The sequence below is a fragment of the Chanos chanos genome, chromosome 10 (assembly GCF_902362185.1).
Source record: "Chanos chanos chromosome 10, fChaCha1.1, whole genome shotgun sequence".
Lineage (NCBI taxonomy): Eukaryota > Metazoa > Chordata > Actinopteri > Gonorynchiformes > Chanidae > Chanos > Chanos chanos.
Window position 1 is genome coordinate 39,537,291 of NC_044504.1, and position 137,606 is coordinate 39,674,896.

Here is a 137,606-nt window from a genome sequence, read left to right on the forward strand (position 1 = left end):
AACAGTTCTCTTCATAAAGCATCCAACAGAAAGACAGACAGGTACTCGATGCAGTCTGTTACTCTACACACAAAAAGGCTACTGTTAATGGCCAGTCAATATTGGGCCTTCAGACACTGACTTCACCTCTAATTATTCAATAACTTATTATACTGGATGTTTAGATTCTAAAATAATACTGAAAAGCATATGAAAGTGTACAAATTGTATAAGAATTTTCAGTGAGATGAACACAAACCTAACTGGCCTGTGCGCAGCTCTCTGTGCTGTAAAATGCGCTAATCTTCAGTTGTGTTGTTCTTGGGCAGAAGACAACCACAGACAACCACTGAGCACTGTGCCATATCTGCGCTTCCCTGTCATTTTTTGGCAGTTTGATGAGAGCATTTGGTGAAGGCAATTGGGGGGGGTGGGGGGGGGTGGGGCGGTATTAGATAGATGCTTTCTGTGTAATGAGAGTACTGGCCTAATAACATTAGCTTGAATCACAGATGCAAAGTCCTGTCTATAAAGCTTAAAGCAAAAGGAGCCTGGTTTCATACTAATCAGACACACTCAGAAAAGATGCCCTGGCCTTAAACTTAACACTGCTACATCTGACACAAAACGTTTTACTTTCTCTCTTTACAAGTCAAAGAACCATTTCATTTCATTTTCAGTCATATTGTCAGCAGGACATTTTCACAGCGGCCACGAAAGACAAATAAACAGAGCTTTTTCATTCAATAATTTTAATATTTTATTTAGCGTAGAAAAAAAACCCCACCACACTTTAAAGTTCCCCTTTCCATTGTGTGCCCAGAAACCTATTTTTGTCTCATGTTAATATATATTTATTTATAAGTAAAAAAAAAAAAAAAAAGTAAATGATAAATTCTTAAGATTTAAAAACAAAAGGAATGAAATCAGTGCGAACTGAAACTGAACAGACCTTCCCCAGAGCATTAAAAAAGTCATATGTTTATCAGTTTTGAGGAGAGATGCAGATGGTTCTTTTTGAGTATCATTTACTTGGACATTTGCTAACTGTCCACAAGACTGGCAGATGCCCTACTTTAGGTGGTCACAACAGTCGACCGGAGTCCATTACCAGCACATCTGTTACACACGACTTTTGGCAAGACTGACTTTTTCTTTTTTTTTCCCCCCCTACTGGTCTGTTACATTCCCATCCATATTTCAGATCACCAGAACATAATCTGCATATCTAATAAGATTATCTATATTACACTAATTGAGACATGGAATTAAAAATACACTTTCCATATTTAATGCACGTGTAGGCTATATACCGTTAATAAGCGCGACGTCTGTTAATATTGTCTGTGAAACATCAGTGCACATATAGACTACCAGATATTTTAAGGGGTAACACAACGTTGTCATTAATTTGGGTATAGCCCATATATTTTTGGACTATGACATAAGAGATTACATTAAAGTGTGGCTCTCGTGTTTGTGTGGGAGGGTTCCTGTGAGAGAGAGAGAGAGAGAGAGAGATCCCATGTTGTCATAACCATGATGAGGACGGCCTATTACTAAATTAGAGATTAGTGAGGATGTTACAAATTTGAACCGAATAAACACGTGCTCTGTCCTTAATCCTAACGATACAATTTGGGCATCACTCAAAGACTTCACATCCTTACAAATGGATGACTGTGCAAATTACGACGTTTCGAATGCTGAGTGCTTTTCCTAACACTCAATTTATTTTTCTCGGAGAAACACTAGGCCATCGATTGATTGTTAGATGTAGTTTAGTCTGCCCATCACTTTCCAGAGAAAACAGACGCCTCACTGATACGAAGGGAAAAAACAGGCAGTAGCTAATTGTCATGGAAACAGAGAAAACACTGCGCGGCTCACCTGTAGGCGTCTCGGGTTGGATAGGAGTCCATGTTACCCTCGTAGCTGTCAGAACAACGTCGTGGCTTCTTTTTCCGATTTGAAAAATTCCTCTAACTATCGGTTCGTCTGTGTCTTTCAAACTGCAAGTTTCCATCAACCTCTCCTCTGTGTTAGTTAGAGGCTCGTCAGCACATAGCTGGGGCGCTGATATAGAGCGTTTATCTTCTGGACGTGCTTTCCTCTTTCTCTTTTTTATTTTGACACGGTCTCCCGTTCTCAAAGGAGACACCGGTTGCATCTCTTGCAACTCTTCCTGGCTCTCTGACCAAGCTCTGAGAGCATTAATCGATTTTCTTGGAGATTCAAACATAACTTTTATGTTTATATATATATAAAAAGAAATCCTTTCCGCGTATCGCCTTGGTGTATTAAGGACGAGGTGAGCGCGTTCCCGCTTGATAGGATTTCGAATGTCCTGAGAAACTTCCTTGTCGCCATGCTCTGTGCCCTTCAACTGCGCGCGCCCGTCAAGCTTTCTTTGCACCGGGCACGTGCTTTTCTTTCAATGGGATTTGCCGTTGTTATTTAGTTTGTGTCTATGTTTTTAAAAAAGGGCCAAAATGTTTTTAATGTAATGAATGGATACAATTTCACATGTAATTTTGACATCCCAAGTTACTAACTGCAAAAAGTAGTCAGAAAAGTAGACATCCGAGAAATAAGACATGTGATTAGGCCTGTATGACCTATATGGAAGACTGAATCCCATTTTACTGTGATCGTCGAGCCTTTCTAGCCCTGTGTTTCTGCTTGGTTGTTATGTTGCTTTTCAATGAAGTAAACCGTAGCACACTGAAAGGATTTTGTGCATGGACAGGTGTGCACATGATAGTACCTTGGACAGTTCCTAAATGCTGACTGAGCACACCCCTACACATTGTTAAATCGCACGCATACAAACAAAATTTTATAATCTTGTTTCAGTATTCACAGAAAGGAGTCACGTATCCACGTTACACTTAATGTTCATCTCCCGTAGGTAGATCATTGTCTATGTTAAATCGTAAGACTCTAAAACAGATTACGTACCTACACTAAAACACGTCACTATAAGAATAAATAGTAGACCATGAACACAGAAAAGTTTTCAAAATTAAACGAATCGTCCACCTTTTTCCAGACAAAATTTTCAAGTAAATTTTAGGTAATACATAAATAAATAAATAAACAACTTCAAGTTTGCCAGTTCGTCGTGCTCGCACAATGACAGTAAAGTTCTTGAATCGTAGATTTGGAACCACGTAAATTTTCAATTCTATGGATATTGGACTTAAACAGAGTGTTCGTGCCGTTTTCTGAAAACAAGTCCCTCTGACAAAAGGATATTGTGTTACGCCTCAGTGATTCTGTGATTATTTTACAAACAGCTCTGTGATGAAGGTGCCGTTATTTTTGGGGTTGCCGCAAAAGCCGAAGAACGTCACTCAATTCAATGTGGCGATGATATTCCCGTACAAAGGTATTAAATTAATATAATTGGGTCGTTGAGAGGGTTTTGGTTGCATGAGTGACAATGGCTGTTGTGTTGGGTTGCCTAATGACAAAATCTGCCGAGACAAACCTGCACAATAAGTTACATGCCTAACACTGACGCCAGCTCTGTGGTTTCTCCCTAATGATAGAAGTATTGGGTTATGCAGTGAGTGTTCATGCATAAAAATGATAATTTTCATAAATTAAAACCTCCCCTGCAGAAGTAACATCTGTGCCTCTCTCAGTTTGCATAAAACATGGTGGCATGAGAATGCCCATTGACTAACTGGAGCTATCCGTGGTGTGGCGCGCAACCATTCTTTGTGTCCTTGAGCCATTTATAAGGAAGCCGTCCTCTGTTACCCACTCGTGTTGGCCAATCAGTGGAACTGGATATGATATTTGTTTGCCATGATACGGCTGAATTATTTCAAATAAAAAACTTAAATAAAGGAGATTTCGCAAAAACAAAACAAAACAACAAAAAACCCCAAAACACTACATGGTTCCTTTCCTCATTTTTGCGAAACAAAAGAATGGAGTTAGAAATCAAAAACGCCAATAATCTTGGGTTGTGGCCTAAGTGGTAGATTTTCAACTAAGATAATATGATATTTATCATCGCCACAAGGCTCGTGAGCACTGAAAAAATACCTCTCCAGGTAACAGATTTCCATCCACTGGGCTCGGACACTGTTGTCGTAATCGGTGTAGGGCGCGATATCAGAGGACGCATGAGCTCGTCTTTAGGACATATCAAGCATATGTAAGAAACAGGTCTTCCCGCAGACCTCAAGGACGCGCGACCTCGAGCCGTCAGTCGGACGATTTAACACACTCAAACTTTGCACTAGTATGATGCCTTCCTTCCATTAGATTCGGTTTATAACATAATCACATCTATATATTTTGTTATGTTTAATCAGTTATATTATTATAGCCATATATTTCGTAATCAGTTTGATTTTTAAAATTTTACAATTTATTTGTTTGTTTGTTTAAGTATCTGTACAGTGTTTGACATAGTTGAATTTATTTGAAGTAAAGTTAATGAAGCCAAATGGTGGACCGACCTGTCGATCTGACCCTCAACAATTTGTGGCATGCAGTCTTCATAAAGGTTACGCATTCCTCTGGAGGATACGGTTTAATCACGATGATATCTAATGTAATGTATGCATAATTTTGATGTTTTAGAGATACACAGACTAATGCAATATCCCAACTCATACTTTTTATTCTACAAATGATATTGTGTACCCCATGAGAGATTAACATAAATACAATACTATTAGTGGAACGAGAATCACATGGGAGGATAATTGAAACCAAACTGTAAAAGTATGATTCGACATGAATAATTCAGTGTCATTCAGTCCTCAGCACGTTGTAGCAATACATCACTTTTTACGAACAGCACAAATTCAAATTGATAACACGCGTAAAACTTGGACTGCAGTCGCGCATGCAAAACATCTCTAATGCGCAATGGTGAGAGAAAAGATACGAATGGAAAATGTAATATGTCACACGGACCAGCTAGCAAATGGATTGTTACAATTGGATAATTTTTAGCGTTGTTGTTTATTTTCATTTAAAAACATCAGGCCCCTTGTTCGGCGTTTAATACAGGGTACAATTTTCAAGTGATAGTCAAGACTTATATACACAACGAGGATATTTTAACATCAAATCCGTTAGTTTCGCAGTACTCGAAACCCATTGTTCTGATGATTTATCATTAGTGATTGTTAAGAAAATCGTGATTTCAGGGGGAGACAAAGGACCGGAATTGTGCAACTTTGCATGATTTTAGACTAAATAATTGCTAAGGCAACGTAACAGATTCTTTAAGCACTTGCCTGCTGTTTTATACCATTTAATTATTACTGGGATGAGTACTGTTTTGTGTAAACAAATGATAAACCAGTTTATAAACCTGTAACATGGGGTTACATGGAATAATGCAGGAGCTCGACTTTATAAAAATTAACAATTCTATACAAAATCACAATAAAATAATTCAGTATGGGATAGATAAGTAGTAAAATGTAACTTGAAAAATATAGCAATCTCTATTTTCTTATAATTGGCCCAGTATTCGATTAAAAATTGCATAGTTTCCAAATTATTGCTTGTGATTTTGTTACATGGATAATCAACACATTCTGAATAAGGTCACACATTTCTCCACATGTGACCACAATGCAGAAGCGCTATAGAATACAATACATAAGGTGAACGAGAATATGTTCTCTCGTTTCTCCTAAAGGCAGAAACAACAATAAATACATACATGGGATTAGCATATGACGTTGTTGCTCTTTTGCATCAGCGATAACGGAATACCATGACGCTTCTGAATAAAAAAAAGAAAGGTTTTAAGCAACGTTCATTAGATTTATGAATCATGAAATATAGCATTTAGTTGGGCATTCATGACTCTCTCGTGATGAGAATGACCATCGTACGACATAATGTTTTCCATCGGTATATCACAACGTTGTGTGGAGCTCGCATACAGTGAGGCATGTGTCTGCGGTCCGGCCAGCCCCGCAGCCTGATAGTGCATGGTAAAGGCGTAGTTCTTTTCGAACTCCGAAGAAGGCTCGTGTTTGAAGGAAAAGTTCCCGTTGACACTCAGAGGTGGGCTAAGGGGTCCGTCAAATGAGGGACTTGTGCAGTCAGTAAGCGCTGTTTCGAAAAAGGGCTCGAGCGCGCTTCCGTACGCGTGTGGCTTGACATGAAAGATGTGGGAACTGTCCATTGTACCGTACGGAGGACTGGGAAGACCAGGCGTTTGGTATGAATAGGGATGCGCGGAAAAGGAAGCACTTGCAGTTTGCATATGAGGTGGTATCTCCTGACTTTGCTCTGGAAGAAAAGTTCTGGGATTAAGTTGGAGACATCCTGCGACCAAATTGGTGGTAGGCTGTGACAGACCCTTGCACAGGGCCTGTACAAATGACATCAAATCCGGACTTTTGCCAGACCTCAGAATCTCGGAAAGGGCCCAAATGTAATTTTTCGCCAGACGAAGAGTCTCGATCTTGGAGAGCTTCTGGGTTTTGGAGTAGCATGGCACAACTTTACGCAGGCTCTCCAGCGCATCGTTTAGGCCGTGCATACGGTTCCTTTCTCGTGCGTTTGCTTTCATACGCCTCAATTTAAACCTCTGCAGCCGCGCTTTAGTCATTTTCTTCTTCTTGGGTCCACGTCTTTTCGGCTTGGTGTCATCGCCATCCTCTTCTTCCTCTTCTTCCTCTTCCTCCTCATCATCTTCCAGTCTGTTAAGTGCATCTTCATCATCTTCGATGTCCTTGTGCATCGTTTCGTGTGCCCCGTTTTTCTTTTCCGTGTCGTGCTCGTCCTGAGAGCTGTGACACTCGTCCGTCCAGTTTGTGTTGTTCTGGGACTCGAGCATCATACTCTCCTCCGTGTAAGACTTGGTCATGATCAAACTCTGAAGGAGGAAAATTGGAAAGAATTGAGTGAAACAGTAAAGTCACGGCAGTTGCCCTTTCAGAAGCCAGAGGGATGCTATCATTACATCCGGTTTAACTGGTGAGGCAGAACATAGCATAGTCTTCAGTGCTCCTACTACCAAAGAGTAACCCAGTCAAAACCTGTTCCATCTTATAGACGAAATATCTGCTGACTGTCTGTAACGCTGTTATGTAACACAACCGGAGTATGGTATAAGAGGATAGAAGTCTTAATAACCCGTATTAAACCCTGGAAAATCAGAACGGAAATTCGAACTAATAAGGCAGGCACTTACAGTTCAGTATATATAAGGACTGAAACACTGAATAGATGATAAATTGTAAAACCACTCAGCTGTCTAAGATATGTTTTTACAGCTTTCATGATTCAAATATATATTCACATAATAATAACAAAAATTGGAGCTTGAAGAACAGTTTGTAAAAATTCATAAAATTCAGAGTATAGTTCTATATCTCTTGCATCTGATCAAATTCCCCTGAGCTGTAATAAGCAGAGAGAAAAGGAACAAAGTCCCACTTCACACTTCGCATACCTGTCCATCACACCGAGTGAATGATTTTAAGTATAAAGCTCTACCTTTACCAGGTGTTCATGTTTGTGTAAGTGCATAGTTAGAACAGAATAAATACCTGTATTTTGAAGAGTGACTTATGATAGTTTCATGCCCTTCGTGGTGTGTGAAGTCCTGAGAATTGTAATGTGGGAGTGTCGGCGGATGCTGCGGTTATATAGCGGTGCTGCGGATGCTGAGAGATGATCATGTATGTCTAAGGTTGCTTCTAATACCCTTACACCGATAACTGGCAGAAGGCCACGCCCATTTCTTCGGCACGCGCCATATGGCCAACTACGTCAGGAAAACGGCCTCAAGCGTCACGTGACATCTTCCATTTGTATTCGCCAGAGCTCCGTATTCCATCCCTTTGTGGCCAAAAGAAAGTGGCCATCTGTCGCCAGTTAGAGACTCCGTGGACCTGTTTGTACCCGCAGGATGAATTAACCCTTTCAAGCATAGGACATATTCAATCACGGCCATCTCTCACGCCTCATCCCTTTGCACACGTGTTTCCTTGCATTTATGAAGACAGTTCTTTATGATTAATCATAAATTAGCTCTCACAAGCGATATAATTTTTTCTTTTCAAATATCAGAACATGACTTGCGCTGTGAACTCGAATTAAAAATGTACCGGTACATTGCTTGAATAAAGACAAGAACAACAACCACAATCTAACAATAACAAAGCGACAACAACAACAACAATAACAGCAACAGCTAATTTTCCCCCTTATGACATGTTCGGTAACAATAACACTCAGGTGGAAGCTAAACAAATCTGTTAACAGCACAAAAATAATATTGATACAAATAATAGTAACATTAAAATATTATTGTAAAAAAAAGTAGTAAAATAGAAATGCTCACCTGAGGGTACAAATGGGAACACGCATTTAATGAAGGCATTATTTTAAGCACCGTGGGATGTTTTTTGGATAAAAAATCTGTACTGTTTTGAACTCTGATATAAGCGCAGGTTAAGCATTGGATTTAGCGGGTTTATGAGAACTCGAGTCCTGTGGCGTCTTATCTTTTAGCTGCGCGTGATATTGATTGTAAATAGTAATTTTGGTGTCTGGCCCTGGACCCCAGTAATGAGCCCCTTCTTTTCAAACTGCTGGTCGGCACGCGAGTTGCACGCGCACTAACAAAAGCCTGTTTCACGGCTCACTAACCTTATCCAACGTCCAAAATCTGCTGTTTTCTATTCAATTTCATATAATCCCTCCAAAAACTCGACATGATGACCGTTAGACAGCCAGTGGAGGAGGTATGGGAAATGTCAGACAAAGGTAATGAATCCGAACGAACTGTCCTCATGAATATCTTTTCGAAGAAGGAAGCAAATTGCTCAAAGTTGTTTATATCCTTAGTGAAATTACAACATGCATATGGTTTTTTAAATAATTGCAGTTTATGAATGAAACATCTGCTGCCCGTGTAAGGTGCCAGGAAGCGTGATTACCCTCGGTCGAAAAAAACTGATAAGTTACAAAATAAACGAATCTAATTATGCGTCGGACGATTAAGTCGATAGAACAATATCTAATATACTGATAACTACCACCTTTATTAATACTTGGCTTTAATAGCTATAGTCTTATTATTATAATCTTACAATATTAGAGCTGGGTAGATGAAAGTTTTCTGAAATGTTCAATTTAGTTTATGGAAAATTATTTAGGCTAGGTACCTTCATTATATGGACAGGCTACACTGAGCCTCACTGTAGTATTATGAAAAGGTCTGGTCACGCGTGAGACATATTACACACAGTGTTTGCTTACTTCTGATTCATTTATCTCTGACCTTCGTTAATGGTCCAACGCAAAACCACTAGGAGCTGCGTGATAGGTGATAACCAGGTAACCGTTAAGTGAGCCCACACAAACTCGTAGACTCGGAGTGCTGCAGGAGAACAGCTAATCTTTCTCATAAATCGACAAGATGTTATGTCCAAAAGTCAGCTTGCCCAGCAAAGTTATCACTCTGTTTGTTTTTCTCCATCCTTCCGTTGCCATGAAGGCCGTATGGCTATTGTAAATTCAGTAGCCTACCACTAACAGAAACTCGAAACAATTAGGCTACATTTTGGTTCGAGAATTATTCGCATTATTCTCGCTTTGTTGCGTGGTATATCCATTACTTTATGTGCCTAAAATACAAAAGAAAATGAAATGTGTTTGAGAAAGTTGCACAAAATCATAACAACGCTTATCGCGCAGGTCACTGTATTCTCAGGTATAATTGTGGAGGACACTCACAGCACACAGAATTTATCGCAGGAATGGGCCATTTCAAACATGAACTCATCTCGATGCGATTTAAATATTGATGATCTGACCTTTATTTCTTCCTGCCTAATCAAAAGGCCTTCTCCCCGAACAGGAATTTTGTAACGTTACTCAAACCAGTGCCTCTTCGCTTCAATGGACTCCACAATTAAACGAATGCAGCATCCTCTCACTGCACTAATTACTTATGCAAAAATGCAGATTTGTATTAATTAGTTAGTCCGCCGATTAGTTCTTAGGTATTTTGCCGTAATAAATCACGCTGGCAGAGCAGTGCAGACGTTCCTTTTTGGCTCATGAGCCAGCTGCGGTTGAGGGCACAATGCGGCTCCCACGTTAAAGGGAACCCTTAGTAAAAGCACCGCAGGTAAGCCCACCTGCTGCATAAGTCACTCTGCATGACCCCGCCTGGTAGCAGATGCTGACATTACGCACATTTACTCAATAAACTCTTACCTCCATTATAGACTACTCAGATTAACCTCCTCTTTACTGCAATATAAAACCAAAGAAACGGCAAACTATATGTTCTTAATTCTATTATTTTTCTATGGATAATAATAATCATAATAATAATAATAATAATAATAATAATAATAATAATAATAATAACTATAGTAACAACAACAATAATAATTATTATTATTATAGTAACAACAACAACAACAACAACAATAATAATTATTATTATAGTAACAACAACAACAACAACAATAATAATAATAATAATAAAAATAATAATATGTACAGTTCTAGCGCTTACAACATCCTAGTAGCCTCTCCGCTGCTTGTTCCTGTTTTGAACGTGAACATTCTGTAAGATAAACAAGAAGCCACATTACAGGAGAGCATGAAAATAAATCTATTACGAAACTTTGTTTTTATCTCATGTCTGACAGGTGTCATTCTTCAGGCCACAATCTTGTGTTAACGTTGTAATTTGAACACGTTGTTGTGGTAACTCCACTTGCTTTTAAATACACATATTTTTCGGCAGTTGAGATGCATTTGTGACAGGTGTATACATCCGAATTTCCTTATCATTTGAATAACTAAATCTACCTCTACTTGTCGCCGAAGACAGCAGAATAAATGGACCTGTGCTGGGAGTTTAAGAGAGTGTTTTACACACTGATCTATTTCAGTGAGCACTGCCTCAGCGCCTTCTCCTCGTTTTGATGCAGGCTCCACCTTGTGGTTAACTTTGTTGGTGTCCAAAACTGTCAGAGATAACTTTGCATTAAAATACATGATACAACTTCATTAACATTTCACTTCGCCTTTATTAATGTCAGCTTTTCCTGCAGTGCATATATCACTTTCCTACTTTCACGAGGAATATAATCCTTATGTCATAGGTTGTGAAAGTTCATTAAGTTAATTAAACGATTTTTGAACGTTTGTCATCTTGTTTAAAATGGGGGACAAGTCCGGGATAACCTATATACGTGGTACTTGAACCTCACACGAACATATCTTTGTCCATTGGTGCTGTTTTTATCATCAAAATGAGGGAAATTATAACAGTGATTAGAGCTTAACCATGTAGGCTATAGCATTATCTTGGAGTATGTTTTTATTGTTAATCCATTATCCCGAGAGTACTATGTAAACTGTTACATGCATTTTATGACAACACTGTACTGTAATTAACCCAGTGGTTGATTTTTTTAATTAATTAATTTTCCATTTGTAAATGCGATGTCTTTGTCGTAGGAGAAAACGCGTTTTCCAACTGTTTTTACATGAGATTCTACGTGCAACATACAGATTAAAGTGTACTTTTAGCAGGGATTAAAATAAGAATTTACATTCTGAAAGCAAATGAAGCAAAACATGTGACAATTCAAGGATTGCAATTCAACACCACACTTATGAATTACATGGTATTAACATGCTCTGAAACTTTTACATTTGTTTAACAAAATCTACATTGTTTTTAATTAACTTTGCACAGTCATCTGACTCTCGTGGACACACGTTTCAGCTTTTGACGCCACAGAAATGGCTCAAATAATTAAACATGTTCTGCATGACCCGAAGTCTGCGAACGGAGCGAGCAACTCGCGATAAATATCCATACTATGGTGCCAGCTTGTGGTGAATGTAAATAACTACATCTAAAATTGACCTCGCCAGGGAAAGGGAATTCTGAGAAATACCTGTCACCTGACGCTGGTTGGCGTCATTAAAGGTTAGACACGTGTAAAGGTTAGTCACATGTCTCATCAGTAGATTCACATCGAGGTCAATCAAGTTGTCTTCCAATATAAGACTATGTCAATCCAAGTCCATAAAGCTATGTGAAGGCTGGTTAATCTCCAGCTGTACCCTGCTGCAGATATATGAATTTATGGACAGCACTACACGGTTAGTGATAACAACCTACTTCCGCATAAAACTTGATTCAAAGCGTATTGTTTACCCAAACAGTACCCATTGTTTACAGGCTATCATGTCATCGTCATTGAACATTGAACCTTCGGCCCCATTAAAATGCTAACATGTTACTATTGGACTAATTAACAATATAATCAATTCTATCTATCTATCTATCTATCTATCTATTTATGGAATATTCTTCTTCTTCTTCTTCTTCTTCTTCTTCTCAGAATTATTTTTACTGGATATGGAACTGACCAAGATAACAAAAAAGATTGGATAATGTTCCTATTCCCAATAGAAAAAAAGTCTCAAAATAACAGAACGTCCACAACAGTCTAAACTGTCTTCAGGAATAATGCAAAGAATCTCTACGAATGACGTTAATCTCAAACAAACTATTAGCCTTCCAGATGAGTTTTGCACTTAGTCTGTTTCTCCAGTAGGTTTCAGTCCAGGAACGCGTTTAGAAGCCCTCTTGACACACTGGAATCGGTCTCGCCCTTGTTATGTTACATACTTTATTCTTTTTTTTCCGGAAGCGGAAGCCTTGCAGTTTATGAAGTTCGGGAAAGTTTGGCAGATGCGACTGAACACAGGTTTCGCCTCTTTCAGCACCATCACACTCCGCTTTACGATGGTAAGACTGTTACACTTTTTAAGGAGCCTATACCGAACTTAGTGAAACTTGTTACTGAATTTATTTACTTTTCAAGTTCACAATCGTTGCTGCCCGCTGTACGCCTCTCCGCTCGGCTTAGAGTTGACAGTGATTTCGATCGTGTTATCAAATCTAAGCGATGTTCATGTTGAACCTCACAGAGGGCCTGTGGGCGTTTGGAAAAGGTAAAAAAAGAGTCCGGTGAGAATCATAATGTTGTCTCCTCTGTAAACTCGTGCATGAGCAATAGCAAAAATCAGAGCTACAATGCATCAGGTTTCAGAAGGATTTCCCCTTTCCCTGTGTGGTTTCGTTGGCTTGTTATCATATCAATAGATCTGGGGTTTATCGAAGCCTACATTCTACGAAGGCTACAAGACGTAGTGGAAACATTGATAAAGAGAAACATATGAAGTCGTCATTCATATAAATTGTACTCTGAGTACACCTAACTTGTTCCATTCGTGATATTTAAAATAGAAACGATATTGTAGCTTCGTTTACATCATTTAAACCGAACATAGGGGAACGGAGACCCTAGATTGCGAGCAGATGACGTCTTTGACCGATGTTGACAAGAGCGTGCAGCGTATCTACCAAACACCCTTGCAACTAAACACTCGTAAGCTATGTATCTTTAAACGTTCATATTCTTTTTAAAATTTTAAAGGAATCAGACACCTGTTTCCCCACATATGATGCAGAAGCCTTGACTCGCCTAATCAGTTTGGATGTTTTCTCTGTTTATATTTGGTATCACATGCATCATTGTATCATTATCGAGTATCATTATGCATAATCGCTGTAATATTGTTAAGTTAGTATCGTGCTTTTATCCTACACGTTCATTAATAAATATTTATTATTTGTATCACAAATTGAAACAGTTTTTCTTTTTATTTAATGAGAAGTTTTAATCAGGAGACTGTAGGCATAACAGGTTGTTCTCATTGGGATCTGTTCATATGCAGTGGATTTCAGACCGTAATAATATATGTGTTCAGTGCTTTACTGTTTTGGAGTTTTTCCATCACATGTTGTTGTCAGCCTGCTCGTTTTGAATGAGGAAATCATTAAAAATGGAACATTTGCATTTCTAGGCAAACCAATTTGCCTTAGAGTTATTGTGTGCAGTCAGAAAAGCATAGTTCCTTTGTAAAACCCTTGATGTTCTAAAAATATTCGTTGGTCTTATTAGTTTAGTCTAGGAGCACTTTGCTCTCTTTAGGGTGCATTCCATTTTCTCTGCTCAGTGCCTTTTCCACGTCCTCATGTCAGTGCTGTGGCGCGGGACAGGATCTGCTCCAGCCAAAGCACAGAGGTGGATATAGGCTTGTGTGCATCTTAAGATCACAGTGCACGGGTGTGAGTCAACCAGACGGACTGGCTGCTGCGTATTTACTGAGCTAACACGGCTGGATCCGTGTCCCAGCACATGATTTTCCACATTCCTACCAGACATGTGAAAGTACTGTTCAAATCTTGGTTTCTCAAAAACAGAAGGGAAAAGCAAACTGCATATTAAAGACATGAGAATGTAACTTCTGTCGGAAGACCACGGCAATTGACATAATGTACAAAAAAAATCAAACCATATTTCCAGTGAGAAATTCATCGGCCTGATTGACTTTCTTCAAAGAGACTGAAATATCATGTAGATGATTTTGGCTTGGAGTGCAGTTGCTACAGGGTGAGGGCAGGTACAGTGACTTAAATCCTCAGATCTAACTGACGTTTGGTGGACAGGCCATGCGTGTGAGTTTGGCCAAAGCTGAGGAGAGGCAGTGTGTGAGTCTGCAGCGTGAAAAGGACTCACAGGCCAAGGACAGACGTGTTAATGGCTCCTCTGGTCTGACGAAGGTGCTGCACACCTTTCTCTGTGGGAGAAGGTTCTCTCATTACGTACTCTACCCGTGATGTAACGCCAGCGTGCCTTGTCTTATGCTGTTGTTTTTTTCTGATGGTCCTGCGCGTTAGAGAGATGTACCATTGTGCTGCTGAGTGGAGAGCAGAGAGGGAAGAAGTGAAGATGTCTGAGTTCAGGGCAGTGTGAAAGGCCCGGGGGGCTGGTCACAGGAAATGAAGTTGGCGGCTTGCCTGCAAACAGCTCCCATTTGCTGAAACCTCGAGAGAGAGTGAGAGAGAGAGAGGGAGAGGGAGAGAGGGAAAGAGAGAGAGGGAGGGAGAGGGGGAGGGAGAGAGAAGGAGAGAGGGAGAGAGGGAGAGAGAGAAAAGCCAATACCCTTGTGATATCTATGGGGAAGAGGACAGTTCTAGAATCCCTCTGCTTGGTAGTACACAGCTAGTCTGAGAACAGGAAGTCTTTGCTGGGTTTTTACGTAAGGAAAGAGTTCAGAGGATTGTCTGTAGACCTTTGTGAAGAGACTGAGAGTGCCAAGACAAATAAATGTTGGAATTGCTTGGTTTGTAGAAATAAAACAGGAGATTGTTGTACTAAGAATATTACATCAGCAAATTCAGATCAGCATCTTCAGATTTAATGTACAGGCAGGCCGGTAATGTTAAAGCAGGTTACTTCAGTCACACTGCAGACTGACTACTCTGTGTTCAGTCTGCTAAACCGTCCGTTACTAAAACCATCACATAAAACAACTCAATGTGATTTGAGCCATAACAAAAGTGATGATTGTGTAATCGTTTCTGTGTGTCATCTTTCCTGTGTTTTCTCATATCAGTTTCATAATTATATCATCTGTCCAAGCTTGTTAACCGGGACCTCGGCCAACTCACCGGAGGACTTGAGGTTATTTTGATTTCATCGCTCAACAGCTCTGGTCGCTGCTCAGCGGAAAACTAGATGATCAAAGCAAAGCTTGTGATTGTCCATTGTTGCATCTGTTGCTGTATTTTGTCCAGTCAGAGCTGCCTTTGTGTGGTTCTGGGTGTGAAACACATCAGTGAGTATAAGGTAGAAGTCTGTCCCGCCCCCACAGGACCTTTTATGACCCTGCCGTGCCCGTGCCCCGGCCTTGCCATGTGTTTGCTTCTCAGAGCTCAGATTGAAACCGTGGGCAACGCTGACCTTGTTCAGGCTAATGATTAAACAGTGTGATGATAGCGCTGGTGCACAGTGTGTTCAGGGTGCAGGACCTTAACAGGCCTTGGGACTCAGGCTGGTGGCTGTGCTCTCAGTCTCACACTATGTTTGCCCCTCCATTTCTTTTCTCACGGCAAACCTTCAGCTTTGTTTAGACAAGCTCCCAGCCGTATTGTGTGGATGGCAAATTTTCCATATAACAGAACAGATCCATATAACGCGTCGCCACTCCACGTTGCACTGCCATTTTCTTGCTGAGACTAGCTAGCAGACTTTCACTCTATGAAAAACCAGTTTGATTTCATTGGCAAAGTTTCAATTCCTGTTACAGTCCTGGTTAGTCCTCAGAGCCCTACAGAGGTAGCATGGCCATTCATGTTGAGCTGCCTAAGGATCACTCTGATGGCTTGTTTGACCTTGTAGCTTCTCCTGACATGTCCTTCTCTCTAGCTCTCTTCTGTGGAGCTCAGAGCCAGTCTGTGTGCAGAATACAAAGTGTGCCACCAGGCAGAAACAGAGAGAGAGAGAGAGAGAGAGAGAGAGAGAGGGGGAGAGGGGGAGAGAGAGAGAGAGAGGGAGAGAGGGGGAGAGGGGGAGAGAGAGAGAGAGAGGGAGAGAGAGGGAGAGGTGGAGAGCGAGAGAGCGAGAGAGAGAGGGAGCGGTGGAGGGAGATGGACGGCGAGGAGCCCATGCTCCCTCACATGGCACTGGAGTAAACCATTTGTCACATGGCACTGGAGTAAACCATTTGTCTGTTCTCAGTAAACACACAGAGACGCTCTTCATCATGCTTTCTCTCTCATGTTCTTCATCAACTTGTTATTATCGTGGATCCTGTCCGGGTTTTCATAGTTGTCAGACTTTGTCCTGTTCCCTGTTCACTCCCTCTGTGTTGTTGAATCAGCCTTTTGCCAGACTCCGTCTGGAGTACTCAGTTATAATTGTTAATTTTTCACATTTATTCATTAATTTATTTATCTGATTATTTATTTGTTTAGTTTAACTTTTGGCAGAGAGGATCTGGATCAGTATGGTCATTTTGTGTTGCTCTTGTAGTGTCTAATTTTATTCTTATTGTTTATTGTTACTTGTTTATTACTGATATTATGTTGTCTTTCACACCAGTTTCTCAGCACTGTTAATGCAAAATGGCGGTTTTATTTACTGTGATGTCTAAATGCAGATGAGAGGATGTTGACATGGAAGGTCAGAATGATTTTGATCTTGTCTGGATGTATTGTTGAACGTGTTCATGGACTTTGTCTGTTTAAACCAAAGCGGAAATATTCTCTAAACCTGGAGGGGTGAGCGTGTGGCCAAAAGTGCCCTTACTGTAAGCACTATGTCACACTCAGTAACTAAAACCAGTGACACTCTCATCATGCTTTTCACTGCAGTCTGGAACCCTCTGGAAGGGCTTTGATGTGGCACTCTATAAGTGGATGTTTTTTTTTTTTTTAAACTGTCCGAAGCTCTGGAGGAGAGTCTCATGCAGCCGTCCCTCTGTCAGGGCGCAGACAGCGCAGACGAGAGAGCAGTGCATGCCTCCACTCACGTCCTCAGACTCAACTGTCCTCTGCCTCGTCTGCGTTCCCCTGTGACCATCTGAGGCTTTGCCCAGAGGTTGCTTGATTAGTGGGATAGTGTGTTGTTACTGACCACTCATGGGAAGATTGCATGCTTCATGCCAAAAAGATATATGTTAAGATGCTGGCATGGTGTGTGTGTATATATGGTGTGTGTGCGTGTGTGTGTAGTGTAAGATCTTGGCATTGTGTGTGTGTGTGTGTGTGTGTGGTGTAAGACCTTGGCTGAGTATGTGTGTGTGTGTGTGTGTGTGTGTGTGGTGTAAGATCTTGGCATTGTGTATGTATATGTGTGTGTGTGTGTGTGTGTATGGTGTAAGATCTTGACATTATGTGTGTGTGTGTGTGTGTGTGTGTGGTGTAAGGTCTTGACATTATGTGTGTGTGTGTGGTGTAAGGTCTTGGCATTGTGTATGTATATGTGTGTGTGTGTGTGTGTGTGTGTGTGTATGGTGTAAGATCTTGACATTATGTGTGTGTGTGTTTATGGTGTTACTATGATTGAATTAAATCCATCCTCTTTTGTCCCACTGGTTCTCCCATGGGGACCTTGGAGAAGGTCACAGGAAGGTCTTTGACTGCTCCTCTCACCAGCACGCCGGTGTGACCCCTCACACAGCACCACCCTCCATGCTCTCGCAAACAATACTACAATAGAGAGGTTTACGTCAATGTGCTGTGTTGGCTGAGGGGTGAAGCTGATGGGTTCATTGGATGGCAGTAGTAAAGGTCAGTAGGCAGTGCAGTGGAGAACTGGAGCCAGTGCAGGTGTGTTTCCTCCCCTCAGCACTCAGTCACATTTTATGTTTGTGCTTAAAGAGGCTGTTGGCTCAATAAAGGTTATATGGCTGGGTAGTCAATAAAGGCAAATTGAGTCATTAATACCTCATACCAGCTGGAAGCCATTAATGCTGCTTTTTCAGTAAAACTTCAGGAAGGCTTCATTTTGTGGGATGTTTGTGTTTTATGGTTAATGTGTGTGTGTGCGTTTTAGTGTGTGACCGTGGAGTCCTGGCCGGCGCTCTGTGTTTAATGAGTGGATTAAATGTCGGTTTATTTCGCCGCTTTGGGACGTGCGCTTGATCACGGCGGATAGCCGGACGACTTTGGCAGAACATGTGGGAACTGGGACATTCGCATTTCTGAAGAAGTGCGTGACAGTCAGGACCCGTGTGGACGGCACCCTGCTTTTAAAAATAGTCCCTCTTTAAGGGCCAAAAGCGGCCTGTTTTTGTTGTTGTTGTTGATTTTAATAAGAGGCGCCCAGTGTGTGTTCAGACAGCGTGAGGAGGTTAGGACAGGACAGAACGTGATTGTGTGTGAGGAGGTTAGTACAGGACAGAATGTGAGTGTGCGTGAAGAGGTTAGTACAGGACAGAATGTGAGCGTGTGTGAGGAGGTTAGGACAGGACAGAATGTGATTGTATGTGAGGAGGTTAGTACAGGGCAGAATGTGAGCGTGCGTGAGGAGGTTAGGACAGGACAGAATGTGATTGTATGTGAGGTTAGGACAGGACAGAATGTGAGCGTGTGTGAGGAGGTTAGGACAGGACAGAATGTGATTGTATGTGAGGAGGTTAGTACAGGACAGAATGTGAGCGTGCGTGAGGAGGTTAGGACAGGACAGAATGTGATTGTGTGTGAGGAGGTTAGTACAGGACAGAATGTGAGCGTGTGTGAGGAGGTTAGTAAAGGACAGAATGTGAGCGTGCGTGAGGAGGTTAGGACAGGACAGAATGTGATTGTATGTGAGGTTAGTACAGGACAGAATGTGAGCGTGCGTGAGGAGGTTAGTACAGGACAGAACATGATTGTGCATGAGGAGGTTAGGACAGGACAGAACGTGAGTGTGCGTGAGGAGGTTTTGAGCGTGCGTGAGAAGGTTGTGTGCGTGAGGAGGTTGTGAGCGTGCGTGAGGAGGTTGTGAGCGTGCGTGAGGAGGTTGTGAGCGTGCGTGAGGAGGTTGCGTGCGTGAGAAGGTTGCGTGCGTGCGTGCGTGAGGAGGTTGCGTGCGTGCGTGAGGAGGTTGCGTGCGTGCGTGAGGAGGTTGTGTGCATGCGTGAGGAGGTTGTGTGCGTGTGAGGAGGTTGTGTGCGTGCGTGAGGAGGTTGTGAGCGTGCGTGAGGAGGTTGTGCGCATGCGTGAGGAGGTTGTGTGTGTGTGTGAGGAGTTTTTGTGCATGCGTGAGGAGGTTGTGAGCGTGCGTGAGGATGTTGTGAGCGTGTGTGAGGATGTTGTGAGCGTGTGTGAGGATGTTGTGAGCGTGTGTGAGGACGTTGTGAGCGTGCGTGAGGAGGTTGTGTGTGTGCGTGAGGTTGTGAGCGTGCGTGAGGAGGTTGTGTGTGTGCGTGAGGAGGTTGGTTGTGTGCGTGAGGAGGTTGTGAGCGTGTGTGAGGAGGTTGTGAGCGTGCGTGAGGAGGTTGTGTGTGTGCGTGAGGAGGTTGTGTGTGTGTGTGAGGAGTTTTTGTGCATGCGTGAGGAGGTTGTGAGCGTGCGTGAGGATGTTGTGAGCGTGTGTGAGGATGTTGTGAGCGTGCGTGAGGATGTTGTGAGCGTGTGTGAGGATGTTGTGAGCGTGCGTGAGGATGTTGTGAGCGTGCGTGAGGATGTTGTGAGTGTGCGTGAGGAGGTTGTGAGTGTGCGTGAGGTTGTGAGCGTGCGTGAGGAGGTTGTGTGTGTGCGTGAGGAGGTTGGTTGTGTGCGTGAGGAGGTTGTGAGCGTGCGTGAGGAGGTTGTGAGCGTGCGTGAGGAGGTTGTGTGCGTGCGTGAGGAGGTTGTGAGCGTGCGTGAGGAGGTTGTGAGCGTGCGTGAGGAGGTTGTGAGCGTGCGTGAGGAGGTTGTGAGCGTGCGTGAGGAGGTTGTGTGCGTGCGTGAGGAGGTTGTGAGCGTGCGTGAGGAGGTTGTGAGCGTGCGTGAGGAGGTTGTGTGCGTGAGGAGGTTGTGTGCGTGCGTGAGGAGGTTGTGAGCGTGCGTGAGGAGGTTGTGTGTGTGTGAGGAGGTTGTGAGCGTGCGTGAGGAGCTTGTGAGCGTGCGTGAGGAGCTTGTGAGCGTGCGTGAGGAGGTTGTGAGCATGGGTGCTGTTGTGGAGCACTGTGGCCTCTGCAATCAGGGCACTTCTTTTGGTCACTGTTCCTAACATGTCCTCATTTTTGTAGATTATAGCATGTTAAAGGCTAAACAGGAAATTTAATCTACTGTTTTTATTCCAACGTATAAAAATGTCATAATATTTCTGATATCTCTCAGGGAAAAAGTTGCTAACAGAGCTGTGACACATCATGTCTTTATGCTCCATGACAGAGACCTGCTCATGGTCTCTCAGTGACAACAGCTGCTTTCCTCTGTCTCTCTCTGCTTTTTACTCTCATGGAGGATACAGGGTGCCGAAATAAACAGCAAAATAAAAGAAAAACAGACAAAAGTGAAAGACAAAATGCAGGAATGAACTTGGAAATCGAGTCAGTTTTTAGAATATGTGCACTTATATGTTTAATTTACTCTTACGTATGTTATGTATTTGATTTTTTCATTGACTGTTTTACTTACTCATTGTTTTATTGGTTTACATCCCCTTTCCCTTTTGCTTAATGTGCAGTGAAGAGGCGTCAGAGGGAAACTGTCAGCAGAGTAGAAGTCTTAGGGCAGAAGTAGATGGTTCTCCGCTCAGTCAGTGATTGTGCCCTGGCTTTGTTGATCTGCCTTCTGAACAAAGCGTAATATACATTTTGTCAGACGGTGAAGTCACCCTGTACATTTGAATGAGTCTGTGCTGGCCGAGCAGCAGTGGACAGAACTTATGTGTAATACAGATCTGTAGTTAATGTTATCTGACTGGGCTGTATACCGTTACTGCTTATGTGTAATACAGATCTGTAGTTAATGTTGTCTGACTGGGCTGTATACCGTTACTGCTTATGTGTAACACAGATCTGTAGTTAATGTTATCTGACTGGGCTGTATACCGTTACTGCTTATGTGTAATACAGATCTGTAGTTAATGTTATCTGACTGGGCTGTATACCGTTACTGCTTATGTGTAATACAGATCTGTAATTAATGTTGTCTGACTGGGCTGTATACCGTTACTGCTTATGTGTAATACAGATCTGTAATTAATGTTGTCTGACTGGGCTGTATACCGTTACTGCTTATGTGTAATACAGATCTGTAGTTAATGTTATCTGACTGGGCTGTATACCGTTACTGCTTATGTGTAATACAGATCTGTAGTTAATGTTGTCTGACTGGGCTGTATACCGTTACTGCTTATGTGTAATACAGATCTGTAGTTAATGTTGTCTGACTGGGCTGTATACCGTTACTGCTTATGTGTAATACAGATCTGTAGTTAATGTTATCTGACTGGCTGGATATCTCTGGCTGTGCTCACTACCTGAGAGCTGAATGTAAGAACTGCATGGCTCTGACTTCTGCAGTCCACAAAATCTCAATGTTACCTTGCTCTGGCAGCACAAAAGCAAACACACAATATTTAAATAACAAAATTTCTGTTCTTGTCCTCAAATGTACAAATTAAAGTATATTTTTCTTTATTTATATCTTAGGACTCTTTCATTTTTTGCACGCATTTGGTATTTATTGATAGTTCCTGTTATTGTTATTGTTGTTGTTTTTGTTGTAAATTTTGGCCATCTGAGTTCTCCATTCTCCTCTCATTGCTTTGAATAGCAGTGTGATGAGAATGAAGGAGTGAGGCTGAGTTAGGCATCCTAAGTCTTTACATCATTATAAGTCTGTCTCTGTCTGCTGGGCTCCTATGACATTCCCTACAGGATGGAGTAAATATGCATATGTTGAGTTTTCTGGATAATGAATTATTTCTCTCATATGCTTTTCCTATCAGAAGCTGGGGGAGAGACGCCTTTCTCACTATACATAACACGCAAGTGACACTCCGCCGAGGCGTGTGTGCACTATAGCCGGAGAGCATACCTGCAGTTAGCCGACACTTATTTAGAGTACATCACGGGTTTCCCCATCTGTCTTCCCTCAGTTTGTTCCCATTTAAAGCAGAGTCTGTCGCTCTCCCTGTTCTGTTTACAGAGTTAGATGCCGTGTTGAGGTCCAGAAGAGAGCGCACTGCTGGGTTTGCTCTGTGTTTACTGATCTGGGCGGTCTGTCTCCAAAATGGAGTGGAGAATTTCCCTGTCTGTAAACGGGATGGCTGCTTCTACGCCGCTGTTCTAGAACACACACAACTCTGTTTGGCATGTTAAGTAAAGAAGCAGAGTTGTTCTGCAGGTTTCAGAGAGACAAACACTGTTGGATTGATTTAGGATTTGCTATGCTCATTTCTTTCCCCTGTGGAACACAAAGAGACATAGGTTTGAAAGGAGAGTAATCTCAGCTGATAGTTCAATATAATGAATGTGTAAGTCAGTAGCGTTGATATGAAAATGTTTGCAGTTCAGCTGTAAAGAGTTTTGTCACCAATGACGGCAGTAGCAGTGTGTGAACATAGTGTTCCAGCCAAGAGCATAGTTAGTCAGTTTAATGCCTCGCTCCCAGAATAGCTTACTTTCTCCCATCATCCTTGTGTTTTGATAAACTGGAGAATACTGGGCAGCAGATACTGAAGCCTCCTTATCAGTATTTCTCATGTCATACAGAGTCCCTTAATACAGTCAAACAATATAAAAGCGTACCAGTTTTTGATGCTTAGAGTCAATACCAGAAGGCCATAAAAAAGTATGCTACTCTAGTGAATCATTGACAAGCTTGCATTAGAGATTAAAGGCGTATTTAGCATCAGATCCTATACAAATGCTTTCCTGAATCTTTTCTCTGTGTTGAGCTATAAAATATATTAATTGCAGTCATTTTGCCATTATTGTGTTAATTGTATTCTCATAAAATTGCACTGTTACATATTGATGTTTATAGTTGTGCATTGTGGGAAACAGTGATTCTTCTGAAATGGGTGACAGATAACTCCTCTCATTTGCATAGAGAAGATGCAAAAAAAACCAAAGAAAAGAAAAGCAGACCTGATGTTCATTGCATGTCATAACCATAAAGAAGGCAACATGCATTCTCTGAGCTGTGAGTCATTTCCAATGAAGCAGAAAGTCAAACCAAGGATGTATGGTTCAAGATCATTGCTGTCACATTTAATCAGCTCATCTCCATCTACAGAGCGCTCACCGCACTGTGTTTGGAAACTCTGGAGTAAGCTGTTGGATGCCTCTTTGCTGTGTATTTATGAAAATTTGTCTGAAAATAGGCTCTGCCTATTAATAGCCTGTGTGGAAGCCGGTGAGGTTATACAGTTGAATGATAAGTCCATCCCATTTGGCTGAGTCTGTGTATTCCTTCAGAAAAGTGCAGATCCAAAACAGGAAATGACTCTGCACCAGCTTGTAATCTTTCAGCTAAACAGACATTTCCTGCTCTACTTGTTTTCTGACTCAAACAGTACCATCTCTCCTGGCCATGTCATTTCTGTCTGAATGACAACAGGGTGGACATTTAACCTTCTCTCTCAGGCAGGGCACATCCTCAGCTTTTATTTGAGTCGCATGCTGGTCATTTGTTCTCAACCCTTCACATGGTCACTATTTTTTTTTTTATTGGATTTGATTATGTAATGACATCTGTGCAGTAATTGTTTTAGTTTAATTGATTATGTTGCTTTAATTTGTTGCATGTCTGAGACATTGTTGAAATTGTAAATTTGTTTTGTAACATCAGTTGCGTGTGTGTTTTTTTGTGGATATTTTGCTGAATGCTGTAGCAGAGTTGTTCTGTGCAGTCGCGGGATACATCTGGCTGTTTCAGTGTGATTTGATGCATGTAACTGTTTGAGTGTGATTTGATGCATGTAACTGTTTCAGTGGGCTTTGATGCATGTAACTGTTTCAGTGGGCTTTGATACATGTAACTGTTTCAGTGGGCTTTGATACATGTAACTGTTTCAGTGGGCTTTGATGCATGTAACTGTTTCAGTGGGCTTTGATGCATGTAACTGTTTCAGTGGGCTTTGATGCATGTAACTGTTTCAGTGGGCTTTGATACATGTAACTGTTTCAGTGGGCTTTGATGCATGTAACTGTTTCAGTGGGCTTTGATACATGTAACTGTTTCAGTGGGCTTTGATACATGTAACTGTTTCAGTGGGCTTTGATGCATGTAACTGTTTCAGTGGGCTTTGATGCATGTAACTGTTTCAGTGGGCTTTGATGCATGTAACTGTTTCAGTGGGCTTTGATACATGTAACTGTTTCAGTGGGCTTTGATACATGTAACTGTTTCAGTGGGCTTTGATACATGTAACTGTTTCAGTGGGCTTTGATACATGTAGCTGTTTGAATGGGGTTTAGTGCATATGGCTGTTTGAGTAGGGTTTGATACATGTAGCTGTTTGAATGGGGTTTAGTGCATATGGCTGTTTGAGTAGGGTTTGATACATGTAGCTGTTTGAATGGAGTTGGATACATACTGCTGTTTCAGTGGGCCTCGTCTGAGTTGATCAGCTCAGTGCAGGGCTCTGAATGATGTAACCCAGCACCCTTCTTAAAACTGGTCATCAGTTCTCCCCAGAGGGGGCCTGGAAGCTGTCATGTGACGTGCCTGCTCCCTTCCCCCCCTGCAGGTGAGTCTTCCCCTGCTGTAGTGTCTGTGCAGCAGACGACATGGAGCAGTGCGAGCCCCTTGCCAGGACAGAACACCCATGGAAGGCTGCCACCGTGAAGAGGAGGGCCTGGGCACGGAGCCGAGACTCCTGGCAGGCCCCTGAGTCTCAGGACGACAGCACAGAGGGGCCGCTGCCCACACAGCCTATGGAGGAGAAGCCCTCTCCAGCCTCAGAACCAGGTACGTCTGGGTCCCCGTCCGCAGGGTACCCCCGCGCCCCTGCCGACCCCCTCCTCTCCTACAGCGCAAAAACGCCAGAGATCTTGTCTGAGTTATCGAAAGGAATGCTCCTCGTGCAAATTAGTACTGCGATCCAGACGTCTAGAGAAGAGAAAAGAGCAAGGAGGAATTACAGTGGTTTGGCTGCTAACAGAGTTCTTGATTCAGCTTCGTAGAAGAGTCATGATTAACCAATTAAGACTATTGCTCCTTATTTTCGCCCGAATGGAACTGTATCCAGTCGTGCCTTTATACGTTTTTGTTTTTTTGTCTTGTTGATTCTCTTGTGTATGGCAGTAGCTAACAACAGAGATCTGAAATGGCTCGTTCCTTCTGAAGAGGCTGTTCACTTTTTCCCTCTGTCCTTTTTTCAGGACCTATACCCAACAAAATAGCAAGTTGGCTCCGAGACTGCAGGTATGACAACACACCATTATGTAACTTGTTACATTCACATGCTAATTGTGTGTGTGTGTGTGTGTGTGTGTGTGTATGCGACAGAGAGAGTAATGGACTTGATGTGACTTGAATGCATTGTAACAGGACAAGCTAAGAGCTTTGGAAAGAGTCTGGCACCAGTCGTATACACTGGCTGACTGTAGCTTTCATTGCCGACAAGCTGTAAGCTTTAGACTGTCTTGAGAATAAAGCTTTGCATTTAAAATTGGTCTGGAGATCAGTCCATTTCAGAGAGTCATTTTCTGCAGTAGGAGCTGTGTCTCCTCTGTGGTGTTACTGAAGCTGTTCGCCCATGTCTGTTCCTTTTTTTATGTTTCAGTTTTTCTCCTCAGAATTCTTAGTCTTTGTTTTTTAATCTGTGTTTATCATAGGCTGTGGTTTGGCGCAGAAAAATGTCATTAAAGCAAACTCAGGGCAGCATGATTTGCTGTGTTTGTAGACTGTACAGGTTAAGCTACCTGTCAGACGTATAAACCAGACCTGCATGCTTGGGGATGATCAGGTGATTGGCACAGTTGTTTAAAAAAGGAAAAAACCAAAAATACACACCTGTCTGTGCAAATAAATTTGTCACGTTCACGCTCTTTCCACCTTCTCCTCCACAGTCTTCTCGCTGATGAGATCTTAGCCCTTGTTTATTTAGTCAAATGTGATGACTGCATTCAATCTCCCGTCACCTCATGTGACCATGACTGACAACCTCATATCACAAACATTCAACAAACATGCACTCAGCACAACACAATGCAACGCAACACAATGCAACACAGCACAGCACAACACAGCACAGCACAGCACAGCACAACTCAGGGCAGTGCAACACAATCATTAAACACACACCCATACGATGCACAGCAGCAGGTTCTGTCGGTGTGGGGATTGCCATGCCTCTGGGGGCTCTGAAACAGACAGGGAGTTTGTTTTTTGGTGTAAATGTGAGGTTGGGTGGTTGTGCAGTCACTGTGGGCTGTTGTATAACATGGCAGGGAAAACAGCAGAGCTATTCTTAATCTCCCAGCCTGCTGTCTTGCACGCTGAGTTTTCTCATGCCACTCTCCAGTCCAGCTGTCTGAATGCACAAGGACAGGAGAGTTCGCAATCTAGGTTTTGTAAGTACGGGAGGATATTGTAGTTCAAATTCATTTTTGTAGTTAAGTTGCAGTTACTAAATGTCTTTTATTTTTTAATGTGTGTGTGCGTGTTTTCCTGAGGTGTGAGTGTTTAATGTAGTGTCTTTGATGTGTTTTCAGGACTCCTCTGGGAGCCTCTTTGGATGAACAGAGCAACTCCCCGACCAAAGGTGAGGCCCTGTGACTCAGGCAGAAGCAGAGAGTGTGTGTGTGTGTGTGTGTGTTTTTACGTGTGGTTCTAAGCATTGATGTTGAAACTCTGTAGCTGTCCTAACCGTGGTTGCTGACCAGGCTGTGAGATACTGTAAAAGGTTACTCAGTGGAGGTGACTCCCTGTTACACCACTCCCTCTGAACTTTGGAGCAGAGACTCTCTTACTGTAGCACGCACACACACACACACACACACACACACACACACACACACACACACACACACACACACACACACGCTCTTGTGGAGCCAAGAGCTGCCCCATAGACCTCATTCATTGCCTTGCCTTCAACTCAGCAGCACTGACTGGTGAAAAAAGCATGTTCACAGCCTGTGATGCTAAACAAACCTAAAGGCGACATTGGAAGTAACCCAGGTATTTGATTTATTATTTAAGACATCTAACCGTACGCAGGAAGTTATCAGTTATGTTATAGGAAAAACACTTAGGAATGCCAGTAGAATCAAGTACTAGCATTTGCTCTGTGTGTGTGTGTGTGGGGTGTGGAATATTGCTCTGTGTATGTGTGTGTGTGGGGGGGGGTGGTATGGAATATTGCTCTGTGTGTGTGTGTGTGGGGGGGGGGGTATGGAATATTGCTCTGTGTGTGTGTGTGTGGGGGGGGTATGGAATATTGCTCTGTGTGTGTGTGTGTGGGGGGTGTATGGAATATTGCTCTGTGTGTGTGTGGGGGGGGTATGGAATATTACTCTGTGTGTGTGTGGGGGGGGGGGTATGGAATATTGCTCTGTGTGTGTGTGTGTGTGTGGGGTGTGGAATATTGCTCTGTGTGTGGGGGAGGGGTATGGAATATTACTCTGTGTGTGTGTGGGGGGGGGGGTATGGAATATTGTTCTGTTTGTGTGTGTGTGTGTGGGGTATGGAATATTGCTCTGTGTGTGTGGGGGGGGGGGTATGGAATATTGCTCTGTTTGTGTGTGTGTGTGTGTGGGGTGTTGAATATTGCTCTGTGTGTGTGTGGGGGGGTATGGAATATTGCTCTGTCTGTGTGTGTGTGGGGGGGTATGGAATATTGTTCTGTGTGTGTGTGGGGTGCGGAATATTGCTCTGTTTGTGTGTGTGTGTGTGGGGTGTGGAATATTGCTCTGTGTGTGTGTGTGTGGGGGGGGGGGGGGTATGGAATATTGAATATGAACATCAGGTGAGCTCTTAAGTGTTGTGGAGTGTGTGTGTGATGTTGTTAATGGTTATGGGATGACTGAGTTGAATGTAAAGAAGAACTGACTTGAACAGTTGTGACGAGGCTTCGTTAGCGCTGTGAAAAGCTTGTTTTTGTTTTTTTTTGTCTGTCACAGGCCTTGGGAGGAATGGCTGCAGTTTTGAAGATGACTTGTCTTTGGGAGCCGAGGGTGAGAGTTCACACTCTGTCTCTCAATAGTGTCTAATTACTCTTAAGTGGGCGGTGCTGTTTTCTGAAGAGCTGCTGGGGCGTTTTGACTCCTCTCATGGGGAGTAATGAGCCGACAAAAGCGCAGGCTAAAAGACTTAGGCTGTTTCAAAGCTTACTTTGTCACCCTCAAGAGGAAAAACAGTCCCATTTCAAGAATTGGAGGGGGTTTGTTTACTTCTCTGCTGATTAAAGACGCAAACACATATGCGCATGCACACACGCACGCATGCGCACCCACACACACACACACAAGATCCATAGTTCAAAAGAGTGCAGTGTTCGATCAGATAGCATGTGTCTCTAGTTTCAGCCTGCATAGCCCTGCTCTGAGCTGTGTGTTGGTGGGAGACAGCGGAGTGTAAATAATTGAAGAGTGAATCAGTTGTTTAAGGACTCACTCATCCACACAATAACCTTCCTCTTCTCCTCTGCAGAGCTCTGTGCTTCCAGTCTGTTGAGAGAGTTTGTTACACTTGTCTTTTGTTTGGTGTTACATGACAAATGTGCTGAGTTCTAAAGCAGTCTGAGGTCGTTTGGTCCTCTAGCATTGCACTTATCAGACTGTGCAGTGTATTTTAGTGCCTGTCTTTTTATCTCTCTGTGCACATTCATGGTTTTTTTTTTTTCTGCCTTGTGTTGTAAATTTGAAAGCAGTTACAAAATTTTGGATTTTAAAATTCTGTGATGTAGTATAGGAGTTGTGGGCTGGGGCTAGGGGGTTGGTAGAGGCTGTTCCAGTCACAGTGGGACCAGTCCAAACTGGTGAAGGTGGAGTGGTGGGGTGAGAACCAGCGTAGCATTGTGCTCCTGTCATAGGAGCGGTGTGTGCTGAGTTCTCCTCACACGGGCAAGTCCAGACTGGTCCTGCCAAGCCTTCACCGTGGAGTGACTGTCAACAAACTGCACCAGGCAACACTTATACCTTAACAGTACAAGTATGAAAATGAACCTTAATTTAGTTGAAAATGAGTTAATAAGTAAAATTTAGTTGGAGGAAATAAATAGCTCTTTAGACTCCAGGGTCTGGGAATAGTTTGTCTTCTGCAGTTAACACACAGACTCTGGTTAGTGTCCTCTCTACTCTCTACTCTCCACTCTTTACTCTCCACTCTCTACTCTCTACTCTCTACTCTCCACTCTTTACTCTCTACTCTCTACTCTCCACTCTCTACTCTCCACTCTCCACTCTCTACTCTTTACTCTCCACTCTACTCTCCACTCTTTACTCTCCACTCTCTACTCTCTACTCTCCACTCTTTACTCTCCACTCTCTACTCTCTACTCTCTACTCTCCACTCTTTACTCTCTACTCTCCACTCTCTACTCTCCACTCTCCACTCTCTACTCTTTACTCTCCACTCTACTCTCTACTCTTTACTCTCTACTCTCCACTCTCCACTCTTTACTCTCCACTCTCTACTCTCTACTCTTTACTCTCCACTCTCTACTCTTTACTCTCCACTCTCCACTCTCTACTCTCCACTCTCCACTCTCTACACTCCACTCTGTACTCTCTACTCTCTACTCTTTACTCTCCACTCTCCACTCTCTACTCTCTACTCTCTACTCTCCACTCTCCACTCTCTACTCTCTACTCTCCACTCTCCACTTGTGTACTGACCTGTACTCATTCCCGGTCTCTGACAGGCAGACTTCCCGTGTGATTACCAGGTCTCTGACAGGCAGACCTAAACCTAAAAAACATAGCTGTGCCTGAATGGATCACTGTTGTACACTGCTATATGAATCAAGCAAAGCAAACTTACCTCAGAGTGTCATTGTGCTGTAATTTCGAAAATGTCAGTCAGACAGTTTCTGTTGCAGAACTTTTGGTTGCAACAGAGTTTTGTAGAAAAAGTTTGTAATTTAGCAGGGAGTTTACCTGTTGAAATAGTAAGCTTTTTTTTCTCTCTATTCATACTGTCTGTCCTCTCTCACTCTCCTCTGTGTAGCCAATCACCTCCAGCCCAGCAGTGAGAAAGCAGAGGTTCCTGGGTAAGTGCAGTCCCATCGTGGCCATTAGTTTGTGTGCTGTTGCAGAAGGATGACTGGGTCCCTGACTGCTCACTCTTTATTAGATACGGGTTGCCTGCAAAGGACAGAAGGAGCCAGTTCAAACAGAAAGGCAGGAGTATGAACTCTACCGGCTCTGGCAAGAGTAGCGCTACAGTGTCCAGGTTCATGGGAAAACATATCTGATATATATATATTTTTTAAAGATTGTTATGTCTTTTTCATGTTTCATGTCATAGGACAAAGTGCACATAGCATGCAGTTCAGTAAGTGTGTGTGTGTGTGTCGTTGTGTCTGTGTGATTGTTCATTTAGAGTGCGTGGTGTGTGTGTGTGTGTGTGTGTGTGGTTGTGTCTCAGTGTGTCAGTTCAGTAAATGTGTGTGTGTGTGTGTGTGTGTGTGGTTTTGTCATAGTATGACGACATAGTAAGTGTGTGTGTGTGTGTGTGTGTGTGTGTGCGCCTGCGCACGTGGGCATGTGTAATTGTGTCTCAGTGTGTCAGTTTAGTAAATGTGTGTGTGTGTGTGTGTGTGTGTGTGTTGTGTCTCAGTGTGTCAGTTTAGTAAATGTGTGTGTGTGTGTGTGTGTGTGTGTGTGTTGTGTCTCAGTGTGTCAGTTTAGTAAATGTGTGTGTGCTTGTGTCTCAGTGTGTCAGAGCTACTGGACCTTTATGAGGAGGACCCAGAGGAGATCCTGTATAACCTGGGCTTTGGTCGGGAAGAGCCGGACATCGCCTCCAAAATCCCCTCCCGCTTCTTCAACTCTTCCTCCAGTGCAAAAGGAATCGACATCAAAGTGTACCTGGGAGCTCAGATACAGCGCATGGAGCTGGAGAATCCAAACTACGCCCTGACAAGTATGGCCTCTTTCTCAATATGCTTTGACATCTCTGGCTGCACTCTGAGTGTAACTGCGGTGTAGAGGGAGAAGAGAGCCTTTATCAGCAAGCAGATACATGTAGAGAGAGAGAGAGACAGAGAGACAGACAGCGACAGAGAGAGAGAGAGAGAGAGAGAGAGAGAGAGAGAGAGAGAGAGAGAGAGAGAGAGATGGGGGCCAGGGCAGTGGGGAAGAGTGAAAGAGGTAGGTACTATGGACTGCAGCACCAATTTTCCATTGCTTCTTTCATCAGCACTTGTTCTTCATTCTGTGCAGAGCTTTTCCTGCCTTTCTTAATGCACATAAAACAGGGGGAGCTGGTTGTGTATATGAGCAAGGCCAGTTTGGAATTGGCTGAATAGGAGTGTAACACAAGGAGGCCTTTGTCCGTGGCGGGCACTGTGAGTGCGGACGGGCAGGCATTGGTGGAGAGGAGCAGACTGTGCTCTTCTCTCACAGCGGGTTCTTGCCCCTCTGCCAGCTTTGTGGTTGTCTCTCTGTTGGCCTACATTTGCATAACTCATGTGGCTGGCGAAGCCAGGACAAAGGAGCTGCCACAAAGCGGATGGTTAGGAAGAGGAAGTCACAGTGCCGGGGACAGGGACGTGTGAACTGACTTAAACAGGGCTCTTGTTGTGCAGACATGTTCGGAAGTGGATGGTGTGAGAAGCAAACTGTTGCTCTCGAGTAGGTTTGATGTTTATCTTTAGATACCTGTTTATTTAGCTGGGCTGTTTTGCCTCTGGAGTCCACTCAGAATGTTGTGCCTCCTCCTTAGACGCGTGTTTGTTTTGAGGTAAGGAAGTGAGCAGCCTTCAGGAGCAGAGGCCTTACTGTACCATACAGAGCTGAAAAAACTTAACAACAGCAGCTGTTCTAGACTGTATACAGCTTTATCTGAACATTTTTATAGCATAATCTGACCATTTCTAGAGCAGAATGCATTTAGATAGTGTTATTGCAGAGCATAGTTAGCACACCTATATAGCATTACCAGAGCAGTTTCACCTCAAGAACAGTTCCAGTGAAATCCTAAATGAGGAACTGAAGTGCAGTCTGTGCCTCTTGTCGATTTTCTGTGCAACATCTGTTTCTTCCTTTCAGAAGAAAAGGGGGGGGGGGGGTAAGATCACAGAGGAGATGTGTGTGTCCCTCTCTCATAAAAAAAAACAAAACAAAACAAAAAAACTGTTTCTGTTCCTTTTTTTGGCTTGTGTTTCCTGTGGGCAATGCCTGAATGCTGAGTCAGTCAGTTGGTCACAGGCAGGAAGGACTGCACAGTAAGAGATAGATGTCCATTTCTGGATAAAGTCCCAAAAAATGTCAGTTCTTGAATATCATACAGAAGACGCTGCATCTGAAAAATATCAAATCAGTGTCAGTCTTCCTGCTCTGTGTTCTATTTTAGTGTTATCATAGTTTATGACTGATGCATCGCATGCAAGTTGTAGCTCTCTTTAGTGTTCATCTTTTCAGTGACTGGACAATTTCAAATACTTCCAGGAATGTGATCTTACTATCAGGACCTTGGTTACTGCCCATTGTTCTTGCTGTACTTGTATCTGTTTTTGCACATATAGGGACAATATAATCACTCAGAGACCACTGGGCCCTGCTGAAGAAAGGTCCTGTTCTTCTCTTAAAGGTCGTTTCCGGCAGACAGAGGTCCTTGCAACCGTCGCCAATGTCTTCACTGAGATCTACTCCCAGGTGTCGGGCAGACCCACGCAGAGGATTGGGAGCTGTGAGGGGGAGTCCAAAGAGCCCTCACAACTGAAGAGAAACAACTCAGCCCTGAATGCAGCCAAGATCCTGAAGAAGACCATCACCAGGCAGAACCTGCTGAGCTCCACAGAGGGAGCACAAAGCCCATCCTCTGTCACCTCGGACCCCGGCAAGGGGGAGGCTGTGAGCCCCGGTGTTTGGGACAGCCCCAGTGAGTCTGAGCACAAACAGCAGAGGATGTTTAGGAAGAAGGACTCGCCCTCTCTGGCCACCGTGACAGAGGAGTCACAGCAAGGCAGTGCAGACAACCCCTTAAACGGAGACGCGGCGACGGGGCAAGGAGTCGAAAGTTCCTCTTCCACTCCTTTTGTAGGCAGTGAGCAGTCTCCTCTGAACGGAGAACAATTACCTGAGCGAAGTTCTGCGTCTGTTCAGGCGCTGGGCAGGGAGGTCCCAGAGGCCCCAGTCCTGGTGAGCATCAGTGGAGCATCTGAGGAGGGTGACATGAGCATGACCAGTGACGCTGATGTGGGCAGAGGAGAAAGCCATCAGAAAGCAGTCACCTCCACACCAGACAAGGAGACACCAAACCTCCTTCCCAACCCTCACATTGCTCACCTCCTCAGCCAGCCCAGAGATTCGTTTGAAATGGAGGAGGTATGGCTCTAAACTGCAGCCCTGTGTCTTTCTTCGCAAAGCTCCTGCTTTTTGCTGTAGTCGCAAAATGCTAACAAACGCTAAAGGTCACGACTTTAAGGCTAAAAATAAACAGGTTCTGGTACAAATGTGCCCTGGAGGTTAGGCTGTGGTCGCTGTGGCTTTGTGTTCTAATATGCCGCAGAACTACCTCTCTGCTAAGATGCTGGCTATATATGTCAGGTTATGTTGAGCGGTTGTGTTGTGTGCTTTGCTGCGCGAGGGCGGCGCTCATGAACTCTTCTGTTTGCAGTTGCAGAGTAATGAGGATGACGCTCCCCCAGGAACCCGCTGCACCTCTAGAGCCAGCAGCGGTGAGTACAGCGAGATATGCGTGTCGCAGCATAGGAATCCTCAATCGTGCTCTTCTGTTTCATTATTCTCTCGACTTTTTTACGCAGTAGAAGTGGTTTAATTTAGCGTGTCTTGTGTTTTCAGTCCCAAAGAATGTTTGGATAAATGCCAGTTAGTTCAGGCTTATTTCCAGTAAGGGCATCGGAACACTGGGAACCACATGTTTTTGATAAGTAGCGGAGACAATGCTCAGATGTTCGTGGGTTTCTTGATGATTGAATTAGGGTTTGATGTGATAGGTCAGAATGTTGCTACAGAACAGCCCTAACCCGTCTAATCCAGACTGACTGGTACTAATTTGAGTTTTCCAAGAAAGCAAGATCAGTGCGACATTTTCTTATACAAGTCCTCGCTTGTCACCATGTGAAAAGCCTTAACCTGTTTGACGAGGGCTGTGTGGTTTCACAAATGATTCAACTCTGCCCTCTTGTGGTAGAGCTTTACTGTCTTCAGAACTGTTGAGATGTTAAAATGAAAATGTGGGTATAATGTGTGAAGCAAGTCAACATAAGGATCTTTTTTTACGAGTGCATATTGTTCACACACTTTATTTTTTGCTTCAAAGAAAAACAGCTAAAAACATCTCTTTCTGTCTGTTTGCAGAGCATTTGCTGAGGACGGGCAGTCAGCAGTCTGACAGCAGTGGTTTTGCAGAGGATCCATCCACAGACGGCTCAGCTAATTACCTTAAGGTGAGTTTGCTTCCACTGAGGGAATGTTTAAGACCCTACAAACGTCAGATGTGCCTGTTGCAGAGACGGCATCTTTTGCACCTGTGCGCAGTTGATCTCCTGTAGCGGTCATTCCTCAGAGCTCCTTGGCCACTTCACAGATTTGTTGTAGCCATTCACCATCTCACCTGATTCAACTTGTTTTCAAGCCCTTAATTAGTTTAGTCAGTTTTACCACTTCAAGCCTGCAACAAATATGTTCCCCAAGGAGAGATCTAAGCTGTCTTATGGTGAAAGGCAAAGAGAATTTAAAAAGTTTCCCTTTATCTGCTGTTTTGATGTCGTTGTCTTTAAGTAAAAAAAGATGAGTAATAGGTATGTTGTGGATGTGTTTGGAGCAGGTACAGGAGAGCTCCGACAGCTGTGATAGTGAGACCACCGTGACGTCTCATGCGGGAGACGTGAGCACTCCCGTGGCTCTGGAGCACCTCACGTTTGAGAGGAGTCAGGGGTTGGATCTGTTTCCTCAGTCTGGGAGAGGGAGCTCCAGCCAGGCCCAGGAGGACAGGAACATTCCTGAGTATTTCTGCCACCCCAGACAAGTCACCTCAATGACCCAGAATCTGCCAAGCGCTTGCCTGGACGAATCTGCTCTTGCCTCTGAACTGCATGGCTCTTCTGAGACGTCTGCTGGTGGAGAACCTGCCGCTTTAGTGGAACCTGATGTTTCTGCAGACGTGGGAGCCATCGGAGAGTCCACCGTGCCTGAACCCTCTGTGGAAGCAGTTCTGACCTCTGATGCTATCAACAGCATGGAGCCTGTCTCCACAGAGGTGCAGGGCTGCACTAAGGAACCAGATTCACTCACAGAACCAGAGACCAACCTGGAGCGTGATGACACAGTTCAGCATGAGTCTCCCTCCGGGGCTCCAGAATCAGAGCAGTCTGGGCCCAGTCCGTCTGACCGGGTGCGTGTGGCTCTACAGCGGGTCCAGCAGAGATCCTCTTCCACGTCTGAAGACGGAACAGGTGAGGTGAGAGTCAAAGCCAGGGATTCACTGAGAGACAGAAACCCCCTGAGGAGATCCAGTTCTCTGCCCAGCTCCCTGCTCAGCCCGTCGCGCGTCGTCTCCTCTGTCCGCATTCAGCTGGGCCGCGGGTCCGTCAAACACTGCACCCCGCCTTCCTACGCTTACCGCTTCGGCCCTGAGGAAGACCAGCCGCTGCTCAACAGGGAGGAGGTGGACTCTATCGTGGAGGAAGACGAGGAGGAGCCACAGTCATCCTGTCGTTCCACCCTCATCATCAGGTCAGCACCCGGGGAGGGAGAAATACCCCCGGAGTCTCGAGGGGCGGAGGAGCCCCCTCGTGGTGGCGTGCCCCCTTACCCCCTGTGCCTACCCAGATATCTCACCCACTCATCCAGTTCTCTGTACAGTGCTCCCCAAGACTGGGCCCCTAGACCACTCGGAGAAGCCCCGTCCTGGAGCACCTGCAGCGTGCCCAACCTCCCCCAGCACACCTCCATGGCTTACTCTCCCACTCCGCCTCACGCCTCTGTCCACTACCCATACCACAGAGGAGCGTACGGCTCCCCCTACAGCCAGTCTCCTGGCCCCATTCACAGTCCCTTAGCCCAAGTACACAGTGCTCCTCCCGGGCAACTACACAACTCCCCGTTCGCTCAGCCTCCCCATGGCCCCATATATACTGCGCCTCACCCAGGCCTGCCCTTCAATCATCTACACAACACACACTTCAGCTCTCCGTACCACCCTCAGCTGAGTGCTGCTCACAGTGGGTCTCTCAGCAACCTCCAGGGCAGCCCGTACAGCCCTCACACTCCCCTGTGTCACACACACTCTGCTCCCTGCAGCTTTGCCTATAACAGTCCTGCTAATCTTCCACCCGTGCCCTGCGGTCACACCTACGCTCCGCAGTGTTCAGGTGTCCCCGCGCACCCTTTCCCCTGTGACCCCGCCCCTCCCCCGCCGCTCAACAGCACAGAAATGCAGCTCAGACGGGTTCTGCATGACATCAGAGGCACTGTTCAAAGTCTGGAGCAGGTGAGTCACGCTCCTGTCATACATGATCTAACTTCACATCACACATGATTTAACTTCACATCACACATGATTTAACTTCACATTCTGTCCTCAAACAGAGGTCAACTCAGCATTCTTAACATGATTTACATTCCACTCTGTTCTCCTGTAAGGGATCCTACAAAGCCATGTTCTGTTAAATTGGAAAGTGATTAGGGGAGACCTACCAAGAACAGGGCACACCCAACCTATGACACGCCCAACCTATGCAGTCTCTCTCTCTGGCAACACCAGACTAGGACATAAATCTTTTGCGTGATGTGAATTTGTCCCAGATATGAGTTGGTATGAGTTGGGTTTTGGGGAAGAACTGCCCCTGTTTTATATTACTTCTTTAGAAGTTAGGGTTGGCATTCTGCATACACACCTATGCCTGAGGTACTGATGAAAATAATGAAGAGAGTGATCTTATTTTAGTGACTAAGTAACTTGTAATTAATCATTTTTCATCCTGCCTCTGAACTGCATTTGATATTTCTGATTTGGGTGAAATAAGGATGAAACATGAACCATCATCATATAAAGCCCTCCCTTAAAGCTAATACACACACACACACACACACACACTCACTCTCACACACTCTTTCTTTCTCACACACACACACACACACACTCTCTCTCTCTTACACTCTCTCTCTCACACACACACACACACTCACTCGCACACACTCTTTCTTTCTCACACACACACAAACACACACACACACACACACACACTCAATGGTGAGTCATGTTATGACCATTTCCAGAAGATCAGTCCAGACTAGTTTCGTCTGCCTTTGGCTTGTGTTGTAACTGCTCAGTGCTTGTGTTGGCAGGGCTTTTGTGTGCATGGTGATGACACTCCTTCAGGCATGCGCAGCCCACAGCAGCCCGTCTACGAGGTATGCTGCTCTCATGCTAAAGGAATTCAGCGCCCTCCTACTCCAGCCTCACAAACAATACAGAAGAATCAGCCCATTTGTGTAGTACTTCTGTAGAATCTGACATGCTCACCAGTAGCTCACTGTGAGATTTCATTCTTCCTCATTCTTTCTCTCCCTCTGTAGGAGCTGCAGAAGAGACGAAAGAGTCTGAATGTGTTCCGTTCTCAGATGATGGATCTGGAGCTGGCTCTGATGAGGCAGCAGTCTATGGTTTATCAACACCTTACACCAGAGGAGAGGTGAGCCGTTCGGACCCGTCACCTTACCCCTGTGCCCGGTCACCCCCCCCCCCCACGCCCCCCCCACTCCACTCCAGTCCCCCACCCCCATCACCCCACCCCCATCACAGCCAGGGGCAGCGTGCCATAACCCACTTGGTTTTCTTTAGAGTGTTTACATCCAGACATGGTTTCCCTCTACAGGGCTACCTAATGAAGGATATTGAACACAAGTCTTAATACTGGGTCACTTTTTGTGCAATTATTGATTAACTAATTATTGATTCATGTAACAGAAGCAACTTCTTCTCTTCTTAAGGACAAAGAGCTCTGTTGCCTTTGTGTGTGTTTTAATTTGCGCATACTCTGTTTGTGTGTGTGTGTACACATGTGGGTGTGTGGTGTGTGTGTGTTTATATGTGTGTGTGTGTGTGTGTGTGTGTGTGTGTTTGTGTATGCACACGCGCCTGTGCGTGTATGTGTGCATGCATGTGTGTGTGCTTGTGTGTGCACGCGCTTGTGTGTTTGTGTTTGTGTATGCACACGCGCCTGTGTGTGTGTGTGTGCATGCATGTATGTGTGCTTATATGTGTGTGTGTGTGTGTGTGTTTGTGCATGCATGTGTGTGTGCTTATGTGTGCATGCGTGTGTGTGTGCATGCGTGTGTGTGTGTGTGTGTGTGTGTGTGTTTGTGTGTGCATGCGCGCGCGCGCGTGTGTGTGTTTGTGCATGCATGTGTGTGTGCTTATGTGTGCATGCGTGTGTGTGTGCATGCGTGTGTGTGTGTGTGTGTGTGTGTGTGTGTGTTGTTGATTATCTGGTCCTCAGGCAGGAGGCGGAGCATCTGCAGCAGCTGCGTGCTGCTGTGCGGCAGGAGCTGCAGGAGCTGGAGCTGCAGCTAGAGGATCGACTGCTCTCCCTCAATGAACAGCTACGCTCAGCACAACATGCCAATCTGAGTCGCCACCCACTGGTTAGTGTCTGCTACTGCAGCAACCAAGTTCATTTCTCAGATGAGGAACGATGCTAAGAATCACTAGTCAATCAATAGAAAGGTTTTCACTGTGTCCCCCATTCTTTCCTCTGGCTTCGTGATATTTCACCACATGTCAATGCTAGTGTTGCTTTATTGGTTTTACATATGTAAAGTTAAGTGACGAAAGACCATGAAATAATATTAAATAATAGCGCAGAAGTAATAGAAACTGTAGCACATCAGCTATAGGACAGCGGTATTTTTTCCTGGCTGAAGGGGAAAGTTATATGATCGTGTGAAGTATATTCTTGTTCAGGTGATGTAAATTGTGTTTGTGTCTTTCAGGGCATACGCAGAGGGGAAAGCACAGACAGCCTGTCTAATGCCTCTGCTCTCAGAGCCATGGAACCGGTGTGTATGTCCCCTCGTGTTACGCTGAGCCGTCTCTCCTGTCACGCTGCCCCTCTCACACTCTCACTTTTTCCCTCTGTCTGTGTGTGGTTGTGGGATGTATGTCCAGGTCTCAGACCTTCTCAGGGAGCAGTTGTACTTGCAGACAGAACTGGGGTACGAGGGAGGGGCCAGTGCTGCGGCGTCCAGTTCTGGGCACTCGTCACGGGCGGCCAGTCCTGCCAGGTTCTCCAGACCTCCGGAGCGATCCCTGCCTCAGAGACCAGCTGTGTACCGGGCCACTGTCTGCCTCACTCCTGCTCTCCCTCCACGAGCAGGTGCAGGGACCCCCCCGCCAGAGAACTCGGAGGAACAGAGGCAGATCCCAGCTACTCCCTACTCTGAAGAGAGAGAGGAGAGAGGAGCTGGTAGTGACTCCTCATTGGATGGCCATGGAGGCAGGGCATCCGTTGATTCCCTTCTTTTGGAGGAGCAGGGCGGAGGCCGAGGGGATGCATCTAGCCCTCATCTTCAACAGCTGATTAAGGAGGTGAGTGAGAGAGCTTGAGTTCTTTTCTGTTAGACCTGTGTCCTTTCATTAGGGAGATACACTGCGGTCACACTGAAACACTTAAAATGATAGCTGTCCATGGGAATTTGACTTGAGCATATGAACAGAGCTGGACTGTTAATCAGACAAGGGATATGTCTTGGACTGAGTTGTGTTTTGAATGGAAAATCTCTATTCAAAATGTTTTCGACTACAGAACAAGACTTAGTGCTTCTGAAAAACTTGCTCCATTTCTCATTCAAACAAATGTGTCAGTTGTTATGTATCGCTATGAGAGTTTCCTACAAAAGTTTTTGCCAAAACGCTTTCTCTCTAGTGATACATACACACACAGACATATCCAGATACAGACTGCAATGGCCAAAGCAGGTTTTACTGGGTCCTTGGGTACAACTTAAACTGTTGGTTTGGGCAGGCAGATTGGGTGACACCTTTCCAATTGACATAATCGTTTTTCAAAGGAATTTTTTTAAGGGGAACTTGGAATCGATTGGGCTTCCAGCCTTGAGTATTTTTTGTAATTCTGTAGAATGATGTAAATCTGGCAGGACTGAGTGTGTTGTGGGGGAGATGTTCTCCATCTGTGTGTTGGTGTGCGTTTCACACCTCTCTCAGTACAGCCTGTTCCTGGCACGGTTTGAAACACGGTTTTGGTCCGTCTAAATGCTACTGTGTGCTTTGTCAACTCTGCTAGCGTGGCTCTGACAGCGTGTAGACCTTACAGTGTGTGGACCTGTTGATGTTCCTCTAGTTCCATTGCCTTGTTTTTCACGGCGACTTAAATTCCAGATCAAAGCCAGTATTGCTGACGAGATCCGCCAGGAGATTGTGAATGAACTTCTGGCTGCTGTGTCACCACGGAGATCTCCAATGGCAACGCGAGGGCACCCAGTCTGAGGATGGAACTGGGTTCTGTAGGTTTGTTTCCCTATATGGAAAATAAAATGACAAGTGTTACCATGGTTACTAGTTGTTTCCATACATTTATACCGGCATGTTACTAATCTGATTGTGACCTTATACCTGTGCCGTCTTCCTGCCGGCCGTCCCCTGTGTGTGTGGCGGCTGAAGAGAAGAGACTGAAGCGTGATGAAGCGTGCACTGAGAACAGCTGTATCTGTGTCTGAGGAAACCTCTGCTGCTCCTCACCAAGCTCCAGCACACACTACTGCCACGGAACAACATGCATCACAGCCTTCATTTCCACGCTCAGACGGCAACGTGTCCGCGACCGTGAGAGCCTGTAGCCTACTGACTTCTGTTGGTGCATTTTATTGAAATGTTCTGATATTTCTGGTATGTGATGTATTTAAGTATGTGATGAGGGTCCAGGTGCATGTCTGTTTGGTGAAAGGTGATGAGACTTGAGGAGACTTTTGCTTGTTTAGAAAAAAAAGAAGAAAAGTTGTGCGTTACGGGGAGAGATGTCTGCTGTAATTGGATTGTGTTCTAATGTGACCTCTGTGAGGACACTAACTGTGCAATACATTTCACTTTTCAACTTGAACTCACTGATTACAACTACTGTTTTAGACTTGCCACTTTGAATATGGTTTTCTGTGTAGTATGCATAATTGTCTTGGTCTTTATCATGTCTTTGTCAGTAGTTGATCACATTCTATGTGTCTAGGAGATAAACTAAAACCTAAGAAGCACATTTTATTTGTATGTTACTTATCATTAGGAAGCACTAAATCGACTATATGTGTACAGAGTCGCAAAACGACCGAAAAAGTTTTATTTCTTAATGTCAACAACTATTAGTTTATCAGAAAACCTTTCTATCAGTTCTTGCGCTCCTAAAGGAGTCTTGATCAATTCTTTTGTGTTTCACAACTACAGTTTATTTCAAGTGTTGGTCCTATGATTCCGCGGCCGCGTCCGTCTCTGAGAGAGAGAGAGGGAGAATTCAACGCTGCCTTCACACACAATAATGTTTCTGTCTCAACATGAATCCTAATACTAACTGATCTATGACTACATGTCGATGGAGAGTTTTTTCTGTCTTTTTAAGGGACTTGCTAACCTGTCACCCGGGATGCATGAGGGATCAGCTCTGAGTAAAATCATTAATAAAGATTTATTTATTTTGCATAAATCAGGTGCATTGTTGTTCTTCAGCCATATTTGGGCCTACACGGTGGAGCACATTTAAATAAAACCACTTTAGATTAGTGCGAAATTTGAAATGTTCCCGTTGGATCAAATGACAGACTGCCATATCCCTGTTCCGACTCTTCTGTTCAGTGGTTGTGTGCCGGGGCACAAGCACCATAACAGAACACTGAGATCTGTGCTTTAGCTTTGACAGAGGCTCAGAGGTAGTGCCTGGGGGGGCTCCCTGCAGTAGAGTAGCGCCTGTATATACATCCATACATGCTTTTCCATCAGTGTCTCCTAATGCGATTACACTGACTGCTGCGGAAGAGCTTCTGGCCAACACCACTTCCTGATAATTGTGTCTAAGATGACCCCGCCCTTTGCTGTTTTCCTCTTTCCTCTCACTGGTGCATCAGCCCAAGTCATACCAAAGACTATCACTGTTCTTATCTGTAGCTGTCTGATATAATTACATCTCTTGATGGGATTTCTGTCAATGGGGAATGCAATATTCCATTAATGGAGAGTTTTTATCATCGTTTTAGGGATATTAAACAGAGAAAAGTTATACTAATCTGTGAAAATAATTTAACACCACTCAAATTTGACACCCCTCCCCGGCCCCAGCCTTGTTACCATGGGAACGAGGCTCTGGGGGGGTGGACATGCGGTGGACCAGTGGAGGGGGGGTGGGGAGAGTGGGGATTGGATAAGGCAGGCGGATATTTGTGTTGGATTCCCCAGAGAGGAGCAATATTACGCTAGAAAAACCCCTCGCTGACAGGACAGGGACCTCTGAGTATCACCCACACAAATGATATTATGGGATTATGTAATGTAATACACGTTACATACATGAACAGTATGCATTTGACCATAACGAGGTTTGTTTTTGATCTATCCTCTGTGTAATGTGTGCTGATGAAGACTGGCTGTGCTGTGTTAGCTCTGTTCAGATGAAGGTCTTTTCCAGACTGAAGCGGGCCTGGGCGTCTCACGTTCACTCTTCACTACGGCGACTGGCGTGTGTCACACCGCAGTGAACCTGAGTGACCTGTGTCTGGGTGGAGCTGTGTTCCTCACCTCACAACCCCCAGCACATACACAAAGCCGCGCTTGTCTCGTTCAGTGTGTTATAAGTCCTGTTTTCTTGTGCAGGCTGAGTGGTTAGGACAGTACTGACCAGTACTATGGTCACTGATGATGTCATAGGCTCTGAGCTAGCACTTTGACCTCAAACTCCTTGTATAGATGCTGTAATTCCATACCTGGGCTCTTATTAAATATTCACTCTAATTTAACGTGACATGTTGTGTACAGCTGGCGTTGACGTACGCCCTGAGGACCTGGCGTGTACCTCCCGGGATTCTGTGCGAGATATTAGCTGTTCTCATGCACAGGGAATGACCTCATAGTCTCTAAATGGGAACCATTGATGCCGGAGAAAAAACAAGAGTCGGCATAGTTATAGCTGAGAGCAGTGTCCTGAATAACCTGTCTGTGCTCCTGCGGCTTTTCCTACTCTTTTAATCAACCTGCAGACTGCCACAACACTCACACTCCTCACTATAATGAACTCAGCACTGCAGTCACTGCACATCTGTAGAAGGCTCCATGACTCTCTGCTTTCAGACAGGATTCCTTCTACACTAGTGTCTGCACTTTTCAGCAACTCTTTGACAATACATTCAACGCGTCTTCTCTTTCTTTTGTTTGTTCAGTTCTCTGGTTTTATACCCTAGCACAGGTTGACATTTAAGTCATTTGAGTCTCATATCGTTGGTGATTTCCTTTGTGACCAGTTAAACCTTCCTGTCAGTGTCTTCAGGTTGTAGTTCATGTGACTACTGACCCATGAGCTTTGGGAGGAGCCCGGTGGATCAGAGTTTATTGTATTATCACTGTAGTATTTTCGGACTGTCTTTGCTGTAGTGACAGTGAGGATAAGCTAAGCTTGGTTTCAGCAGTGCTGGAGAGTGTTCACTGTGTAGCTGTACAGAGGCACATTTAAAACATGCTGTCTGCCTTATTGCCCTGTATATTAACAGATTAATTACAACTCTTTGATGTACGGGCTGTGATAGAAGGCTGTTTTTAGCTTTTAGATGTCTCAGAATTCATCTTAAGAAATGAGTTGTTTCCAGATGTCTCAGAATTCATCTTAAGAAATGAGTTGTTTCCAGAACTAAGAACATTAGCAGAGATAAAAGTGATTTTTTTTTAATAAACAATAAGAATAGGTAAAATGCAAACAGCTAAATACATTTACACATAATACAGTATCATAAATGGACTTGTAGCAAAACAAGAATATGACACTATAAACTGAACTGGAACAGTTACTCTGTGGATACAGTACATACTTCACTTACTGTCATAACCTTTTATTACATGTGTATTTTCACTGTGTTTGTTTAAAGGGAACCAGACTATAATTAATAATCTAAAACAGAAAAGTGCTGTTCTTAAAGTCTGGAATTGGCCAGATGACCTATGCCGTGTCAGACGTGAGGCTCATGAATATTCGATGGGGTTATGAAGAGAGCATGATGGGGCATGTTCCATACGGTACAGTGAAACATCTTTTCCCTGCCTCCTGATTTCACACTGGGAGGAGAAACCTCAGCATACAGGGCAAAAATGTCGGCAGCTTCCTGAAGTTGGATCATTAATAATTAAAGATGCATCAGCAGGTCCTGGTGGGGGCTTCGATTGCACTGTTCTGAGCACTGCTAATGATACCCAGGGAGGAGACAGCGCTGTGGCTATCTGAAGGCTCTCAGCCTATCAGAGAGCAGGCAGCCGACAAACACGGAGGAAACACGGAGTCCCACGGAGGGAGAGGGAGTCTAAACGGGAAAAAGAGCCCAGTGTAGCAGTTAAATGTACCAGAGGACAGAGTCACTCAGGGCAGGGCCAGAGTGTGTCAGGACAGTTTCTCTCTCTCTCTCTCTCTCTCTCTGACTCTTTGTCTCTGTCTCTCTCTCTGACTCTCTGACTTTCTCTCTCTCTCTCTCTGACTCTTTGTCTCTGTCTCTCTCTCTGACTTTCTCTCTCTCTCTCTCTCTCTCTCTCTGGGTGAAGCGGACAGGGGCGGGCTGTCCAGAGCCTCATAAGAAGGGGGCCAGTGGAGAGGCTGCTGTTTGCTGTATGTAACATACAGCTGCTCTCCCTCTGTAATCCCCCTCTCTCTGTCTCTCTCTCTCTGTAATCTCTCTCTCTCTCTCTTAACTAAACATGGAGCCCAACAGTCCTAAGAAGATCCAGTTTGCTGTGCCTCTATTCCAGAGTCAGTTGGATCCTCAGGCTGCGGAGCATGTGAGTAGACAGCACTGAGAGAAATCTCTAATTACATTGGGTCTAATGGAAGCCTTGGCTTCTCCTGAGACTTCCACAGATGGCTTGTCTTTGTTCTGGTTCCTGCTAAATCAGTTTTGGGATTTAGATTTGCTGGAAAGGGAATGGAGAGTGACCCTCCCAAACTACTTCCTGTAATTCTGAGCTTTGGTAAATATTCTTCTTAGAGCGATCAGTGATAAGGTTACAAATGAAAACGAATTTTGACTTGTGAATGCATTCTGACTGTTTTGGTCTGAAAACATTGGTGTGTTATGTATGGTTCATCCATTTATACATACATGTTTTGACAAACAGAAGCTATTTTAATACACACGCTACGGGTAAGCACCAAAATGTCATCATCCCCAGGTATTTCAATATATGTGTGGACTTAGTTTATTTAAACTGCAATATTACAGGTATAACCATTTAATACTCTAGCTGGTGTTGGTATGTGTTAAAAGCATGTTTATGTATGGGGCTTTCTCCTGACACAGTAACCAGCGGAAGTAGTGCCCTGTTTGACCAGTCAGTGGCTGGTTTACCTGTGATGTCTGACCAGTCAGCGGCTGGTTTACCTGTGATGTCTGACCAGTCAGCGGCTGGTTTACCAGCGATGTTTGACCAGTCAGTGGCTGGTTTATCTGTGATGTTTGACCAGTCAATGGCTGGTTTTCCTGTGATGTCTGACCAGTCAGTGGCTGGTTTATCTGTGATGTCTGACCAGTCAGCGGCTGGTTTACCAGCGATGTCTGACCAGTCAGTGGCTGGTTTATCTGTGATGTCTGACCAGTCAGTGGCTGGTTTACCTGTGATGTCTGACCAGTCAGTGGCTGGTTTATCTGTGATGTTTGACCAGTCAGTGGCTGGTTTTCCTGTGATGTCTGACCAGTCAGTGGCTGGTTTATCTGTGATGTTTGACCAGTCAGTGGCTGGTTTACCTGTTCACAGCACAAAAGGAACCACTGATTCTGTTCTCTGTGACTCTGTAAACAGACAAATATCAATTTCAGCATATGTCTTTAGCTATTACAAATCAAAAGAGAATGAGGTTTCTCTTTTTTGCTTGCACAGTAGTGCCCTACAAACAGGGTGAGCTTGATTTTAAAGGTTCTCCCTCCACCAAGTCACTGATTCCGAGGTTGTGCAATTACAGTGGTTGTCATTAAAGAGGAGTGTAACCGGTGTCTTTATCCTCCACAGATTCGCAAAAGGAGACCGACGCCCGCCACACTGGTCATTTACAACGACCCCAGTGCACCAGGTAAAACCCGAACCCTGAGCCCCCCCCACCGCTGTGTGTGTGTGCTACCAGTCACATGACGGCTTTCTCTACGGCCGTGTAGAACGTGCAGTCATGCCGGTCATGTGACTACAGCCAGGCCAGGTCTTGTTAACGTACGGCTACAGAACGGAAATCGTTCTCTGTCGTGATTTGGCTTTTAACTGTCAGATGTCCACGCTTTCAGGATCACTTTCACTGAGTCACTCACTGAAGATCCTTATTTTAAAATACAGGACTCAGGTCGTTTTCCATTCTTTTGCTCTCCATTTGTTGATGATCTTTTGGCTTTATCGAGGAGGCCAAGGTAAATGCAGGGGTTTTCTACCCAATCAGCAATTTCTAGTGACACTATTTAAAGAAATAGCAACACTAACTATCTGAGAGCCAAGGGCATGCTCTCTACAGCCAAAGGACAAACATTAGTTATTTTGAAAATAAGTCTCTTTCCATTATCACCTATGGACAGCTGAGAAAGAATTGTTTTGCGCTGAGTTTTCAGCAGCAGGAAGAGTACGGAGGGTTTGGCAGAGAACTGCGATGTCTGATCTAACCTTGAGTTGGAACAGCGTAACTCTCTGTGTGCGTGATTGCACGTCACGGGCTGAAACATAACAAACAAGCTTCCCGTGGCGTCGGCATACGGAGCCAGTGAAGCGCTGCAGACTGCCTGGCAGTGAGTTAATGCTGTACTCACAAATGCTGCCATTCAAACTGCGTCTTATCTCACGACAGATCTGCGAGGACCTGGGCTTGTTTGGACGCCCATTTCAAGCAAATCTTATGGTTTAAGCCTCAGTTACATGGAGAAGAAAGGAAGGCAGTCGCTGCAGGTTGCTGGGTATTGGTTCTACTACACGCTCCGACCTACTTGACTCAGCCAGATAAGATCATATACGGCCACAAGCTGAGGTGTGTCAGATTAAGCACAACCCTCCATGAAAACTGCTGGCGGTGGGGCTTGGATGTTAATCTTTAACCATAGCACGCTGTTTTGGATTAGGAATGGATTAGGAGAACTTATCTGAGACAAGAATATTTTTAGGAGTCACTCTTTAAAGTTTTGAACAGTAAACGTGACATTGGTTTTAGGAATTCATGAGCGGTTTCCTTCATACATAATCAAAATGAGTACAATGATGGTCCTTTTTGACTGTAAGGGAAAAGCTGGTCCACAGACGTCCTAAGACAACCATGGTTACACATCAGCCTCTATCCCTAACTATGAGGTTGATCACACAAGCTTTCATTCACACCGTGGTTTGGCTGTGTAGCACCAGTGAACCAAGAGCAATCGTCTCAGCTGCATTATGACAGTGCATCCTCTCTGTCCTCTAAGACCACACTCCTCTGTTTGAAAACCAATCTGTCCATCAAAAAATGGCTTCCTCTCTTATGTCTGGCTGAATAGGCATAGCATGCAAAGTCTTTTGTTCTCTCTGTAGGTAAGTCTTCGTGTGCAGGCACAGTGAAGGAGAAATCTTCACTCTAACTGTTCAGTGAATGGACAGGTTGGGGGGGGGGGTCACTCCCTGATGAAGGGTCCAGCAGAAATCTTCTGGGGGGCAATTAAAATGTCTGACTGTAGCCAGTCTTTCTTTCCACATGCCTGCTGGGTGGGAGACCAGCTCCAGCTCTGTCCTGGGCTGATTCCCTTTTCATTTCTGTCTCTTGAGCCAGGCCGTTTTTTTACCCAGCATTAGATGATTACTGCCAGTGAGACTACACCCCACACACAAAGCCTGCAATTATTGCCCAATGCTGGAAAATGTTTAGTGCTTAATCTTCACTCATTCATTCACACCCCCCTCCCTCTCCACTCTCAGTAGACAACTGCCTAGGAAGCTTGGCAAGCTGAGAACACAAAGAGTGTGAGTTTGATAACTCTTTATTTTCATACACTCACATCTCTGATCATAAGTGGCTTCTGGTTGGTTGGTTTGGCTGCGTTGTGATTTATGTGAGTTTAAGCTGTGTTATTTTTTTGGCATTTGGATGAGTAATGTAAGCTGCGTGTGGGAGTTCAGTTAGAAAGAGCCACATTCACGCAACAAGCAGCTCTTTGTCCTCTTGGGATTTTTCTCTGTGATGAAAAGCGTGGCCCTGATGCTGTATGAAGGCACTTTTTCAAAACCTTCATAAACTTGCGTCACACGACTGCCTCTCTGTCATGAAACCGATCATTTCTTCGCAGTTGGCAAAGTTTGGCTGGAGGCTCAACATTTCTGATAGACTAATGGAGTGCAGATTGGAAAATGTTGTGGTGTAAGTGCTCCAGAGCCCGTGGCTTTGGCTGCAGCCCTAGCTAATGTGTTTCAGCAGTAATGTTCTCCTGTGTGGAGACCACGCTTTCAGTGAAGGAAGGCTAGTAAAACACTGGCCTTTGGCTACTGTAGTTTATAAGAGGTTACTGTTTTTTTCTCTTTTTTTCTCTATATTCACTCCTTTTGCTCATTTAAAGTAGAAAATCTCAATAAAATATCTTCCTGGCACATTGTGAATGACTGGACGTGCAGTATGGAGGAGGAGGAGGAACTCAGGTGCTTAATGGGAGTCCGGGGACTGGAGCCCAGCTTTATACTGGGCTCTCCACCGGCCACAACAAGCAGGTTTACCATTCCTTTACGTCAGTGCCTGTGAAACTGCGGCTCACAGATACGTCGCACGCACATGATTTGTGTGGGATTTATGGGAGACTTGCCCTTTGTATACAGTGTATGCTTGTCTGGAAACACTGGCTGCATGCATTAGGAGATCATATAGAATGAGTCCACCTCTCCAGGGGATGATTCATTATAAACTAATCAACCGAGCCATTCCGCATGATAAAAGTCTGTAAACATTTGTCATAGTTCTCCAGTTTACACTACAGAAATAGCTGTGGTCTGTGAGTTTATCCCAGAGTGGATTTCTGAACAAGGTGTCTGGGTTTTTTTTTTTTCTGTAAATAAGGAGTCTTTTTTTTTCCATTTCACTGACATAATCGCAATTAATGTGAAAATATTTCAGTTTGTGTTTAAATACATGACGGCCGTTGAAAGTGATGAAAATCTCCCCATCTTGTAGTTATGAACAAATTATGCTTGCATAACTGTATGCTCTAATTACGTAATCGAAATGACTTTTTCATAAACCCAAACAGGTTTTTGTATGTTCTCCAGAGATCAGTTTTAATTCACTTAACGTCACACACGCCGGTTGTTTTAACTGGTCACTGAGGAGCTTTCTGGGACTTTTGATTACTGGAGGATGATAACCCAACGATTGCCAAGACTTGCTCTCAGTGAATTCTCTCTCTGAACAATGAGCCTCAGTAGAAGACAATACAACGCCCTCCTGGAATGTAAACATAAACATAAACGTAAACGCACAAGACTGTAAATATAAGGTTTAGAGATATATAGTTGTGCGTTGACATTTCAGCCAGTAAGTCAAACGACACAACAGGTTTTGTATGTGTGTAGACCACGTATTTCACTGCCTTGTTAAATAAAGACAAGTCAGGTGAAGACTTTAATTATGAGATGAACTCTATTAGCCGTGGATCCTAAACAAAACTGTTTGTGTACATAAATAAGATAAGTTTTCTCTTTTTCCCTACAGATGACAAACAGACAACAAGCAGTCAAGGAGAGGTAAGCACTATACACTCTGTACACACACACACACACACACACACAAACACACACACACACACACACACACACACACACACACACAAACACACACAAACATGTAAGTTTGATCTTCCTCCAACTCTGACTGTCCCATGGTATTTTTGCCTCATCTCTCTGTTGGTATGTGGATGTGAGAGAGGGTCAGTCCCTCTCCACACAGCTCTGTGCTCAGATTCTCTCCGTTAGATCCTGCTCTGATGCACTTCTCATTGATTAGCAGGCTGAGCAGAGCCCCTGAAATAGAGTCAGTGAAATCAGATCTGTCCACTCATACCCTTCTTTTCCACTGTCTGCCCCAGGCTCCCGGTACCCAGCTGTCTCCTGCCCAGAGAAAGCAGAGTGTATACACACCACCAACCGTGAGAGGTACACGACACAGCACTCCACACAACACCGCGCAACACCCTGTCATTTACGCTGACACACTGTGTCTGTGCAGAAGTGTGTGAATGCGACACACACACACACACACACGTCACGTTCTTTTTGACAGCAGACGCATCAGACTCATTCACCTTGGTCTTTCCCGCTGAAAAGCTCATCGTCTATTCACACTGTTCATTTGTCACACTGAGCTCTTCAGTCTCAGACACACAAACAGTGTCACAGTGTGTTACTGCAGAGAATAGCAGACGTGTAAGTGTTCTCCTAAGTGCCACTCTCACATGACTTAACATTACCGCCTGTGAGTGGACTTTTCATTATTTTAGCCATGGGATTGGTCCGCCTTCTTTTTAAAGGGCTAGTTTTCATTGTTTGCTGACTTGATATTTACCCAAGCAATGGTGAGCCAGTGGTGAGTTATTTTGTGGCTGTGTCAGAGACGCTGAAACAGATATTGCTTGTTTTTCTGATAAATCATAATGTTTATGACTCGTACCACAAAGACCACTAAAGATAGGTCTTTGTTTTCAACCGAAAATATTACAGAAGTAATTAAGTAGGTGGTATAAGAATTTGTGTTGTTCACACACAAGGATATTTTAATGAATTTTCTCATTAAAACAAGGGCAGGGTTGGCGCGTTATGGAAATGGATGAAAGTAAACATCCTCGGTTAGACAAATGACTAGCTCTCAGAGAAGTGATAGGACACTGGGTTAGTGCAAATTTAATCATAATGAGACAGAATAAGCCTTATTTATGGACGTGTCTTTTTACCGTGTCCTCGGCCCAGATACTGTACACTCAGTAAATGATCCAAATGTTCAGTGTAGTATCTGTGTGTTCAGTGTAGTATTTGTGTGGTCAGTATGGTATCTGTGTGGTCAGTATGGTATCTGTGTGTTCAGAATAGCATCTGTGTGTTCAGTAGAGAATGTATTTGTTTAGTAAATAATAATCTGAGTGGAACATGCACCCTCACAGGGTTTAATTGCCGTAACATAATGTCTGCTGATTTTTCCTCCTATCACTGACATCTGGTCACTGTGTGTTCTGTACTCTGTTTCAGCAGCTATTCCAAGTTACACAACTGCTTCTCATTTCTGTCATTTCTAAGGATTTTAATTCTAATTATTTTTATTTTTCACTCTGTTTTTTAATTTGTCCTTTTCTTTTTGATCTTGACCTCTTTTTATGAATTCATATTGTCATACGTCCCAGCTGTCCTGTGATATGTCAGACAGTGGGTTCAGTGTATTTAATGACGAGAAGGCCAGGGCCAGGTCTGAATATGTTCGTGTAAAATTACAGAGATGTATAGTGAGTGAACCTCACACACAAGTACATATTGTCATACACAGAGGCTTTGTTATGACGTAAGTCTAATATACCATTTACAGTGCCTGTGTCTTCTAATGAAGTATGTACTGGTTGAATGATAGTATTTACCAAAGGTGGTATTAGTTTACTGAATTTTATCCTCAGTATCCTCCGTTTCAGGCATATGAAATGTGGTATCACCAACTGTCCTAAATTTCTTAATGGAGCATGAATGTGCACTTCCTCGTCTCTCTCTCTCTCTCTCTCTCTCTCTCTCTCTCTCTCTCTCTTATAAGTAGTCATGTGTATCTCTGCCTTGTCAGGGTCTTTTAAAAGAACGATTTTTGATCGCTGTCAGCATGCTTTTCAGGGCCGGTGGGGGGTGGAGGGGCTGCCTCGCTGACTCATGATTGAGCCATTTCCTGGAATGGATGTGCTAAATCCACATTAGCTTCAGCTATCGATTGATGTAGAGCTATATCATCTTAGTGCCCTGGCCTCAAATGGATGGCTGACCAGAGTTCTGTCTAATACATCAGCACTGCAGAGTGTTTGGAGTTCTGTCTAATAAATCAACACTGCGGAGTGTTTGAAGTTCTAATAAATCAACACAGCAGAGTGTTTGGAGTTCAATAAATCAACGCTACAGTGTGTGGAGCTCTGTCTAATAAATCGACACTGTAGAGTGTTTGCAGTTCTGTCTCATAAATCAACACTGTGGAGTGTTTGGAGTTCTGTTTGATAAATCAACACTGCAGAGTGTTTGGAGTTCTAATGAATCAACACTGTAGAGTGTTTGGGACTTTGTCTAATAAATCAACACTGTGGAGTGTTTGGAGGTCTGTCTAATAAATCAACACTGTAGAGTGTTTGGAGTTCTATTGAATCAACACTGTAGAGTGTTTGTGGCTTTGTCTAATAAATCAACACTGCAGAGTGTTTGGAGTTCTATTAAATCAACACTGTAGAGTGTTTGGGGCTTTGTCTAATAAATCAACACTGCAGAGTGTTTGGAGTTCTGTCTAATAAATCAACACTGTCGAGTGTTTTGAATTGACATAGGACCCCCCTCTCTGACTTGGCCTGATGGTCTGAGTTTGTGGCTTTTCTGACTGGGACACAACTAATTTAGGGTTACTGGCATGGTGGCAGGGGTCAGATATCAACAAAATGTACGACAAAGTCAGGCCATGAGGCCTCATAGATCTAAGACAAAGCCATGGGATCATTTGTAGATCTTGAAGATCCTATACATGGGAAATTAATTTGTGAATGTGGATCACTGGTCCTCAGTAGGAACACAGGCTATGTGTTGAGATGCTGCAGGTTGCCATGCAATCTAATTGTGTGTGTCCCTTTCTGTGCCACACATAATGAAGAATGAACTAACGCTGAAAATATTTAACTGGTAATCTTTTATACTGTATCTTAGTTTTGCTTGGTTTGTCACTAAATTGATTTTAATTTTTGTTATTATATTGTACAGTACATACTGTATGTACTAACCTTATACTTCAGGTTTTGAATTCATACTCATATTCATACTCATCTCATCATGTTTACATAGCATTTCATCATAATAAAGTCAGTACATAAGCCGACATGCTCCTGATGGAAGGTGCATCGCTGCATATGGGATCCGTCCTGTGCACGACAAGAGTTCATTTCAAGCTTATAAGTGTCATCCAAACCAATCAGTATCTGACACCCTTAACCATGGGCTGGTTTTCTACTTATAGTGGATTTTGCATTTTCTTTCCAATCGGACATGAAGCCAGCAGATATGCTGCCTGTATTTCTCTTCTCCATTAAGACTATGAACGCTCGTTTGCTAGCAGCAAATATAAGAGTTGATGCCAAAAACGGTTTGCTTGTTCAGCAGACTATTGTACATTGTCCAGGGCAAATATTAATGCATGTGAATTTGCCAACCTTCCGACTCTTCCTTTGGCTTTAAATGTTCCGACACAGTCGTGCCAGTGTTGCCCAGTCAGGTGTGGAGCATGGTTTACCCGGACACAGCGGACCCTGTGCTGACGGCCCCATGTCTCTGTGGCACTGTGGTGTGTATTTTGTGTTGAGTGCAGAACTCCAGCTGGTGATGGAGCAGCGCCTTCAGATGCAGGAGCAGATGGAGACAGGGCACTGTGACAGCCCAGACACGCCCAGTCCCGTTACAGCGCAGCACTATGGTAACGCAGCTCAGTGGGCCAATCACAGCGGCCCACAGCCCAGCGGGTCTTATGTCAGTTCGGAGTTTCAGCTAGCCAACAGTGAGGCTGGGGGTAAGTCCATAGCTAAAATGGCAACATCCGCCTGAAAAATGAACCTTGTCATGGAAGAGCATGGGCTGCAGCTAGAATACCTACTGTCACTTCAGCAACTGTGAATGTCTGTGTTGGCTGCAGAGAGATGCTATTGTTTACATTTTGGGTCATTTTGAAGAGTCAGTAAACTGCACTGTATTATGTGCAAGTAATTAAGAACTTGTGAGAATACATGAGTGATTCTCTCGCTGTCAGAGTCTCTGGGACAAATTGCATAAAACACTGTAAGAAGTGGAAAGGCATTTGGGAACATCTATCAGTTATGAACACGCCTAAATATAGAGTATCAGTGCTATGGTGTCAGCACTGTTATATCTAGTTATGAACATACCTGACTCTGTGTTGTCCGTACTGTTATATGTAGTTATGAACATACCTGACTCTATGGTGTCAGCACTGTTATATGTAGTTATGAACATACCTGGCTCTATGGTGTCAGCACTGTTATATGTAGTTATGAACATACCTGACTCTATGGTGTCAGCACTGTTATATGTAGTTATGAACATACCTGACTCTATGGTGTCAGCACTGTTATATGTAGTTATGAACATACCTGACCCTATGGTGTCAGCACTGTTATATGTAGTTATGATCATACCTGACTCTATGGTTTCAGTACTGTTATATGTAGTTAAGAACATACCTGACTCTATGGTGTCCGTACTGTTATATGTAGTTATGAACATACCTGACTCTATGGTGTCAGCACTGTTATATGTAGTTATGAACATACCTGACTCTATGGTGTCAGCACTGTTATATGTAGTTATGAACATACCTGACTCTTTGGTGTCAGCACTGTTATATGTAGTTATGAACATACCTGGCTCTATGGTGTCAGTACTCTTATATGTAGTTATGAACATACCTGACTCTATGGTGTCAGTACTGTTATATGTAGTTATGAACATACCTGACTCTATGGTGTCAGCACTGTTATATGTAGTTATGAACATACCTGACTCTATGGTGTCAGCACTGTTATATGTAGTTATGAACATACCTGGCTCTATGGTGTCAGCACTGTTATATGTAGTTATGAAGATGATTGCTCTAAAGTGAAAGTTGAGTAAATACATGAAAAGCTCTGTCTGATGGCTCATCTGCTGTGTATTGTGAATAATGTAGTCTTGCTAATAAGCATTTCCTGTCTCTCTCTCTCCCTCTCTCCTCTGTGTTGTTATTATTATTATTATTATTATTATTATCGTTGTTGTTATTATTATTATCATTGTTATTGTTTATTTGTTTATTTATTTATTTATTTATTATTTTGTACATTGACACACAGGAGAGTCTTCAGAGACTTCAGAGTGTCAGGAGAAAAACATGTCAAGTCCGTCCTCTATTTCCCGATAACCTTCTCATTGTACATGTTATTCTGTATATTCAATACATATATTCATTCCTTGGAATTGCTTTGACTGTCTGTACCAACATATACACTTCAGCTCTTCACTGGACACTGCAATTTACCTCTGTTTAACAGTCAGCAATTATTTGTTCTGTAATTATTTAAATGAAATATGCATTCAATGTTTTCTACAATTTCTGATCCAATATTGAATGTTTATGTTACAAACAGCTTTGTTGTGTTTCTTTGTTTATTTCCTTTGGTAGCTCTGATATGATGAAAACCTGTACTATGTATGAAAAACTCTGGCAGCATATTTTCTGGCACACACAGATCTGTTGTGTTGATTTATTTTGGGGAAAAAAGTTTTTGGATTCATTTGAGGTTTCATGGGAAAAAAATGTTTTTGGATTCATATGAGGTTTCATGGAAATCTGTAAGAATATGAACCAGTCAAATAAACGTTTAATTTCACCTCCTTGATGGTAAAAATCAATTATGGTGACAGGATTTCTCTTCACCTTCTGAGCGATAGGCTCTGTGTCATGCCACTGAAACCCCTTTCACTTCAGTGGGAATTTCATTTAACCATTGTACCTAATGGACAGATGAAGGATAAATCTTTTTTTAATTTTTTTTTTTCGCATTACACTATGGGCAACAGATGAGAATTGTCCTTTTGCAGTATTACGTATGATGTGATCTATAACTTCTCAAAAAAACAAAACCCCAAACAAACAGCAGTAACTGCAGTTATTTCTCACAGCTGTTACTGCAAGTATGGGTGTGTGTATATTTATGTGTGTGTGTGTGTGTGTGTATTTATGTGTGTGTGTGTGTGTGTGTGTGTGTGTGTGCCTGTGTGTGTGTATTTATGTGTGCGTGTGCGTGCGTGTGTTTACACATGGTGGTGCACACGGCTGAGTATGAGGATGAGTTCAGATTTAGATGGAATAAAGCTAAACTGGCCTTCTCAACCTGAACCCGGTTCACTCTCAACCAGGACCCAGTGATAAATGGACTGAACATGAGGACTCTCAGAAATCAGCAGGAATGGTTGAGAACGGTTGTGAAGGGCTGTGTTCTTTCTCCTCAGTGTAATAAGGTAACTCATGCTATGTCTCCATGCGCAGGAAGAGAGCATTTTGACTCGCAGAGAGCAGGAGAGAGCGACAGAGAGCGACAGAGAGCAGGAGAGAGCGACAGAGAGACCCAGCATCCTCCACGTCTTGCCCAGTCTCCCCTCCACACACTCGCAGAGGAGCCGTCAGCCGAGCCGCCCCGACGCAAAGACACACCTTACCAGCACCTGACGCCCTCCATCTCAGGTAGACACACCTTACCAGCACCTGACGCCCTCCATCTCAGATAGACACACCTTACCAGCACCTGACACCCTCCATCTCAGATAGACACACCTTACCAGCACCTGACACCCTCCATCTCAGGTAGACACACCTTACCAGCACCTGACGCCCTCCATCTCAGGTAGACACACCTTACCAGCACCTGACACCCTCCATCTCAGATAGACACACCTTACCAGCACCTGACGCCCTCCATCTCAGATAGACACACCTTACCAGCACCTGACGCCCTCCATCTCAGATAGACACACCTTACCAGCACCTGACGCCCTCCATCTCAGATAGACACACCTTACCAGCACCTGACGCCCTCCATCTCAGATAGACACACCTTACCAGCACCTGACGCCCTCCATCTCAGGTAGGGCTGAGTTTGGACGGCAGGCTGGATGACCTGTAAATATTATAATTATTAATGGCTGGGCCATACTAACCCCCCGTTGTAGTTCCGAGAGGTTACATTCTTCCTGTAGATTGGCAGGTTTTCACACTTTGAGTAATTTTCAGATTATGCCTAAATTTCCCTGGAGATGAATAAAGAATCTATCTATCTATGTCCTCCTTTACTGTGCCTGCAGTAAAAACTAAAACAGCCAGACAGGGGGCAGTGTTGTACTGTAAACCGTGGGTAGACTCAGCAGGCACTGTGGAGTGGGTTTATAAAAGCGAGGGGCAGGAGAGGAACAGCTGGTTTCTCCTGTGATGTCGGATTCTGACCTCTGTCATGCACAGCATCATACATGTAACCATGAAATAAAGAGTGCAATAGTATAACTAGCTTATACCATATTGTTCACTAATATTTAGTATATGTTTGTCTCTCTGTCACAGGGGTGAAGTCACTGAATTCTCAGGCGTCTGCATTGCTCCAAGAGGAAGAGGAGAGAGGCTTTGAGCAGTCGGACTGCTCTGCAGAGTGAATCCGCACGTTTGGTCAGAGAGTCAAAGCTCTGCAGAGTGAATCTGCATGTTTGGTCAGAGAGTCAAAGCCAAAGTGACTCGTACTCTTAGTTGCCTCCTGTTCAGTTATTCTAGATGTTGAAACATTACTGTTAGAGAACTAGCCACCGTACTGTGTGCAGGTCACGAGTTTGGTAGTGTCGCTGCATTTCCTCCTCAAACATCTTCTTACTGTTTCCTCTTTTTCTATTAACATTTATTGTTTTGTATTTTTACCTTTATTTTGAGTCTTGCACAAACTTCAGATTGGGTAGATTGTTATAAGAGAGCAAACAATGATAAACTTGACATTATAGCAATACTGAGAGAAATGCAGTGAAGACATTCACTTAACACAGCATAGAATTACTTAACACATCCTAGAATTTAGTTAACATTTTAGTCATCGCGTCGTATTAATAGTCATTTACAGGTACTCCTGACAGAAATAGTTGTACTATTTTTCTAGTCTTGACTGGGTTTTCTACTGAAGCGGAGCACTGGGCCCAGCCTGTCCCTCACAGACCTGGTCTCTTTCTGACTGGAATCTGAGAGATGTTCTGATCTAAGGTCATGCTGGCCATTCATATCTTCATGAAATTTTGCATCAGATAATCTCAGCAGAGTTTGAATTTGTATTTTCTGTAAACGATGTTTTATCAGTGGTTTGAAGATGAACAGCGGCAGGCGTGAAAAAGGCTGGAGCTGTCAGAGAGAGAGTTACACCTTCTTCATGTCTGAAACAATAAATATTTCAGTGAATAATTTCCGATGGCTAACAGTCGTTCTTTATGAATTCTAGTACAAAAAGACAGAACAGAAAAGACACCTCCAGCTCACATTCTGAAACTCCAGCAGGTATGCTTATATTTCACAGTCTTTTCCTAAATATTTATATGGATATTAAATATTTAACCAGGGATTAAGAAAGGAAAGAAAAGAATCATAGTTTGTCAAACAGACGGTTAAAGAAAGGGATAACCGTGCTGACTTGAGCTTAAACCAAACCCTCTGAACCACTCACCTCTGAACCACTCACCTCTGAACCACTCAAATCTGAACCACTCACGTCTGAACCACTCACGTCTGAACCACTCAAATCTGAACCACTCACCTCTGAACCACTCACGTCTGAACCACTCACGTCTGAACCACTCAAATCTGAACCACTCACCTCTGAACCACTCACGTCTGAACCACTCACGTCTGAACCACTCAAATCTGAACCACTCACCTCTGAACCACTCAAATCTGAACCACTCACATTTGAACCATTCACCTCTGAACCACTCACGTCTGAACCACTCACGTCTGAACCACTCACGTCTGAACCACTCAAATCTGAACCACTCACCTCTGAACCACTCACGTCTGAACCACTCACGTCTGAACCACTCAAATCTGAACCACTCACCTCTGAACCACTCAAATCTGAACCACTCACATTTGAACCATTCACCTCTGAACCACTCACGTCTGAACCACTCACGTCTGAACCACTCAAATCTGAACCACTCACCTCTGAACCACTCACGTCTGAACCACTCACGTCTGAACCACTCAAATCTGAACCATTCACCTCTGAACCACTCACGTCTGAACCACTCACGTCTGAACCACTCACCTCTGAACCACTCAAATCTGAACCACTCACCTCTGAACCACTCACGTCTGAACCACTCAAATCTGAACCACTCACCTCTGAACCACTCAAATCTGAACCACTCACATTTGAACCATTCACCTCTGAACCACTCACGTCTGAACCACTCACGTCTGAACCACTCACGTCTGAACCACTCAAATCTGAACCACTCACGTCTGAACCACTCACGTCTGAACCACTCAAATCTGAACCACTCACCTCTGAACCACTCAAATCTGAACCACTCACATCTGAACCATTCACCTCTGAACCACTCACGTCTGAACCACTCACGTCTGAACCACTCACATCTGAACCACTCACGTCTGAACCACTCAAATCTGAACCACTCATGTCTGTACCACTCACGTCTGAACCACTCAAATCTGAACCACTCACCTCTGAACCACTCAAATCTGAACCACTCACATCTGAACCATTCACCTCTGAACCACTCACGTCTGAACCACTCACGTCTGAACCATTCACGTCTGAGCCACTCACGTCTGAACCACTCACCTCTGAACCACTCAAATCTGAACCACTCACATCTGAACCATTCACCTCTGAACCACTCACGTCTGAACCACTCACGTCTGAACCACTCAAATCTGAACCACTCACCTCTGAACCACTCAAATCTGAACCACTCACATCTGAACCATTCACCTCTGAACCACTCACGTCTGAACCACTCACGTCTGAACCACTCAAATCTGAACCACTCACCTCTGAACCACTCAAATCTGAACCACTCACATCTGAACCATTCACCTCTGAACCACTCACCTCTGAACCACTCAAATCTGAACCACTCACATCTGAACCATTCATGTCTGAACCACTCACGTCTGAACCATTCACCTCTGAACCACTCACCTCTGAACCACTCAAATCTGAACCACTCACATCTGAACCATTCATGTCTGAACCACTCACGTCTGAACCACTTACTTCTGAACCATTCACCTCTGAACCACTCACGTCTGAACCACTCACGTCTGAACCACTCACCTCTGGACCACTCACGTCTGAACCACTCACCTCTGAACCACTCATGTTTGAACCACTGACGTCTGAGCCACTCACGTCTGAACCACTCACGTCTGAACCACTCACCTCTGAACCACTCAAATCTGAACCACTCACCTCTGAACCACTCACCTCTGAACCACTCATGTCTGAACCACTCACATCTGAACCACTCACCTCTGAACCACTCACGTCTGAACCACTCACGTCTGAACCATTCACGTCTGAGCCACTCACGTCTGAACCACTCACCTCTGAACCACTCAAATCTGAACCACTCACATCTGAACCATTCACCTCTGAACCACTCACGTCTGAACCACTCACGTCTGAACCACTCAAATCTGAACCACTCACCTCTGAACCACTCACCTCTGAACCACTCAAATCTGAACCACTCACATCTGAACCATTCACCTCTGAACCACTCACGTCTGAACCACTCACGTCTGAACCACTCAAATCTGAACCACTCACATCTGAACCACTCACGTCTGAACCACTCACGTCTGAACCACTCACCTCTGGACCACTCACGTCTGAACCACTCACGTCTGAACCACTCACCTCTGAACCACTCACGTCTGAGCCACTCACGTCTGAACCACTCACGTCTGAACCACTCACGTCTGAGGACAGGTGTAAGGGAAAAAGGGGAAAAATGCTGAAACAGGCGGCCTGTGGCAGGCGTGTGAGTTTTAAAAAGGAAACGTCTGAGATTTATTCTGGACTTGTCTTTGTCAAACCATTCCCAACTCTTAGCCTACTCACATCCACCCACAGCCCTGTGCACCTGCAAAGAAGAGTTGAACGTATTTATCATATATTCAGTTTGGATTCTTATCAGACATGCTTTTTTCTGAGTCTTAATAAGAGTAACCATTACAGCAAAACTCTTTGCTAAATTGTAAGTTATTCTCATGACTGATTTCCATGACATGGTGTTTGAGTACATGTGTTGGTTGGTTGTAAGAGCTAATTAAAGTGCGTGTCATAAGGGAAAATGGAGCTCTGCTGAGTGAGAAGCCCCGCCCCTCCCTCCCCTTCATGTTCATGATTGGTCCATCAGTGCCATGGGATTGCTTATGCGTTTATCTCGGAACTAAGCACTGCTCCCCTATCTGCCACATTTATCTATGTGGTTTCATCTGCTAATCTAATGATCTGGTATGTGGTCTCCTGTCCTTTAGCAGAGAGTTCCAGTTCAAGCCCAAAGTCACAGTGAAGACCTGCTGTGGTGGTAAAGTAAGCCAGCAGCTGTAAACTACTCAACCACTTTCCTCTTGTTCCACAGGATCTTTACAGATGGTTCTGGGAACTGAGCAGGGTTAGTGCAGAGCTCAGTGAGGCAGAAGAGACAATGTGCAGTGTGTGTGTGTGTGTGCGTATGTGTGTGTGCATGTGCGTATGTGTGTGTGTGTGTGCGTGTGCATGTGTGCGTATGTGTGAGTGTGTGTGTGTGCGTATGTGTGCGTGTGTGTGCGTGTGTGTGTGTGTGTGTGTGTGTGTAGTGTAATATGTGCAGTGTAGGAAACCTGAACTTGGAAAAACAGAAACATATTATGGTGCAAAGGGGAGCAGGATGGTCTTTAATAAATAGCAGTACAATCAACTGAAAATGAAAAAAACAATTTCCAAAGAGAAAGAAAGAGAAAAGAAAGAAAGTGAAAACAGAGAGTGGCAGCATCGCGCATCACGGGCTCTGAGCATCATCCTTCCCAAGGGCCTGCGGGGGTCCTTCTTCTGCAAAAACACAGTTACCATGACAACGCCGCACACTACGGTCTCTATGACGATACGTATACTAACACCATGGACATCACGCATTGGTCACCATGGTGATACACCACAGTAACCCCCTTAACAGCTCAGATCACAGTAGCAGCCCTAAAATGCAGAAGTGACAGCAACAGAGCGAGTATCCATATATTCTGACTCTATGACATAATATTCAGTGTCTATACATTCAAACGGGCGTGTCCGACGGCGCGGTCCCGGGTCAGATGCCATCGGAGGCCGTTTTGCTGTTCCAGGGCAGGGCCTCTGCGCTGTGGCTCGGCACGGCGGGGCTGGTCTCTGCAGAGTCGGTGCCTTTCTCGGCCGAGGAGGACAGGGAGGTCTGGTTCAGAGAGTCCAGGGAAGAGTTATTAGAGTTTGTATTGTTCAGTTCATTCGTGGACTTTGACTCCGAGTCGCTCTGTCTGCCGGGACTGCCGTGCGTCAGCGTGACCCGTGAGTCGGCGCCGGGCTCCTCCCCGTCCGCGGACTGCTCCTGCTCTTTACTGGCCAGCTCTGAGACGGAGAGCGAGAGAGACAAGAACATCAGAAAAAGTCAGCATCTCTCGCCTCTTAACACCAATCAACACCGGGTCATTAACACAACACTGCTTGTCATAAGGTCATTTTATGGATAGTGTGTCAATTGTATCTGCAAGTTATGGTCTGCATGTTGCAGAATGAAAAATATGACTAACAGTATGACTAATAATATTGTAGGAGCCATTAATTTATCTTGGTTTATAATAAGAACCCCTAAAAATATTATGATGTTTATTTATTCTGTTCTACATTTAAGTTGAAATGATAATGGAATTGATCTTGCTTTGTTGTTTATAGTTTAGTGCGCGTTGATTATTTCATGAGTGGATCCGGCTGTAGGAGAGGCGGGTATTTAAGACGGTGCGGTGACGCGGGTCGGGGGAATAGATGAGTGCGAGCGGAAACGGTTTTTGACCGTGTTTTCACAACCACGTGGAACCTGTGAAACTCTGGATGAACTTTAAGTTTATTTCTGCAGTTTTAAGTTCACTCTATTTTGCAGATAAATTAAAAAAGAGGAACAACAATAATGCATTTTTATTTTCATTATAACACGTGTCAGACAATTGCACCCAACTCCCAATGAAGTGGATAAAAGTGGGAAAGTTTAATGGAACATACACAGACACACACCCTGAATGGACAGACACACAGACAGACACACAGACACTAAGACAGACACGCAGACACACAGACAGACACACAGGCAGACACACAGACACACAGACAGACACACAGACACACACCCTAAATGGACAGACACACAGACAGACACACAGACACACAGACAGACACGCAGACACACAGACAGACACACAGGAAGACACACAGACACACAGACAGACACACAGACACACACCCTAAATGGACAGACACACAGACAGAGACACAGACACACAGACAGACACACAGACAGACACACAGACACACACCCTGAATGGACAGACACACAGACAGAGACACAGACACACAGACAGACACACACCCTGAATGGCCAGCTCCTTCCAGCGATCCTTGTTGTTCTGGATGACTTCCGCCAGCGTGTGGCGCACACGTTTCAGGTTGATGCCAGCCAAGGAGTAGTCTGTGGGCACGCCTTGGTCAGCACTGGACCCTCTGTCGCTGTGTCTCTGGACGGACTCCACCACTGCCGCTGACCCTCGACCTGTCAGACTGACCAGAGTAACAGAACACATGGCATGGTCACCTTTTGATCGACGTAAATGAAACTAATGCCGTTTTTTACCCAAACACAATAACAATAAATGATAAACGATAAATGACAAACGATAAATGATAAACAACGCTGAACTCTTAAGCTCTTGACAGTGAGGGACCAAGACTCCTCCACTGTTACCTTTCTGATTTACTAGTTACAAAGCAAGTTACTCAGACCTCCTATAGAACCATACACAAAAGGACAATGCATATCTGTCCACATTAATAACTAATGAAGCTTTTGGATCATACCTTGATCTGCGGACACCAGTGCCCCCCGAATTTAACGCTTCCTCTATGAGAGGAGAAATAATCTTCTCTGTCGTATCAACTAGGACAGAGAATGTAGGCTCCACGATGAAGTCGATGAACCCTTTCAAAGTGAGCACAGCACGACTGTCAGAACAGTACCGAAATCATAGTTTCCACAATTATAGAAATATGTTTACATGCAAGTTCCTAAATATCCTCACGGGGGCAGTAGAGAGCTAAGTACTATTCTATTTGCAGCATAAACAAAGTTGGTGCGTAAACACAAAGGGAGAGTACAGGAGAGACCCACCTATCTGCGACTGGGCGATCAGAGTGGCTTTGCGATCACACAGTGGAGAGAAGGGCAGCCCTAACTCAGCCTCTTTGTCACCCTGAAAAGACAGCGAGTCCACCTTAAGTCTTCACTCTCTTTTTTATGCCAGAGAAATGAGACAAACACATAACTCTGCCCAACCCTAATGCGCACGCGTGTGTGTGTTTTAATGTGTGTGTGTGTGTGTTTGTGTGTTTTAAATGTGTGTGTTTGTGTGTGTGTGTGTTTTAATGTGTGTGTTTTGATGTGTGTGTGTGTGTGTGTTTTAAATGTGTGTGTTTTGATGTGTGTGTGTGTGTGTGTGTGTTTATACCTGTCTGAAGAACTCCTCCATCAGTGCTTGTGTCCAGCGGTAGTGCAGCTGCCAGCCTTTGGCCGGATGACTGATATCAGCCGCATGGAGCATCAGAGACAGGGCTTTAGCCTTGTCTATTCTGTGAGATACACAGAGCAGCCCATCACTTTTACAGCACATACTACTGAAAGAAACACGCACTACACACACACACACACACACACACACACACACACACACACAGTAAACATTTCAAATAGACATGCATTACACACACAAACACACATACACATACACACACACTCACATGCATGTACGCGCGCACACACACACAGATTAGTGAAACACACATCTGCTCCTTCATCTTGTTTTATTTTACACATCTCTAGCTGTGGTTTAAATCAAGGAAACAGTTTAACACAGGACATTACACAATACATTAGAGAAAAGGTTTATCTCTTGTTTTTGACACAACAATGAGTCAACGATTACGCTATGGATGACTGTGGAAATTGGTGGAGGATTGCTTTGAAACTCAGTGGACGGCTTTAGCTGACATGTCACTGAACACAGCTATGAAAGACGCACTTCAACTGAGGTATGTAACCTACTTCAAAGCAGAGTTATTCAACTGAATGTTGACTGGAATCAAATATTGTTGTGGAATGAGGTTTGGCAAGACTGCATGCAGCAAACTCGATACATATAAACTTGAATAGATTAGACGAATGGATAATAAAATGCTGTCAGGCATACCTGACAAAGATTTGAATGAAATCATGCAGTTGTGTGCCTTTAGAGCCGCCAATATGTCGCATCTTACCAACCAAATGAATACTGTTAATGTGCAGATGGTTAATATTGCATGTGTGGACAAAGTGAACGGAAATAAGGCAAAATTCAGACGAATGCTTAAGGAATTCAAAGCTCTCCATGCGTCCTGCTCAGAAACGCTGAACGAGAAAGATAAAAAAAGGGGATTTGAGAACTTGGTATGAACCCAGACTTGAACAAATCAATGCCTTTTTCTCTCCAATGTCAATAAATATATACCTGCAGCAGAGAACCCTGACTCTCTCATTAATGCTCTTGTTTCCTCTTCTGATTTCAAAACAAGTGCCTGTTCAGATGATGAGGACAATATCTCAGTGGTTACCTCTGTGTACAGACACAGGTCAAGCAGATCAAGTACACGCTGTAGTGTGTCATACCACATCTTTTAAACACATCCATGCAGAAGCCAAGAGGGTGGCCCGACTCGGCGTGCTCTGGAAAAGCAAGAGCAGCTCAGGAAACTGAGTGAGGAACTTCCGCAAAGGAGAAGAGCTGCAGAAGTTTAAACTGAATTAGCCGTCGCCATGACAACCAAAATCTATTATCTCAGACAAGCTGAGGATGGAAACACTGCATGGACAGACACATTGAATGTCACAGAACACAACTGCCACACACACGCACAGGGTGTGCGCTTTAAGGAGGGGTACGCTGACCTAGTCCTCTCAACCCTGCACCAGTTCAATCTTCTGATCAAACCAATCAAACCAACAGCCAAAGGATCTGCAGAACCTTAATCAAGATACGGACAGACTGTCTACCCAGACCTCTGTGCACCGCTCAGTCAAGGGAGTAAATCACACCCGAACTAAGCACAGTGCAGGAAAACGGCAAGTCTTTACAGAGTTCTCCGAAGGCAGAATGACTTAACAAAAGTCTTTGTAAAACATCAAGTTCCTTCTGCTTTGCTAAAAGCAGACATTTCAGTTTATGATTGAGACATACTTCAGTACAAGTCTTTCATCCATTGTTTTGAGCTTGCAACTGAAAGTAAAGCTGATAATAACCACGACAGACTGTACTTGCTTATCCAATGCAACACAGGACAAGCTCAGCAGCTCATCACAAGTTGCCAGCACATGGCTCCAGACAGAGGCTACGAAATGACAAAGAAATGACTACAGGAGCACTTTGGTAACGAGTATAAAAGCCCATGTGCTAATACAGAGAGAGCCCTCTCTGGGCCTGCCATTAAATCAGAGGACCCAAAGCCTTTGCAGAACTTTGCGTTGTTCCTCAGGGCTGTTGCAGTGTTGTGAAGTCTTAGACCCAGTGTTTGATGATATTCAGAACTCAAACACGAGCCAAGAGAAAGCCATGGCAGTGAGTGAGGCCCAAATCAAAGGGCAGTTTTGCCACCGATGTAAATGTGAAATCATCACAGAAAAGACCCACCTCACTGAACTGACATTGTGTTGACAGGATGTTGACGGAGTCAGGACAGACTCTGTTTTGGATGCCTGACAAAGGCTGGGCATGTGAGTAAGGACTGAACAAAGCACATTATCCGAACCATACGCAACAACCACCATCCCAGTGTGTTACATGCCAAACACATTATCCGAACCATATGCAACATCCCAGTGTCTTACATGCCAAAGTAAAGGAAGCATCAGAGCAGTCAGTGAAAGCGCCAGTGAGCAGCAGGCAGCTGTCACTCAGCATGGGTGGGCACACTGGGACCAGTAACACTCAGGGTTACACAGAGTGGCTGGGCACACTGGGACCAGTAACACTCAGGGTTACACAGAGTGTATGTTATCTGCTGTACCAGTGCATGTGAACAGCTCTAAAGGAAGTGAGGTCATACACAGATATGCTTTTCTTGATCCTGGCAGTTCCGTGACCTTCTACATGAGAACCTTATTATCCAGCTTCACATCACAGGAGGAAAAAACAACACCCTGCTCCAGACCAGGAGTGAAGAGAGATCCACACACTCTCATGTCATCACAGGGCCGGGAGTCCCTGAACACACGGAAAAGCACGCTCATGGACACAAACAGCATTCCCACAAAGGATGACCTTTCTAAATGGCCTTGCTTGTGAAATCCCTATTCGGGTGGGTTATAAATGGTCCCTTAAGAATCAGTACCATCACAGACAAAAGTAAATGTCCTAGTGTTATGGAAAATAGAATTCCTCTCTTAAACCTGGAAGAGCTGTTAGTACAACAGTATAATCACGATTTCAACGAGAGGTCATCGGAAGACAAAACAGAAACGTCAGCTGAGGACAAATGGCTCTTGAAGATTGAAGAAGAGTCCACAAAGCTTTTAGATGAGCATTATAGTCTGAACTTACCTTTCAGGAACAAAGACACAGTCATGCCTGGTAATTATCAGTTTGCAAAGCAATGTCTTCTCAGCTTGAGAAAGATTGGGAGCTGGATTGGGACAGAAAGAGGAGCTAGACTGGGACAGAAAGAGGAGCTAGACTGGGACAGAGAGAGGAGCTGGACTGGGACAGAGAGAGGAGCTGGACTAGGACAGAGAGAGGAGCTGGACTGGGACAGAGAGAGGAGCTGGACTGGAACAGAGAGAGGAGCTGGATTGGGACAGAAAGAAGACTTTCAGCTGGGTGTATGAAGACTGATACCATAAAGTCTAACAGCACTGTCAATGTTAGCCCCCTCACCAGAAACATCCTGTCAATGGAAAGCTCCATTTTAGACCCACTTGGACTTCTGTGTTCCCTTACTGCACCTGCCAAGTCACTTCAGGAACTCTGCAAAAAGAAACATGGTTGGATGAGGAAATACCTCAAGCTGCTTCTGACAAATGGACAAGATGGGTTGGGCGGCTGATCTTGATCAGTCGGAGGATTTCAGAGTAAGAAGCCAAACAAGAAGGATAAACAAATCAGGAATGATTGAGGAGGCCAAGCGTCCAATAATTCTGCCAAACGATCTTCATATCTCCACTCCCATCCTCTGTCACGTATATGAACGAGTTGGACACACTGGGAGAAATCACGTCCTCTCACAACTCAAAGGGACAAACGCCAACACTGCAGCTTGCAAATTTATATCCAGATGTGTGGTGTGCAGACATGTTAGAGGAACGTTTGGGGAACAGAGGCTGGCAAACCTTCCCCAGGAAAGACAGAGCAGATCTTCGCCACTCACCAGTGTAGGTGAGGATTACTTTGGGGCCTTTTCACGGTATGCTGGGTTAGGAAAAAGCCAAGTCAAAAGGAATGTGGACATATTCACATGCATGTCAAGTAGAGCAGTGCATCCAGAGATGGTTTTCTCTTTGGACACTGACTCCTTCATCAACACCCTGAGAGGGTTTGTTCATAGGAGAGGTCAAGTGCTGATTGTCCACTCTGACAGCAGAGCCAACCTGATTGGTGCTCCATGAGAACTGCACTAGTCACTTTACGCTTGGAACCAGAATAAGATCCAAAAGGTCAGGCTTCAGGGAAGGCTTCAGCAGGGTTTCAATCCTCCAGCGGCCTCACATCATGGGAGAGTGTGGGAAAGGTTGGTCCATATGGCAGACAAGTCCCCTACTCCATTCTACAACAGCAAACCCCTGAGTATGAAGGTCTGCGGACTCTGCTTTGTGAAGTGGAGGCAATTCTGAACAGCCGCTCCCTTAGTACCGTGTCGGAGGACAAACACGATCATGAGGCACTGACACCAAGTCACATTCTTCGTAGGAAATCCCATCCTGCTTTTCCACCCGGATTATTCCAAAAGTCGGATGCGTACATAAGACATAGGTGGAAGCAAGTCCGATATCTGGCCGATCTGATTTGGAAGAGGTGGACACGGGAACACTTACCACTGCCATAAGCAGTGTAGTCAAAAGAGGATTCCAGAAAGGGCACTTTGTTGTGGGGCTGTGGACACTACAGGTCCTTGTGGATCCTGGCTTCATGGAGGAGTATTGGGATTTCAACCTGATTCCAAAGGGCTGGTAAGGACAGTCAAGCTGAAGACCAACACTGGCATTCTGAGAAGACCAGTGGCCAGTGCCCGTTACTGAAAGGTGCAGATGCTACCCATACTGGTTGCGCAAGACGATTGATACGCATCAGTTTGTGTTCATTTGGTTATAGAAATATGGACACATAGGCTCCTTATACAATCACATACTGTTACTCCCTCTCTTTCCTCTCATTGTCATTAGTTCAAAAAACTCCACTAGAACATCACTTAGATAGCTTCTTTTGGTTAAGTGTGTCTTTTTGTGAGTAATAATATACACATGAGTGAGGTCATATCTTTCCGGTAGACTGAAGGCAGTGAAGTTTTTGCCACTGTCTGTTCCCAGTTTGTTACTTGTCCAGTGTGTAGTTTAGAGATTGTATGTGTGTGTCGTGAATGTGTCTTAGCTCATTCTAAAGCCCATTTTATTCAACAACAGATTCATCTGGTACCATTTGAATTTAACTGTTGTGATGAGTGTTTACATCGGTGTTTCTATCCTTGAGTGTGCGATACATCATTTCCTAGTTCACTGAATATGGTGATCCAGGCACCTGGTTATCTAGGATAAGTGAATTCAAGGAGTATTACTGTACTGATTACTTTACTGTTATTATTTAATATATGCTAATCCTGATGAAGAGTTATTTTGAATAATTTCTGGGTTCAGTGTTCAGAGCGCTGAGCTATAAATAGAGTTGCTCTGTGTAACTGTATTTTAGTTGGGTTCAGATTACATGGAAACATTATGGTGACGGCTAAGAGTTATTAGTATCCAGCCAAATGTTCACAGTGAACCATTAACTACAATTTATCTGTACCGCTGGCACCACAACACACACGTGCATGCACTCACACACACACACACACACACACACACACACACACACACACACACACACACACACACACACAGATTGTCACACAGATTGTCATACCCCTCTGGTTGCTGTAGAGCACTCCTCATGGTTTTGATCTGCTGGAAGTGGCAGGACATATCTGTGCTCATCACCATCTCAATCACCAGTGCACGCAGCTCTCTGTAAACACACATGCACATACACACACACAGAGACACACACACACACACATAAGGATTCAAACTTCAGCTGACAGTTCCCTCATTCCAGTCCTGGGGACCCAGGTCCAGCTGTTCCACATTTTACATCAAGCCTCACGCTGACACCTGACTGGATTAATGATCTAATTATCACACCAGCACCTTGATGACTTTAAACAGATATTGCAGTGTAAGGCTGTAAAGACATGCAGATCCGAAGGTTTGCTGTGCGAAACTCTGCAGGAGAGCCACCACACATGCAAGCATATACTGATAAAGTACACAACACAACACAAGCTCCCAGTCGGGAACCACTGATAAACCACACAACACAAGCTCCCAGTCAGGACACACTGATAAACCACGCAACACAAGCTCCCAGTCTGGGACAACAGGACACACTGGTGACTGCTGTTACTGGCAGTGTGAGGTGTAAGAACTGATGTCTCGTACCTCCAGTCGTCTTTTGTCAGATTGACTAAGATGTTCATCTCATCCTCTTGCATAAGTTTGTAGGCTGCACTGACATGGTGATTCTCCAGAACAGAGCGGTCGTTATAAAGGATCGCCACCTCTGACCTGACCAAAGATAGAGCAGAGAAACGTTAGAGAGGGTCATGACCTCTGACCTGAACACAGACAGAGTGGAGAGACAGTCCCATGCAGAATTAGATACGTTCACAAAAACTATGTTTGTGTCTTTATGACAACTGTTCAAGCTCAGAATGAAAACATATTAGGTATTGGTGAAACCAAATCAACCAAAATGAACATATTAAGACGGAGCTAATATTTGATCGGTCACTGAGTATTTCAATAAAATGTAAGTTGAGGTGTACGGTTATGCATGTGAAGAGCTTCAGGGAATTTTTTTGTGCATCCAAAAAAATGAATGAATTAATTACTCATTACACCAATTAGTCATGTGTACTGTGTGTGTGTGTGTGTGTGTGTGTGTGTGTGTGTGTTAGAGTGTGTGTGTGTGAGAGTGTGTGTGTGTGTGTGAGTGTGTGTGTGTGTGTGTGTGTGTGTGTTTGTTCTGGACATAAACATATTTCCCACTGTAGTTTAACTACATAACAACAGAGAAAAAAAAACAAAAAACAACAAAATAAACAAAATATTAAATGAAAATGAGTGAAAATGAGGCAGTGCTCCAACCTGGTGAATAATCAGACAATACTGAAGCAATATCATATCGTTCTCCAGCATAATCTCTCTTCATCTCTCATGCCCCACTGCACATGCTGATCAGGCAAAGGCAAAGCGGACTTAATGAGATATTTAAATGGGTGCTTGTGTTCTTCAAAAAAACTCACAACCGTGGCTTTTTTTTTCATTACAAAAGCCAACATGAACTTGGTGTATTTACCCTGAAATGCCCTGTCACTTTGAGTCATGCCTGTCTATGCACCGTGGAGTCTTTTCGAGGACTCACTGGCATTGACTCGTCTGAATGAGGCAGACGGTCTGGCAGGAAATACAACAGATTAACAACAGTATCTGCTGTGGCTTGTTCTGTCAGCCTCAGCCAAAGATTATTTAAATACCCAAAGATGAAGATGAAGCTCTGTCTAAATGTATCTGGCAGAAGGCAGTTGGATTAACAGCCATCCACTGTCATGCACTTCATCATTACAAACAGCTGACTTCATGCACAATCGCAAATTACTGGGCATCTTGCTATAACTCTGTCAAGGTATGTCCATCAGAGGAATGGAAATTTCCTGACGGAAAACCAGCTCAAACCTGGTCTGGATGTGGAAGTTGTTGGTGGTCCCAGTGTGCTCAAAGTCATGGATAGCAGCTGCAAACACCATCGCCAAAATTTCCAGTTCAGTGAGCCAGTGCTGAGGAAGAAAGACACAAAGTTTCTACGGGTGAAGTCAACACGTACCATCAATTTAAACTATGCACATATACCATCAATTTAAACTATGTGCATATACCATCAATTTAAACTATGCACATATACCATCAATTTAAACTATGTGCATATACCATCAAGCTAAACTATGTGCACATACCATCAATTTAAACTATGTGCATATACCATCAATTTAAAATATGCACATATACCATCAATTTAAACTGTGCATATATACCATCAATTTAAACTATGTGCATATACCATCAAGCTAAACTATGAACATGTACCATCAAACTAAACTATAAACATGTACCATCAAACTGAACTATGAACATGTACCATCAAACTGAACTATGAACATGTAACTATGAACATGTACCATCAAGCTACACGCAACAGAACTATGTGGCTGCCAGATTCGAACTGTCTGATCTAGTTACATAGTGACTTTATTGGGATGGTCCCTTTAGATCTGCTCTGTACATTCTGTTCACACTAAAAATAAACTGACAATAAACTCTAAATTCAATTCTGAAATGAGGAACAGTCACCTATTACCAGGTCAGATCCACACTCACCATGATGCCGGTGTGTAGCATCAGATAGTGTGCGGTCTGGGTGACGTCGGCTGCGTGGATTAGGTTATGGTAGGGGTTCCTGTGTTTGCTGTAGCCCACCTCCAGAGCCTCAACAAAGGACACGAGAGAGGACACAGGTATCTGCGGATGGAGGGGGGGGGGCACATGAGAGCCATGTCTCGTCTCGATGCTTTAGAGTGAGATTGTTGTGAACGATGAAACACGTGTGAGGACATTGTGTCGCTGGGCTTAACATCTACATTTAATCAGACTGAAAGCAGAGCTTGTCTCCTAGAGCTATCTAACCCCAAACCGTTATACCACACCTCACTCCAGTGCACACTCAAATCCAGGCCCAGAGCTTTGGCTCTTTGTGTCAGAGTTTAAAAGCTGTCATCACACAGCTTGTGAAAGGGGAGATCTGACTGAAGTTGACAGTATGTTGGCAAAAACGTTAAACGCAGCAGCTGGAAAACTCAGTGTGTTCCTTATTAAGTAAAATAAGATGCATCAATCTTCATTTAGCTTCAAGAGCCAAAAGAATTATCGTAAGCACACATATGCAGCAGTGGCCTAATGCTGGCCGGGCACGAGTGCTAATGAAAGAATGCGTCTGACTGCTGGCTTCGTGCTAATGGGAGCTTAATGAGAACATGGCTGATCCTGGAGCTGCCCGTGAGAGTTCAGTGCTAATGAGACATAGCAGCTTAATGAGAGCACAGCTGATCCTGGACCTGCCAATAAGAGTTTAGTGCTAATGAGACTAACCGTAAGAATCTGACCCAGTCGAAAGTGAGAAATTCCACAGTCGTAATTACAACAGTGGGACAATATTCGCTGAGGCTCACCCTGAAGCGATTGATCAGGTCATATCGGGTAAGGAGCTCATACACCAGGAATTTTAACGCGTGCTCATTGCTGGCCTCGTGAAGCGTGAACACGTCAAAGGACCACCTGTCAACATCCTGAAAACAGAGGAGAAGATGGAGAGAAGGAAAAAAAAGTATTACTATATGGACGTTAGAACACTGACATCCATGTCTATGGAAGAGGCAAAAGACTGAAGGCTGACTGACGTGGGCTTAGGATGAATGGGAAATACCTTGAGTGCAGTCATCACTGCTGGGGGGTATGTCAGCCCTGCCATGTTGGATGTCCGTCTGTACATCCTGGTGAAAAAAGACCCGTGTTTCAAAAGGTTTCTACCAACACAGTTCTGTTTATTAGTCTTTCTTGGTCATTTAAACACAAACATGTTTGGTAAGCAAACAAAACGTGAGGTTACATAAGGGGAACAGAGAAAGGAGTTTGGCCTTCCTTTTCATAAAAGAATAAACTGTTAACTGACATGAGATGAGGGGCTTGTGGAACTGCGTCATCGATCCTGCAGAGATCAGTTAAGGGTGTCACACGTCAGCAGAGTCTGATATTTGGTTTATTCTCAATGACTCCCAGTGGACAGACCGTGATTCAGTCTGATCCAGAGGGTCTCCGAGCAGTCGTTTTTCCTCTATGAGAAATGGGCAGTGCAGCCCAAAAGCTAGAGATCATATAAGAGTTGGAGGGGAGTTAAAGAATGTTTACTGAGAGCAGGGTGTACTGCGTTTGGTCACTGGCAATAGCGCCAAAGTAAGGTGTGACACACTGCAAAGCAAAGCAAAGCCAAGATATCCCAGAACGTTTAAGTGCCGATGCTCTGTTATTAGAGTAAAAAAAAAAAAACATATCTGGCTCACTGAACTGCACAGACATGCTAGAGCCCCTCTCTGGCCTCAAGGATTCAAGTAGAGAATGTTTTCAATCAAAAAGCAAGAGAGTAAGAGGTGGAATCACCATAAGACAACAGCCGTTCAGAAGCACAGTAAGGCTAAAGATTCGCTGCCTAAGGAGAACTCTGTCTCTAACAACCAAACCACAGCAATCTACATTGCACCCGTCTCTTCCCAGCTCTAAACATACACAGAACAATGAGACCAAACCATTAAACAAAGACGGATGTAATGTTTTGAGCTGTCTTTTGCATTGCTTCGTGTCCTTTGATACAGGATGAAGATAATACACAACAGGTGTCTATGACATCCTGGATCAGTTGCCATGGAAATGAGAGGCACTAGCTTGAGCTACGAGGGAGGCACATTTCTGTGTGCTGTATTACTCAGAAGTGCGAATGCAGAGGGCAAAAAGAAAAACGATGGAGAAACTTCAGATTTGAAACGGTGATTTATAATGTAGCTCCTGTGATGTTTCTGCAGTACTGTTCATCATCGACTGATAATGAGAAACAGGGACTTCGTTTGGGTCGTCCATTAACGACAGAAGTAATGACCCTTGAAGCACTCAGATGTTAGATAAATATTAGCATGTAACACATAAAATGCCATCAAGAGTGTACAGGCATTTATCAATGCTCATATCCTTAGTCAGGCTGTCAGTCTTTGTTTGAATTGACATTAACCGTCACCTAAAGTTCACTGGTTTGAAGTACGAGCCCGTGCTAGAATGTTTGAATTATTATTCATGGTTTTTCAAATGACACATGTATTTAAAAAGGTATCGTATGCATTTACTGTAAACCTCATTTCTAACTGTTGTGTAATCTGTCAGTTAACATTCATTCCCATTCATTCATGTTCACATTCATCACTATGACTCATTCTGTCCACATGACTCATTTGATCACATTACTGATGCAGGTCTTCGTACCTCTCAACGAAGATGCCAGCCTGGACAGCATGGACGATGCTGCGGAACCGGGGTTTCTCTTCCGGACGTCTCCGGACCACGCCCATTTTCCTTGTGAAAGTGGATGCCAACCAATCACGGACCTCCATGGGTACGGAGTCAGCCTGGATGTCGCTGAGCTCATCCTCCGTGTCCAGCAGCCGCCTGGAGGGTAAAGCACAGATTCTCTGATTCCTGAAATTCGCTCAAACTCAGCCACTCAACTGTGTACCCAAAACCTCTTATTTATTTCTGTCAACAATAAGGACAATAGTGTTAATGGGAGGTCACAGACGGGGCTACAGTACCGTCAGCCTGCACAGGCTCAGTAAAGAGAATACAAAGTAGACTCCAGAAACAGGTCAGCAGCTTCACATAACTACAGAGTTTTACTGAACTGGTCAAAAATCTACATCTGACTGAACTGGTCTACCAGTCCTCTAAACAGAGAGAAAGTGACTGAACTGGTCTACCAGTCCTCCAAAGAGAGAGAGAAAGTGACTGAACTGGTCTACCAGTCCTCAAAACAGAGAGACAGACCTGCTGTCCAGAGTTGAGGGTTAGACTAGCTGTAGGAAATAGCCATGTTCAGACTGAATGATGTGGCTGCAGCAGGAGCACTGTTTTGGGACGAGTGGTGGAAATCTGATGGGCTTTTAAACAGCAGAGCTCGTCCTGGAGGCCCAGAGTGTGTGTGTCCCAGAGTGTGTGTGTCCCAGAGTGTGTGTATCCCAGAGTGTGTGTGTCCCAGAGTGTGTGTGTCCCAGAGTGTGTGTGTCCCAGAGTGTGCCTGTATTCCAGAGTATGTGTGTCCCAGAGTGTGTGTGTCCCAGAGTGTGTGTGTCCCAGAGTGTGCCTGTATTCCAGAATACTCTAGGTCCACAGAACGAAAGCCTGCTGGACTGTGGTCCTGCAGGAGAAGAGGTGATGGGCGGTAAGAGTGTGTGAGACTGCAGGGTGTTGATGTAACAGTGTGTCTACTGTGTGTTCTTTAATGTGGCCCATGACAACATCATTCTTATCCCCCCTCTCATGTCTGTATTCACTGTGAGAGTGATGAAAACGAGAGCCTTTCCCGCTGTCGTCTGTTCATCTCGCCTGCCCACAATTACATGGAAAACGTGCAGTTTACCAAGACGGTCTTTTGTGCAATTCACCAAAGAGAAAATAAATTGTGTTTGGTGAAGAGAAAGAAATGCACACACAGGAAGCCTCCGTGTTTAGCTGTGGTTTACGTAGGCACATGCACAGGAAATTCTAAACATGTTATCATAACAAATATGCAGTTACTTCCAGTAATGAGCATCAATTGCTCAACGGGCTACCATGGCAATGCATCCTGTGTCTGTCTGTCATTAGGAAAATGCAATTACCCAGAACAGCCTCCTACAAACACAGTCAGATCTGATCTGAAGTCATTTCCCAGTTTCTCAGAAGACCCCTGCTACAGTAGTATGCTTCTGCCGGCAGGACTGATGCACAGAAACACACCAGAGAGTTAGAAATCAGTGGAGCTGAGTTAATTAAGACTGAGTTCCTATGGCAGAGGGGGAAAACAGGGCTTCATTGCCTGTGACTGCGTGGCAGGCTGCCACAGCGAGGACTGCTAAAACATGAGTGCTGTTTACATGCTTCCCATCTGATGGTACCAAACACCTCCTTCTTATCACCAGCCCAGCCATCTGACATGCTATAGGTAACCACGGCGACAGCACCTGCTCTGGGCCAGCCTGCTCCATCTGAACGCTCCGCTGCATGGGAGGGCTTCGTCAGACAGCGGAACTGTAAACTAGGCTTAACTGATGTGCTTTTCTCTGAGTTGATCATACCACTCGACCATGTGTGCCTCTCTTTTCTCTCTCTCTCTCCATCACTGTATCTTCTCTCTCTCTCCCCATCACTGTATCTTCTCTCTCTCTCTCTCTCCCCATCACTGTATCTTCTCTCTCTCCATCACTGTATCTTCTCTCTCTCTCTCTCTCCATCACTGTATCTTCTCTCTCTCTCCCCATCACTGTATCTTCTCTCTCTCTCTCTCTCCCCATCACTGTATCTTCTCTCTCTCCATCACTGTATCTTCTCTCTCTCTCTCTCTCCATCACTGTATCTTCTCTCTCTCTCTCTCTCCCCATCACTGTATCTTCTCTCTCTCCATCACTGTATCTTCTCTCTCTCTCTCTCTCCATCACTGTATCTTCTCTCTCTCTCTCTCCATCACTGTATCTTCTCTCTCTCTCTCTCTCTCTCTCTCCATCACTGTATCTTCTCTCTCTCTCTCTCTCTCTCTCCCCATCACTGTATCTTCTCTCTCTCTCTCTCTCTCTCTCTCTCTCTCTCTCTCTCTCTCTCTCTCTCTCTCTCTCTCTCTCCATCACTGTATCTTCTCTCTCTCTCTCTCTCTCCATCACTGTATCTTCTCTCTCTCTCTCTCCATCACTGTATCTTCTCTCTCTCTCTCTCTCTCCATCACTGTATCTTCTCTCTCTCCATCACTGTATCTTCTCTCTCTCTCTCTCTCCATCACTGTATCTTCTCTCTCTCTCTCTCCATCACTGTATCTTCTCTCTCTCTCTCTCTCTCTCTCCATCACTGTATCTTCTCTCTCTCTCTCTCTCTCTCTCCCCATCACTGTATCTTCTCTCTCTCTCTCTCTCTCTCTCTCTCTCTCTCTCTCTCTCTCTCTCTCTCTCTCTCTCTCTCTCTCTCTCTCTCTCTCTCCATCACTGTATCTTCTCTCTCTCTCTCTCTCTCCATCACTGTATCTTCTCTCTCTCTCTCTCCATCACTGTATCTTCTCTCTCTCTCTCTCTCTCTCTCTCTCTCTCCATCACTGTATCTTCTCTCTCTCTCTCTCTCCATCACTGTATCTTCTCTCTCTCTCTCTCCATCACTGTATCTTCTCTCTCTCTCTCTCTCCATCACTGTATCTTCTCTCTCTCTCTCTCTCCCCATCACTGTATCTTCTCTCTCTCTCTCTCCATCACTGTATCTTCTCTCTCTCTCTCTCTCTCCATCACTGTATCTTCTCTCTCTCTCTCTCTCTCCATCACTGTATCTTCTCTCTCTCTCTCTCCATCACTGTATCTTCTCTCTCTCTCTCTCTCTCTCTCTCTCTCTCTCTCCATCACTGTATCTTCTCTCTCTCTCTCTCTCCATCACTGTATCTTCTCTCTCTCTCTCTCTCCATCACCATATCTTCTCTCTCTCTCTCTCTCCATCACTGTATCTCGCCTCTGTATATCTGCCATGTGGCAAAGACTCCAGAGAGAAAAATCATCTTCACAGGAACAGAAAGAGAGATCTAAGCCACTGTGATCAGCAGCTACAAAGAGAGAGAGAGAGAGAGACATCTTTTCTTCTCTCATATGGGATATGATACAAACCCGTGTAAACAGGGAGGGAGTCTGAACTGCTTGACTGATTCTTACCTGGTTTCATCAATGTACACTGCTTCAAGAACGGAGGCCGCATATTCAATGTTTTTCTTCAAATCCACAATATTCACCTCACCCTTATCCAGCTGCTTCACCAAACATCTCAGTCTGTGAGGGAGACACAAAGACAGAGCCTGTTTTCAGAATCGGGGTGTTGCATAGACTATTCAGTAATCACAAATTACTCTCTCATTAAGATGCTAATATTCTGATATTGTGGATGTAAACATGCACCCTGTCCACACACCCAAACACACATATAAACAATACACACATGCTTACAGTCACAATGGCTCTTTGAAACAGAATTTTTTCTAAATGTTGTTTAGCAACAGTGTAACTAAGTGCTCAGGAAAATTTCAAGTTTCAAGTTTATTTAGAGCCCAATATCACTGTTTACAGTCTCAAAGGGCTTTACATGCCCACAAAAAACAAAACTATTTCTTAAATGGAAAAAGAAGAATTTACTCTGAAACATGTACATTTTCTTCAATAATCATAGTAATAAAATTCATACACTTTTTAAAACCCATGTGTGGTGTGCAGAGGGCTATACTGTGTTACACTGCATTGCAAACCAGGGTTCACTGACCAACAAATGGTATGAAAAAAAAATCTGTTTTGCTGCCTGTAGGTTGCACGGGTCAAATAAGTCCTTTTGACACCTTACTACTGTTACGAATGCTTTACAAATTATGCTTTACACATTTTCACTCACAAGAACCCCCCTGTACAAGAATATTGTATATGTTCAGAGATAAAGCAAGGGACAGGAAAAAGATTCCTTTGTATTAAATAATCCCCAATCAATTCTGAATCACATAAAATTGTACTGGGGATAATCCAAAAAGAGGATGTGAATTCTTTAGAAACTGCGTCTCTCTCTCCTGGTTGAAACGACAGAGACTTGGATCCAGTGAATGAAGCTCTGATAGAGCTGAATTCCCATTAATCCTGTATCAAGGTCTCGTCTCTGTTTGTCTGTTCATGAAACACGCAGGTGCAGAGCTGAGAGACGTCTTTAGAGAAAAGGGCTGTCAGAAACATTCACTCAGCTCCAGTATAAAAGACCTGGGCCGTTTATACCCACATTCATGCTTGGCCAGGAACAGACACACAGAGCTCAAGTCTCCCTCTGTCTGATCGACACTGAGCGCAGAGGCAGGTGAGACCATTAGGTCTTTAATGCGGATCACATACACATCTTTAAATATTTACCAGTCAGATCGTACTAAAACCGAAAGGGAACTGACACAGCACTAAGCTCTCAAACCAACAGAAGGCACAAACAATCCTTCACACGACAAAAACAAAACCAAACAAACAAAAAAACCCATACATTTGTGTTGGATTCCTGTTTCAAAACCATAAAAGCGGAGTTATGATGTCTGCTTTCAGTCAGTGGTGGAACAGACAGACGCTCAGAGTTGGTGTATAATCCAGATTGGCAGCATGGTGATGGGCACCATGGCAACACGCCGCCGCAATCTAAACGAACAGTGAGGCAATGTGCTACTGACAGAGAGCAGAGTGTTAACACATACGCCCAAGCCCCAACTGTCAGTGGACCTGAGCCTCTCACTGCATGGGCCGCCTTCACAGACAGACAACAGCCAGGAAGATCAACAGCATCTCATAAAGAACAAATAGACAACAAACACAACACTGCCTCAAGGACAAGTGATTGTAAATGAAACACATGATGGATAATAGAAAGGAAACTTTTCTCTCTGCCTTTACTGTGACTTCATGTTCTCTAGTGAACTAAAGAAGGTTCAGCATGTGAAGAAAACACTGGCTTTTGTTTGAATGGCATTTTCCAAAGGACAGATGAACGGGAAACGATGTAGTTAGTCTGACAGAAGAGGGCTGGCATGCTACTGATTTCAGGTCTCTGTAAAGAGTAGTAGCACTGGCAGACCTCTGTGAGCCATGACACACAATACACGCTGTTACTGCATCACAGACTCGGAAATCTCATTTTAAAATATAACCAGCAGTTACAGCAAATTATGCTGGTTTAACACATTACATTACACTGGTTTAACATATCAAATTATACTGGTTTAACACGTGAATCCAGTAAACTGAGAGACACTCATGAACGGAATGACCGATAGACTTACAGTAATGACATAACTGCAGCTCAGCATTCTCAGAGGGGAATTAGAGACAAGGTGAAAAATGTAATGACTCACACTATGATTTTTATGAAGAATGACCAGTACTCATACACTGTGGAGGACGCTGAGGAGGAACTGCAGGATGTTACACATTTGCTAAACAAACTCCTGAAGGTTGTGTAGTGGCTTACAGAGACCTGAAGAGCATGGACAAGCTTTGGTTTGTGGGAGACACAGTCTCTGAGTGAGGAAAGCAGGGTGAGTCCAGGGAGCAGAGGCCTGTAAACAGGTCTAATGTCGATAACCCGGGTCACTCTAACCCTCTGGAGTGGTGTTAGAGTGACCCACATAGACAGGTACACGGACCGCAAGCGTAAGAGGGATGGAGCTCTATTTGGGTGATGGAGGTGACAGCAGAAAAGGTCAGCAGATTGATAAAGGCTCTGTAAACATAGTGAATGGGTATTTATTTATTTATTTTACCAGAGTAAAACTGCCCTCTTGATGCTCATGACTCAGTCTGTGGCTGTTGTGTGGGTGTGTGTGTGCGTGCATTTGTGTGAGTGTGTGTGGGGGGGTGGTGGTTAATGAGCAGCTTATTTGCATATCTGAGTAACTGAGTTCGTGGTTGTGGGGGGTGGGGTGTGCAGAGCCCAGGGGGGGAGGGCGTGAGTAACATCTGGAGCCTGTCCTGAATATCTGTTACTCTCCGAACAAGGTTTGTCTGAACTTGTCATCACTCACATCAAACAAAACAGTCGTACGCACAGTATAAAATGCCCCTAAAGCAGCATAACAAACAGGCTAACGGCTGAAAGACATCATCCTGAATGAACAATGGTCATTCTACTGAACAGCGGACAGATCAAAGGCTTCACTGTGCTCTATATGCGGTATGTGGAGAGGATATGACTCCCTTAATGTTCTCTACAGAGGTGACTCCGTCATGACCGCTGCTAAAATAGTCCTGTTTTTCAGCGAACCCTGCGTGGATCTGTAACGCACTTCACTCAGCTGCCCAGAGGTAAAAACAAAAGGCCAAGCGGTGGGCAGTCTGCTCTCCACATCCGGGCCTCTCACCCACAGAGGAGTGGTCCACTCCCCTGAGACAGGTTTCCACCACCTCTGTGTCAACACCCTGGTCAGTGGATGAGTCCCTGTTTCCAAATCCACAGCTATGGAGACTTTACAAAATCTACATCAACTTCAGGCTGAAACAGAAATAAAACTTCAGACAAGCTGAATTTTTCTGCAAAGGCCTTTTACAGAATCGGTCACAGTTCTTACCAGGGCTGAAGAAGGATATCGGGGACCCACAGAGAATATTCACACGCCTGAGAAAGAGAGAGAGAGAGAGACGTGGAGTGCTCCTGCAGGCACGACTTTCCTTTGAGACACACTAGGAAATGTATCCCATTAGTCAGTGTGACCCGCTCGTGGAGGCCAGGGGAAGAACGTCAACCCAGACCATTTTCCCATGAGTTTGGGGTGGTTTTGTGTGCCTCTGCTGCATGTGCTGGGGCCCTGCCCCATTCCTGGACTCCAGACATAGCCCAGGGAGGTGGGGGGGAGCTGCCAGCCTCTCAGGCAACTCTGAATTCCTCCCCCCTAAAATGGCACCCAGAGGACCACTCTTTGACCCCAGAGTAGTTTATGAGAGAGAGAGAGAGAGAGAGGAGCACAAGACAGCAGGTTCTTTTAAGAACAGAAAATAACGGTTGGCACACTGTGGTCAGCAGTAGAGCTCCTGTCTTACACCACTTATGTTTCTCTCTGGCTTGATGTGGCCAGGATGGTTTCTTCAAAGAGTTTGTAATTTGGCTCTTAACTTTTCTGCATCCAGAAAAAACACCAAGGCAACCAAGAAAACATTGTGTTAAATTGTCCCATCTGGGCAAGCAACATAACCTTGTAGTGTTTATTTAAAGAAAATGACCGCAACGTTCTGAGAAATTTTATAACCCGTAATAGAACAGCCTTTATCTGAAGGGAACAACAGTTTGTTACATCATCTTGATTGAAGCTTTTGCCGCCGGGTTCTCCCACGTCGAAAGGAAAACAAAGTTCCGAGGGAGTGTAGAGAGGCGGTCTTTTAGAGGTATTTTATAAGACATATGCAGAACCATTCAGAGACATCGACGTGACAGTGAGCGTTTGCAGTTGTCTTGGTGGATCGCCAGCTCAGACTCAGACCTGAGCAGTCAGTGCCCCATAAACACACTTAGTCAGAGTGGCTCCTCGTATTAGTCCCGAGGTCGCCCTCCGCAAAGCAGGACACCCCTCCACTGCCTCCAGCACTTTTCACAAACACCTCAGTAAAACCCGGGCCGGGGCCAGGGCCCTGCACGCCACGGCTGGAGTGACTGCGGCGTCTGAGCGGAGCTATAATTAAACAAACCCCACACTTCTGTCGCCTCTCTACCGTCCCCCCTGACCTCGCCGTCCCATCCTAATGTTCACTGAAAGATGAGGTTTACTCTGCCTTGTCAACCAGCCTCTGGGGCTCCCACTTAAGAGCCCCTGGCAGAGAGGCTAAATACAGGACTGGGGTCTGTTTAATCCTGTTTTGGCAGCAGAACTACACACAAAACTCATCATCCAAACACTATCTCTGCTGGATATCTCCACCCAGTCAGCCTCAGCTAACCCAGCCTAACAATACTCCTCCCCCAGAGGCCACTGATGTCTTCACTGGCTCCTCTTCCTGGGAGCAGATCTAAAAACATCATTATAGAGTCATAAAAAGGACAAAGGAGGCCAGACTATTAGACAACAATTACACAGTTCCTGGAGGATCTGAATACATTATAGCAGCTAGCGGCACAATGCCTTTCCCTCTACAGGAGAGAAAATCAAACAGTGAGGTAAGGCATCAGTCCGGTATTGTGCACAGGTCCTGTCCTCACACTGGACTTGTCATCGTTGACCAACACACACTGTGTAAATCAGAGCCGTGCCCACATGACCTGAGCTTTAATAATGAGACCCATCGTGAGTGACTGAGAGTCTGAATCTCCACTGCCAAACAAACCGAATGTCTGCAGCAGGTCCTCTACAACAAAGGGCAGGAATTCCACATCCATTTGTAGAGTTTGTTTATCTGAGTCTGTTTGTGTGTGTTTGTGTAGAGTGTGTTTATCTGAGTCTGTTTGTGTGCGTTTGTGTAGAGTGTGTTTATCTGAGTGTGTTTGTGTGCGTTTGTGTAGAGTGTGTTTATCTGAGTCTGTTTGTGTGCGTTTGTGTAGAGTGTGTTTATCTGAGTCTGTTTGTGTGCGTTTGTGTAGAGTGTGTTTATCTGAGTCTGTTTGTGTGCGTTTGTGTAGAGTGTGTTTATCTGAGTCTGTTTGTGTGCGTTTGTGTAGAGTGTGTTTATCTGAGTCTGTTTGTGTGTGTTTGTGTAGAATGTGTTTATGTGAGTCTGCTTGTGTGTGCATTTGTGTAGAGTGTGTTTATCTGAGTCTGTTTGTGTGTGTTTGTGTAGAGTGTGTTTATCTGAGTCTGTTTGTGTGCGTTTGTGTAGAATGTGTTTATCTGAGTGTGTTTGTGTGCGTTTGTGTAGAGTGTGTTTATCTGAGTCTGTCTGTGTGCATTTGTGTAGAGTGTGTTTATCTGAGTCTGTTTGTGTGCGTTTGTGTAGAGTGTGTTTATCTGAGTCTGTTTGTGTGTGTTTGTGTAGAGTGTGTTTATCTGAGTGTGTTTGTGTGCGTTTGTGTAGAGTGTGTTTATCTGAGTCTGTTTGTGTGCGTTTGTGTAGAGTGTGTTTATCTGAGTGTGTTTGTGCAGAGTGTGTTTATCTGAGTGTGTTTGTGTGCGTTTGTGTCCATATATAATGTGAACACAACCGTGTCAGTTAGAGCAGAGGGAGAGAGAGAGAGAGAGAGAGAGAGAGGGAGAGAGAGAGGGAGAGAGAGAGAGAGAGAGGGAGAGAGAGAGAGAGAGAGGGAGAGAGAGAGAGAGAGAGAGAGAGAGAGAGAGAGAGAGGGAGAGAGAGAGAGAGAGAGAGAGAGGGAGAGAGAGAGAGAGAGAGAGAGAGAGGGAGAGAGAGAGAGAGAGAGGGAGAGAGAGGGAGAGAGAGAGAGAGAGAGAGAGAGAGAGGGAGAGAGAGAGAGAGAGAGAGGGAGAGAGAGAGAGAGAGAGAGAGAGAGGGAGAGAGAGAGAGAGAGAGAGAGGGAGAGAGAGAGGGAGAGAGAGAGAGAGAGGGAGAGAGAGAGAGAGCAATAGGACTAAGATCAACGGTCGACACGTGTTCAGGCTTCTTAATGGCGCTGTAAACACTACACCGCTGTCAGAGCACAGATGTGGAATATGTTCCACATGAGGGCAGATGAGACGGGAGGAGCCCTGGATAAGAGCTGGAAGAATCCGCACAGCCGGCCCAGTGCCACTGTGGCAGGCAGATTATTTCATGGTTGTCAAAAACAATTCAGCCTCAATTCTCCCTTTTTTTTCAGTATTATTCTTGCTGAAGTCTTCTAAGTCTGGACTCTCTGTTTTCCGACTTACAAGAAACCCTCAGCACAGAGGACATGTAACCATGGTCATGTTAAAAGCACTTAAACTAATTAATTACACACACACACACACACACACACACACACACACCAAAACTGACAATTTTACTGTATTACTGTACAATATTACTGTTTAATGTTTACTAAACTGTGCACTGCCTGGATCTACTTACTTATTATCTATTACATTCTGCTGTCTGTTTACTTATTTTTATTTTTATTATATCTGTTCTTTTTTTTTTTTTACTGATGCTCCTTGCTATTTCACCATCCCCTTTATCTTATTGTATTGTATCGTATCTTATCTTATCTTATCTTATTGTATCTTATGTGATGTGATACATGCAGCTGGGATCAGGCTTTGTGTCTTACACTGAGTTTAATGTCCTGTATTGATTTGCTGGTTTCCTGTTATTTAACTGGGGGCTGCTGGGTTTATTCCCTGACAGCTGGCTTGACTTATTCTGAGCCAACAAACAGAAACAGACGTATGTCCTGATGCTAATGGCCACGCAGGAGCCTCTCAGGCCAGGGCTGAGCACATGTATAAGGGTTAGATCTCGCGTGCAGAGTTTGTATGACAAACAGCTACGGGCCTCAGAGCCAAGACAAACCAAGACCATTTTAAACTCAAACAGGCTTCCAGTACCAAATACCCCACGATCCGTTACTCAATACAGTCAGCGTCTCTGTGGACGAGGCGTTGACTCCTGTCTCGGTCTCAGAGCGACTCTAAAGATTTACTGCTGATCAACAACAGTGACTGATTATGTCAGACCTTCTATGTGACTGACAATGTAAATGCACTGTCTTACAAATCAGCTCCCAGTACACTCAGTTATCTCTAGCACTTAAATTCGGGTATTGGAACAAATCTGGATCAGATGATCAGCTCTCTGCCAATCAGGCAGTTGACAACAAGTGTGTATGAAGCGTAGTCACACAGCAGACAGTAATGAAAAGTCATCCTTACAGATAAACTTCACGCTGTTTCTAAAGTCTAACATACTGCTCTATGCTACCCTCTGTCCTCAGCTCAGAGTACAATAGCGTTGTGTGTGTGTGTGAGTGTGTGTACATATATATATATATATATATACACACACACACGACAATATTTAGTAATTAATATATATATGTACACACACACACACACACAAACATATATTATGTGTGTGTGTATATATATATATATATATATATATATATATATACACAAAACACAGTGTTGTGCTGTCATACATGCCACTGTTTCATAAATCATAGCCTCTCATTGTCATGCTACATTAGAAAAAAATCCAACAAAATGTTCAATTTAACGTTAATATAACTGAAAAGCCAAGTAATGCCCAACTGAAACGGTCGACCAGCTGTTTTCCGTTTCACACTCTTCGGCTAAATCTCGTGTGCAAGTTTTGTGAGTGGAATCAGCTATGATAATCTACATTCAACTTACCATGGGCATCTTGACCGTACAAGGGAAATTATTTGTTCTTTGTTTTGTTCTCAGAGATTTGCACTGATATCACCTTGTTCCACTATCCTGTTAATCTAAACAAAAAGCCCAGAACAAACTGTGAAAACTTAATTCAATAGAGGTTAATTCAGTAGAGGTCCACTCTGTTGTTTTTGTAGTTCTCATGATGACTGGACCAATCAGGATCTCATCCTTCAAAAATGTGCAATGAGCTTTTGTTTCCCCCAGATATTTCAGTTCAACAAAACCATGTAATCTGACCCAGCTCTATTTAATATACCTTACTGATTTAGCTGTGTCTCTGGGACTGCTAAGGAATGCCCCCCCCCCCCCCCCCCCCCCCCGCTCCCCCCAACTATGAGAGTCCGCTTTCAGAGAGCTCTCATCCAGTTTGTTTGGTCCCTTTGCTCTCACAGTAAAGTTTACTCATCAAACCCAAATGAGGCAGGGCAGGAAATACAATGCAGATGTCATCTCACTTTATTCAGTGGGAACTGAAGCAGGCCGGGATGTCTCCATTTATAAACAAAAGATAACAAGATCCTCCTTTTCTTCTCAAAGTGCAGAGCCTCGCCTCCATGGGCCAGGATAGTGCTCTTCCCCTAGCCCTGTCTCCCAGGGGGCAGATATCAAAGACACACCAGGGCAGATCCCACTGTCTGAGGGACACACCGGGGCAGATCCCACTGTCTGAGGGACACACCAGGGCAGATCCCACTGTCTGAAGGTCACACCAGGGCAGATCCCACTGTCTGAGGGACACACCAGGGCAGATCCCACTGTCTGAGGGACACATCACTGCTTGGAGCACCCTGACCTTTTGTCCATCCTTCCCCCAACATAAAAATGACCAAGAGAGGTCTCATCTTCTCTCTCTCTCTCTCTCTCTCTCTCTCTCTCTCTCACACATATACATACACATACACATACACATAAACATAAACACAACTCTACTAAGATCTACAAGTTACCCATCATACCCTCGCAGTGAAAGAGAGGCATTGTTACAGTTTACACTGGTCTGCCCTCCACTCCTCACAGCGGGAGATTTTTTTGAAACTACTGAAAATGAGTGAGCAGCCAGTAAACATTTCTGTGACCTGTTTGCCTAAAGCGATGTGATGCTCTTTTCAGAGAGCCTCTCCATTTACATGCAAAAAAAACTCTATAAACAGCCTGCCTGGAACACAGGGCCAGAGAGATGAAGCATGCCTCACTTAATGACAGCAGCCATAACAGACGCAGCCATTTAGAGGGCAACCCAGTGCAGCCCCTCCTCTCAAACGCTCATACACAGGTCTGAGATCTGTGAAAATAAGTCTCCTATACAGATCTGAGATCTGTGAGTGAGGACAAACTCCCATATGCAGATCTGTGAGTGAGGACAAACTCCCATACGCAGATCTGTGAGTGAGGACAAACTCCCATATGCAGATCTGTGAGTGAGGACAAACTCCCATATGCAGATCTGTGAGTGAGGACAAACTCCCATATGCAGATCTGTGAGTGAGGACACACAGACTGGACTCAGAGACACAGGGTTCTACTCCACACAGTCCTGTCCAAAAACACAGACCTGTCTAAAAACGCAGTCCTGTCTAAAAACACAGTCCTATCCAAAAACACAGACCTGTCTAAAAACGCAGTCCTGTCTAAAAACACAGTCCTGTGCAAAAATACAGTCCTGTCCAAAAACACAGACCTGTCTAAAAACACAGCCCTGTCCTAAAATGGACACACTGAACCAGCACAGGAACAGAGCAAAACAGGCTCAAACTTGTCACAGGTGTTTACTATACGTATGCTCTCTTACACACACACACACACACACACACACACACACACATAAATACACATACACAGACACACACACACACACACACACACATACATACACACACACACACACACACACACACACATACACACACACACACACACACACACACACATTCTTAAGCAGGTACGCGCTAAAGAGGAGTGAGTAGCAGAGACAGGCAGGGCTGGTTCCCCACATGTCTTTTGCTCTTACCTGAAGATGGGTCTGTGGAGGAGTTGTCTCTTTAATGTCACATACTGGTCCATTTACAGAGGGAGTCCAGTCAGAACAGGGCTCAGATTCACTATGAGCCTCTCCCTTACTGCTCCTCACACTGGAGCCTGTACTCACTCTGGCCCTGCCTCTCTCCCAGTGTGACAGGCCACACTGGCCACATCAGAGAAACACCACTGGGCAGGAAGAGCACATGCAGGGGACTAACACGCTCTCTCTCTCTCTCTCTCTGCCTGTCTCTCTCTCTCTCTCTCTCTGCCTGTCTCTCTCTCTCTCTCTCTTTCTGCCTATCTCTCGCTCTCTCTCTCTCTCTCTCTCACTCTCTCTCTCTCTCTCTGCCTGTCTCTCGCTCTCTCTTTCTCTTTCTTCTCTCTCTCTCTCTTGCTCTCTCTGCCTGTCTCTCGCTCTCTCTCTGCCTGTCTCTCGCTCTCTCTCTCTCTCACTCTCTCTCTTCTCTCTCGCTCTCTCTCTCCCTGTCTCTCTCTAACAGGAGCCCTCTTGCGCTGGGTCTAAAACCTGTGCTGAAGTGCAGTCTGTACAGGAATGAGCTTGTAGAGAACTATGCACTTCCCCCTGACTGCCTACAGGAAAAAAAAACCCCACAGCCACTGTTATCTGCAGCCTCTGCCACTCACACAAACACACACTCAGAGTCAGTGTGCACGTCTGCCTCAAACCATCCCAAACACCCGCCACAAACTGCCCCGTTTCCTCACAGATGTTAAAGCCGATGCCCTGCCACAAATGATTAAAGACTGATAGGAAGGGGTCGGGAAAGCTGGCCCCACCTAAGGAAGTGGTCATTATGTCAAAATCAAAAGCTTTTATTCAGTGAGAATGAAGTGAGAGGAAGTGACTGCTTGTCTTTGGTAGAGAGATATGAGTGGAGGGCGATGGCTGGCGCTTTAATCAGCGCTGGGTTGTTTGGCTTCAGTGGGACACAGAGGTGATGTGTTAGCGCAGTTGCATGAAACACAGAGAAACGCAGAGAAACGCAGAGAAACACAGAGGAACACAGAGAAACGCAGAGACGCCATGAACTACAAACAGAAACAGCAAAAGTTTATCTACATGCAAAGTGGCTGTTGAACATGACATATATATATCATTAAGAATAAAAGGTAAACTGTATGTAGTTTAAAATTCTTTATGTTAAAATGTTATAAAAATCATTAAGACAAATCAGACACTACAGGGTATTGTGGAGTATGAGAAATTACGTTCTGAGAGGGCAGTTGGACGGTCTGTCCACGGTGGGAGATCAAGAGCTGAGCTCATTATTTATTGAACTCATATCATCTCCAGTCAGATTTCTGTAGGAATGCTAGATGTAAATGACAGGTTTTCAGTCTCTGTGCACCTTGTGTGAAGTTGTTTTCAGTTTTGGAAAAGCTTCAGTCAGACAGGAATCTGATACAGCACACAGCAGTAAAATGCTTTGTTCATTCTTGACCAAATCATGGGGGACTCTACTGCCTGAGGAAACTCTCTGTAAAGCCCTGGCATGTTACATAAGCAGAGAAGAGTAGAGAGAGTGCAGCACTGGGAAAAATGAAGTGTCATATTAAAAACTACAGCACGCTAGTGTTGAAAACATTTAGGAGCAATGAGGTGAGAGAACAAAAGAAGTTGAGTGAGAACTCCCGATGCATTCTGAAGGGAAAGGACATGAAACATACTACACAAAATCCTGCCCACCCCTTCACACACACACACACACACACACACACACACACACACACACACACACACACACACAGATATCAAAAATAGGTCAATTTTTCTCTAGTCCAAAAGCATTCAGGCATTCTAATAACACTGCGTTGAGAAAGGGGCTAAAAAAGTTCACTTTGCCAGGCTGTTTCTACATCAAAGGATGGAAAATATGTATTGGCAGTAACTTAATGACTTACACAAGCTTTTAACATAAAACACAGGGCTTTGAAGGCACTGCACACTTTCAAGAAATGCTCTCTTTCAAGAAATGATAAAGACATTTTCTCTGGTTTGAGGAGAGAGGGGGAGCATATGTGAGATTCTGAAACAACAATAGAGACCAAGCAGAGAAGAAAGTGAAAGTTTGTGGATGAATTTTAAAAAAAGTGATTGCCTATGGCCAGTACTACAGAAGTGATTGTGTAATGGTTTGATGAGTCATATTGTATTTTTACAAAATATGAACAAATTTAGACAAACAAACAAACAAACAAAGGTTCAGACACGACCAGTTGCTGGGAGCTGTTAAAATGCTGTGATAATGACACGGTCAGCCGCCTCACGGGAGTCACTGGGTGCACTGGTTAGCCTTCACGGGAGTCACTGGGTGCACTGGTTAGCCTTCACGGGAGTCACTGGGTGCACTGGTTAGCCTTCACGGGAGTCACTGGGTGCACTGGTTAGCCTTCACGGGAGTCACTGGGTGCACTGGTTAGCCTTCACGGGAGAATTATGACTGAACATTACAGTATAACCATTGATCCCTCAAAATGGACCCATATTCCAACCATTTTTCAGGTTTTCATATTCTAGGACAGTCTCTTAGACCTTGACAGATGGACTAAAGATTGGATTCATAAACATTAGGATAAGTTCTGATCATTTCCTCTCCCTTCCCTTATGAAAATTTCTGGACATTCTCTAGAGAACGCTGTCTAGACGAACGGTCCAATATCCCTCTCGAAAAAGAGTAAAAAAGTATTGAGCCTGGTACGAAGACAACAAGTCTTTATAAGATACAAATACTCATTCATTTCTAGGGCCAACACTGTGAGGCACAACTTGTTAGCTGATGAGCTTTACATTCATCCTGAAGTGTCGTGTGACAAATGTACAGAATTTACACTTCCACTATTCAGAATTTACACCTTCACTATTCAGAATTTACACCTTCACTATTCAGAATTTACACAACCACACCTTCACTATTCAGAATTTACACCTTCACTATTCAGAATTTAGACATCAACACCTTCCCTATTCAGAATTTACACCTTCACTATTCAGAATTTACACCTTCACTATTCAGAATTTACACAACCACACCCTCACTATTCAGAATATGCCAACGACTATTCACATCAGAGTTTTATTCACCACCCTTATTCATTATACTACACAAACACACACACACACACGCATTCAAGAAACCAGTCCGTTTGTCTGTAGTCCGTTTGCCTCACATTGTAAATCATCTTAGCAAAGGAACTCTCCACTGTAAAAAACTGTCATGTAGATTAACAGTACAATACTGGCAGCAGGGTTGCCAGTCATTTACTGCCAGTTTTACAGTTCTCCTACAGTAATGTACTTTACAGTATGTTACTATAATAATACCAAGTACTGAATTACAATGTATTGCTGAATTTTCTTGATTTAAGAGTAGACTACTGGCAGCAGGGTTGCCAGAGCATTACTGTTTTTTCTACAGTTTGCGTACTGCAAACTTAATTCACAGTTCATTACTGTTATAATACCATGTACTGTAACACGGTATAGTGCTGTATTTTATTGAATTTACGGTATACTGGTGGCAGCTGGGTAACCAGTACAATATTGTTTTTTTTACATTAACAATGGAATTTCACTATAACCCCAAATACAGTACCATGTCGCCCATTTTGTAAATAGAGCATATTACTGGCAGTATCGATGACAGCCAGTTACTTTGAATTAAGCACTGCCTTAATGTAACCTTGATTAGCAATTGTAATGTGGTATTCTATACAACATACACATACTGAATGATTTAGTTAACTAAAATGCAGCAATAAAAACATTCTAAGGAAAAGAAGAGATGTAGACAATGTAAGATCAATTATGTAAAACCAAACATTTATTTTAAAAAGGCAGTACCAACTGAAATACTTGACTTGTTGATACCAGTGGTGGCTGGTGAGTTAGAGACAGAGCAGGAGCAAACCTTCCCTTTAGATCTATAAGTAGAATCAACCTGTTCCTGTTAATCCGCCTTGATTAACAATTAAACTAGCGATTCGCAGAATAATTAACACCAATCACATAAATAGAGTAAATAATTACCAGTGTTATTTCGTGATAGCATTACTTCTCTATACTGAACTGTGTTGCATTTGCTATACCCACACGTTCTTGTAATTTGTGGCTAATTGTACTTTTTGCTCTCTGCCCACGTCAGGAAATGTCAAATGCACTTGTCTGATTTGCAAGATTCTGCCGTGAAACACAGTGGATTGTCTGAACCTTTTGTACTATACCAAAAGCTACAGCGTGAAATTGTTTAACAAGGATAGCAATTATGTGAATACGTACTGGAAAACTAATCCCTCAATGTGTTTTACATTGTAGCTTTGTTGTGTTATGAAATTCAAAAAATGGAGGTAAAATTATTGAAATTGATCTCAATTTCTGAGAATAAACTTTTAGCTTAGAAAAACAGGATCTTTTATTTGTATAATGTATCAGCGTTGAGTGCAATGCACAATAAAGTTTAGCACTCAGTCCTCAGCTAGTTTGCAAAAAACAGTAACTATCACAAATGACACTGACAATCATTTACTCTATTTACACGATTGCTGTTATTGTTTTTTATGACTGCTTACACATTAAAATTAAAAATAACACAATTAGTGAAACCTGACACTCAAAGAGCAAAACCTCACCCCAGATCTGCACAACTATAAGCACATTCTCAGCCTCACACATTTTGCAAAACACTACATACAGTGTTTTGCAAAACACTTCACACACTTCTCTACATTAGACACAGAAATCTAACAAAATGTCACTTCTTTGCCATTTCAAGGCACTGCCTTTCAAAGTACTACACTTGTGAACCAATTGATCAAACACGGCCGTCAGGTGTACAGACACTTAGGTCCTTAACTGTAAACTCACCAATCAGTCATAAGCACTATAAAAAGGCAACAGGTGAGTTTACCTGTCTTCAACAAAAATGGAAGGCAACATTGAAGTAAGAGGAAGAGGAAGAGAGAGAGTGAGGATGAGAGGGGGAGCCCGCGGGGGAAGAGGGGTAGGGAGAGGGAGAGGGAAAGGTAGACCTGGAGGTGGACGTGGACATTGAAGACGAGGACCAAATTTATCAGATGAGATTCAAAGTCCTTCATTACAGAAATAATCGCATACAAATCACATACAAACCTGAATAGTTGGCAATTCAGGATCAAAGTCAAATATCCCTGACAACAACAAAAAATAAACAAACAAACAAAACAAAACAAACAAACAAAAAAATAACAACAATAAAAAAAGGGTAGGGACGTCAGTCAAAGTGCGAAGAGGGCAAGGCACAACTTTGTAACAGGCCTTTAAACTGTGCCGTTTGTGTTTTAATTTTGATGCAACAGACATGTCCTTTGGTGTCTGGAAAAGTCTCTGTGATCTGACCCATGATCCACCAGTTGTGTGGTGAGGTTTCATCAATGATTAGCACTGTCTCCAGGCTTTAGATTTTCTTTGACCTCTTTCCACTTCTGCCTTTCCTGCATCAGTGGAAGGTACTCCCGTGTCCACCGTTTCCAGAGGAGGTCGCATAAGTACTGGATCTGTCTCCATCTTCTTCTGGAGTGGGAATCACATTTATCAAAGAGACCAGGTGGAAAAATGGGCTGACGCCTGGGTTGGAGCAGGTGGTTAGGCATCAGGGCTTCAGAGTCTTTCACATCTTCAGATGCTGCTGTGGTGGGATGGGATAGCCTCCACCTCACATAGAGCTGTTTGAAGACTCTCATCATTCAAGGTTTGTTTCTGTGTCACTGAATAAAGGATCTTTCTGATTATTCGAATGAGGTGCTCCCACACACCTCCGTGATGAAAACCATAAGGGGGATTGAATGTCCACTTGATACCTTTAGCATGCACAGTATGCTGGACCTTATGAAGGTCAAGGTAAGCAAGTGTCCCTCTCAGCTCTCGTTCAGCTCCCATGAAATTTGTCCCGTTGTCAGAAACGATTTCTTTCACTTGTCCTCGTCTGCAAATGAATCTTCAGAGTGCAGTCATACAAGAGTCTGTATCCATGGCGTAGGCCATTTTGAGGTGTACAGCCCTGCTGGCAAGGACCATGAACAAGGCCCCATACCTCTTTACTTTATTCCGGCCAATCTTGGCCTCAATGGGGCCAAAGTAGTCTATACCAACATGAGTAAAAGGTGGCAAATCAGGTGTTACGGGCAATAGAGGCAGGTCGGCCATCTTTTGTTTTATTGCAGTAGCATGCCGTCACCTGTTGAGCACGCAATCATGGACTATCTTTCTGTGACCCACTGAGGTGTGAATGTGATTCAAGAGTAATGTTGAAAGGTGGTTGTTGTTGGGCAGAATAGCTGGATGTTTTGTCTCCTCCGGCATAGCTAACTTACTAAGCCTCCCTCCCACTCTTAGAGTTCTATTCTGAAAGATGGGATCTAGTTTGTAAATCCTACTACTCCTTGTCACAGGTTGTCCCTTTTGTAGGGAAGTCATTTCATCCTGGAAGGATTGCTGTTAGATGTAGGACACAAGTGGTTCCTCTGCCTGCACAAGATCCTCCAGAGAAAGTGGTTGTCCAGCAAGGTCTGATTTAACAGATGTATGCTGTGAGTAGAGTGGAAACTGACTTGCTTTCCTCTGTTGGCTCAAGTGTCTCAGAGTCCTTTTAAATTTCAAGAGCCAGGCTGTTGACCTTATCAGATTGTCCCGCAGTGAAAAGTGTTTGATGAAACGAGTTAAAGGACATTGATGCTGGGAAGAAATTGCAGTGAAGATCACAGCAGCCTTCTTAATCTCTGGGTCACTATCAGGTAAAACGAGTGGTTCCTGAGGAAACGTTGGCCAGTCTGTATCAGGCTCTGTCAGGAAATCTGGACCTTTCAGCCAACGTGTCCCCCTAAGGAAGGTTTCAGCTCTCATACCTCTGGATGCATTGGGATTTGTGTGACGGATCACAAATGGTAGAAACTCTATTAGACACACAGTTCTGAAACCTCCTTGTGTCGTTGAAGATGTAATTCAAGACAGAAGTGCTGTCTGTCCAAAAGACAGAGTCTGTGAGGGTTCACTCAGACTCTTTCTTCAATATTCTATTAATCCGAACAGCAAGGACAGTGGCAGCACGTTCTAGCCTTGGGACTGTTACTGTCTTTAAAGGGGCAACTCTTGCCTTACCCATCACGAACGCAATATGCATTAGTCCACTGCTGTTGATAAGTTACTGGCTGTACCATAACCTCTCTCACTTGAATCACAGAAGTGGTGCAGTTGGGCACTACAGACTTTGTTAAAGTTTGGTGGTTTGTAACACCTCTCGACATTAAAGTTGGATATTTTGTCAAGGTCTTTTAGCCGCTCCTTTCATTTCTCTGCAAAAGCAGTTGGGACCTTCCACACTTCACTTTGCAGCAGGGGTGTAACAGTATGTGTATTCCTCCTGAATCGTCACAGTACAGACGTTACGGTTTGGCGCATGCAGTCACACGGAGAATATGCAGTAGCCTATGTGTAAAGACTGATGAACGTAATGCGGAACCAAATTTCACAAGCATGGGTCTCTCATTTCACTGTCTCATAGTTGGTTTGTTCACTTCTCCCTACGATTTGGGACCTGATTGTGGTGCAAACATATTACAACATAAGTTTTCAAGGACCTTGTGTCCTTGTTTAATGGTACATAGTGGTAAGAGGCAAACCTCATTTCTCAATGAATAATAGATGTCAACGAATGGCTACACGCTGCTGTAGGTGGCCATGTGCAGCTGTGACATCACAAACACACGGGATTCAAACAGGCTGTAGAAAGGCTTGTTTTCTTCACATAGATCGTACGGCTGTAGGAGGAGAATGCACGTTTTCATACTTTGATAATGTTTCCAGAGCACATTCATCTCAGTGAATTCAAAGGTGCAAGGAAAATCGTGATTTCCATTCTTTGGCACCTTTAATGTACTACAGGCTGTACAAACTACCTTAAGGGGGACTATACAACACTATAGGTGGAACAAACTGTAACTTGCAAAACTGTCTGTTCAAAATAAATGAAGGAGACTTAGCCTTTAAGCATTTCGTTGCTTTTTTCCCGTTGTACCGAGCTCGTACCGAACCATGATGGCCAAACCGTGGTGTGAACCAAATCGTGACTTCTGTGTACCATTACACCCCTACGTTGAAGAGTTCCTGGAGTATTTTTACCTGTGAGCATGACTGGTGCTAAAAAACCAATAGGGTTCCTCAACAGATATGGCCAGGTCCAGCTAGGCAAAGGGATGGTGCTAAGGGTTTATTTTTTAATTCATGCTTTCTTGTGTCTCCACAAATGTTTTTGGTGTGTTTATGGTATATACTATATTCTATTTTTCAGTGCAAAATGTAACCTTGGAAATACATGTACATGGAAGTACTGACTGATTTTCAATGTGGAGAGAAATAAATATTTTCATTAGTGTGCAGTACTGGTCTTGTGTGTTGTGTTTGGTCAATATATTTATGTACTTTAACAATATCTCTGAAGAAATCAAACCCAGACAGTATCATTAGAAAAGTAGAAATGATAAGTTTTTTAGATTGAGCACAGCAGTGTATAACTGGTTCAAACAGAATCAGATTGTATGAACAATGTGTGTGCCATATGGTGACAAAATTGGGCTTTTATAAATTATTGTATAGTTTTGAATGCAGTGTTTTATTTTGCAAAAGATCTGAGGTGTACTGTTACATCTGTGTGTAATTGTGTGAAGTGTGTGAATTGTTTTTACAAAATGAGCTCTGTTTTCAAAATCGTGCTTAAGCAATCATAATGTAAAAACAATGAAAGCAGCAGGAGTGCAAGGCAGAGATCTCAAAAAACATCAGATCTAATAAAACTCTTCTGACCGCCCCCGTAAGGCCAGCATATTATTTCTATACCTTCTATAAGAACAAACTGATGTTTGCGCACTAAAACTCAGCCATTGTTGTCATTGGAATGTTTAGTTCTAAATTTAATTTTAAGCATTTTATGACAAAGAAAATATTATTTTTCTTTGTTTGTTTGTTTTTTTAAATTCCAACAGTCAGGGTTGACTGGGGTCAGTCCAGTGCGATATAGAACACTTGGACACAGAACATACCACACCAAAATAACATTTTTGATTTAAACTGGATTACATTTACATTTAAACTGGATTACATTTACATTTGAACTGGATTACAAGTACATTTGTGAATATCTGTGCAGTATTTTCCTGCTCTGGATTCTTGTTATATCTGAACCGGTTTTACTGTGCATCTGACAGATCCGTTTTCTCATTTGTATTCTAAATAAGTTGAGTTTTGTGTACAAAAGAGTAACTCTTTACTCTGGGTGCAGCTGCCCCAGGGAACATGGTCATAGAATCTTTGGGCTTTGTTCATGTCTAACACTGTGTCTTCATTTCTATCTGCCTGTCTGTCGGGTCACAGAGGCATGGAAATCCCTACTGTAAGCATGAGGCAATTCATGGCTTTCTATTTTCTTCGCTTGCTTAATGATAAATATGTTTTGTTTTGTTTTATTTCTCAATGAAAGTTAGTGTTATTTTTTCACACAGAGATACTTGGTTTTTATGAACTAAACTATGGTGACATTTTTTTCACTCGGACTCCCCTCATCTATATCACAGAGACCTGATAAACCTCTGGTAACATTCAAAGGCTGAAAACACACAGATATTCAGAAAATCCGAAACACGAGAAATGCGTCATGGAACTACATAATCACAGCATTTAGTCCTAAAAACAATCAACATCGTTGCTCTCCTCTCAAGCTATTCCAACAGTGGAAAGAATAGGATTCCAGTGCAGAAAAAGTCTGACTGACTCATGAATGTTGTTAGATCCAACCAAGCCCAATACTTTAAAATATTGTAAAATATTTTGTCAGGCACTCTGACGTCAGGGAACGTTGTTTTTTCTCTCCCTCATTCTTTACTCAGAGCAGGGAATCAAAGGCACCATTCTGCATGTCTGACCAGAGTAATACGATGAATGTCTGGTCAGGCCATATGTAAGACATGTCATTAAGACCACACAATCTAATTCTTTTTCAATTCAATGCTGTACTAGAAAATGACAACACGTAACTGTAACGTACTCTAAACTCCCACTCTGAAAGCACAGTAAATATTCTTTTATACCTTATGGGTAAATTTCAAAGCGGTCATCTGACTGGTCTACACCAGAGTCCTCATGAACATACAAGGGGTGAATGCAGAATGAATCCTGAGGAAGTGCAGCATTTCCTGCAGTGTAAATGCAGTGTAAATGCAGTGTTAATACAGTTTAAATGCAGTGTATAGTCCTGTGTGGCTCTGTGTGCCTCAACATGGGCATAGTGATGACTCCCAAAGCCTTCACGCTCTTGAAATTGAAAAATTCTCTGAGACAGGAATGGACAGGACAGAATATTATCATATTCCGTGACACGCTGCATGACATCCTCATTCCCAGTGACCAGAGGAATGTCCTAGTTACTCCAGGCTTGTTCTCATATGGGACAACATAGGGTCCCACCAGGCCGCTGTAGTCCATAATCGCTGTAGTTCTTTTCGGCGTGGCATTGGAAGGAATATGACTGCCAACCCCACCAACACGCAACTCTCCTCAGGGCAATGGAAGAGGCCTGTGGTGACATTGACATGGAGGTGTGCCAGGGCTGGATACGCCACTCAAGACGGTACCTCCCCCACTGTCTGGCCAGAGAGGACATGGCTTGTGGTGTTGATGAGGTGCTATGGCCAGATGCACGTTGAAGACAGGATGGACTGTAATTGCAGTATACTGTAGTTTGTTTACAATACAGTAACTATGTTCATGTCGTCTTCAGTTAAAGTAATTGTGTTTGATACTGTTATGAGTATATGAGTATTGAGAATAAATAAAATTAGTTTGTTTCTCCATTGCATTTGCATTAGTCTGTATTTACAGCATGCAACAAATGAAAACACCAACGACCCTGGGTAACAGTGTTTTTATACTTAGCACATCAGTGTGCAGCTGGTATGTGGAATGAGTTATTTATTTGGTGTTTGTGTGTAAAAGTTGTGATGCAGAAATATCATTTTTAGAAAAGTTTATATAGTTTTGAATGAAGTGTTTGCTTTTGCATGAGATGCAAGATATGTTGTGTTTTGTGTATGTGTTTTTGGTTTTTGTGCAGGGTTTCAGTAAAGAGGCCACTAGCATGGCTGGTGACGGAGATTTTCTTTTGCTGGTGCTATGGGGTTGCTTGATTTTCAGTGAGGGTGTTCTGAAATTTAGGGTTTCCCGTTAATGTGCCAGTTTAATTTCTACTGCAGCACCCCCGACGCACGTACACACACGTGCGCACGAACGCAGTACCCGCTCCGCGACAGTTCCAGTGCCATTCTGCGTTAAACACAAGGCGAGATACTCAGCTCATGGGACATAAATGTAAGGTTGACAAGCCAGTCTACGTAAACACACCTCTGAATATAACATTAAACACAGTTATGCCACAGCTTGCACACAAGGGCTTGCACACAAGCAGCAAGCAACAGACACAGGTTTGCGCACATTTCAGCCTCAGAGTCTGAGATCCCAAAGTCATGCCGCCGCTTACCAACACCTGGACTAATGAATCAACAGTATTCAGTTCCATAGACCTAATGTTATGTGAATGAGCGTCGCACAGAGATAACTATAATGAGTCAGAATGTGTGCCTCAACTGCCAAATGCATTAAGTTCAGAATGGGGAACAGAGGGGATAAAGTCATGCACTTAGCATTAGACATCTAAAACAATGATAACAAAACAGTGCGTCTGTTGTTGTGGTTGAGTGCGAAGGCATCAATGATTCTGTCGCTGTCCAGGGCCCTTGTTCTCTCAATGTTCATCGCCAACAGTGCCAGTTTACTGGTTCAAGAGTCCCCACTGCTCTTCCTCAAGTAGTTTTTCAAACGACGCAGACAAGAAAAACTGTGATCAGCTAACTGATGTGACAGGAAGTATCAGAGATATGCATGTCAGTTTGTACGGGTCTGTAAACGCATCATCGTACGGCCTCGTGAGGGACAGGAACTCCTGAGTGCTGGTGGTAGTATGTCTCTGCTCTTCCTTTCTTTGCAGTAGCCGGCGAGCCTGGCAGAGCGCTGCAGACAAGTTTTCCTCACTGATTCCATAGTGACAAGCCATGGGCAGTATGCGTTGTTTGTCTAGAAAAGATCTGTGTGTGGGGCTTAGGGCTGGTTCACCTCTCAGTGCATCTGTCTCTGTTCAAAAGCACCATTTCATCTCCATTAACAACCTGTCTATGACAGCACAGAGAGAATGCGCTCTCTGGTCAGCCATGCTGTCTAACAGGGCCTCCACAACAAAACCCTCCAGATGTTTATCTGTTTGGGTCCTGCCTTCTCTCACGTATTGAGGTCTGTGTTGCAGTTCCTGTGTTTGCACACAGGCCTTCTGCTTGCTTTCAGATTTCTCTCCATTTGTTCCCTGTGTGCCTGTCTGAGACGGCAGTGATTACAGACTGGGCCAGATCATCTGCCTCTACCAGATCAAAACTGGGGGACTGTAGCTGATCAGACATGAATTTGGTTGTACATCCTCAGAAAGAATGAGAACAAAATGCAAAACAAACTTCTCATCAATGACTGCACTGATAGCACTGGCCCATGATGTCACGCAGGGCAGCCCGGATTGCTGGGAGAGTTTTCTTGACTGGCAGATTGAATTATACTGACATGCCCAGCGAGTGTCACTTAGCTTCTTGAATTCTACTCGCTGCGCTGTTGGCTCAAGCTCCTTTTGTTTTTTCATGAAAACTTGCAAAACATTTGTAGCGTCTCAAAAAGCTCTGCTGCAGCGTTGACATTACGCACACAGTCCACTAGCACCAAGGTCAGCTTATGTGCATGGCAATGTATATAAACCGCCCGTGGCACCTGCTTCCTGAACTTTTCCTACATTCCACTGTTACACCCCCACATCATCGCTGCTCCATCATAGCACTGGCCAACACAAACATTTAGGTCTATATCACACTGACTGAGTGTACGCTTGATGCTGGCTAGTATTGAGTCCGAGTCTAACCCATCTGCTGGGGTGAAATGTAAAAATTCCTCATGTACTTTCTCTGACACTGGCTGCAAATTCCGCACGATCACTGAAATCTGTTCCTGTTTTACTAGCATCTTTGCTTTCATCCACCAATACAGCAAAGTTCTCTGCATCCCATACCTCACCTCTTATTTTTTTATATACCATATCAGCCATTAAAGTAAACATCTCATTTTATATGTTTAATGGATTGCTGGCTGACTGCTTGTCGCTGTGACCTCGCCCTGGCAAGCTGTATAGTGTAGGCATTCCACCACAGCCTTCATGTACTTTGGGTTCTCCATAACCAACGCCGAATGTCCCTTGTTGAGCATGTTTGCTATTTTTGAGCTGCTTGTCGGTTTTTGTTTAAACTCACTCCATGACTCCTTAGCAAATTTGTGTCCCACATTTTCATGATGACTCTTCAGAGATGCTGGTGCTTTTCGCCAGTTGGTGAACCTGTTGTTAGTGAACCCGTTACGGACCAAAGCAGTCTGGTGGAGACTAACATTGTCTCAGGTGATACCGTACCCTGGCTGCTCTGGTCCCTGGTCGTTGGGTCTGTTGTGGAGGTGTCCAGAAATGTGATAATGTGCGCACTGTCGTATGGGCCTAGGACTGCATGACGGTGAAGGACGCCATTTTGAGTAATAGCCACACACATTGTTATGTTGCCACCATGTTGCCCTGGGCTGTTTATAATGGCAGACAGTGTCTGATGATGTTTCTGCCACGGCGCCTTGTTTATGCCAGGGTGAAACCCGCCTCCTCCACATACATGAGCTCATGATGCACTGCATCTGCTTCTAGCTCCATGACTCTCTGAAAGAGACAAGACAAAACAATGAAGCACATACAAAAAGACAGGCATCAGTCAATATGATGTAGCAGCATACACTTCCAGATGCAGTACTAACGATAGCATATTTTACCAGCTCATATTCATATCTCTGTTATTTTACACGCTCTGAGTTTCTTTCGAAAGGAACTCTGTACAGCTGCTTCATCCTAATTCTGTTGTGTTTCAGTAGATGAGACAGCACTGAGAGACTCACTCTGTTGATGTTTTGGAATGTGGCGTTATCTGCCATTATCCTGCAGTTCTCTGAGTCTAATGCAGTTATTTGCAGTGACCATATTTACAATGTGGGTCTAGACGTCCTCCACCAGATAGTGGTTTTCTTGCAACTCTGTAAAAACATTTGAATGGTTTTAGTGATAGATCCTTCTCATTATGAAAGTACAGTGTATATTACTGTATCAGTAAGTCTGCAGCACTTACAGGTACTTACCGGTTCTCATTTCGAAATATCCGGATGATGCCTGCAACAGCGCAGCGGGTCAGATATGGCTGAACCTGGTGCCCTGTCTCCCTCATGTTCATCCCATAGTTGACAACATGGTCAACCTCAGTGGCTCCGATTTCATGCGTAATTGTGTTCCCAAGTCCTTTTCCTCGTCCTCTTCCTCGTCCTCTCCCCCTCCCCATTCTACTTCACCTCCTCTTCCTTCTTCACCCCCTCATCCTCCTCGCCCTCTTCTTCCTCCTCTTCTTCCTCCTCTAGTTCCCTCTCCTCTTACTCCCTGTCCAGTACTGTCCTCCATGGTGGTACAAACCGAATGTTTACCTGTGGCCTATTTATAGTGCTCAAGCTCTGGTTTGTAAGTGTGCTCATCATCTAAAAGTGTTTTCACATGTGTCAGCATGGAAAGACACAACTGGCTACAAGTGTTAATGGTTTCAGAGATAGTGCTTCAAGAATCACCGTTAGTGTTTAAGCATTCAGAAAAAACTTAATAGCCACACCTCATAATCTTCACTTCTCTCTCTCTCTTTCTCTCTGTCTCTCTCTCTCTCTCTGTCTCACACACACACACACACACACACACACACACACACACACACAGACTGATGACAAACTTGAAACTGAAATTAAAAATTGTGCTTTTGGGGTGAAAAGATTCATTCTTGTGAAAGAGCACAATGATGTAAGAAGTATACAATGCCAAAGTTCAGTGTGTGGTACAACACTGACATCCCAGATTCTGGCTTTTGTAAAAAATTTGGAATGACACTAAAAACATTCCCCATCCTAACTGTTCTGTTGGATCAAATCTAGGTACATATTCCTTTGTTTGATTCTACAGGACTTGCTTTTGGTAAATGTAATGTGATTGTAATGGTGCTCTCCTCAGTTCCCTACAGCACTGTCACTCTGCAGAACTCCAGGGTGAGAGAGGCTGAATGTTAAAGGCAGAAGATGCCATGTCATGTTCCAGTTGGATGCAGGACTGAAATGTGAAAAGGAATTCTGACACTGGGAACAGTGTTGGTCTGAAGGGTGGTCTGTAAACAGGTCAGGATTTTTTTTTCTACCCATCAGCCCCAGTGCCCACTGGGTCTCAGTGCTGTCAGTCAGTGCGTGTGTTGTTCAGTCACTTTGAGCTGTATGAGGAGTTACTTTGAGCTGTTTGAGGAGTCACTTTGAGCTGTTTGAGGAGTCACTTTGAGCTGTTTGAGGAGTCACTTTGAGCTGTTTGAGGAGTCACTTTGAGCTTTTTGAGGAGTCGGTTTGAGCTGTTTGAGGAGTCGGTTTGAGCTGTTTGAGGAGTCGGTTTGAGCTGTTTGAGGAGTCGGTTTGAGCTGTTTGAGGAGTCAGTTTGAGCTGTTTGAGGAGTCGGTTTGAGCTGTTTGAGGAGTCAGTTTGAGCTGTTTGAGGAGTAACTTTGAGCTGTTTGAGGAGTCGGTTTGAGCTGTTTGAGGAGTCGGTTTGAGCTGTTTGAGGAGTCAGTTTGAGCTGTTTGAGGAGTCAGTTTGAGCTGTTTGAGGAGTCAGTTTGAGCTGTTTGAGGAGTCGGTTTGAGCTGTTTGAGGAGTCGGTTTGAGCTGTTTGAGGAGTCGGTTTGAGCTATTTGAGGAGTCAGTTTGAGCTGTTTGAGGAGTCAGTTTGAGCTGTTTGAGGAGTCGGTTTGAGCTGTTTGAGGAGTCGGTTTGAGCTATTTGAGGAGTCAGTTTGAGCTGTTTGAGGAGTCAGTTTGAGCTGTTTGAGGAGTCGGTTTGAGCTGTTTGAGGAGTCAGTTTGAGCTGTTTGAGGAGTCGGTTTGAGCTGTTTGAGGAGTCAGTTTGAGCTGTTCGAGGAGTCGGTTTGAGCTGTTTGAGGAGTCAGTTTGAGCTGTTTGAGGAGTCGGTTTGAGTTGTTTGAGGAGTCACTTTGAGCCCTGAGACCAGAATAGACTCACAGTGTCAGGGGCTCAGCCTCTGTCTTTGGGGTACAGATAGAAATGAAAAGGGGGCTGCACTGGCCCTCTAATCTTTTTCCCCCTCTTTGTCAGAGACCACAAATGATGTTATCAGAATAAGAGTGACGCTTAAGGGCTAATCAGCGTAGAAACACAAACAGGAAAACAATGCTTAGGAGTGCTGACCTGCTGACATTGACCTGCTGATTCCTGAACGGCTAAAAACAGCCGGAGTTATGGAGCGCAGGATGCGTAAACTTTGATAAAAGTAGAAGTTGGGAGGTGACAGGCGACTCAGATGTTATTGGTGTTACTGGTGTATATGAAGTGCATCACATGTTGATTCTGGAGATGAAAACTCAGACAGTGACCCACACAGGCCCTGGTTCTGACCCGGTGCTGCAGCAGGTTGCACTGGTGAGTTAGAGAGCTCCCGGCAGCCGTCAGAACGATCTGGATGTCTCACATTTAAAGACTCACTGAAGCATTCTTGGCCCGTGTAATCCTCTCTCTGACAGAAAAAAGGCTACACCACACCACACCACACTCAGCTGCACGTTTTCAAAATGACATCATGGAAAAAGGCAAGTCGGGAGCTTTACGTTCTCACTGCCCTAACGTCTGATCGCCTGGAGAGGCCGTGGGCTTTTAAGAGCCAGTGGACTTGAAGGAGTGTGTAACACAATTTTATGATGTTTAGACTTGCAGCTGTTTCACACACTCACTCTGATTGGCTGAATAAGAGTGAAAGCTTAAGCCTTATGCTCTCAGATGGAGTCTTCCTTCTGTTCATTCCTCTGCTCCGGCTCCACGGTGTCGTTTCTCACTCAAACCTCACACACTCACACACACACTCATACTCTTCCTCACGCTACTATAGCAACCAGGACAAAGGGAATGGTCGGACCCCTCATCTGCAATGAATAGTGTCGACACTGAGAACAAAAACAGATGAATGTATTAGGGTTTTCTTCTCTCTCAAGCTACTAAATGCCCATAGTGCCAAAGAAAAATGACCAGACATAAACAGCATAAGATTAGAACAGTTATTGATCATCTATTGATCATTAATGCGTTGTTCATTAATTCACGTGTGACACCCCTGACAGCCACAGGGTGCTAAGCCAAGCATTTCCCCCACCAATCTAAGAACCATAAATTAACTAACGAAGAAAATAAAACTTTCCATTAGTGTCTGTCCTTCACTGTTGTTTTGTTAACAAATGAGAAATACTGGTCTCTTGTCAACACACCTGTTTAAAAAAAAAGAAAAGAAAAGAAAAGATTTGATTGTGTGCTCGGGTCATTAGCGGACCACAGCACACGCAAATTGAATGGAACAAAATGGTAATTGCACTGCAACACTTTCATTTTCTGGCAAAATTGTTTGTCAGAGAGTGTTTATTCTAAGCAGTGATCTAATCAAGCAGAAAAGCAGACGGTTCTACTGAGGCTGTCCACATCTCAGGGATGGAAAACACAAACTAAAAGAGAAGAACTTGACAGAGAGAAGCTTCATATCACACATACACCAGGAGAATGTGCCCCCTTAGAAGATGCTCAGGACTTCCTAAAGATCAGCAGGTCGGTCAAAGACACGAGCATTTCCAGTGTCCAACGTAACATCTTTCCCCCACTAGCCCCCTGGGCCAGTAGACCAGAGTTTTGCTGGCCCTTTGTATATTTTTATAAAAAAAACGTTTTCACAACACTGTTCATTCATTAATCGTATTTACACTGTAATGATTCGCCCAAACAGCAAAGGACTGATTCATTTTCTTCTTGGACCATTTTAAAGATTTTAATATTGATTTTTTTTTCATTCATAGTAATACATTGAGATATCACCAATATTAACACAAACTATATGGTCATAGCAGCAGCTAAAAGGATTTGAGCTTATCACCAGAATCATTATTACATGAACCAAGCAATCTGCCAAAAGTAGGACCACGAACAGGCGGGCTTTTTTTAGATTAACCGTAACATTTTCCTTCTACACATGCAGGCGTAAATGTATAGGCTCAAACACATAGTGAAAAGCATTAGAGGAGCAAACTCCACAAACTGAAGAAGAATTTGCCTGTGCCTCGTCCAGTATTTCAGTTCGTCAACCCTCATCTGCGACACACACCAAATTAACACAACACCACAATTAACCGAGGTAACAAAATATGATCTCTGCTTCTCTTAAAAGGCCATTCGGTGGTCGTTTATTAATAAGCATGCGAAATGCCTCCCGACATGGGTGAGTTCCCATCACCGCGACTCGAAGCTGAGTTTGCCTACGTCTCGTCTAATATTTTCATATCGGAACAGCTCGTCAACCGTTGTCCCTAACTTAATCACCAAATTAACACACCACAATAATAAAAATGGTTCGTTTTTTATTATTAAGCATGCGAAATGCCTCCCGACATCGGTGAATTAGCTTTCTCCACCCAGGTGTGCTGTGTTGACACTAGAAACCCCCTCTTTTTTAAGCAGCCTCATACGCTCCCTTTGATATTATTTTCAAACTATTGGCTAAGGTGAAACTTTTACTAGGTGAAAATACTGACTGCAAGAAGAAAGTTGTCAGGGAATCGAAGGTTAGCTTTAGCATCACAGGTGAACTGACTCCTGCCTGTGATAGGCGGAAACACCGTCCCGAGCGGGCCAGCGACTGGCCAATCAACTTGCTCAACATGCATCCCATCGGGCCATTGCTTATGTTGAACCCTGACTTCTATGAGCTTTCAGTGAGGAAACAATGGAAGAAAGAAGGATTGTGAAAGAGATAAGTGCATTAACCCAGTGTTCATTAACCCTGCGTTCATTAACCCAGCATTCAGCAGACTATCCTGAGCACAGTTTTCCTTGCCTACACATAAACGATTCCCCTAAAGCCACATGGAATGACATAATTAATGTATTGGTAATTAATGTACTGGCAGGAAACATAAAAGAATGATATCACAGAATGTTGGTCTTTGCTTAATTACATGAGTTATTTTCCTTAACATCACTGCTCTCTCTCAGATAGACAGATTAAAGATGTGTTCTCTGTCACCAATCAAGTATTCTACACTTTTCCCCACAAATAAGGCTTTTCTCTACATGACTGTCTGAATTAAAGCATGTCTCCCTCTCCCTCCCACACACACATACACACACACAGACACACACACACAGAGAAAGTGAGAGAGAGGGAGAGAGAGAGAGATAGAAACATGCTATTATCAAATCTGGGAATTAAAAAAAAGCCATCGCTACTCACTAAAAGCCTGTCAGCACAACATGTAAAATTCACATTTCAGACCTGTGTGACTTTTTGTGAACAATTGCCTATTTATTTAAATCTGTCCATTATTCGACAGGCTGAAACGAACAGGAATGCTGAGAGGAGAATACACCCGGTTGCCAGGAGACGCCAGAGGTATGACAGCGCTACGCTCAGACGCAGTTCAGGGACTTTGCCTAGAGCCCACTGAGGAGAAATGGACACAGTATAAAGCAGAGCACAGGCAGTCGTGGAAGACTACATCCCTGTCACTGAATCCACAGACAGTCCCAGTGACCAGACATGCTGAATATGACCGAACACGTATGACCCTCAGTCACTTCCTAAACACTGAATGTGTGTATTATCAACCGTGGAGAAGATGGAGAGTGAAAATGTCTGTAACACTGCTGGAGCGGAACTTCTTCACTCGAGAACATACAAAAGTAGAGGATCTGGCACAAAAAACACAACATATAAGGAAAACAAGGGCAGTGTACTTAGGGTGCGATTCAGTACAGCTCTTAATGTTAAAAGTCACATGGCCAGGGAGGCCTGGGTGAAAACATGTGGAAAGAAACAGCAGACTACAAATTCCAAGCTCCTCATATGTTCCTAATCTGACTAATAAAGACTAATGAAATTTCATGTCATGAATCAAACAATGTTTTCTTATTCCGGTAACCTTAAGCCTAATCATTTCTCTCTGCTGATTCCAGTGGTGTCATGGCAGCAGGTACAGATCGAGTGTAAAGATATGTGCGTCAGGGAGCATTTCAAAAGACATTTCAAAGGACATGTTTCTCTCTGTCCTACACTGAAAAGAGTGTAGGTGTTCATTCTAGAAAACAGAAAAGGAAAGAAAGAGGGAACGAAGGAAGAAGACCCTGGACGTCCCCGTCCTGTCGTCTGTGGACATCTCAAACATCACCTCCTCAAACATCACCTCCTCAAACATCACCTCCTCAAACATCACCTGCTCAAACATCACCTCTTCAGACATCACCTCCTCAAACATCACCTCCTCAAACATCACCTGCTCAAACATCACCTCCTCAAACATCACCTGCTCAAACATCACCTCCTCAGACATCACCTGCTCAAACATCACCTGCTCAAACATCACCTCCTCAAACATCACCTGCTCAAACATCACCTCCTCAAACATCACCTGCTCAAACATCACCCTCTCCGAGTCAGTATAAGGCAACTCTTGGAGCCCAAGAACTACACACTAATATTCTATCAGATGGGAACCTGCATGTACCATACAAAGACTCAACAGACAACAATGGGCCCAACTGATCTCAGCAGAATGAATGATTTCACAGACAAGGCTTAAATAATGACCTAACTCCACAAAGGCAAACAGGGTTCTCTCGACTTTAAAATGTTTAAACCCTCTTCTTCTGAACCCTCTTCTCTCAACCATCTTCTTCAAAGACTGTAAATGTTCTGCTTGGATCAACCGGGTTAAAGCTTTGGGCTGTCCCTGAGTTTCGGTGTGGAATAAAAAGCGACCTGGCCTTGTGCTGCGAATACCTCTGAGGTGAACCCTCAGGTGGCTTACTGTCCCGTGAGTCCTGATTCATCCAAAAAAGCACAACCCCAAAATATGACACCTATGTGATGTGATGTTGTCACTGTAATTACGGAAGCCACTTGGATGGCGTTTCTCATCCCTAAGGCATCTTGTTTGCATTCTGTTTGAATAAAGGTGTCTCCCAAATACTGATTACATCTGTGACCTCACAGTCGTTATAGTTTTGCAGATGCTGCTATTCTCTGTGTTTTTCACAGTCAATCCATTACAGAGTTATTAGGAAATTAACTGGCCCCAAGGAAAGAGCTGGAAAATCACATGGGGAACGCTGAACATTTTTCTATTCTGATTTGACTGCTCTCACTCAGAATGCATACATGTCACATGATCTGGGACCAGCTTTTGCAGCACTAACAAGTATGGCCTAAACTGGAAAGAAAAAGACTGATTTTACCTGCTTATTTTCTGTTCACATTGCTTAATACACACCCAATGTCTATCACATTTAAAAGGAAAACGATGGAATTGCTCTTTCAGCTGTGTTGTGTGCTTAATGCTTTTTACTTAAGCCATGTGTCTCTTTTCAGAACAGGCTCTAATACATGAAACATGAAAGTTAAAATGGTATACTTTATGAAAGCATAATGTATCATTTTGATGGACAAAATTAAGTACAAACTTCAAAATAGCTGTGGCTAGATGCAACCATATAATATTGTGCATGACTGCAGTATTTAATGAAGAAGATCTTGTGAGGTAACTCCTGCTGCATTTACAGTGTAAACGTGAATAGGGCTTCATGGCATTAGAAAGCACACTACACCCTCTGCCTTCACAGGTACTACTGTAGGGGCTACAACAGCCTCATTTTCAGAAATTTGTTGCTCTTTTGAAAAAAGAAAAAATCTTAAAGTTTTGTTTGCTTGGCTGTTCCTTGTAAAATGTTTCTGACACCTAACCTAAGACAAAATTAAGCCGTTTTTCATGAGGCATGTGTGCCACACATATTCACACATAGTCCGGACTTTGTGTGGTGGGTGCTGTCCACACCGCGAGGAATCCACTGAATTTAAGAGTAAAAAGATATTTGACTGACTATTTGAACTTAGACTAATCTGCTTTTCATTCTCAATGGTACCATTTCTTTAAGAGGCAATGAGATAAGACAAAGAGATTATCATTCCCAACAGAATCATTAGGAGAACAAGATAACTCAGGACAAAGTGTGACATTTTGGTAAGGCACATTAGAATGGTGATTCTTACAGATCTAATTTTTAAAGGTTTAGAAACGCGTTAAAGTAACATTAGAGGAGAGAACTGTTAAAAGAGATGCCATCTTGCATGGTTGTCCTCTACATTAATGAGAAGAGTTTGGTAATTATAAGATTCTGCTAATGTGGAATTACAGTCTTCTGACCATTTTCACATCTCTGTCTCTGTTTGAGTCTTTGTTAGTGCATTGCTTGAATGCCATCTCTCAGTTTAAATGTCTGAAACTTATTCCCCTGTCATCTGAAGGAGACTGTTCTCTACAAGAAAAGTTATGGTATATAACAGTTATCTTCTTAAAGGTCCATTTAACAATCGCAGAAAAAGTCGCGACCTTAAAAGAAATACATCGCTCAAAAAATACACCATGAATAAAGCTTCACTGGCTAATGATTAAGACCACATAAATTACATTAAGCTCTCAGAAACCCACAAAAAATGTAGCCACAAATTCTCACACCGTGGACCACCGCAGTACTGAGCAGAAGGGGAGTAGGCTGTGTGTGTGTGTGTGTGTGTGTGTGTGTGTGTGTGTGTGTGTGTGTGTGTGTGTGTGTGTGTGGTATGACCCTCCCCTTCCTTCAGTGATCACACGGCAGGTTTAAGAAGAGGTGCTGTAATGTTTTGTGCTGTTAATCACATTAACCTGTTCTAAAGCAGTTACAGTCTGACATATGAATCACACACTCATATATAACTACAGCTCTTTAGCACATTCCAGCCCAGTTCTGGAACCAAGAGAGAGTTGAACATGAAACAACACGCACTGGTCGGCATTTTAATGCGGAACAACGCACACTGGTCGTCAGACCCTCCAGAGACCAAACCCTTCAGTTTGGCTGACTGACAGCACAGGGCTCGACTCTGAAGGGAGGCCACTGTTGGAAAGCACCCCTCAGCGCCTGTTACATAAATGCAGGTTATGGAGGCAGTGTGTTCCCTGGCTGAGCCAGTCAGGTGGGTGTAGGTAAGGACCACTTCATCAAACTTGAACTCCTGTGATCAAGCCCTATATGAAGTTTCCACAGAACATTTACAAAGGGGAGACAGAAACCATTAGAGCTCTTCAAAATCAGAGATACTATATATGAATGTACACACACACGTACACACACACACACACACACACACACACACACACACATACACACACACACACACACACACACACCTGCACACTACAAAGAGAAGAAACGCAGGCCTCTTTCACACCATTATCTGGATGCTTTGCATATTAATAACCTCTTCACATCACTGTGGCCCAGAGATTCCCACGGAGCTGTCTCTCTGCACACAGTACATGTATGCACACATCTCTCTCTCTCTCTCTCTCTCTCTATATATATATATATACTGTTATATATCTAGTGAGGAATGCCTGTCCAGACAGGGTCCCCCTGTTTAATTTGTTTGTTAATGAGGAAACAATCTCACCATTATGGTAATTATGTATCAACAATGGTGGAGAGGAGAATTCATTTTCCAGAGAATGAATGAAAACACTACCCCAGTGACACTGCTGTCAGTGGCTGTCCACATCAGGATATAAAAAACATCTGGTGTCTGAAACGCTGATATTTTCCAAAGCACAAACGTCAAATGTTTAATAAAATATGTGACAGTGTTCTGCTGGGCTCTGTACTTCAGTGAGAAGTCAGCTGTGATGAAACATGAAAGATTGAATGGAACTCTTACCTTTGAGAGGTGTTTTTGTACTTCTGCCTGCAAAACAAGACAGAAGCACAGAAGATTAGCACACAGTCTCTATGTACGGAGCATTTCCGGGGCCTTGTTGTGTTTGCTGTAATCTGTAATCACCATCAGGGAGACTCAGATTAGTCACTGGGCACCGTGCTCAGACTGCGGGGCAGGGGATGGTGCTGACGGAGCCAGCAGCAGGATGCCTCAGAGAGTGTGAAATCACACTAACGTCTCAGGCATGAAACAGGAATTCTCACATTCACACACCAGAATATTACACAGCAGCAGAATAGTCATACAAGCCTCTGTCCATAAAATGTCCCATTATATGAAGCAAGTGAAAAGTCATTTGAAACCATCTCATTCTTCACACATTCACTAGTACTGTGTGTATAATAATTCTAGACAAGCACAAACTCTCGGTTTTCTGCCTTTGCTTATTTCATAAAGAGAAAAAACCCAAATGGTTAATGTGAACATGCCTAAAGGGCCACTAGTGCTAACAGAGATGGAACTGTGGTTAGGACTGTAACAGAGATGGAACTGTGGGTAGGACTGTAACAGTGATGGAACTGTGGTGAGGACTGTAACAGATATGGAACTGTGGTTAGGACTGTAACAGAGATGGAACTGTGGTTAGGACTGTAACAGAGATGGAACTGTGGTTAGGACTGTAACAGAGATGGAACTGTGGGTAGGACTGTAACAGAGATGGAACTGTGGGTAGGACTGTAACAGAGATGGAACTGTGGGTAGGACTGTAACAGAGATGGAACTGTGGGTAGGACTGTAACAGTGATGGAACTGTGGTGAGGACTGTAACAGATATGGAACTGTGGTTAGGACTGTAACAGAGATGGAACTGTGGTTAGGATTGTAACAGCGATGGAACTGTGGTTAGGACTGTGACAGCGATGGAACTGTGGTTAGGACTGTGACAGCAATGGAACTGTGGTTAAGACTGTAACAGCGATGGAACTGTGGGTAGGACTGTAACAGAGATGGAACTGTGGTTAGGACTGTAACAGAGATGGAACTGTGGGTAGGACTGTAACAGAGATGGAACTGTGGTTAAGACTGTAACAGCGATGGAACTGTGGGTAGGACTGTAACAGAGATGGAACTGTGGGTAGGACTGTAACAATGATGGAACTGTGGTTAGGACTGTAACAGAGATGGAACTGTAGTTAGGACTGTAACTCATACAACTGCAGACCAATGAGACGAGGGTACATTTCACCAGTCATTAAATGTAACACTGCAAAAACTGAATTTCAGAACAGGAGTTTTTGAATGAAGGGTATTCTAACAATTGAAAATCTGTAGAGACCACACTCGGTGACACTAAGTGAACCAGTGTTACCAGTGTTACCAGCAGACTTGTCAAGGCTCTGAATGAGTGCAGCTCTCTCAGCCCTGCCCAAAGCTCAGGCATGAATGAACAGAGTGGACACGCCCTGTCTCAGGGCTGATGGGCAGCATGCTGGTCCTGCCTTGCTTAATCCCTGGATCAACAAGTCAGTCATTCCCATAACCACTCCAGTGTGGATCAGGCAGCTATCGAGTGCGGGCCTATGCACCAGCGGATGCCATAGCAACCCACTCTCAGCGTTCCACCTGACGGATGGAGGCAGTTACAGGCCTGCTCTCACTTGTCTGTTACTGTTGGACATGGAGCTCCATGTGAGGATGAGAAATGCAGCCGTCCAATGGCTGATTTACCCTCTGACTATGCAGGCAGTCATATTGACATGTTTCAGAGTGATCTATTCAGTCTTCATGATACAGAAAATGGACTGGTTTTTGTTTTGCTTTGTTCTGAGTAAAGACCAGGTGGTTTTATCTAAACAGGTTTTTTAGAAAGAGTTAGATTGACATCCGTTTTCATTCTGACCAGTGCGAGGTCTCAGTTCCTCCCACATAACTAGTGCTAACGGGAGCCCAACTCTCCTGTCAACCCCCGAATGTGGACGGCTCCAGGAACATTTTACGGGCGGCACTGTCAGCCTTCGGGTACAGGAGCCTTGTTATTTTAAGTAGGTTTATTGAAACCTTACCATGGCATAGAACTAAAAGAAACCCTTCGGATTATTGCCAAAAAAGCAACGGGAATAGCCATTAATCAACAAACTCTGTCCAATAATCTATGTACAAACCTTTAAAGCATCCACACTTATGAGCATCCAGTGAGAGAGGAAGTGTATTGGAGAGGCTGACAACAACAGAGCTGTGACTTCATGAAATCATCTGAAATCTGCGAATAATACGCCTCTGATTACAGTCTCTCTAATATTATTGCTCTGCAACTGAGTAAGCTCTTCCAAAATAAATAAATAAACAAACAAAATCCCACACGAAAACATCTCAGGTCATAGGTAATGCATTAACACAAATCTAAAAATAATGAGATGAAGCAACAAAAGCAAAAATCATATCAGACAGATATGAAATATGGATAAAATCGTATCAGACGGATATGAATGAGATGAATCTTTGTACTGACACATTGTTTAGTGTTGGGGGAAAAAAAACTTCAGAAATATACTGATATAACCATAAGAAGACTGTTTTTCAAAAGATACTTCTGTTATTAATTCTAAGCATAAAACTGCACACAAGAGATTCCAGTAATGTGCTATTGAAATAGCACAGGTCCATGAAAGTTGCCATAGTTACCTGTCTTTACATATTCTGCAGTACACATCAGTACACTGCTCATAAACAGTTCTTTCCACCTGTCCCAGTGCAAACTCCTTTGATTTACATATCAGCAACCAGGGCTCTACAAGACCCGTCACCTGCATCTACGCAAGTTAAACATCCGAATAAATTAAAAATCAATCAGTAGACAAAGAACTTACATTCCTCTGAGTCTCATCCACATTTTCTCCGTCTGCTCGTTCTTTGGGTACTTTAGGGAGTTGTCCTCTAGCCCGTCCACTTCACTAAGCAGAGAATCCATGCCGGCTGCGGTGTGTTGAGGGTCAAGTGAGTGTAAGGAACAGCGTGTGGTCGGCGTTCAGGCTGGTGTTCAGAGCATCCCCTCTACACCGGGCGGCACACGTCTCCCAACTGCTGCCGATGTCGCCTCTGTCTCTGGGTCTCTCGCGCATCAGCCGGTCAGCGTGTCAGAGCACAGCTATGCTCCTCACAGAACTGCCTGCACCTACCGCACACACACACACACACACACCCCCCTCAGCACTGCGCTCTGTCACTCACTGATGTCCCTGCGCTCTCTCCCTCTCCGTCTCTGCTCCTCACTGAATATTTATCTCCTTCTCTGAAACAGACACATCTACACCTCCCACTGACTGTTTAGAAAGCATCCACTCTCTGACTCTCTCTCCCTCTGTCTCTGACTCTCTCTCTCTCTCTCTCCCTCTCACTCACTCTCTCGCGCTCTCTCTCTCTCTCGTTCTCTCGCTCTCACTCACTCTCTCGCGCTCTCTTTCTCTCTCTCTCACTCGCTCACTCTCCCATTCACCTACACACTCATTTTTCGATTATGATAATGAGAGTTTTGACTCCTCATGGCACAGTATACCTGATCAAACACAGGCTTTTACAGGCACACACACACGCACACACGCACACACACACACACACACACGCTTACACCATATACTCCAGGCAGCTTAAAGGAACAGAGGGTAATGTCTGTTGTCAGAGATGCGTGTGGATTGACACTGGGCTGAGAGTCATGCTAACAGATGGTCTCCGCTCTTCTCATGGCTCCCTCTCTTCTCCTCACGCTCAGCTCTGTAACGCTCCACACGGCAGCCCGCACCTCTGAGAGGGAGGCGCATGTCCTCTCATCCTCAGTCACAGGAGCCGGAGGCCGAGAGCATCGGTACCACGGCTCGTATCCAGCTTCCCACAGACCTGCGTCTGTACAAACAGCTGCTGATGCTGAAACACAGCCCGTCACCTTGCCTGCGTTATGGCTCTTCTGTGCGGCTCACATGGCACACGGCAGGCAGCTCAACCACGCAGACGGCTGCAGACGGATGGAGGAATCCGTGAACGGCTCCTCGTCGTAGAAGCGTCGTAATGAAATTAACCCAACCGCCGGCATCCCGCCTCGACCAGCAGCAGCGCCCGGCACCTGGCCCCCATTCCGGCGTAGCAGCGGCATAGCAAGTGCTGATGAAAATTTCATGATTGTGGAGCGAGAGGGGCTGATGAGAGAGGCAGAGAGAGAGAGAGGAGGAGAGGCAGGTTTGGGCTGGGAGCGGCACCACTGTAAATTTGAGATAAAAGCGCCCGACGCCGGCAGCCTTGCCGCGGATTCATTGCCCCAGAAGCACGGGGCACATTCCCTCTCATCCCAGTCTCAACACAAACAATACACAGCACAGAGACGGGATTTAGTTATGCAAGATCTGCCCAGTCATCTGCTCCAGAGCTGCCGCCAAACATGTGCAATGTTCATTAGAGAAAAGGGTCCAGCATTCTCTGCATGAAGAGACTGAATTTTAATGATCAGTTCCTTCATTATGCTTGTCAATTCAATTATACTCTATAATGTAAATCAGCTTAATTATTTCACAATTAGCACGGGCACAAAACAGCATGTTTCCTCCATTAAATCATTGTAGCACATCACTTACATGATAAGTTTGTCCTGCGTCTTAGTATAAGTGTGGCATAAAATTTCAGCTCTAGTCTGATACAATGAGCATCAGTACTATGTGGTAATTCACAGATGGTCTGGGAATTTTAATACATCATATCAATTAGATAGAGAAAAATATCTACTGCCTAAAATAGTGCTACTACTTTTTATGGCGTAAGCATCAGAGTTAATGGATGATTTGTTGAAATGTCATTAAACCAAAGCCAATAAAAAAAATAAATAAATAAAATACAATAAAAACCAAAAACACTCCTGGTTACAGCTTTGTTTTTCTCGTCTTTATGAAATAGCACGTTAGTGCCGTTGGTTAGGAGACTCGTGAGTGGGTAACGAGGGAGAGAATTAGTCCATTTGTTGTATATTGTTTCATATTTCAAAAATGAAATACATAAACCAGGATCGTACGCGCACACAGAGCATGTAAATAAAACATTAGTCATATTCACTCTCTGCTCTAAAATGGTGATTGATGAGAAGGGTTGCCATGGCAACGCACATTGCCTCACTACACAAACGGCTATGCGGGGAGTGATTACGGCTGGAAGAGAAGGGACTCGGCAGCTCTGGAAGAGGCTTGATGTGCCATTAAGTGCTGAGCAGTAAAGAAAACAGGGCCATTTCTATTACCTCAACCAAGACTGGCCGCATTCACGATGCACATCAAACTGTATCGGCAGAGGATCAATAATCTTAACAGTTCTTCAGAGACTACGGACATCACAGCCATGCCTGACTTTATGTACACTGACACACTCCATATCTGCACTAGAGCCCACAGCCCCAAACATTCAGCTGAAAACTCACAGGTCTGCTTTAAACCATCTCTTCTCTGTAAAGCATTTTGCCAAATGTATGTTTAAAATACTAATAAAGCTTATTGTTATTATTATTATTCTTATTGTTGTTGTTTCTATTAATGTTATTACTGAGGAAACATCATTGAAAATGCTACAGAGGAATGTAAACAGTGAAGGTCCACCTCACAGTCATTCAGTTTCATCCATTTTACTCCATAAAATATCTCCACATGAGACAATAAAGATGAAGAGATTGGGTAGTAATTTCAAAAAATGACCACATTCAGGTAAACAAGACAGGTTGTGAATGTACCACACAACAATGACTCATGAGTGAGTTTGGTCACCATGGCAGCCATCTGACAGCTCATCTACAAACACGCTCACTGACAGAGCCTCACTGACCGTCAAGCAGGAAAACGTGTTGGGATACAGTGTTTGGCTGGAGCATCAATTACCCACAAAATGATTTCACAAATGAGCGTCTAAAACAATTCTGCCACAGAATTCAGAGCAGTGGATTCCTTTAGAGAAAGACAGACGCGTGGAAATCGGCAAAACAAGTGCATTTCACAGAACTATGGTCCAGAGTCCTCCAGTCAGTGTGAGAGAATCTGAAAACACCGGGCCCAGTTGAAGTGGTGAATATTTCGCCTTCATCTAATATGGCGAGTGAAATTCCTGACAAGGCTAGATGGTAAGTAAATTTCCACACACGCACACACATACACACACACACACACACACACACAGAGGTTATATTGCTCTTCATCAGAGAGCCTTTCACAGGTCAGTCGTGTTACTGGTCAAGTTCTTCTGATGTGCAGTGTTATGTCTCTGCTCATGCCTGTCTACCAGTCAAGAGAGATCTATCCACACAGAACCATCTTTCTGCAAACCCACTGACACACCTTTCATGTGTGTGGCTGTGTCTTCTGTAGAGATTAATTCTGAAGCTTCGTTCTCACCTGTGTATTAACAGACACATGGTTTTGACGTCAGTGCGGAACAGCCGTCAGCAGACAAGTTATTGTTATCGCACTGTGTGGGTTTGCCCTCCTAGCTCGTCCTTTTAATTAAATTGAGCTTTAAGAGCCTTTTAACTATATTCATCCTCACAGTGTAGAAAAAACACGGAAGTTAATGCATCTGACAAGCCCAATACCGAGGGGCTGTCACTGTGCAGATATGTCAGGTCACTTCTGGTCACACTACAAATCCCTTTACACCACACATCATGGGACACGTTAGAGCCCCCAAAACCCTGCACTCTCTCCACTGTTACACCCCCAAAACCCTGCACTCTCTCCACTGTCAGAGCCCCCAAAACCCTGCACTGTCTCCACTGTCAGAGCCCCCAAAACCCTGCACTCTCACCACTGTTACACCCCCAAAACCCTGCACTCTCTCCACTGCCAGAGCCCCCAAAACCCTGCACTCTCTCCACTGTCAGAGCCACCAAAACCCTGCACTCTCTCGCCACTGTTACACCCCCAAAACCCTGCACTCTCTCGCCACTGTTACACCCCCAAAACCCTGCACTCTCTCCACTGCCAGAGCCCCCAAAACCCTGCACTCTCTCCACTGTCAGAGCCCCCAAAACCCTGCACTCTCTCCCCACTGTTACACCCCCAAAACCCTGCACTCTCTCCACTGTCAGAGCCCCCAAAACCCTGCACTCTCTCCACTGTCAGAGCCCCCAAAACCCTGCACTCTCTCCACTGTCAGAGCCCCCAAAACCCTGCACTGTCTCCACTGTCAGAGCCCCCAAAACCCTGCACTCTCTCCACTGTCAGAGCCCCCAAAACCCTGCACTCTCTCCACTGTCAGAGCCCCCAAAACCCTGCACTCTCTCCACTGTCAGAGCCCCCAAAACCCTGCACTCTCTCCACTGTCAGAGCCTCCAAAACCCTGCACTCTCTCCACTGTCAGAGCCCCTAAAACCCTGCACTCTCTCCACTGTTACACCCCCAAAACCCTGCACTCTCTCCACTGTCAGAGCCCCCAAAACCCTGCACTGTCTCCACTGTTAGGACACAGAGTATAGAGACAACAAAAACAAAACAAAAACCGGGTGCATTAACAGACACCGGATGCATGGCACACGTGACACTCTGAAGCGTGTGTTAAGTCCTCTCCACTTGCATTATCCAGTAGGAGCTTCAGGGTCATTGCTGTTTGAGCTTACATATCTCCACAAAGCATGTGTGTATGAGATCCAATGAAATTATGAGCAGAATCATTTTTCAATTGCACGTTCCACATGTAGTTCTTTCCCACAGAGGTTCTTTCTTTTGAACAGTATTTTCCAGTTTGACTGTACACTAGCTGTCAGCTGTGTTAAGGTTAAAACCTAATCATTGATCTATCTTCTGCAGACTGTGCTTACTACCTTGGGTTACGTTTTTTCCCTCTAGCTTCCCGCTCACATTCTGATTTAATTACACGCCTTCTAAATCATGCCTCTGTGACAGCCTAATTGCTCATTTATATTAATACCAAGAAGAGCCAAACAGAAAGATAAATAGCAAATTCCTGTTCTCTTCCCAAAACTTAAATGTTGTAGTAATCATGCTGCAATCAGTTGGGTTGTGTACTGAAAACCAGATGGACACCTTGGGCGGGGCTGAGTGTGTTTCAGTCGTGACGCTGAGGAAGAGGAGGAGACCAGCACTTCACTCCTGCTGCCGTCCACACCATCCCTCCAAAAAATGACCCATTATTGATTCACAAACTCAGGCTTTTAATAAGTCTTGGAATACTCATTTGAAGTGTGTCACATTGGGATTAGAACAAAACCTTGCAGGTGTGTGATCCAGGAGGAATAGTAATACCTGGCTTATGTGATGTAAGTGCCATGGAGCTGAGGACAGATATTTGGTGGGTCTGTTTTGCTCATGCCTCTGGGGGAACTTAGTGTTTTCTCTGGAGACTGCAGCTCCTGATGATACGTCTTTATGCGGACTACCTAATGCAACGGCCAAAGACTGTCACCATGGAGACTCATCCACAGAGAGCAATAAGCGAAAAGCAAATATCCTGTCTGTCATGTGGGGGCATTTAAGCGGATATTGGCTCAGGAGAGAAACAAATGGCGAAAACAATGGGTGTGTCTCAAAATCCAGTGAGCTCCCAACAGGGGGAGCACTACAAGTCACCAAATGCACGCCCCTGACACCAAGGCTGCCCCAAATCTTTGAGGCTGTGACGTCTGTCGTTATGGAGAACAACTGTTCCTTCGTGACTTCTGATTTTTCAGAAGGTAAGATTAGACACACTGCTCTGGTCTAGGCAGACAGAACTCAACAACTCGTAGTCATTGTGGTGACTAAACTACAGCTGTGTACAATGACAGTATGAGGCACCTGAGGAGAAGAGTCCACGATATACTTTAACCCAGCATTTCTCAAACTCTGGTCCGCGAATCGGCGGAGGGGCGGGGTGAGGAAACTGCCAGGTCCCCGCCCCCTTGACTGAACTTCTTGCTTTGAAAATAGTAACAATTGTAACTGCTGCTGCCACGGCACCAGTCAAATTATGCTTGGTGCTTCTGTCACTCACTAGGTGAAAATAGTAACATTTTATTCAAGACTCTAGAATATTAAGCGTCCCCACCTGCAAAAACTTGCTTAAAATGTTACTATTTTCACCTGGCAGGTGACACAAGCACCGAGCATAATTTGACTGGCGCAGTGGTGGTGGTGGGGGGGGGGGGGGGTTGCAGACCGGCAGATTGCGTGATCCCTTTAAGACCGTGTGCCACGTTTGCATTCCTCTCCCTGCAGAGTCAGATGTGATGTGAGCGCGTTCTAGATGATGTCATCATTTTCAAGACCCGTGACCAATGAAATGCATCTGAGTCACTGAAATACATGTGGGGAAGGCGAAATGTTTGTTTTTGTTTGTTTGTTTGTATTCAGCATGAAATGCTTTGCTTGTTTTCCTGAGCGAAGACAGTGCATCAGTGTCTCTCCCCTCACTCAGGTCGTCAGCCATTGTCACTGTCTGAGGCGCAACCTTAAAAACGGTTTTTCGGTCCAAACGGAGACTAAGAGGCTAAGACGGGCTAAAAATAAACAAAGCATTTCGTTCTCCTCACGTGTATTTCAGCAAATCAGATGCATTTCATCGGTCATGGGTCTTGAAAACGATGGCATCAACTAAATCGCGCTCACACTGCATCCAGCTCTAAAGGTAGAAGCATGCAAACGTCACACACAGACGTAATGGGTTTTAAATATGTTGCCTGCTGAAGATTCTTATTTTAGCCACATTTGAATGCAGATTAGCACACTACCCAGCTCTGTCACCTCAAGTTATCATTTCAAATGGCCAACTAACCAGTTAGCTTAGCTAGCTGGCGGTAGGTTGTAACGATCCTATTGTTGACTGTAGATTTCTGTCCCAGATATGTGAGGTGGTCTTGGATAAATAGCCAGAATTATGTGGATTCATTTGTGCTCCTATAAATGCCAAAGAAACAGTACGAATAAGTTCTATGGTTATCACACTCTGACACAAGAATAAGTTCTATGGTTATCACACTTTGACACAAGAATACGTTCCATGGTTATCACACTTCGACACAAGAATAAGTTCTATGGTTATAACACTTCGACACAAGAATAAGTTCTATGGTTATCACACTCTGACACAAGAATAAGTTCTATGGTTATAACACTTTGACACAAGAATAAGTTCTATGGTTATAACACTCTGACGTAAGAATAAGTTCCATGGTTATAACACTTCGACACAAGAATAAATTCCATGGCTATCACACTTCGAAACAAGAATAGGTTCTATGGTTATAACACTTCGACACAAGAATAAGTTCCATGGTTATCAGACTTCGACACAAGAATAAGTTCCATGGTTATCAGACTTTGACAGACGCTGGCGCTGAGGTACATAAACAGTCGTCACATGCAGAGAGTGACAGTGATGGGTGGTGTAATCACTGCCTAACTGGAGTGCCACAGTGAAGTGTCTTATATGGTTCCATTTCTGCTAAAATGCTACCTACCAAGACAGCTGCCTATGTAGGCGACTCCCTAGGTATTAAGGCACACCATGTAAGTATCAATAATGTGTTACACATACCAACTGAATAACACGTCTGACTACAAAACGTGAAATACATGGTTAAAATAACCTGACAATATTTTAACTAATTTTAAAAAAGTATCAAAAGCACATCAGAGAAACAGATGTGAATGGCCAGTTCAGTGTAATCAACTCTGTTTAATGTGGGACAGAGGAAAGCTAGTGACTGACGGGTTAAGCCCTTACGTGTGTCACTCCACAGTGTAAACAGGCACTTGGCCAATTTAACAAAGGACAGAAGTGTCTGGCTTTGGCTCATTAGTTATTGATAATGTCCCAAAGGCACCAGCCCCAAACAATGGTCTCCACTTCATGGCTGCCACCAACTGCCGCTGTTAAAACAAACAAACAAGCAAAGAGACAAACGGACAGACAAATCCATACTCCAAACATAAGCATCCTGGTACCTGTCAACTGACTTTGACGCCTGTCGTAAATCTACATCCAACAGGTTTGTGAAGTATGATCATTAAACCAGGTAAGGACAAGGCTAATACTTCATTTATCTGAGATATTCATTGTTTACAAAACTGTGCTCAGAATAACTGTTATGCGATTTAAGTATACCAGACAAGAGCAAACTGAGCATTCAAACACATTTCATAAAGGTTTCATACACTATATGAGAAAGAAATTTATGAGAATTTGTTACTCTTGACTGGATCTTGGTCGTTGATTGGAGTAAAATCCCAGAAACTTCTTTCAAGGTGTCTTTGAGACAACACAGGTATCACTACACGGAGGACACCAGCCGCACTCTACACCATGTAAAGGTCCAGTATGGCTGGTCACTTGTCTTTTTCATTAACTGCAGCATGTGCTGAAGTCCTGTGGGGAGTGAATAGACACAAAGGCCTGGCACAGAGTGGACAGACACAGCACAGGCCTGGCACAGAGTGGACAGACACAGCACAGGCCTGGCACAGAGTGGACAGACACAGCACAGGCCTGGCACAGAGTGGACAGACACAGCACAGGGCTGCTTTCACAAGCACTCAGTTTAATTGGCATGACTGTGATGCAGTTCTACAGGCCAAGCACAGGAATGACATCATCCTAAGGAGGAATAAAGAAGTCTCTCTCTCTCTCTGCCCCCCCACCTCTCTCTCTCTCTCTCTCTCTCTGCCCCCCCACCTCTCTCTCTCTCTCTCTCTCTCTCTCTCTCTCTCTCTCTCTCTCTCTCTCTCTCTCTGCTCCCCCACCTCTCTCTCTCTCTCTCTCTCTCTCTCTGCTCCCCCACCTCTCTCTATCTCTCTCTCTCTCTCTCTGCCCCCCCACCTCTCTCTCTCTCTCTCTCTCTCTCTCTCTGCCCCCCACCTCTCTCTCTCTCTCTCTCTGCCCCCCACCTCTCTCTCTCTCTCTTTCTCTCTCTCTCTCTCTGCCCCCCCACCTCTCTCTCTCTCTCTCTCTCTCTCTCTGCCCCCCACCTCTCTCTCTCTCTCTCTCTCTTTCTCTCTCTCTCTCTCTCTCTCTGCTCCCCCACCTCTCTCTCTCTCTCTCTCTCTCTGCCCCCCACCTCTCTCTCTCTCTCTCTCTCTCTCTCTCTCTCTCTCTCTCTTTCTCTCTGCTCCCCCACCTCTCTCTCTCTCTCTCTCTCTTTCTCTCTGCTCCCCCACCTCTCTCTCTCTCTCTCTCTCTCTCTCTCTGCCCCCCCACCTCTCTCTCTCTCTCTCTCTCTCTCTCTCTCTCTGCCCCCCACCTCTCTCTCTCTCTCTCTCTCTCTCTCTCTCTCTTTCTCTCTGCCCCCCCACCTCTCTCTCTCTCTCTCTCTCTCTCTCTCTGCCCCCCACCTCTCTCTCTCTCTCTCTCTCTCTCTTTCTGCCCCTCACCTCTCTCTCTCTCTCTCTCTCTCTCTCTGCCCCCCACCTCTCTCTCTCTCTCTTTCTCTCTCTCTGCCCCCCCACCTCTCTCTCTCTCTCTCTCTGCCCCCCACCTCTCTCTCTCTCTCTCTCTCTCTCTCTCTTTCTGCCCCCCACCTCTCTCTCTCTCTCTCTCTCTCTCTCTCTGCCCCCCACCTCTCTCTCTCTCTCTCTCTCTTTCTCTCTGGCCCCCCACCTCTCTCTCTCTCTCTCTCTCTCTCTGCTCCCCCACCTCTCTCTCTCTCTCTCTCTCTGCCACCCCCCTCTCTCTCTCCTAAAGAATTTTATGAACTCACAAAAAAACAGAATGGTAGAAATTGCTTGAACAAATTGATTATGACTGGCAGATGATCTTAGTCATTCCACTAATGGCCAATTAGTTCGTACATTTGGCAATATTGCCCACGCACAGGACACTCACCCTCAACAATACAATAATAGTTGATATTATGACAGAATCCAGTAGAAAATCTCTGTGTTTTCTGGTCCTTGACTGTCACTCAGCTCATTATTCTGAATTTGTTGCTTTTGTATTTGCATTTGAAACAACTGAGCCCAGTGTCTAATACACGGATATCCACCACACATAAGGAGCCAAGCTAATACAGCACACTGCTATATACAGATGCAGTGCAATAACTGTGAACTGGTTTATACTCTATCTTCAGGCAATTTTCGCCTCTCTGCATGATTAACGTTTAGGTGAGATGAGAAACAGTGACATTAGCATGTAATTGAAGGAGCTGGGCTCTTAGACGAGCAAGGAGACAGGGATGATCTCAGCCCAGTCTTAGCTTTCTTGAAATGAGCCCCTCTAATTGGGGAAAGAACAGTTACTGACCTGAACATGATCCACACCAATAGCTTGGTAATGGTAATGGGCCCCATTGAGGGAGAGTTACACTGAATGTGAGCTGATTTGCATACTCTGTATGAATCCAAAGGAAGGCGTTCTACATGCTCTTATGAAACAGTCAGTGTAAATGCCCAGTAGCTGTAACACGTACAGAGATGTGCTGTATTTCATAAACACCTAAACCCTCTGTCAGCTGCCACCACTGAGGGTTTTGTGTTGTACTACCTCTGTGCCAAGGGCTATTCTTTGGCACAAATATGAATATCTTTTAATAACAATATATGTCTTTATTGTCCTGACCCTGTGCTAACCATTCCATGAGAGCAATAAGACGCTCAGGGTCCAGTCATTTGAATCCAGTCACAGTAGAAAGCGTGGCCTCTACTTCACAGCAGAGATAACAGCGTTGATTAAGTCCAAACGGTGCTGCCTGCCTCCCTCTCCAGTGCTCTCCATCCATCTAACCCAGCAGATCTACAATCTTCCAAACAACATTGTATACAATTTTGAATCTAAATTACATCCTTATGTAGTTATCGAGAGCAGGGAAAATATGTTATAATAAAATGAATAGATTCAGCGATGTCGCAAACTGAGAACAGACAGACCTTCGGTTGTACAGCACTCATAATTTGTTTCTGGAAATTCCACAATTACTCTTCATCACGCTCACAGTTCTATAGTCTCTTGAATGCCAAAGGCAATACTTCAGTCGGGTGAATAGTGGACGAAGGGGTTGCTATGACTACCTGCCATGTCTCACAGTGAAAAAGTGTAGTGGCATACACATAACCCATCTCATACTGTTTCTGAGACCAAAAGCAATGCATTCCCATGAACATTTCCAGCTATTCCTGTTAGTACCAGGGTAACAGGAATGTGATTATGGCGCAGCTTAAATAGATGCACTACAGACAACCCACATCACTTCTATGCTCTTATCTACATCTGCCAGGAGAGCACTGTGTGAGTGAACTGTGATTCATACGTCACATGATCTGACAAAAATCTGCAGTGAGCACTGATGACAGCTGGTCATGGCAGAGGTCTCTTACCTGATCCTGGGGTCTTTGGCGGCGAGTTTGTCCCTTCCTGCTGGTCCTCTGGTCCTGCCTCGGCCCCAGACCGCACTGCACCTGTTCATCTGAGGCCTGGAGCTCTGAAGCGCTGCGGGCATGGAGTGCAGAGAGTCCCCTGTGTGGTCAGGCAATATGGTCAGTTACCTCACACGTTACATTCAGCAGAGACAACAGCCTCCTGACATACTAATGAATCTCAAACAGCTTTTTTTGGCCTTGTTTTCCCAGTTTGGAAACGCCTTGTTACCCACTATAATGTAAATCTCCCCTAACACAAAGCACCCACTACAGCCCAGAGAAACCAGTTCACAGTCGGCCCGCTCCGTGCCAAGCCAATCACTTTCCATTTGAGTGACTTGAGTTGAGGAGAACACTGTTTGCTTAACTGTCTCTGTGACTGGCGTGGACACTCGACCAGGGAAAGAGAGGGATAAGTGTCCGGGGGGGACACAACCAGTCAACACGCCCCTTTCACACATGAACAGCAACCCTAAAATAATCTAGACTCTAACCAGAGGGGCTGTATGTGTGAACGCAAATGTCCCAATCAGTCGGATCGGACCCTAAAGGGACTTGATTTTACCAGCCCCCTAGTAGAAAGTCCGTTTGAAATATGTTCGATTGAGTCCATGTGCGAATAGTGCAGAGTATAGTCCGGAGTATGCACAGTGAGCAAGTGGGCGTGTTGATGCCGTTTCTAACATGCGACGGGCACAAAACCGAAAGAATACAAACATCCCAGGGTGAAGAGGAAGGGTCATTTGCATGAAGATGCCAACGAAAATGTCTACCTGGAGAGACGCCGAGATTCGGGAACTTCTGTCGGTGAGGCCCAACGCCGAAATCGTCAGACAGCAGTCGGTAGCCTCGTCCACCATTTTCGATGTGTTGTAAACACAACACTGCGATTTTTGCAGCGTACTTTTTGTGTCATGTCCTGCCTCCTGCACGCTCTACCCAGGTGCCACCCCTCACCTGAACCAAACGGAGTATTTCGAGTAGGTGAGGACGTGTCTGACGCTGACAGTCTCCTGTTGTGGGCTACACGTGTGAAAGGGCAACTTTGGACAAAATGTCGTCCGTAGCGTGTGTGTAAAGACGTCGCCCGTGGCGCGTGTGTAAAGACGTCGTCCGTAACGTGTGTGTAAAGATGTCGTCCGTAGCGTGTGTGTAAAGACGTCGTCCGTATCGCGTGTGTAAAGACGTCGTCCGTAGCGTGTGTATAAAGACGTCGTCCGTAGCGTGTGTGTAAAGACGTCGTCCGTAGCGCGTGTGTAAAGATGTCGTCTGTAACGTGTGTGTAAAGATGTCGTCCGTAGCGTGTGTGTAAAGACGTCGTCTGTAGTGTGTGTGTAAAGATGTCGTCCGTAGCGCGTGTGTAAAGACGTCGTCTGTAGTGTGTGTGTAAAGATGTCGTCCGTAGCGCGTGTGTAAAGACGTCGTCCGTAGTGTGTGTGTAAAGACGTCATCCGTAGCGCGTGTGTAAAGACGTCATCTGTAGTGTGTGTGTGTAAAGATGTCGTCCGTAGTGTGTGTGTGTAAAGATGTCGTCCGTAACGCGTGTGTGAAGACGTCGTCCGTAAAGCGTGTGTAAAGACGTCGTCCGTAGCGCGTGTGTAAAGATGTCGTCCGCAGCGCGTGTGTAAAGACGTCGTCCGCAGCGCGTGTGTAAAGACGTCGTCCGCAGCGCGTGTGTAAAGACGTCGTCCGTAGCGTGTGTGTAAAGATGTCGTCCGTAGCGCGTGTGTGTAAAGATGTCGTCCGTAGCGCGTGTGTAAAGACGTCGTCCGTAGTGTGTGTGTGTGTAAAGATGTCGTCCGTAGTGTGTGTGTGTAAAGATGTCGTCCGTAACGCGTGTGTGAAGACGTCGTCCGTAAAGCGTGTGTAAAGACGTCGTCCGTAGCGCGTGTGTAAAGACGTCGTCCGTAGCACGTGTGTAAAGATGTCGTCCGTAGCGTGTGTGTAAAGACGTCGTCCGTAGAGCGTGTGTAAAGATGTCGTCCGTAGCGCGTGTGTAAAGATGTCGTCCGTAGCGCGTGTGTAAAGATGTCGTCCGTAGCGTGTGTGTAAAGACGTCGTCCGTAGCGCATGTGTAAAGACGTCGTCCGTAGCGCGTGTGTAAAGACGTCGTCCGTAGCGCGTGTGTAAAGACGTCGTCCGTAGCGCGTGTGTAAAGATGTCGTCCGTAGCGCGTGTGTAAAGACGTCGTCCGTAGCGCGTGTGTAAAGATGTCGTCCGTAGCGTGTGTGTAAAGATGTCGTCTGTAGTGTGTGTGTAAAGACGTCGTCTGTACCATCTGTAAAGACGTCGTCCGTAGTGTGTGTGTGTGTGTAAAGACGTCGTCCGTAGTGTGTGTGTAAAGACGTCGTCCGTAGCGCGTGTGTAAAGACGTCGTCCGTAGTGTGTGTGTAAAGATGTCGTCCGTAGCGTGTGTGTGTAAAGACGTCGTCTGTAGTGTGTGTGTAAAGATGTCGTCCGTAGCGTGCGTGTGTAAAGACGTCGTCCGTAGCGTGTGTGTAAAGATGTCGTCCGCAGCGCGTGTGTAAAGACGTCGTCCGTAGCGTGTGTGTAAAGATGTCGTCCGTAGCGCGTGTGTGTAAAGATGTCGTCCGTAGCGCGTGTGTAAAGACGTCGTCCGTAGTGTGTGTGTGTAAAGATGTCGTCCGTAGCGTGTGTGTAAAGACGGCGTCCGTAGCGCGTGTGTAAAGACGTCGTCCGTGGCGCGTGTGTACAGATGTCGTCCGTAGCGTGTGTGTAAAGACGTCGTCCGTAGAGCGTGTGTAAAGATGTCGTCCGTAGCGCGTGTGTAAAGACGTCGTCCGCAGTGTGTGTGTAAAGACGTTGTCCGTAGCGTGTGTAAAGATGTCGTCCGTAGCGTGTGTGTAAAGACGTCGTCCGTAGCGCGTGTGTAAAGACATCGTCCGTAGCGCGTGTGTAAAGATGTCGTCCGTAGCGTGCGTGTAAAGATGTCGTCCGTAGCGTGTGTGTAAAGACGTCGTCTGTAGTGTGTGTGTAAAGATGTCGTCTGTAGTGTGTGTGTAAAGATGTCGTCTGTACCATCTGTAAAGACGTCGTCCGTAGTGTGTGTGTGTGTGTAAAGACGTCGTCCGTAGCGCGTGTGTAAAGACGTCGTCCGTAGTGTGTGTGTGTAAAGACGTCGTCCGTAGCGTGTGTGTAAAGATGTCGTCCGTAGTGTGTGTGTAAAGAAATCGTCCGTAGCCTGTGTAAAGACGTCATCCGTAGTGTGTGTGTGTAAAGACGTCGTCTGTAGCGTGTGTGTAAAGATGTCGTCCGTAGTGTGTGTGTAAAGAAATCGTCCGTAGCGTGTGTAAAGATGTCGTCCGTAGTGTGTGTGTGTAAAGACGTCGTCCGTAGCGCGTGTGTAAAGACGTCGTCCGTAGCGTGTGTGTGTAAAGATGTCGTCCGTAGCGCATGTGTGTAAAGACGTCGTCTGTAGTGTGTGTGTAAAGACGTCGTCCGTAGTGTGTGTGTGTAAAGACGTCGTCCGTAGTGTGTGTGTAAAGATGTCGTCCATAGTGTGTGTGTGTAAAGACGTCGTCTGTAGCGTGTGTGTAAAGACGTCGTCCGTAGCGTGTGTGTGTAAAGATGTCGTCCATAGTGTGTGTGTGTAAAGACGTCGTCCGTAGCGTGTGTGTGTAAAGACGTCGTCCGTAGCGTGTGTGTGTAAAGACGTCGTCCGTAGCGTGTGTGTGTAAAGACGTCGTCCGTAGCGTGTGTGTGTAAAGATGTCGTCCGTAGCGTGTGTGTGTAAAGATGTCGTCCGTAGCGCGTGTGTAAAGACATCGTCTGTGGCGTCTGTGTAAAGACGTCTTCCGTAGCGCGTGTGTAAAGACGTCGTCCGTAGCGCGTGTGGAGATTCAAAGCATGAATGAAAGATATGGGACACATTTGTGCTGTGTGTGAAAGAGCTTAAGAGACACATCTTCCTCACATGTGAGTGTTTGCGTAGATACCATTTATTCATTTATTTTCTTATTTTTGTGAGTATATGCTTAGATAACATTTATTTCTTCAGATATATTATGGAGAGATGATATCCGTGAGCTGATAACTACAAACTGAACACAATAAATCAAACCTTTATCGTGTTCACATTAAGGAGGGCTCTCGTATGGGAAACTTCTGAAGATACTAATTTCCAGATTGCCAGTGGAGAAATATGATGATCTGACATTCAATTACAATTTCAATGCATTATTGTCATGTGAAGGTTTCTAATTATGACCCTCCATTGGCATCTCACTGGGAGTGTCATTTATCTTTCTCTGGGTTATTCCAGTGGCTCTCTGAGCGTCTGTGTTCTTTTCTCTTCTCTTCTCTCCTCTTCTCTTCTTTTCTCTTCTCTCCTCTCCTCTCCTCTCCTCTCCTCTCCTCTCCTCCTCTCCTCTCCTCTCCTCTCCTCCTCTCCTCTCCTCTCCTCTCCTCTCCTCTCCTCTCCTCTCCTCTCCTCTCTTCTCTCCTCTCCTCTCCTCTCCTCTCCTCTTCTCTTCTCTTATCTCCTCTCCTCTTCTCTTCTCTTCTCTTCTTTTCTCTTCTTTTCTCTTCTCTTCTTTCCTCTCCTCTTGAGGGAATAAATGTGTTTGATTGGACGTCTCCTTAAAGCTAGTACCACTCCACGAGGACAAGTACAGCATTATCTTTGACATCAAACATGTTCAAATGAAAAAGCCATTTGGTATTTAATCACAGTTTGTCATGCTAGCCCTGTGAAGAAGACAGAACGAGAGGCAGAGGTCCAGAAAGGTGAGAGGAGTGTGGTAATCTCCTTGGTATGTGTGACTAAACACAGTGAAGGAGAGCAGTTGGGTGGACACGACAATTATTTCCTCATTTAAGATTCAATGTCAGAGAAATTGGTTTCATTGGTTGCCATAGAAATACATTCTGTAAAATCCAGGCAAACAACTCTCAGCCATTCATCCATAATGTCAGATGTTACTGGCTATAAATACTTTTCCTCTCCAGTGAGTAAAGATGTCATGGAGCAGAGGAGCACGGAGTACTTTCTGTGTAAACGTCTGAGCCACTGTAAGAGTGTGTGGGGGGGGGGGGGGGGGGGGGGGGGTGCGCGGGCTGGGCTGCAGCGTACAGTGAGGGGCAGGTGTGACCGAGATCGCCCTGATTCAAATTTCACTTCTCATCTCCACAAACAACTGTGTCCAACTGGGCTGTTCCAGCTGAGGTCAGCGCCGTGAAATCTTATCCACAACATCTGAAAGCAGATCCCTGTTGTGCAAACTGACATCACAACCAGGGGACAGCAAGGGCAGTTCTGAGTTATAACCCCAATCCAAAGCACCGAACCCCAGCCTCCAGCCCGGGAGGAGCCCTGGAAGGGGTCTGTTCTCATGTTGAGTGAGATATTGAATGCAATAAAGACAAAACAAATGCATGTTGGTTTAGATCGCTGTGTAAACAATAGGTAGATTCCCCAGGAGGCAGAATTCCTCCTCTTGGCCATGGCACCGGGATATAATGTTAGTCATTCCGTGAGGCACGGAGACAGAGAGGTGTCCAGGCATTACAGGCCATTTGCAGGAAATTTAATTTGGTCATGGTTCTGCAAAGCTGGTGAGAACCTGTTTTGTGTTGCCATGGAAAAGTGAATAACAGACACCCTTGGAGCACACAAATCCTCTCAAGGAAAGAAAAAGAACTATGCTTATCTAGAAAGCGGGAAATATTAATACAGTGTTAACTCAGGTCAACCACGTTTTTGTTTTTCTGGTTTGAGCAGATTGTGATGTGTTAGTGTAGTATTTTACAGCCATGTAAAATATGATGACTTATTTTGTCACTACAGTCAGAACCAAAAACCAAAAGGCAATGACCTTGGATCAGATCTAATCTAAATATCTATCTGTATTTTACATAAAAATGTCCACAAAACTGACAACTGTTTAAATATTGTTATTTATTTACAAAAGTACTACTCATATAGGCACCTTTCTTTTGAAAATATTTAATGAGGGAAAAATTAAAAAGGTCATCAAGGACCGTGTTGTGAAAGACCAATGAAAACCCCACCAAACCACACACCACAATTACCAGACTGATAAAATCATCACCCTATAACAGCACAATGACCAGACTGATAAAATCATCACCCTATAACAGCACAATGACCAGACTGATAAAATCATCACCCTATAACAGCACAATGACCATAAGATCATCACCCTATAACAGCACAACCACACTCTCAGATCATCACCCTATAACAACACAACCACACTCTCAGATCATCACCCTATAACAACACAACCACACTCTCAGATCATCACCCTACAACAACACAACCACACTCTCAGATCATCACCCTACAACAACACAACCACACTCTCAGATCATCACCCTACACACAGCACAACCACACTCTCAGATCATCAGCCTACAACTACACAACCACACTCTCAGATCATCACCCTACACACAGCACAACCACACTCTCAGATCATCACCCTACAACAACACAACCACACTCTCAGATCATCACCCTATAACAACACAACCACACTCTCAGATCATCACCCTATAACAACACAACCACACTCTCAGATCATCACCCTACAAACAGCACAACCACACTCTCAGATCATCACCCTATAACAACACAACCACACTCTCAAACCATCACCCTATAACAACACAACCACACTCTCAGATCATCACCCTACAAACAGCACAACCACACTCTCAGATCATCACCCTACAACAACACAACCACACTCTCAGATCATCACCCTACAACAACACAACCACACTCTCAGATCATCACCCTACAACAACACAACCACACTCTCAGATCATCACCCTACAACAACACAACCACACTCTCAGATCATCACCCTATAACAACACAACCACACTCTCAGATCATCACCCTACAAACAGCACAACCACACTCTCAGATCCTCAGCCTATAACAACACAACCACACTCTCAGATCATCACCCTATAACAACACAACCACACTCTCAGATCATCACCCTATAACAACACCACCACACTCTCAGATCATCACCCTACACACAGCACAACCACACTCTCAGATCATCACCCTATAACAACACAACCACACTCTCAAATCATCACCCTACACACAACACAATCACACTCTCAGATCATCACCCTATAACAACACCACCACACTCTCAGATCATCACCCTATAACAACACAACCACACTCTCAAATCATCACCCTACACACAGCACAACCACACTCTCAGATCATCACCCTACACACAGCACAACCACACTCTCAGATCATCACCCTATAACAACACAACCACACTCTCAGATCATCACCCTATAACAACACAACCACACTCTCAAATCATCACCCTACACACAACACAACCACACTCTCAGATCATCACCCTATAACAGCACAACCACACTCTCAAATCATCACCCTATAACAACACAACCACACTCTCAAATCATCACCCTACACACAGCACAACCACACTCTCAGATCATCACCCTACACACAGCACAACCACACTCTCAGATCATCACCCTACAACAACACAACCACACTCTCAGATCATCACCCTATAACAACACAACCACACTCTCAGATCATCACCCTACAAACAGCACAACCACACTCTCAGATCATCACCCTACACACAGCACAACCACACTGTCAGATCATCACCCTACACACAACACAACCACACTCTCAGATCATCACCCTATAACAGCACAACCACACTCTCAGATCATCACCCTACACACAGCACAACCACACTCTCAGATCATCACCCTATAACAGCACAACCACACTCTCAGATCATCACCCTACAACAACACAACCACACTCTCAAATCATCACCCTACACACAGCACAACCACACTCTCAGATCATCACCCTACAACAACACAACCACACTCTCAAATCATCACCCTACACACAGCACAACCACACTCTCAGTGCATGAACGATGCAAACTCTTCAACTACACACTGGATGAGAGCATTGGCTTTAACTATTAAAAGTTCTCTAGGAAAAGTTCTCTGTTGGACACTGGATATTTTTTGCACCAAGCAGGTCTTCAGTCTCTGACAATTCAGGAAATTGCAGGTGAGCTACACTGTCCTCGTCTGTGAGCTTTGATGTATTTTTGCATCGAGTTGTACTGTTAGGTCTATACCTTAACAACGTTATAACGCCTATAGTCGCATCAAAAAAGTGTTCTCTTATCTTATCGTATTACTGCAGTGGCATCATCAAGGACCATAATTTTGCTTTTGTGTCTAAAAATACAAAATGGCTCCATTCAGACACAAGGCAGTCATCACACTCGTTCACTAGAGCAAAAGAGATTCATATGAAAAACAATTGGAGATAAAAAGAAAAAGAAAAAAAATGATGTACATAGTGAAACATTCTCTTCTTTCTTCTGTCGAAAAAAAGAAGTCTAACGAGTCAGTTGTTTGTTGCATGTCTCTAATTCTGAAGAGTGAGTGCAGTGTTTCTCCATAGTCTCACCAGTGACATTAGCTTAGCCACTGAACCAATGGACGCACCTCACAATCTTTATGTCTAATTCACCACATCATTAAGACACATAATAATAAAATCACATCTATATTTGCATTAAAAGAAACATGTATGCAACAATTTGGAATAAACTACCATCTTCTTTTTCGAGGTCAAATCTGAGCATTGTTGCTGCTCTAATGCTGTTTTATTTCTTACGCTGGCTCTGACGCTTGACAAAGCCCCCAAAAACTTCAGCCGGAATAGGACTGCCCATGCAGGGCTGCTGCCCATCATCTCAGCATGGTCTTCGAGCATTGTGATTGGCAGACACATGTGTCAATCAGCTGCAACATGCGATCTGTTTCTCTCTACCACACAGCTCACAGCGTTAACTAGAGCTCATCATCAGGACTTTCACTTCACACTGAGCCTCAGCTCACTCACACACACACACACACACATACACACACATCCTCATGCAAGCACACACTCACCCACACATACACATACTCACTCTCTCTCTCTCTCTCTCTCTCACACACAAACACACACACACACATCCTCATGCAAGCACATACTCACCCACACATACACATACTCTCTCTCCCTCTCTCTCTCTATCACACACACACACACACACACACACACACACACACACACACGATATGGCAAGCTGATCAAACACACACAAACTGCACTAAAGCTGCATATCAATTGACCTGTGCCTCCAGTGGGATCCCTGAAGCCTTCACTGGGCACCTAAAAATATCTGGAGTTGATAGTTAGCATAGATAAGCAGCTAATTCAGCTTGTATGTTAGTTAACATAACTTACTCATCATTGCATTAGCTTGCTAGCGGCCCAG

At 44.2% G+C, this 137,606-nt stretch overlaps 5 protein-coding genes across 8 annotated transcripts in view; 2 read left to right on the forward strand and 3 right to left on the reverse strand.

Annotated features, from left to right (window-relative positions):
• Nucleotides 1-2,221, reverse strand: part of cerkl (CERK like autophagy regulator) — a 43,659-nt gene extending 41,438 nt beyond the window's left edge. The window contains 1 exon segment of the mRNA XM_030785842.1: nucleotides 1,870-2,221. Coding sequence (XP_030641702.1) covers nucleotides 1,870-2,221 — 352 coding nt within the window.
• A 3,564-nt stretch (nucleotides 2,222-5,785) lies between these two features.
• neurod1 (neuronal differentiation 1) lies at nucleotides 5,786-6,838 on the reverse strand. Its single transcript, XM_030785843.1, has one exon. The coding sequence runs from the start codon at nucleotides 6,836-6,838 to the stop codon at nucleotides 5,786-5,788; it is 1,053 nt and encodes a 350-aa protein (XP_030641703.1).
• A 5,861-nt stretch (nucleotides 6,839-12,699) lies between these two features.
• itprid2 (ITPR interacting domain containing 2) lies at nucleotides 12,700-42,114 on the forward strand. 4 transcript variants are annotated; one of them, XM_030785774.1, is made up of 19 exons: nucleotides 12,700-12,769; nucleotides 25,047-25,267; nucleotides 25,681-25,723; nucleotides 27,016-27,065; nucleotides 28,426-28,479; nucleotides 30,473-30,515; nucleotides 30,599-30,697; nucleotides 31,182-31,390; nucleotides 33,059-33,795; nucleotides 34,088-34,148; nucleotides 34,792-34,880; nucleotides 35,258-36,925; nucleotides 37,783-37,848; nucleotides 38,014-38,129; nucleotides 38,937-39,081; nucleotides 39,430-39,495; nucleotides 39,605-40,024; nucleotides 40,835-40,963; nucleotides 41,117-42,114. In XM_030785774.1, the coding sequence occupies exons 2-18, from the start codon at nucleotides 25,087-25,089 to the stop codon at nucleotides 40,940-40,942; spliced, it is 4,155 nt and encodes a 1,384-aa protein (XP_030641634.1). In that variant the 5' UTR covers nucleotides 12,700-12,769; nucleotides 25,047-25,086; the 3' UTR covers nucleotides 40,943-40,963; nucleotides 41,117-42,114. The 4 variants fall into 4 exon arrangements, with proteins under 4 accessions (XP_030641634.1, XP_030641636.1, XP_030641637.1 ...); XM_030785776.1 differs by having other exon boundaries at nucleotides 40,835-40,959; XM_030785777.1 differs by having other exon boundaries at nucleotides 35,261-36,925.
• Nucleotides 42,115-45,382: 3,268 nt separating this feature from the next.
• Nucleotides 45,383-55,835, forward strand: ppp1r1c (protein phosphatase 1, regulatory (inhibitor) subunit 1C). Its single transcript, XM_030787328.1, has 6 exons — nucleotides 45,383-45,463; nucleotides 46,688-46,748; nucleotides 50,370-50,401; nucleotides 50,743-50,809; nucleotides 54,234-54,431; nucleotides 55,768-55,835. Exons 1-6 carry the CDS (start codon nucleotides 45,383-45,385, stop codon nucleotides 55,833-55,835), a joined length of 507 nt encoding a protein of 168 aa, XP_030643188.1.
• A 6,977-nt stretch (nucleotides 55,836-62,812) lies between these two features.
• pde1a (phosphodiesterase 1A, calmodulin-dependent) lies at nucleotides 62,813-116,855 on the reverse strand. Its single transcript, XM_030787651.1, has 15 exons — nucleotides 116,755-116,855; nucleotides 113,888-113,914; nucleotides 79,660-79,773; nucleotides 76,214-76,396; nucleotides 74,613-74,679; nucleotides 74,359-74,475; nucleotides 73,511-73,651; nucleotides 72,812-72,912; nucleotides 71,516-71,641; nucleotides 70,941-71,042; nucleotides 65,250-65,370; nucleotides 64,913-64,994; nucleotides 64,603-64,723; nucleotides 64,118-64,305; nucleotides 62,813-63,105 (listed from the first exon to the last, which is right to left on the reverse strand). Exons 1-15 carry the CDS (start codon nucleotides 116,853-116,855, stop codon nucleotides 62,813-62,815), a joined length of 1,884 nt encoding a protein of 627 aa, XP_030643511.1.
• Nucleotides 116,856-137,606: the final 20,751 nt, after the last annotated feature.

Excerpts from the sequence above, each read along its gene's own strand:
- neurod1 (XM_030785843.1), bottom strand. The coding sequence starts at position 6,838 with ATGACCAAGTCTTACACGGAGGAGAGTATGATGCTCGAGTCCCAGAAC.
- itprid2 (XM_030785774.1), top strand. The coding sequence starts at position 25,087 with ATGGAGCAGTGCGAGCCCCTTGCCAGGACAGAACACCCATGGAAGGCT. Across the intron at positions 34,881-35,257 it reads GCTCAGCTAATTACCTTAAG|CAGGTACAGGAGAGCTCCGA; the intron begins GTGAGTTTGCTT and ends ATGTGTTTGGAG. Across the intron at positions 40,025-40,834 it reads TTCAACAGCTGATTAAGGAG|ATCAAAGCCAGTATTGCTGA; the intron begins GTGAGTGAGAGA and ends CTTAAATTCCAG.
- ppp1r1c (XM_030787328.1), top strand. The coding sequence starts at position 45,383 with ATGGAGCCCAACAGTCCTAAGAAGATCCAGTTTGCTGTGCCTCTATTC. Across the intron at positions 50,402-50,742 it reads CAACAAGCAGTCAAGGAGAG|GCTCCCGGTACCCAGCTGTC; the intron begins GTAAGCACTATA and ends TGTCTGCCCCAG. Across the intron at positions 50,810-54,233 it reads CACACCACCAACCGTGAGAG|AACTCCAGCTGGTGATGGAG; the intron begins GTACACGACACA and ends TGTTGAGTGCAG.
- pde1a (XM_030787651.1), bottom strand. The coding sequence starts at position 116,855 with ATGGATTCTCTGCTTAGTGAAGTGGACGGGCTAGAGGACAACTCCCTA. Across the intron at positions 74,476-74,612 it reads CAGTGATGACTGCACTCAAG|GATGTTGACAGGTGGTCCTT; the intron begins GTATTTCCCATT and ends CTCTGTTTTCAG. Across the intron at positions 71,043-71,515 it reads CTGACAAAAGACGACTGGAG|AGAGCTGCGTGCACTGGTGA; the intron begins GTACGAGACATC and ends GTGTGTTTACAG.